General features: G+C 41.7%; 1 protein-coding gene across 2 annotated transcripts; it reads left to right on the forward strand.

Moving 5' to 3' along the window:
* Nucleotides 1-23,419: 23,419 nt before the first annotated feature.
* Nucleotides 23,420-113,186, forward strand: LOC146514659 (ephrin-A5b-like). 2 transcript variants are annotated; one of them, XM_085166079.1, is made up of 5 exons: nucleotides 23,421-24,341; nucleotides 94,670-94,962; nucleotides 105,822-105,887; nucleotides 106,024-106,104; nucleotides 108,100-113,186. In XM_085166079.1, the coding sequence occupies exons 1-5, from the start codon at nucleotides 24,217-24,219 to the stop codon at nucleotides 108,222-108,224; spliced, it is 690 nt and encodes a 229-aa protein (XP_085022205.1). In that variant the 5' UTR covers nucleotides 23,421-24,216; the 3' UTR covers nucleotides 108,225-113,186. The 2 variants fall into 2 exon arrangements, with proteins under 2 accessions (XP_085022206.1, XP_085022205.1); XM_085166080.1 differs by lacking the exon at nucleotides 106,024-106,104 and having other exon boundaries at nucleotides 23,420-24,341.
* The last annotated feature ends 30,993 nt before the right edge of the window (nucleotides 113,187-144,179 follow it).

The following is a 144,179-nucleotide window of genomic DNA, read 5'->3' on the forward strand; positions in this document are numbered from 1 at the left end:
CTAATTTTTTTACACCCTTTTTTTAAAATTAAAGTCAGTGCTAATAGAATGACATGCTATCAGGTTGCGAAAACAGGCAGGCTCATAGATGCAACCACCACCATAATGTGCCACTGCTATCACATCCAAACCTAGAAGTAAGCACAGTCAACTCATACAGATAACTGGAGTTTTAGCACTCACCATTGGTAGCAAAAGTGTTACAATACTTTTAAGGACAAAGTACATCAGAAATATTTTGTCACTGGAGAGAGGCAAATAGAATTAATTAAGAGCAAGAACTACCATCAGACTGTTCTATTCAAAGGAAATGCAGAGTGTGATTAGCAATGAACAGTTTAAGAAATTGGAACTAAGGCTCTGAAATACTTACTGTCTATTTTGAGTATGACTAACAACGGTTATAAAAGTGACAGGCCAGCCAACAGCTTTCAGCCAGTGGAAGCATCGTAGACCTGTGAACCACGGAGTACCCCATCTTTTGCCCTGTGACTACTGGGATAGGTTCCAGACCTGCCCGAATGGGATAAATGGATGAATGGATCATACTTTATCAACATGCTGTAAATACATGGCTCACTGTTCCAGTTTGAGACAGCATATATCTCGTGTATCTCTTGTACTACATCATGAAGTGCAGTAATACAAGTATTTGAATTCTCCAAGACAGCACCATTGTCCATTTATTTCGCTTCCACTCTTCCTCTGATGAGGCTTTGGTAAACAGTAGATGGATCAACCAAAGGCCCAGATGCATGTCTCAGCTCCTGTGTCAGGTCTACTGTTTTATGCCTGTCAAACTGTGTTATCTTTAACATTTATCACAGATTCAGGTAAAGAACTTGGAACAAATATACTTTGTATTGGTCTTTCACAAACAACTGGAAACGTTCATGTGTTAATCTGATGCACATCTGGCAGAGTAGATATAATCTTAATCAAACTGAAGCTGAAGTGTTGTTTTAGTGCTGCTGCTACGTGGAACTAACGGACCCACCTGTTACATTTGGTGGCCTTCATAGTCAGGGGTTAAAGTACCAGCGTTCTGGTACCTTCAGTTAGTGAGCAATTAAATCTAATAGGTTTCATATTGATTTTGAACGAGTTATAGTGTTGCTTTCAGTGACGGCATGGAGATACTTGCTCAGTACCTAATCAATCCAACTTCCAATCTAACTTTATTTATATAGCAGTTTAAAAACAACAAAGTCGACCAAAGTGCTTTCCAATAACAAAACAGAGATAGCAGTTAAAAACCATACATTAAGCAGACAAAGAAATAAATATAAGTAACAATAAAATGAATACATAAATGAAAAAGAAGATAAAAATAAATCAGTATATATATTAAATATTAAAACAAGAGTAAAATAGACAATAAGATATACAATGAATGAAATTAACAAAATAAAAAGATTAAGAGAAAAGCAGCTGACTAAAACTGGCTACAAGCTGACTCTGGTACTACTCATAAAAAGCCTTTGAAAAAAAGTGTTTTTGGTAAATGGGCTGCATTTGTATAGTGCTTTACTCAGTGCCTAAAAACCCCAAAGCACTTTACATTACATTCAGTCATTCACAATGGCAAGCTACATTGTAGCCACAGCTGCCCTGGGGCGCACTGACAGAAGCGACACTGGTGCCACCAGGCCCTCTGACCACCACAGGGTTTGCCTACTGGTGCCTACAAATATCCTTGGGCAAGAAGGATATTTGGCCAGGAGGCAGGAGGCAGCCTGGAATCGAACCACCGACCTTAGTGGCTGACCTGCTCTGCCACCTGAGCTAGAGCCACCCCCACAAAGTGAAAGTGATTTAAACATTTCAAGTGTTGGGGCCAGCCTAATATGGAGGGGCAGTTTATTCCATAATCAGAATGTAAACGGACAGTCCCACCCTTAACAAGAAATCTTTTTGCTTTCAATCTTGCGATGTACTCATGGTGCAGATGTTGAGTTTTGATCACTGCTCTTTAACACTTAGCTCGAGCTACAGAAGATCAGTGAGCCTAAACAGAGTTTCTTTATAAATGGCAGTTAATTTTAAGACAACTTTTCTAATGATAAAATTAATTTCAGGAAACACACAAACTGTTTCTGTGCAGTTTCCACAAAATCTGTCTGCAAGCTGCGTGTTGCTGTATTTCCACAGGAAGGGAAAAAATACATTAACATGCAAAACTCAGAGACAGAGAAACATGTAAGAAAAACAGGACAAGAGAAGCCGATGAGAGATTGTTTGAAACGGTCTGACAGCAGTTTACTACAGGCAGGCATTGGAGTGGAGTGGACATCGAACGTGCTACCTCTGCTTGACAATAGATTACGCTTGAGTAACATGAAAAAGTGATCCTGCCTTAGACCCTGATCATCACACAATACTTGAAGCCTTGTTGAAATTTAAATGGGTAACATATATAAAACTTAACCTACAGTGAATGAAATGAAATCATCTCTAAACATGTTTTATTTCTTCTATAAAGTTTAATATGGGAATCTGAGGATGTGACCATGTTTTGAACCAGCCTCAAGTGGCAGCTAGAGGAACTGCAGTATAGCATTTCTTTACTGGCTTAATGTTTAAGCCCCAAAGGTTGCAGCTTAAACAGTACACATCAACCTACTACTTCTCCTCTGGCTGCTGTGGACCCAAGACTTGTTACCTCTGCTGCTACAGATTTACTGTTTACAGCTTTATTGCTGCGGCAGCCACGACTCAGCAAGTCGAACCCAATGATCGCAGGTTTGGTGTTTTGATCCCCGGCACTTCCCTGAAGTGTCCTTGAGCAACACGCTTAATCTCTAACTTGTTTATAACAGTAAATCTAGGGCCTTACATGGATGCCTCAGCACTGGTGTATGAGCGGCAGAATGCAAAAGCACATTGTAAAATCCTTTGGATAATGGTGCCAAATGATCCCATTTTACGCGTATTTAAGAGTGAAACTACGTGTTCTGCATCTGCAAGAATCCATTCTGCTGACATGCTGTTTAGCATGACTCTGAAACCCACCTAGATGCCAAGGTGGTGCTGACACAGTGCTTTGACCTGCCTGTGGATGGGGGTGAGTGAAAAATCGTTTCTATTTTGGGACAAGTGAAAAATGGTTTCCATCTTGAGATCACCATTATCATGAGCTGCAATAACAGATAGCTGTGTAAACACTCAGAGGAGCCAGGAGACAATGTAATGGTCACATTATCATAAGAAAACAATGACTATTTATATTCACATGCATGCGCACTCTATGATGAAGCTATAATATTTCAGAGAAGAAGAAGCATGTGATCATGTACTATCATGCAGCCTTATGAAGAGGAGAACAGTTGGGTTCCATCACAGTTTTTCAGGAGGCAGAGAAACCAACAAACTGCTTATTATAAATTTATTCATTGACCAAACTGGCATATGAAATGCAAACCATTTCCATAAAGTGGCAAAAAGAGGCAGATGCAATACAAAGCTAATGGCTGCACTAGTAAAGTTGTTGTTGCAGTGCACTAATAGACTCTTGAGGATAAACTGTTGTTCAGAAGTCGTAGAAAGAAAATGAAGTAATTATTCTGACAAATTAAATCATGTGGACCCCTGCCTTTGTCCTTAAGTTTTGATAGTCTCCATTAATGCAATTCGAAACAATTACTTGTCTCACTTTATTGGATTTCTTTGTAAAAAGTTGCAGCAGATCCTCATATAAGTCCTTCCAAATGGTCCATGTGACTGCAGAAAAACAGGGTGTGTGAAAATCCCACTTTTACAATGGAGGCTATTAAGTTTAGTTGACTGTAACTGTTTTGTGGTGGTCAGGGAAAAGTCATTGTCATGGTAGATGGGATACATTGGGTTCTTTTCTCTTTAACCCAGCTCACTTCAGTCCATTATGTTTTGTTTCATCGTGACAAGGTTACAATAACCAGGCACCTCAGTGCCGCCAAATGCTGATTACCTTGAACTATCACTGCCAGCTCCCATTCAGCCTCCCTATGAATCACTTCTGCTACATCCATTGTGTGACACAAACCAGAGATAGTGAGGAATTTACTCTCTCTGTGCACCTCTGCTGTCAGGAATGTCAAAGTTTCGTTCTTCTGGGGCTGGAAAATATATTTTCAGATCGAAACCATTTATTATTAGAAGACACTTGATTTTTTTGAGCCCAAGAGATGCTGAAATATTTCTTAATGATCATCCAGTTCAATAAGCTCACCAAGATTGTAGTCAAGGGACTCAACCTTCTTAAAAACATGTGACCCATGCTTCCACTTTAAGCAGTCCCACACAGATTTACCCAATAATCCTTGCTGACAATTCACCAGCGAGAGCTTTCAGGATGGTAAAGGAGATTAGCTAAACAAATACGGCACCTTTTGGAGGCTAAATCTTTCTTCAAGGAGACTGGTGAGGAAAAGGCCTCTGTACAGGGTAATAAAGACAATGAATGGTGTGCGTATGTGACAACAGGATGATCAGATAGCCACCGAGGACAGCCTGTGCCCTGGAAAATCACACATTTCATCTTTACAGCATTCAAGCGTCACTCACTGTTGAAGTGTCCTTGAGCTTTATACAAAAATTGAAGAACAAAAAACAGAAAAAACAGTGACTTGCTTTTACAAGCCTCTGATCCTCTGGTGTCTATGACCTTTTTGAGAGTAATACAGGTAATAAGGTCTTTCTTTTGCTTTTTGTAAAAACAGGGAATTAAATAAAGGAGCCACAAGGTCTCCACCTGGAGATCAATAGGGTGCATTAAAGCACTGACGACTTATGACTTTTGAGAGTGGTGGATAACTAATACAGTTTCATCATTTTTGCAATTTAATAAATGAGATTATAAGATGATCTGAATGTTATAGTTTTCTCTTTTTCCCCCTCACTGCAACGTGCAGTGTAATGAAAACCTCAAGGATGGACATCACATCAATTGTACCTTGTTGGAAAAAATAGTATTCATAGAGCAGTCCTTCAAGTACAAATGTCCATAAAACAGAAATATATGTAAATGTATCTGTCAGTCCCAATTCCTGTTCAGCTAAGCCATTGTGGAAGTTTCAAAAATCTGCATTCTGCAGTGGCAAAAGCAAGTTCCTGCATAAACAACCCCTCTTTGCACTTAAGACCCAATTAATACATTCCTGTTCAATTTACACTTTATTAGAAACACTGGTTCAGCTGCTCACGAACACACCTAATCAGCCAGACTGCTTCAAGCTGATAAGCAATAGTATCCTAAATAACCACTCATTATAACCAAGGTATGACTTTGACCATAGCACGATTGTTGGTACCAGAGATGCTACTCTACTGGGATTTTCCCCTCAAACATTTCTAGGCTTCACAGGGAATGGTCCAAAAAAGTAAATATCCATTGAGCTCTCTGGCAGAAAATCTCTTGATGCTGAGTTTGTTTGAGTTTAGAGGAGAATGGCCAGACTGCTGTGAGCTGACAGGAATGCATCAGCAGTGTTGGGTAAGTTACTTTAAAATAGTAACTTAGTTACATTACTAGTTACTTCTATCAAAAGTAACTCAGTTACTTCAAGTTACTCGTTACTTTCAAAGTAACTAGTTACTAGGGAAAGTAACTTTGGTTTTACTCAGAATTCTCTTGTTAATGTGTTGCTTCCATAACTTTGCCAGTCTTCTAGCTTGCTTACTTGCCACAAGTGCACTGTGCCACCTACCAATAGAAAAAAAAAATAATAATAATAATGTGCATATTTCCACGAGAGAAATCCCACGCCTGGACCGTCATTGACTGCTGCCATGATTCTAGCCTACGTCACAGCGTCATGTGCGCCTTTTACATCCAACACAAAAACTGCAGTCGTGGTGCTTTGATTGTACTCAGAACTTGGAAATTCTGCCTTCTGAATAGGAAGATGTAGGTAACACCAGACTGCAGATGAGCTGCATACAGGGCTGGACGGGGACAAAAAATCGGCCCGGGCATTTTGACTAGAGACTGGCCCACCATTATAGGAAAAATCATAAAGCCTTTGAATGAAAACAAACGCTGTTGTAACAGTGATGTACACTGTTTTGATGGTATATATGCATCAATCTATCAATCGTTTGTTGTAAGATTCAGATAATTATTTTTTAAAAGCTAGACATTTTAAATGAGAATAAGAAAGAAAAGTATTTCTTTGTGCCCACCTCTCCCTGTTAATGCCCTACCTGTCCCCCTGGCAAAACTTTGCTAGATCCGCACCTGCACAGTTACCAGCTGTCAGCTACATTAAAAAAAAGGATCCCGGGGTTATCTGTCTCTCAGAAACAGTTGATAACTTCACTTCAACTCATTCCTGTCACCTAAAAGGTAAACCTGTATCTCCATCACCTGTTCAGCTCTGATGATTCAGTAAGGACATCTCCTGGTTTCATCTTCATGTTTCCCTCTCACCAGATAACCAAACTGATATCATGACCAGCAGCTTTTTTGCAGCTGTGGTTCCAGCAAACATCAGCTGATGCTAGAAATTAATGTTAAATATATTCTAACAACAGCTGATCAAGTTTAAACGTGCTGCTGTTGTTTAACGCGACATCGGCTGGTTTCCTGTTTCTGGCGCAAAGTGGGCGATAAACAAACAAGAGAGCCGATCAGCTGATCATTGATCAGTTTTCATGATTGAAGTAGAAACAGGAGAGGGAGGGGGGAGAATGAGAGAAGAAGAGACAGCTGTGCAGCAAACACAGAATAACTCCAGCTTTGTGCCTTTTTCATTGTAGCTGAATTACGGGACAAACTGTTCCTTTTCACCTCAATACAAAACGCGCAATATCTTCTCTGAATACCAGACGGGACGGTTGGCAACTCTAATAACTTATGAACAAAATAAAGTTCAACATCATTAACATCATAGCACCCACCCAGCTGTATAGAAACTCCGTCATGCTAGCTAGTACGCAGTACGGAAAAAGTCAGAATAACGAAAATAAACTCCACCTAAACTTGGTTTATATCTGACCCAGATAGCCTGCAGGTCATAACTTCTTACCTGAAGTTCAGTTCACACTTGGACCGGCGGCCGCCTTGGGTCTCTTTTCCTTCTGCGTCCCCTTTCCCTCATCCACCTGCTGCTTCCACCACTTGCTAATGTTACAGAATCTGTGGAAGCTCCGCGATAGCCACCACACGAAGTAACGAGTAACAACCCTATCTAAATCCCAGTAACGACTAACGCGTTCCTGATTTTGACATAATAACTAGTTACCGTGCTCGTCACCACAATAATAACGTAGTTACTGTAACGCGTTACTTAATAACACGTTAGTCCCAACACTGTGCATCAGTAACCACTTGTTACAAACAAGGTATGCAGAAGAGCATCTCTGAATGCACAGTACATCTGGCCCTTGGCTCTCACTGCTGCTAGTGAGAGACAAGGGAAACAACACACACCTGTGCTTTCTTACCTGATATCCTTCGCTCCTCTTATCCTTATTTGTTTTCAGAATTACACTTACTTGTATCACATCTCTTTACGGTTGGTTGTTTTTTTTTTCTTAGGTTTTGAAAAGACAGGCGTTTCCTTTGAGAGTTTATCTATTTGCTTTGTGATTGCCTCCTTATATCTCCTCTCTGTCTCACTCAGATAAATGTGTTTCATTTTTGTTGTGGAAATTGTTATAAGAAGCTCTGCCATCAGCTGCCTCAATGGTCTACTTGGATTCTTTCTTCACAGGTGTACAGAGAGCTGAACTGTGTAATTTTGTCTAAACAGAACAATTTAGTGTATGAAATAGTTTGGGGTATAATTTTGACTTAATGTGGGGACCTCCTGATGATTACTAGTGTACCAGCAGTGCCAGTCTATAGTAGTAAAGGCAATTTTAGCTGCAGCTGTAGTTCTTGGTGCAAAAAATTACTTTATCTTTGGCATTAATCAGACAATGTTTACCATCTGTTATCTGTAAGAATTCTCAAAAAGACGATAGTTTTGTTCATTAATTAATTAACTTATTGAGCCCACAATCCTTGAAGTTGGCCTTTCAAGTCAGTATATTTCAGATAAGGTGCACAATCTACGCTTTAGATCACACAGGCTGAAAGACTGGTCTGGTACCCTCAGGTTGCTTGGGAAAAATATGTATAATACTGATTTCTCTCCACGTTTCTATTAAACCTACCTCCAGCTAAGCTTTCTAGATTCATGCAATATCTGACCTTTTTGTTATATCTGTTGTCTTTGATGCTTACTCTAACTTGAGACCAGAAGAGTCCTTGTTGCTGCTCTTCCAGCCTTAAACCGGGGTATCCCCCCAAAAACAGAGCAGATCTACAAAATTGCAAATTTTACCTAAGCTAGTCAAAACTGGCAGTTGGCATTGTGCAACTATGCTTCTTTAACTGTACTCCAACAGCTTGTGCCAAGCGGAGATTTATTTTAATTTGTACCTGTGATCTGTGAAGCAAGACACATATAAAAGAAGCATCCAATTAATGGTCCTCTCCTCCAGGCATTTGGAGGCAAACACTAATGCGAACTCCCATTAACTCCCAACATGAATGACACTCACCATTGCCCAATGAAATTTCTGTAACCAGGTACTAAATTGTGATTTATTTATTTTTTATGAGGAAACTGAGTCATTGTGGGAGATGGAGTTATTCAGTTAATGTAGTTTAACAACGACAAACAAGACGTGTCTCGTTTTCGTGTTCAAAATTCATGTAACTGTATTTCAAACGTGGAGCGTAATGTTGGTCTTCTGTTGCTGCCAGTTCAGTGAATTTTGGTGCTGTCGGGTCAATGGAGGTGCTTTGTGTTTACGTCATTTTGTCAATTTCTTTTATATGCTCTTTTATTTGCTTGCTGTTTTAGCTGTGTTTGGTTTGCGTGAGGCTTTAGCTTACATAAGAGACCTGGTGTAGAGGTCCATGAAACTGGATGCCCCCCCACCCCGCCCCGGTACTGTGGGCGTTGGGGTTTAAGGGGTTTTTAACAAATAAATAAATAGATAATACTGGTCTCAGTAGACACAATGAAAAAAAAACCACAAAGCAAACCTTTACAAATAGGCTCAGCTATAATTTACACACTAACAAAGGTTAGACACACATCCAGTAACTGGGCAATCGAGGGAAAAACAAATTTACACATCAAATGTCAATAATAAATCTGTAGCTGGACACTCATAGCATCAAAAGTCTTTATCATAACACTTTCCAGCTAACAGCACTGGCTGTTATGAAAGGCACATTTACAGCATATCTTTGATGATCAAGCGCAAAACAAGCATCAGATTATCAATGAACACTTAATAACACTCTAACAGTCATTTATGCTGACAGTATGGTGACAGAGTATGGGGGGGGGGGGGGGGGGGGGGGGGATAAACTATGGCTAATTCTCAGGATATATCCTCAAACTTTTCACCGTGCAATTGTTATCCAAGAAATTCTGAATTTATTCACTAAATAGTGACATAGTTGCTGTAGGACGGCACTTTGACTGCAAAATGCTGGAAAACGGCTCAGTCAAAGCTCCTATTGCTAACAGATGAGTTCCAGAGGAGCTGCACTCATCAGCGCTGACTGACTCAGACTGATTGCATCACGTTGGCAGTAAATAATGTAAATAAATTAGACAAACCTTCACCAGCCTAGCTGCCGGTGATTGTAGTATAAGGCAGACCGTGATTGTTTGGAGACGGGTTGACTCACACCAGGCGACCTGTGCAGCTGCCCCGTGATCGAAAGTGGTTGCCTAGAGTTTAATGCTGTTGTATGCTCCACTTCTTAGTGACCAGGTGGTTGCTACAACTATTTGTGGTTGGTCTTCAACTGCAAAAAAAAAATAAATCAGTGCGATCATCACTGATGTTGCTGTCCTGTTTTGTTGTAGCCCATCCGAGCATAGCACTTTCATGCTTTGTGGTTTGCTTTTATCAGATCATTGCGAGGCTCTCCAGGAAATAATACTGAGCTGATACTAAATCAGTATCTGTCAGCAGATTTGTCATTGACATATATTGTGTAAATCTGTTTCTTATTAAAGTATTTCATAAAATTTGAATTCATCATAATAGAAAAAATACTGTAGCTATAAAAAAGTGGAAAATCAGTGTCCAGAAATCAGTGGATTCAAGGTTGTAAGTATTCCACACACTGCAGTGAGACTGTATTCCTAATTAGCTGTTATTCATATCTGTGCAATAAATGCAATGCAGTAAATAAAACTTGTTAACCAGGCTAGACAAGGCTACCTGAAAACTTCTAAAGATGAAGCTTAAAAAACAGAGATCCATGATGGCTTCACTTCGATGGAGATGCAAATTAATGACAAAGGCATCAAAATGTACAAAAGACTTATCACGCCACGCCTCCAGCATAATTCACTGCTTCATTGGCCCATATGTTCAATATGTTTTAAATCATATTCAACAACAAAAAAAAAACACAAAAATAATTATATTGTATTACACTGCACTAGTTTACCTTGTAGACTCACTACATGATAGAAGTAGTTCTAAACATGCAGATATTTTGCAGCTCTCTCTCCTCAGAGTCCGACTGTGCCGCTCTGCTGGGCTGGCACAGATGCCTGTGATCCATCATTACCAGGCACAGCCAATGCGAAGTCACCTCATCCCCACACTATCTCTGCAGGCTGTCTGCTAATTAGGCGAAGCACAGAGTTGTGAAGTAGCTGCGGTGTAATAAAATAACATCTACAGTTCGAGTTATGCGCACGCTCCCAACGTGGAGCAGTGATATTTTAGGTCGCTGAGGGTATGTTTAAATATGCCGTTATATCAAAAGTTTTCCTCCAAAATTAGATAACTTCCACTGGAAGCAGCACAAAATTGAAATTAAATGGAAAAGTGTATTCCAGTAAATAGCTCGAGCTGGAAGTTAAGAGATCAGTGACACATGCTTATAAAAAGTCCATACAGCATGAGTTAAAATGAGAAAAACCATGCTGATGAATTATTTATCCTTGTGTATTTCTATTTTTTTCCCAGGCTGTATTTTATTATAGTTATGTGTCACCACTTGTCAGAAACCAATTTAATTTTTCACAGCAAACAAATGCCAGTAAATGTTGATGACTGCTTTCAGCTGATCTTTGAAGTGACATTGGGTGTATCGCCCACATAGCGGTGTAAAACCACATGTCCTACCAATTGCTGAAATGCTACCGGTGCTGCACCTGGCAGCTGCTTTCTGTTGGCTGTTTCACAGCTTCACAATGATTTGGTTGCTCGCAGGATGCCATGCACAGATTCTTGGTGCTGCGCCAAACTTTGAAAGCCAGAGATACATAAATGAGGAATGGTAGGGCTGACGTGCCATATCTGGTGCTCCGTGGATTAAATTAAATCATGTTGCAATCCACATAAGGATCTTTGTCAGGTCTAAATGTTGTAATCTAATAGAATCCTGGGAGGGAGATACAAGCTGTAAGTACTTGTTCTTTATTTAATGGTATTTAGCACTCAGGGGGTATATGGCTATGTTTCTTGTGAATCATCTCCACTAGTATGCTTTAAAAGAATGCAATGCATTTGAGATGAACTGGCTGTTTTTTAATGTAAATTTTCAGCATTTTTAGCTTCAGTATCAGCTAAAAATGCTGTATCAGCTGATACTGAGTCATATCATCCTCAGTATCAGCCTGTTCTCACTCCTGGTTGAGGGCTGTATTGCATAAAATATGGCCAGAAGTATGCAGACAAATGAGCGTTACATCCTCCTATTTCCAATACTGCCATACTGTCTAAGCGTCAAGTGTCTTAAACTTACCTTAAACTTACCTGGATGTGCTTTGGCATTTGCGCTGATACACCAAAGTTAGTGAATAATGATGGGAGCCTTTCACTGTAATTCATGTAAAGCAGCTCTCGGTGCCATATTTAAAAGCATGTTTACAATGATGTGGAGTGGCATATGTTAAAAGTGAAAGCAATAATGTTGCAGCAGATGGCTTCCGCTCCCGGAGCCTGGTTCTGCCGGAGGTTTCTTCCTGTTAAAAGGGAGTTTTTCCTTCCCACTGTTACCAAGTGTTTGCTCAAAGGGGGTCAGATGATTGTTTTCTCTAGTCTACCTTACAATATAAACCACCTTGAGGTGACTGCTGTTGTGATTTGGCTCTATATAAATAACATTAAATTGCACTGAACTGAAAACACAAAGTGAAGCACACAAAACTCCCAAAAACGATATGATCCATGAGTCTCTTTGCTGCCACATTTCTGACATATTGCTCTGCTGCATTTTAAAGTGCCAAATGTGAAATTAATCAGTCTTTAAAAGAAATGAACTGTTATCTCTCGCTGTTCACTGTTGCCATGGTTGGTGCATCACTCAAGGAGACCAAAGGACAGTTTACATCTGGTGGCAGTGTTTTATGCGTTGACTTTATGCTGATCGCATAGGATAAAATACATAGAACAGGGCTCAGTTAGCCAAAATACCTGTCTACGTCTGTTTTCACGGGCACAAAAGACCATATAGTGTGAAAATAGATTGCCCTTTCCATGACTGTTTCATGTTTTCTTGTGAGATTGAGCTAATTTACATCATAAAAGCAGCCCCACATTAAATGTATACAAAAGCATGTGGTCACGGTTTCATTTTATTTGGTGGTTGAGATTTTTTCAAGACATTAAACAGATGGTCAGGACTAATGTGTAAAACATTTTCTAGATATGCATTTAAATGAAATATGCACACACAAAAATGGAAGAAAATAAAGACCAAAAAGCAAAACTGAAAAATGAACCATGTATTATCAGTAGACAGTTTTACAATAAGACCCAAACAATTATCTGAAAAACCATTACTGTCAAAACAGAAAATATATTGGCCGTACATTTGATATGTATTAAAAAGTCTTTGGATTATTTTTAAATAAAAAATGTCCAGCTCCTAAAACAGGAAGGCTTGCTGACTTTCTTACTTGTCTTTCGCAATCTCATTATTGTTTTAAAATATTAAATTAAGAGATCTCTATACAATGTTTAAAAACCAAATGATAAACTTTGAAGATAATCACTTTGATAAATCTGTGAACGATAATTAGCTGTAGCTCAGCTGTAAGTTTCCCCGTGGCTGGCCTGGTTATACTTGAACTATAACATAGCCCACATCAACGCTGCCACTCAGCAGCTGATTTTTTTACTATTAAGTGTTTTTTGCTGAACTATTCTGGAACTCTCTCCTGCAATTATTTGATGTTTCCATTTAAAATTTTGAGGGGTGCTTTGTCAGCCTGACTGCAGCACAAATCATTTATTTCCAAAATCTGTATTAAAGGCCACCAGCTTTATTGAAAAATGTCTGTTTCATTTTCACACAGACATTCCCAGAGGGGGATCAGATAGCTGTCGGAAGCAGAGCCAGACAATGTATTCCCTCCTACCCCCCACCCCCCTCCCCCCTCTAGGACAATGACCCGCCACCGTATGTCCCTCCTCCCTCCCCCCCCCCCCCCCCTTTTCATCCCGCAGACATATGAGCTCATGAGTTCCCTCGATCATTATCTTCAGATCAATTTTAGCGTGCATGAAGCAATTTTGTCTGATTCACCGCTCCCCAATGTCCTGTTCATGATCAAGTGCCCACTTCAGCTACAGATACCTTAAACCAAAGGCTAATGAATTAAAGCTGACTGGACTAATTTTGAATCATTTTTCATTGGATGAAGTAAAAGGTGTAAGTGCACCGCGTATAATTAATCACATAAATTGCATAAATTAGCTCAGAGAGCTTTTTCTTATTTACATGTTCCACATATTTCATTGTACAAAATGTTTTGCTGTTTTTTTAAGAGGGGTCTTAGACCTGGCCACTTGGACAAAAAATACAGTCCAATGTATGTAAATATCTTTAGCTATTTTCCATTCTGTTATTATTCCTCTACCCAAATCTAATCCGGACTCCTGCAGCTTTAGAAATAAGCTAATTTCAGGCTGACAAAATGATGTTAAGAGAATGGGAGTGACTGGATTGACTGAAAGGGCAATAAGGGACGATCAATGTGCAGATCCATGCTGGACTTTTAGCCCCACAGTATAGAATTCCCCGAGGCAGATTTGTGTTCGATTATCATGACATTACTCGTTTTAGTCTTTGGAACAGTAACCCACAGCTGCGACTCTTCCCAGTTCATCCAGTCCATCCCTGCTTTCCCACACAGGAACTGAATGATCAGTGCCGTGCTGAGAATCTCCGAGGGCCGAGGGCCTCACAAAAAAAGAAGAAGGAGAAACTCTCCTCCTGTGAAAGGGTGAAGGACTTCTTTCAGTTATTTTATTTTGATTCGCTGGATGGGTTCTTCATCAGACTAAAGCTCCCTGGTCTGAAACGTAAAGCCGACCCACAAGTACATTCTTTTTAGTGGTCAATAGGGTGTGACTGCTCCAGTTGTAAAAACTACAAGAACTGTGATCTCAGTAAACACTTGCCTGATGAGTTTATGACCTCAAACGCTAGTTTCAAGCCTATGAATTGAACGTGATGTTCATTTTGTAAATTATGGTTCTCCTTAGCATCCAGAAAGATACCCTTAACAGAGTATGACTAAGACTGTACTGTGTAGTTTCAGAGCCACCCTGCATTTCAGAGAGCTAAAATGATGGTGACAATAAAGACGCAGCTCAGTCCTTCAAAAACCAGACTCTGCTAACCAGAGGGAGATGTCACGGATGCCTTCTCTTCTATACAGTCTACGCCAGAAATGAAGCACTTCGGTCATTCTCGATTGCGTTTCAGAGCACTTTTGTTTATCACTGCTGTAGTTAGTCCAATGACAAGGGTACTTGTGCAAAACAGCGAACTGGTCTTAAAGGCATTTTTGGCACACACAAATACTCCTTTGATGTGACATTAAGGCAACAATAGTGCCAGTTCATGAAGGCTATAAAGAAAGGGTGCTTTCATCACCTTCTGCCACTGGTATAAATGTACAAATCTGGTGAGAACCTCCCCCATCAGCATAGCAAGCATTCCAGTGTCAGCAGCCCTCAGTCTGAATGACTTTAAGCAAGGCGGGCTCCATGGGTCACAGGCATCACTTACCTACATGCAGGAAAGCATCTCTGTGAAAACATGGATGGAGAAAAGTTTTTTTTTCCTCCATAAAAACATGTAAGAGATGTATGTGTGTGCATATGTATATTTTTGTGAATTTGCACCCTCTGACTTTTGTGCACAAGTGTGAGTTTGTGTGTTTGTGTTTGCAGAGGTCATGTATACAGAAGAGTTCAATCAGGTGCCACACACAGACCTACAAGTGCAGATTCAACAGGAATAACTCAGACCTCCCACGTCTTTCTGCGTCTGAGTCAACCTGTCATCATGCATCTTCCTCACACCCCACCACCCCCTCTCTCAACTCCTATTTCACCTTAATTTGTGTATTCTTCACCACGGCCAAATCTTTTATTAGAGGCTATTCTTCTTCTAACCTTAACATCTAAAACCTACGTGGAGCAATGTAGCGAGGCCAGCTGGTAAGGCTCAGGCAGGAGTTTTCGACAGAGCGATGAAGGAGAAGAGGCCGAGGAATAAACTAGTCCCTCGAGGGAGATATAAACATTTACTTTTCCATAAGGGGATGGCCGTAGCGTTGCAAGCAGTTGGAAAAGAGGCACAGAGAAAAAAAAAGGTGAAAGTAAAAGGAAGCTAGATAGATAGAAATGGAAGTGTGTGACTCATCAGTGTCCCTTAAAGCAGTTTATTCAAACAACAGCAGCTGACCTGGACACTTCTTTTCTAAAATCCTTTTAAAAACAAGCAGAGCAGATCATGTAAAAGTGACTGTAACCACCATCAGGTATTAAACTGCAGTGACCCGAATGCATTCTGTGTTTAATGGGAAGTTTTAACATTTAACCCTGACTTACCCCCAAAAATCTAAGCAGTATGCTGTGCTGCGTCTGTTATTTTTTTATTGGGTAACTTATATTTTTTTTAAATCCACCTAACGTCACTTTGTATGGAGCAAAGAGCCACATAGTCTGCACTCCCAACGGGCTGTTGGTAACACCACATTTAAATGCATTTATAGATCAATAATTAGTGGCCGATTTGCAGGCCAGGCTGTAATTATTTGGACTGTTACACTCGTCTCTGTTCTTTAAGCTCCGCACTTCAGCATTCAATTTGACATTTAAAAAATGGACACTAATAAAGTCCAAAGTCTCATCTGCTTTCATGGGGATTTTGCACATGGAGAGGGGAAAACAGCGCACAGGCGCTGTCCCACGCCTATGTCCTCCCATAACAGCGCAAACACAAGGTTGTAACCGACTGAATGAATCTTTCCTCATTTTAGGTCGACAAAGGTTAATTCAAAACTTTTCTTTGAGTTTCCAGATGCGCCACGTTGCACAATGTAGCCAACTTTATGTAAATGAGGAGTGTGCTATTCGACACCCCCCTCGCTGAAAATGCAACGCGACACCACAAGAATGCATTGCATGACTGCTCACACAGGCTGTGAATTCTAAGTGTGGAAATGATGGCCCCTGTGGACATGTACCTTCACAGGAAAGAGGTTGCATGCAGCTCAGTTATTGCAATAACTATATAAAAAAGGACAGTAAGTGGTGATGTCAGGCAATAAAAGGTGATGGATAACATTCATTAGATAAGAAAGAAATGCCAGTGAACAAACCTCAGAATGTGCCTCTATGGTCCTTGGAGAATGGTCTTGTAAGGAGCTAACATCAGAGACTAAGGCTTGCAGTATTTCTGTGTGGATAGATTTGGACTGCATGAAAAGAAATGTCCTCTGCATTTTTTACCCACAAAGTAAGCTCATACATTTGATTCATATTTTACTTGCAAAAACTGAAAATCTATGCAGAGGTGGGAAACCAGGCAAGGTTTGAAGTCTTTCATCATAACCATGTCTGCCTTTAGACCTGGTTGGATGAAACAAACGAGTCTAAAGCGGTTTGCTTTGAGTATTACTTGCATATATTTCCTCCTCAAGTGTTTCTTTTCCCACTCATATGGAAAAGAATTTAATAAAACATTTAATCACTCTAACAAAAGTCTTAGAAAAGTTGATATGAACACAGATACTTTCATGTAATTTTGTTGTATGCAATTGGGATGCATCTGCTTTATGAATGGAGTCAAGCTCAGCTGCATATGTATTAGATCACTTGATCTCAGTGCCCTTTTATTTGGTTTTAGTTTTTCTTATAAGCTATTGTAGCCACTTCAGTTGACCATGCATCACACTGATGACTTTGAATATTCATTTTCATCACTCTCTTTGGTACACACCATAAAAACTATAAGAAAATAAAATAAAAAGTTTACAACACACTTCCCTCTGTCTTTTTCAAAATCTCTCAACAAAAAAATCCCAAATATGCTGAAAGGGGCCGGTGCCTCTATAATGCTTTTCTATTTCAACTGAGCAAGCGTTTTGTTTTTCAAAGCACTTTTTACAGACCTCATTCATATTTTACAGACCTCATTCCCTACTAGCGCTTTTTTCTATACTTAACCATCTTGTCTAGTATTTCCAAACACACACAGATGCATTTAGTCACTTAAGGTTCAGTAGCTTGAAGATACTTCAATATGCAGACTGGAGTGACCGGAGATCGATCCACTACGTTTCCATTTGGTAGACAACCTACTCTACCTAAAACCGTGTTGCATAAAGTCACTCAAAATAGGTGTTACTGTCCAAATATAAGCATATAGGCAACATCGCACACAGTATAAACAAGTTAAGGAGACACAAATCCCTTTGGGGTTGTGTCAGGAAGGACATCTAGCATAAAAATCTGCCAAATAAGGAAGCAGCTGAAAGCAGCTTTGACACAGAATGTAAACAAATAAAGGCTGCACCTGTGCACCTGGACCACATGCAAATTAAGGTTGTTTTGGGACTGTATGTGTTTCCTCTGCATCTGTTCTAGCTCTCACCAAAATGTCGTGCTATCGACTAAACTTCGGTCATATGACCAGTTACAATCTACATGAACCAAACGTTACATAAAGGCCACATTTTCCCTCTTATTTTATACAGTTTTGATAATTTTTTTAATAACTGAACTGTGTAAAATGTTTCTGGAACAGTTACGACGGCTTTTGCCTGCCTATAGGTGTCTCACATCTCCAAGCCACTTTGCAACCCACCTCTACCCAACTCCTCTTCTTCATGTTGTATAAAAGTATTCTATAAAAGTAAGTATTTTATAGTATAAAAGACTGAAGTAGCTATGAAGCTGTGATGTCACCAATTGGTTTAAGAAGTCCTGTTCTGAAGTAGAGATGAGCATTCAAGCCATCGCCCTCTGCAAGTGGATATGATGAAAGAGAAGGTGAGCTGACTATGAGACCACAGTTTCAAAAGATCAAGGTTACAGCTGTGCTGTCCCCATAGACGTCTATAGAAAGGGAAGTATTTTTGCAACCTCAGGTATCGCCCTTGGTGGCTATATAAAGAATCCAGCTTTAAGGCACTTCTGCATTGACTTGAAGCTACAGTCCGCCCCGTCTGTGACCCTGTCCTGTGCTGAGGTGTCACTGCTGCTCTAATGGGTCACAGAACCGAATCAGGCTGCCAAATACAAAATTATAGGACAGAAGATAGGATTGAGCTTCTAAAGACTGTGGTTAATGTATAGCTTTTTATTTTGTTTCGTGTTTTTTCTCCACATCATATAAATATAAAGTGGGAATATAAAGTCAAGATTTCACTTAAGATCTTTTTTAGCCGTGCATACACAAAGCCCGAATTAATCAACAAAACATAAATGACTCAAGCTGTTACAGCAGATATTTAACTTTTAGTAATAAAAAGAAGCAATTTGTTCAGTTCTTTGGTTGCAAGATAGAAATATTGAAATGGATTTTTCTTTACAGAGCACAACGTGATTACAGTCTGTTTACCAGATGCTAATGGAAGAGGACTGGGAGGCTGTAATGCCTGTGTCACTACATAAACACTCAGTGGCACTTTGATGGTGCTCCTTTATTGCAGATTGCATTCATAAACAACAGGGGGAAAAAAAGCTGAACAATCTGCACCCTCGCTCTGCTTATGTGTGTGTGTGATTCAGAACTCCTGTGGAAAAACTGTGTGTGATATATAGATCAAAATGAAATCTCATTCCTCTCTGTGTGTGACAGTCGAATCATAAGGCCATGAGAAACATTAGGATGCTGTGTGTTGTGCTGGCAGCCCCACTGACCCTAATTTATAATGACTCACTTGTCTTGGGGAACACAGACGTATATCGGGCATAAATGAAGTAGGACAGGCACTTTAGCTGGGGAGATGAGGTGATTATAGCTCATGGATTAGTCTGCCTGGGTGAGGTGGATCATCAGCCCTGGGGTGTGCGCACACACATACACACATGCATGCACATGCACAAAAGTAGAATACGCTCAAACACGCACACACACAAATCACTTGACCAGCCAGTTTGCGTATGCACACTGATGAGTTTGCAAGACGCACACAAGCATGCACACTTGTGCACACACAATGACCTCACAAGAAAGCCAAACCAAACACAGCGTACGGTGGATTTACTGTAAACAAAGCCAACGGGAACATGAGCACAGCGTTGCCGAGTTCGGGTTCAGCTTGCTCCCCAGTCTTCTTAGGATGTGTGGTGCACAGCAGGCGTGTGTCACGGTCGTTTCACGAGATTTTTTTCCCATGACTTTATGTATTTGCATGTGGTTCTTTGCCAGTTACAGGAACAGAGAGCTGTTTCATAATGGCAGTACAAGTGTAGTCAGACTTATTTCAGTAATCCAGGAAGTTTTGTTTGATTGAGGTGGTTTAAAAAGTTTGACCTTAGATATAATTAAAGAATATTCCTTAGAAAAACAAGTCATGGTAAATGGCCTGTATTTGTATAGCGCTTTTCTAGTCCCTAAGGACCCCAAAGCGCTTTACACAACCAGTCATCCACCCATTCACACACTGGTGATGGCAAACTACATTGTAGCCACAGCCACCCTGGGGCGCACTGACACTGGTGCCACCGGGCCCTCTGACTGCCACCAGTAGGCAACAGGTGACGTGTCTTGTCTAAGGACACAACGACCGAGACTGTCCAAGACGGGGCTCGAACCGGCAACCTTCCGATTACAAGGCGAACTCCCAACTCTTGAGCGACGATCGCCCTAATCCAGTCATGTCCTTGTCTGGATTAAGATTGTCCAGTGTTACAGCCAATCCAGGCTGGAACACTGTTTTCTCTGGAGTTACTCCTTGGAAAGCTCTTCTTTACTGCTGTGCTGTGAACATGAACCTTCTTTATACCAAAAACTTTGTGGTTGAAAATAAACCTGTGTGCACTCAAGTGCACTTCCTCCCATGTCCACTTGAGGCTCTCTTCAAAACTGAGTTAATTCCCACAGACTACCATGTTAAAATTACTTTACAGCAGAAATAAACATCATTACAGACTTTTACCCAAACAGTTTTGATCTCTTTATCTAATTTTCCCATTTGCAATAGCTGGGGTTGCTGCACACTACTTAATAGGCTAATTCAGGTCACTAGCTTGACACTTCCACTGGTATTTGAAGCCTTTTTAATTATTTATCTGACACACTGTTTATAAGGTTGGGGACACCTGCAGTCAGCTGAGACTGAAGAAGTCACCTGGATGAGTGACGAAACGTTTCTCCCACAGAAAACGTTACGTCCAGATCAACAGAATCAACCTTTTGGGATTTACTTACCTGGATGATTGAGTATGCATCAAGACATATTTATCTGACAGATGATACAGGTTAGGATCATCCAAGAAGTTTGGATTCCATTGTTTTGGTGAGTGAAATTCAAGTTAGTTGTAGGTAATGCAGCCATATGGGTTCAACTTGCTTACCAACTTAGCTATAACTAGACCATATCTTAGAGCTCTGAAACACAAAAATGATAAAAAGTCAACTGAAAAGAGTTTTCACCGGACTTTCTGCAGTCCTGTGAAGAACTAAGTCCAGCCTTACCGCTTCCATAAGAATTAAGAAGGTAAATAGCAGCCAGGTTCTGATAATCAAATGAACCTGATTAAGTGATCATCCGGAACCTGACAAAACTTCTTTAAAAGCAGGAGTTTTGGGGTGTTGCTGTTGTGGGAATGTGGTAACACAATGCATTGGTTTTTCCATATTCACCCTGAATTGTTCAGAGAAACTTCAGAAAACCTAAGTGGTGTTTCTACAAGATCTTGAGTCATGGGCTGTACTTAGAGTCAAACTTTCTCTTTTACATGACTGTAGTAGCCCACAAAACAATAGAAGATCGAATGGTACTTACATTAATCTTTTCTATAGTCTGTGGTTTATACTTACTGTTTGTAAGAACATACTGTGGAGCACCCAGGTGTCAGGTTCAGTGCAGAACAGCATTTTCTTTCATGCTGGAAGATACTGATGACAGGAGCTCTATAAGTGAAGATGTTCCCAAAGCTAGCGATGAGGATGAAATGGTTTATTTGCAATTTCTCAGAAAACTGATGAACGCCCACCCACCCAGCATCAAATGAGACAGATACCAGCTAACATCTGAACATGCAACAGGCACTCTTGAAGAACACTGCACATAAAAGACTCAGTGGATAAAAACATATTGAAACCATCTTTCTCTGAGGCAGCTGTGTGAACCACTTAACCACTCAGCTACGGAGTCCCACTCAGAAAAACATTTGATTTGATTTACTGTATAAGGCATTTGATGTGATAATTCGATGTGATATCTACCCTATGCCCTTTCACTTTCACATCATTTGAAGCTGCTCTCACCCCAAAGCTTGCCTCGTGGTAAAATAAGAAAAGAGTGGGGGTGGTGGGAATCTCATCATGTGGAGGGGAAAAAAGTATTTTCTTCTCATCCATTTAACTGTTGCTTTTATTGAAGCAATTTCACATCGTGCTCTGAGTAGTTTTTAAAAACTAAGCTAAACTTTGAAGGAAGCGAGATGGAGTTCAGCCGGCCTTTTTCAGCTGGAATAAATCAAGCTGTTAGTGAACAGAAGCCACAGTGTGAAGAGCGACTGTTTAGTGTCTTAGTGCAGTTTACAATCCTCTTGCTGAGCCCAGTGGCACTCAGACGAGCTTCCTCGGTGGTACTGTTGTTATAAGGAGGATTAGTTCAACCACCAGGCTGAGCTCTGTCTGCGTCTGCCTCGCTGCGGCAAGAAAATCTCACCTGATGACATTTATGTAGCCTAAACACCCCGAAACACACAATTTACTTTAATTAGTTAATATAATCTCGTCTCTCATGAGCACAGTGTCGCAATCTTCCTTAAAAAAACGGACCCTCCGTGGATCCTCGTGATCTGCGGAGCTTTTCCTGTGACCACCACTACGTGGCGCACTGAGTCATAAACTCAAACCAGCACACTCGGCAGGGTGCACATGCACAGCACTGGAAGCTATGAAACAAAGGTCTTATAATGCCTGTGTGTGGCCATGGAAAAAAATGAAAGAGAATAAAAAATAAACCCGGTTTCCATTTGTTCAGACAATAAAATATGTGGCTATTTAGAGCAGAATGGAAATGTTGTTTTTTCTCTCCAAGAAAACAAGTGAAAACTCTGCCAGCAGAGCGCTTGAGATCGTTTTACAGGTTTCAGAATGGCAGCTTCCCAAGTGAAAAAAGTGCTTTTGGGGGAAAAAAACAGAAAATGAAATTAAAAAAGCTTGTTTTCAGGCCACCAGAAGAGCTCTTTATTGACAGAATTATGTCAATAAATCCATTAAACGACTGTTTGAAACGCAATCTGCACGCTGTCACGTTTGAATAAAAATTTTCAAGTAGAAAATGAGACTTGGACACTAGGAGAATGGCTGCTTAGTGAAAATGAAGCTGAACCAGTAAAAGTGGCTGGTTGCGCAGCGATCTGAGGTCTGTCTGCGGGCCTGTGGGAAGCCCGCACACACCAGCCATCCCCATCAATACCTCCCCCAAACCCTCTCACCCCCTCGAGTAGAAGAGGTGTTGTTTTTGTAAGCGAAACGCACGTCGTTCAAAAATCCAAAGCCGATGGGAGCGCGCGCACCCGTGAAACTGTACACTGCAAGAAATATCTGCAACAACAAACACCGCTGCAGCGGCTCGGCTCCAAAACCCCACCGTGAAGAACTTGATTATGACCCCCCACCTCCCCCGTGCACGAGCACGGGAAGAATAATATGGTGAATTTGTGAGGTTGGATCATTTTTTCATTCAAAAAACGATCTCTTCGGGGGTAAATGGTTTATTTAAAAGTGGGAACAAAGCAAAAACAGCCGATGAATCCAGGTTTTATTTGACTTATTTTTCTGGGAAAAGAGAATCAAGAAGACTGAACAGTCTGAGCTCTAGCCTCTCAACTGTCAAGATTTTTTTCCAGTGTTCCCCGGCTGGCCCAGTAGGAGAGAGAGAGAGAGAGAGAGAGGGGGGGGGGGAGGGGGGTAGAGGAGGAGAAGGGGGGGTTGGTCCGGGAGAGCATGGCAGCGGGAGCCACACGGCGCTGCTTTTACTTGCTTCGCACCGCTTCTGGCGCGCTCTCGGTTACGTGGCGGAGCCGCTCGTCGGGGGACATTTAACCTGAAGACCGCGCGCGTTTCCACGAGAGCTTTGTTATCTCGTGCTGTTGCTCTCGGTCGCTTGGATAGGAGAGATCGGACAGCTGCGGATTCAGCCGGAGCTCAAGCTGCTGCCTTGAGTGGTTGTCGCTGGATCCACGGGGAGCCAGAGGAGAGGTCCCGAGCTGGCGAGAGCGGCGACACGGGGACTAGGTGTCTGCGCTTTTTCTTTTTAAAACCTCTGCGCTACCAGGAACACTTTCCCTCTGTTTCTTTTATTCTAAAAGACACACACACACATACACACACACATATATATATATATATAATTCTTCTGTACTGCGTAGATTGTGCAGGGCTGCCTCCTGTTTTGAACTGGTTCACTGCGAGTTGGAGAAACTGTTCGCTGCGCGGTGCGGAGTTGAGCCGAGGCTGAAACGGTGATTTTGTGGCGTCTCTTGACTTAAAGTAGATCAGATCGAGGAAATGATCTGACTGCTAAAACCCCAAGTTGCTGCTTTAAATGAAGAAGACGGCGTTTAAGCTCCAGGTACAGAAGAATAGAGCTCCATCTTTAAGGAAATAAAAGTGGACTGTCATTCACACAGGCACCACCAGAACACATCAGAGCTTTTAAACCTGATTCAAGAAGGACTTTCGGCCAATTTTCAGTTCATCGGAGTTCCACAGCAATTATGCCGCAGGTGGACATGATCCTCTTCCTCATCCTCATCATTGGGATGTGCGTGTACGGCCAGGACCCTGCTTCCAAGGTGGTGTCCGACCGCTACGCCGTCTTCTGGAACAGAACCAACCCCAAGTAAGTAATCCCGCTATCCCACAGGGACGCAGCGACACGGAGCGGGGAGAGGGGGCTCCCTGTGCCCCGCAGGAGCGCCCTGTGCGCTGCCCCGCGTGCTGCCCCGTGTGCAGCAGTGCAAAAGGCTGATTGATCGGTTGAGGTGGTTACACTCTCAGCTCTATTTGTGGCATTACAGGTGCGCGCAACTGAAGGTAATGCACTTTAGGAAGCAAAGCAAGTACCCAGCATTAAATACCGATAATTTAATGGCTCAGCTGTTATCACACCTGTTTGTATCCATGATGTAACGTTTGCCTTTGAAGTGCCACCATCTTTAAATCTTCAAACGCAAGCCTGGCAGATTGCTCGCTGCCTCACTCACCTTAATAATTGTTGTCCTTGTTGATGGATTGTTGCATTGACTGAAGATTAATTGTCCCTCATGTCTGAGTCTTCTTTGTAATGAACCATGCACATTTAGCAGCATAAATCTCCCCGTGACAGCTCCTCAACAACAAGGTGTTTTTACACAGGCTGTCATTTACGTGCTGTTATCCATTAATGCTCACTGTTTGCTCAACATTATCAGGCTGGAAATTTGAATGCAGAAGTGTTACAAGTGCTGCTGGGAATGCGTTACTGTGCTGCTTTAAAAATAATGCTGAGCCGCTTGCAGTCTGCTGTCATCGATTAGAAATGACAGGATCGTTTTGGTGCCAAATGGAGACTCATCCTGTGAGGGATTGCTGATATTCCCTGTCAGCTTAGGGTTAATGTTATTGATCTATCGCACTATCGCTTTGCCCCGAGAGAGATGATAAATTGTAATCTGATGTGTTTCTTGCTTCCTGTTTGAGAGGTTTCTCCCAGAAACTTTTGCTTGGATGCTGAGGTGACATTTCTCCTCCGAAACTTCCTCTTGCCTGTTCCTGGGCGCCTCCCTCCCTCAGTGACTCAGTGCTTCACTTTTCCACCTTCAGCACCGGAGCACATAGTGATATGATGAGTGTTTGTCACTTTGTTTCAGCTTGAATACTTTCTTTATTAGCAGGCTGCAGTTTCAGAATGAGTCAATAAATGAATATTATATCAACATTTGCTCAGGGGCCAGGAACTGGTTTCTGGGCTTCAACAGTCAAAACACACATCAAGAGCCTTTGTGTGTCTTTGTAATGGTCACCCTGAGGGCAAGTATGTGTTACGGAGGAGTTAAACTGACAGGATGTTAATGATAGAAATGCAAATGCTGCAGCAGTGACATCAAAGGAGGTGATGCAGTTCTTGCTCTGCTGCTAACAGAAAGATATCTGAGTCTGATAACAGCCTTCTGTCACACTCGCTGGCTGCAGGTCCTCTCCTCCCTCCATTTTTGGCATTGAAGCAGTTCCCAGTTCCCAAGTCTAGTTTCTTGGTTGCCATGCTTCCCCCCCACCCCCTTATCCAAGTGTCCCCTCCGCCCTCCTCCTGGCTCATGCTGGGGCAGACAATAAGCGGGTACACAGGGGTATTTCAGCAGCGGCCAAGGCACAGCGTGGTGCTCAGTCTTGTGAGAGATCCACACATGCTGAGGTCACACACTTGGTAGTAACCAGGCAAGTTGCGGGTTAAGCAGCACAGAGGGGACCGTTGTCAGGGTCAAAACCAGGGCAGTACCGCTGGCCATGGGGCCCGATGACGGCCCAGCACGGCACCCTGCCTGGACTTTGTCTCAACAGAATAGGGACTAAATAAATGAGTAACTCTAAATGACTGTCTCCTTTTCTCATTCATGACTTTAATCTAAACCTGACCCTTGCTGTATAATGTAAAAGAGGGCCATGCTAAAAGGCCCAGGGGCCCCTGACCCGCAGCAGAACTTAAGAGTATTCCATACAAGCTGGCGGGTGCTGAATCCCCGCTGTTTAATGTAACCATACTCAGTGTTGGAGTCCTGGGAACCTGCTGCGGTACAGTCCCAACTTCCAGATGAGCTTTCTTACCCCCCTCTTCTCCTGTTTCTGCTGCATATTTGACCAAAGTGAGGAAAAATGGCATCCGGAGCAGCAGTCCATACTCAGCCATTCATGAAATGCCCTACAGGAGCTCTGGAATTGAAATAGGAAGTGAGTCGTGAAAAATGGAAATGCTTTGACATTTTCATGTTTTTTCCCTTGTTTCAGAGGAGCTGCAAGGAGCCCTTTTTTGTAATTTCGATAAACGTTGCGTTCGTGTTTGCCTTGCTTTCATCTTGGGGAACAATCTTCCTGCGCTGATGCTCAGTGCTGATTAGGCTCAGATGAGCGGGACTTGGAGCGGCGGTGGAGGGATTTACAGCCCTCAGGATGGCTCAGCCTTGCCTGGAGTTTGAAAAGCTTTCACAGTCGGTGACAGCAAGTCGCTGTGCTTGTATAAGCTACTTAATGAAATTAAAGAGAACTCCAGTATCAGGGAGACTTGTTAAAAAGAAACAGCTCACACATAATTGATATAATGACTTATAGTTATTTTTTTAAATGTTAAATCCCTCAAAAAGAACTAAAAAGACTTCAGATTATTGTCAGCTAAATCTGTCTGGTGTAGAGGCTGGAGGAGACAGGAAAAATCGGTCCCATTAGTTTAAGGGGGTGTTAGCCGTGACGCACTTGGCTGCTATGCTGCTTTGGAAAGCAGCTAATTTGGATATAAACTTTAAAAATGCTGGTGTTTTACATAAATCTGCAAAGAGTGTGTGCCTCCTCTTAAGTCAGATATTGTCTGTGTGGTGGCCGTGCCGTTTGAGAAGGTTAATAAGAACTGTGTACTTAATAAATTGTTCATAAAATGTGAGTTTATTAAAGGAATTATGTGTATTGACAGATGTGTAGAAAGCAATTTTGCAGACAAACTTTTGTGTTCTCGGGTTGCAAAATATTTTTCTGCTATTCACATTTACAGCCCAACCCTGATGGAAGATTTAGTGAGATTTACAGATGCACTAATATTCATAATAACGCACCTCAGGGCGTTTTAGGACCTTATTTCTGCAAAGTGATCCATTACTATTAGTATATTAGTGCATTAAAGCCAGTAAAACAGGCATACTGTGTCCATTACGTTATCTTTTGGGCCAGTTGAAACTCTCCTGTGGTCGTGACACATGATATCATGAGACTATCCGCTTGTCTCAGGGTGTAACGGACCATTCCTGCTGCTCCGTAGAGCGGCGTTTTAGCCAGCTAGCCAGCTGCGAGCATGAAGATCCATTTGAGTGAGTCCACATCGTCAAGTGATGCTGAGCCTCAGCCACTTAAATCTGCGTTGGGATTATTCTGGGGTTCCTTGGAAGATTTTCTCCTCTGTAAGAAGTCTCTGGCCCCCCAAAACACTGAGAACCTCTCATTTAGAAGGAGAGAAACATATGATCAAAAATAAAAAAAGTTTTTGAAATGTTGTTGGTGTATTTTCAGGTATTACGGTTAACTGCTGCTGCAATCTGCTTTAAAAAGTTGTACCAAATGTTTAAGAAATAACTTTAAATGTTTAGTTGAGCAGATCTTGGAGTGCCAACAAATATTTGTTAATGTCAAAGTAATAAAGCATTAACAACTTATCTATTACTATTAATTTAACATCTATCCTACCTTATAAAGTGTTTTCCTGTGAAGGTTTTAATGCTCATAACAGTATGGAGACCACCTTTAGTAATAACTATATGAAGTATGATGTGAAAACTAGCAATAAATCCAGTTGTGGCTTACAGGCCCTCAATAAATTTTATGAGATTATATTATTAAATGTTCACCTAGTGTGATCCATCCTCATAAATGTAACATATGAAGCGTTTATTAAAAAAGCAACAGCAGGGTAAAAACAGCCCAGCCAAGGCAAGAAACCTGGAAAACAAAAACTGCAACTTTTCCTTGTGGAAACACTCATGTAAGAAAAATGAGCCACAGATGTTCCTTGTCAGCTTAGCCGGCTGTGTCAGTAACCAAATGATGGAATAAAGTGAACGAGTTGGGTATTTAGTGCTGCACTGACAAGGAGCTATTAGCGAATTCCCCGCTCACCAGCTATTTAGCTGCTTCATTAAAGCCCACCCGGGTCCATATGGTCTGCATGCAGGCGTTGCCTTCGCCCAAGGTGTTTATTTGTTGCTGATAGGTGGGATCAACTGAGAATCAGAGCTGAGTTCCGACCCTAATCTCCCAAGCTGTTTGTGTCTCCGATGCCATGGAAACTGATACCCCTCGTCATCAAAGAACCTCATTGGGTGGGACTAACGACCTGACAGCTGGGCAGAGAGGGATTCCAGCATTCAGGGGGAGCACTGTCACCCCAGGGGTTTCCTTTAATCCTTGATAATGCTCATCCAAAGCTTTCCGCAGCAGATGCAACATATTTCTCCATAAGATGATAGTCAAAGAATCTTTTCAGTGGCCTATTTTCATGTTTAAATGTTCACTTAAAAGACCTCTCTGATGATTGGCCGTTTGCAGTGAAACCCTCCGCGTGCACAGTTCTCCTCATGGCAGAATGACCTCCGATATTTGTTTTTCCTACACCGCTCTCTTTTTAATCTCCACTTAAAGAAACAATACTCCATTTTTCACTTGGTGGCGAGCTGATGTTGTGATAGTTTCCCAGTGGCATTGTGAGTTGCCCCATTTGCATTGTTCCCAGTGTTTACCCTCACTTTCCCCTCTCAGCTTTTTCCCGGCTCCCTGCTGCTTGGTTCCGCTTGGATTAAAAATGGACACAAAAAGGCAACCACGTCCAAATATTGACTGGGTCTCAGGACCGTAGTCCTCTCCCAGCGCTGGCACAGAACGCCTGAAAGGCCGCTATTGTTCCACTCGTACTCAGCAGCCCATAGCTTTTTAGCTATGCAGAGACAGAGAGGAGGAGGAGGAGACGGGAGAGGGAGAGGTGGAAGTGAAGAGTGTGCGTGTGCTATCGAAGGTGGGGCAGGGGGTTTCTACGGAGTAACTTACACATAAGAGGCCAGAGGCTACAGCAGGGGAACAGTGTCCAGGCCGCGGCATCCCAGGGTGGGGTCAGAACCAGTGTTTCCACCCTGAGGAAGTATCAGTCTCAAAAGGCATCAAAGAGAGCAGAGCAAATGTGATTTCCTGCACCGGGGGCTTCAGAAACTGTCAATAAACTGAGCACGAGAGGCATCTTATCTGAGGTTTACCTTCCATTTTATTACAGAGTGCAGAAGCATTAAGCCCGCTCGCAGCACTTCAGTCTCTCAGTGCATGAAATGAAAGAGCGTCAAATCTCAGATAAGAAATCTCCCATATTCAACTTCTCATATGTCCGTTTCCTACCACTCTGTGTACTTTAATCAGTAGTACCTTACAGAATGTACTTCAGGAAGGCTGAACCTTCGGGTCAATTAAACCGGGAGCTTTATAGTCTCAGTTTTCTGCAAAGAGGGGGAAAGCTTTCCTGCGGAGACCCGTCAATCTACATGCCGTCTGTGACTGCCTGGAGAGTGAAGCTGCCTCAATCCTCCCTTTATGCTCTGACTAAAGACTCCCTCATGGTACTGTGCTGGTGCTATGCGGAGCTTTGCATATATACATCTACCTGTTATAGTAGTCTGTTGCCACTTGGGGGCTGTTTCATAAATATGTGGAATGCCTGGAAATATAGACAACTGCAAAAAGGTTTATGGTTTAAGCCAATCTTTCAGCCTGAGCGTGGTCACTGCTAATGGGTGACTAGCTGTTGGCCTTTTGTAGGAACGACCACAAATGTGTCTCCATCGCTTCTGTTGTTGGTTCAACTCCCACAATTCTTACACACTGTCATCAGCGTGGGACCATAAATCAGCCTTAATAAGGGCACGGCCCCAGGCTGCCAGGGAGTGATTGACAGGAAGCAGTGACTAAAGCTTGTGTAGTGGGTTTACTGGTTTACAGCAGTATCTCTTTTGAGGTCCAGCACAGTGAATGCACTGTAGATACAGCAACATATCGATGCATCTCATTTTCCTTCGCCATTTTTGTTTTTCATTGCCAGGTTTTCCATCTTTTTCGATTCTAAATAGTTTTAGTTTCGTATTCGTGAGAGCAAACCCCCCCCCCCCCCCCCCCCCCCAAAAAAAAAAAACAGCTGACAGTGCAGCAGCACAACACCAAACAGATTGCAAGAGAAATCAGCTAACTTTAAGTATTTTCAGGAATCAATGCTGGAGAAAAATCACACTTAGTGGAAAAAATTATCTGTTGACCAAAATTTGAATACAACCTCATTTCAGCAAAGCAGGGGAAAAGGCTGATAGTAGTCCAGATGACTGTGTATTAAATTACTGCAGTTCTCCAAAAAATTTAAGTAAAATTACTCCAAGAGTCAGAAAAATCTAAAGTAATGCAAAAAATCCTAAGAAGTATAATTTCATGGTACACGATTAGATGGTTTTATGGGATAAACACTGATATATTGAAAGAATAATAAGATATGAATAATTCAACAATGATTAAAATCAATCATTAAATCTCAGGACCCCAGGAAACCTGAAAATGTCTTTGCATGTAAAATAATAATGAGAAATCTCCTTTACATCATCAAAAGACTTTTTAAAGAATAATACCACGTCTTGGATTTAAAGAAGTGAAAAAAGTCAGCCAATGAGGTATTAATTTAATTCGAGATACTTGTGAACGTGTGGTAAGAATTTTCTAACGCTTAGTATTTACAAAAAATACCAAAATGAAAAACATCTGCCGAACAGGTGTTCAACTTGTTTTCAGTACAAATCAACGTTTCAAGTGTTTCGAAAGAAACAAGAAAAAAGCAACTCAAGAGCATTAAAAGTGTATTTTCACAAAAGTTAAAAAAAAAAAACGGCCTTATAGTTTTATAGTACAGTGTGAGTTACTTTTGCTACAAATTCTCTCAAATCATTCTTTCTTGAAAAAGATCAAAATAGTTCAATTAAAATCATAGAGGAAAGAAAAACTACCCAGTTCTTGAATTTTATAAAGCGAAAAAATCTGCCCTTGCAGCATAACTAAAAATTCACACACATGTAAAATGTATGTGAATGTCGATATTATGCTTGTTAATTTGCATGAATGAAGAAAAAAGACAGTTTGTTGCACTTTTTCTTGAAATAGACTAAAAAGGCGATGCTAGAGTTTATAGTGGCTCTTGACATATAGAAAAATGTGCTTACTGTAGATTTGAAAATGTATACTTTGCATCAACATGCATCAGTTTTGTGAGGAATTCAGTAAAAGTGAGTGCAAGTTGAAAAAAGACAGAACACGGTAAATATCATCTTTTGGTTTAGGAAAAGTGGAAAGTAGAAAAACGCTTATGCAACAAAACTTGTGTCAAGTTTTAGAAAAAGAAACCCGAATAAGGCAAAATGCCATTAAAAGTTTTTTGATCTAGTGAAAGTAAAGAATGAGCGAGAGCCTTTCACACATTGTCCTGTCAATCATGCAAATCTGCTCAGAATCTAGACCAAGAAAAGGCAGATTACAGGACCAGACTCTAGTAAGGATCAATAAATCATGTCTAGATCGGTACAATTAGATTTTTGTAGCTGATTTTTAAGAGTTGTGATTAAAGATGAACCAGAAAGAATGTAAAATGTGAAAAATACCAATTTGTTTCAGGGAACCGGTTGTAATATATATATATATATATATATATATATATATATATATATATATATATATATATATATTTCAGATTTTTTCCCTTTGTGTTTAAGAAATAAACCTTTGACTGTGACTTAACAGATCCTCGATAAGATCCATAAGAGTTCAGATCAGATACTGTGAGAGTTTGGCTTCTTGCGTTTGATATGCGTGACAGTCACTGTGTTAGTGGGAGACTCTTCAGGCCTGATCTCACACCGTCTCACTCCACTGCACAGAGCTTCACTTTTCTGCCGTTTTAATCTTAGCGGGCCTTTTTTGTGTGGTGTGTGTGTGTGCTCTTTAAATGTGAGTGGTGAAATGGCATCCCCTGTGTCTTTGTAGGCACCGGTGAGGGTATTAGCAAAGAGGCTCTAAGGGGCTTAAGAGGTCAGCCTCCCCTTTGTGTGGAGACGCAAAACACTTCCTGTGAGACCCTTCACCCCTCTCTGTTCTTCCCTCAGAAAGCCAGGCCCTGCCTGACCATTCACATTAATCAGTCTTAACTCCTAATGACTGCAGTAAAGCTTCAAAAAAGTGCCTCCAAAAAAGTCCTAAGAGCCACTAAGCTGCTAACAGACTGGGCACGGTTGCCGCTGTTTGCAGGGCATCACTTAATATCAAAGATGGCAGGGTGGTTGCTCAGCCATCCTGGCATCCCTTTCTGGACTCCAAAAACTGTCGAGACATGTGTTCCGATTGTTTCTTAAATCGTGTGCCACCGTTCACACTAAAATCATCAGTTTTGGAGGAAAATGTGCGGGTACTGTGTGAATTATTGAGCCAGATTACCTCATGCAAACGCAGTGCCAGTCAACTTTAATCCATTTTTCTTGATTGTAATGCATTTTTTGGCCTCACTCTGTGTTGTTTCTTACCAGAAAGTAAGAAGAAGAAAAGTGCTGGAAACAAAAGTTCAAATGAAGTTGCTTAACTGGGACTTTTCAGGAGTTACGACCGATAAAATGACTTGACAACAGTGATAAATATTTGCTTTAATGAAGTTAAAGGTGTATTTTACTAAGTAAATGAATCAGGTGGAAAAGTTTTCTTTGACATGTTTGGATTATTTAAAAGCGAATTAGTCTCCTTGAGCTTTTTTTTTTTACTGTTGAGGATAAAAGTTTGATTTTTCTGCAGTTTTTTTCTGACTCAGCAAAGAAAAAGGTTTTGCTGTCTCCTCTGGTTTAAGACAAATGGATGTAATGAGAAAATTGGCACTTTGGTGGATTCAAATCATACACAATTACATCTGAAACCTAAACTGGCTTCAGATATATGCTTGATGAAAAGCAAATGTGATCATTTTGACAGCAGGGGCCAAACCTCCAAGTCAGTGTTTCTGGAACTAAATTTGGGTCAGTGCGGCTTTTGGAGGGAGGCCTGAAACGAAAAGTATGCGTACCTCCTCAATGGGACGATATTTCCTGATTTTAAACGGCTGCTGACTTTGGGTTTTCTGTGTATCTTGGAAGAAATTAGACAAAGCTGATGTGTGAGCGTGTTACTGTTTCAGTCAGTTTGTTGAATCATGTGTGATTCACAGAGCGATGAAGCTCTCAGAGCTTCACGTACCACAGGCATATTTTTTTGTTGGTTTTAGCCACAAAGACAAACCAAAATATCCCTGATGAACCAAAAGCTTTTATGGGAGACTCTGCTGCTGCCTAATTGCTTTTGTTTCTCGGGTTCAAATGTCTCGTGTAATCGTTTTGGTATGGGGGTTTATCTGATGCTGGTTAAGAGCTGTGATTTTTTCATACCACAACAGAGAAGGCTTTTTAGCTGTTTAGCCATTTTCAGACTCCTGCGGTGACAAATATTGACTGTTATTTATCTGCATGTGTTGTTTAGTGAACTTGGTGTGGCTTTGCGGGACCTTTTGTGGGGCTCGCCGGCCTGTTGAAACTCAAAAGTGTTTCCTCCTGTTGGATTTCGGCAGACTTGGTGCTTTGGGACCCATGAAATATTAAAAAAGCTGTTTGTGATCTCACGATAGAGCCTGGACAAACCTTCACACGCAAACCACGAGAAATCCAGGTCAGGACCGCCATGACTTTAGCAGAAGGGTCGACACGATGTTGGCCTTTTTAAAAAAAAATTATTATTTCTCACAAATCCTTTCCTGGCCTCTGTTGCTTTGGTGATGAATGACTGTGATTAAATTGTTTTTGGTATTTTATCATTGTACAGCTCGAACTTCAGGGCCATTAATTGAAATCTCAGACTGCCAAGATCTGTACACTTTCCATAGACGTGGCTGACTGACTTCCCCTCCTCTTCGCCTTTTTCTCTGCGGTGTGTGGCGGAGCGGTGCAGCACAGGCAGCCATTTTCCAAATTCGACTCCATTTTGTTTCAGGGAAAAAAAAAAGTAGGTTACGAATCCCGGGCTATCACACGAGCAGTTTCTGATGTTTTCTCATTCCACACTACTGATCCTGTCGTATTTTACGCCTCCAACCGAGTCCTTAAAGTCAGATTTTCTTCAATCGAGCGCAAAGAATCTTTTAAAATATTCCTTGTTTTTTTTTCCCGAGAATATTTTAAACAATTCCCTTTTTCAAGAATATTTTAAAAGTTTGGCTCTGACGTCTGGTGAAAATGAGATTTTTTCCTGCGTTGCCAAAATTAATTTTCACTTCTCTGAAGATAATTCAGATTTTTTGGACTCGGTTATGGAGGGAAATGATTTGACAAATAGAATTTTTGTATTACCGGAGATAAAAATGTTTATTGTACGTCTGGAGCTTAAACTTTAAAAGAAAATAGATAAAGGCTAAAAGCAGCAGAGTAACTATCAAAATTAGCATGAAACACTGAACGAGACAACTGCAACTTTTCCCGCCCTTAAAAAGAGTCAAAAAGACTCGACATGTGCACTGAAATGAAACCAGATTAAACAAATCTTGGAAAATGACGTGGCTTCTAGTGTAGTTTTGATTTCTCGAGGCTTTTTCGAGCACTCCAGCCTCAAATGAATCAAAATTCAAGTCCAGTTAGAAAGAAGCTAGTTCAACAATGAGGGCAGGAAAAGTTTAGCATTTTAAAATTCTGCTTTTTCACCTTGTTGTTCATGCTGCTTCTGATTGACCCACTAACACAATGCTGAGCGTACACGCTGCGTTTGATTTTTGCACGAACCCTTCGCTGTGCGCCGCCACAGCTGCCCTTACATGAGCTGGTACCTTGGCTCATATCATTGGTCGCAGCAATGGCAGCAGCACGGTGGGAACACGCGGGCAGATGCTGCGAGCGCTCGCGCTGATGATCCCCTTTTATGTCTTGGCTCCATCAGGGCTCTGAGTTATTCTAGTGCATAATTGATGGAGGAGTTAGAATAGCAGAAGTAATGCGATGAGAGGGTGCAGCCAAGCGGAGCGAGGGATCGCGTGCGTGGGGCTGCAAACATTGCAGGGGACGAGAGGAGGGCATCTGGCGTAACAGGTCCCAGCGCTGAGTCGACACACCCTATGCCACCGTCTCAGCCAATCGCTGCTCTCCTCTTCCCTGCCAATGAGACGTCTCCGCCGGAGCGGAGTACTACGTTCTCATGAATCACACAAGAAGCTGTTATCAGCTGTTATTACCCCTCTTATGCACTGGTTTTAATCTTCAACTTGACGATGTTTAGCTAAGATAAATTTAGTGGTAGTTCTACTCTGATTGGTTTGGAATGCAGTAAATAACTTTCGGGTATTTTTGGCCCCAGAGGGCTTTCTTTGTCCCCGTAGTGCATTTCTTTAGGTCGACTGCGGGATCAGCAGGGACAGGGTGGATATCACACCTAGACGAGCACCTACAAAGAAAAACTAATGGCCCAACAAGCCCGCATTGTCTGTTTAACAAAAGGGACAAGGTCACAGATAACCTGCCACATCCGACATCAAAGACTCTGAGGAAAGGCTTAAAGAACAGGCGAGGAGACGGCTAAAGTTTCACTGCGGTTTAATGTCAAATAGTTATTAGACCAACAGGAAAGTAAAGGGATAAATAAACTGAATATTAAAAACACTCACAAAAAGTTTTCTTTAATTTCTTGGAGAAAGAAGTTACGTTCAGACTTAAATAAAAGCTACAAATATTCAATTTACAAAGGTAGTCATGAGTTAATACTTGATTTAATCCAGCACATAAATCCCTCTAATTTTACCCTTGCATACATGAAAATGTAGCTGATGAGGGTTTTTTAAAGTTTCAGGGAATTGGAATGATGGAATGAACAGATTAAGTCAAGAAAATTCCCCAATGTTAAAAATACTTAAACATTAATCACTGCTTTTGCTGAAAAATTACTGCTTTAAAAAGAAAATATAGGATTAGAGTGAACTAAGTGGAAAATATGTTGATTATTGCAGTTTAATAAGCACAGCCAAACCACCGATTTTCTATAAAACCTTTCATGGAACTAGTTTCTCTTACTCAGACCGTATGATTCCTACATATACTGAGTTTGTTGTGTTTGAATTAGTCTCTTATGCAGTGTTTTAAAGTGCAAAATCGCTCACAGCTAATGGGAATTTATTGCAGCTTCTACAGGCATAGAAAGTGTTTTTTTAAATTATCCAGCAGGCAGCGTAATAAAAACAGTAAGTTGTGCAGAGTTTTTGCGTGTGGCTCTGCAGACAGTAGCCGGTGGCTGAAGTCGGCTCTGAAACACAGACCTGTCCAGCGGAGCACTTAGAGGCCACTGGACCGGGAGTGTGCCTATTAAGATCATAAAATCTCACTCATAAAGATGTTTTATTTGTTTCCTGAATGTGCCGGCTGCTTAGGTTTCCATCAGAAGTCTTTATGGCTCAGTACTCATATTTCTGTCTCTGGACGGAGGTGACTATTAAGTTTTAGTGCACTTCTGTAAGTTTCAAAAACCTGGTCACCAAAAGTTCACTAATTATTTTTTCTTTGCACCAACGTACTCAAAAAAACCCAAAAAAAATACAACTCGATGTTGTGGAATAAAAATTACAGAAGGATGTCATTTCTTTTCTTTTTTTTAATGTCAGGTGTTATATATTTGTTACAGGGAAGAGAAGTTAAAAAAATATTTTTCGTTAAATGTATAGTTTAGGAGCTGAATCAGCAACTTTAAGTAAATGTACAAAACTATATTAATAACTGTACTTGCATCTACAATAAATATGATCATATGTCTTCATATGTCTTCATATGTCTTTTACATAGTCAAACAAAAAACAGTTATACATTTGTAAATAAAATATGTAAAAAAGTACAATTTATATCAACATACATGTATTTTTATTAAAAAGAATTGAAGTTCATATTTTTCTCTGAAACTCAATTCATAGTTCATATGTATACATATATATTTATTATACAAGGTGTGTCAAAATAAGTTTTAAAGATTATTAGTTTTATTATTTTTAGCACACATAAATAGCATTTCAGAACAGTCTTCAGCATTGATATGTAAGTTTGTAGTTTACTAGTTGGCTTAGACTTTTACTGTGACATATGACAGTATGGTGCTGTAAACTCGATTTAAATAATAAAATTAGAAAGAAATTAAATGTAATGTTAAAGTCAAAGATTTTAATAATTCAGGAACATTTTTTATACGATGAAAAAATGTTAAAGCAAAAATGTAGTCAATTTATTTTTGAAATTTTCATTCAAATGTGGATTTTTTTTAATCTTTCAATAAAGCATTCAGATGTTTAAATCTTATGACTGCTTAGCCTAAATTATGGGGGGAAAAAATTTCTTTGATCATTTTTCAAAGGCGAACTGGATTTGGAAGGAACCTCGCCTTAATGCCGCCACGTCTCGTTGGCGCTGGTTTCCCCTTCTGTCGCTTTACCTCAATTTCACTTATTTTGAACCTCTGTGATTACTGGCTGGAATAAAAGGAAAGAATTGATTGAAGAAGAAGAGGATGGGGGGGAAAAATGGACTTGATGTGTGGGTGTCGAAGTCCTGTGACTGCTTCTTTGGGTCACATGGTCTTTCCAGAAGTAGTGCTGGTGAGGTCTAGACACGCGATACACAGGGGGGTTAGAGAAACACGCCGGCTAAGACGTCACACACATTTACCATCCACCAATCCACTCCTGTATGGAGGCAGGCCGATTCTAAATTTTGCCCAGCAACCCAGCAGTGTAGTGGGAGATGTGGTGCTGTGGTGCAGCACGACTCTTTGACACACTTCTTGACTTTTCCAATTAGTAGCTATTATTTAGCGATTATTTGAAATCACTGCAAAGAAATTTTTGATTCTGTGTGGGCCGAAAGTTTGCGTCAACTTTGTTATAATGATGTTAATTGTTATTTCGGGTTAAATCAAATCAACTTGCGAGGCCAAAGCCCCAGCTGAGAAGTCTTTTTTAACAATCTGGTGATATTGCGTCCATGTCGTTAAAAACCTTCAAAATGTTCAAAATTAGGTTAAAACCCTCCATACTACAGTGAAAATGGGTAAAATGCAAATTTGATCCAAGCACCCCCCCACCACCTTCCCTGATACCCCCACCACTGCACCCATAAGGAAAAAAAACTGGGTGTGTTCTTGTAGAAAGTCACCAATCAGGATTAAATCATAACCCCTCAGCAGCCAATGAGCCATGGACCAGCTGTGCTTTCATTGGCCCGCAGAGCACTGATAACCAGAACTGTGCCAGATACACCAGGGTAGAAATAACCCAGAATTACTGTAGCCTGAAGGGAGCAAAGCTCTTAATGCAGCATGTTGAATCCATGCTGCAGAAGCCTGCTGCTTTCTGGGAGATGTAAACTGTATGGTTACTATGTACTGTGGCACACATACACACTGTTGCAGTGCCCATGACGTGATAGAAATGTTAGATGGTTACATGGAGCTGAGTTTGCTTTTTTTGCTTCCACACATCCTTACTTACTCTGATTTTTATTTCTCACTTTGTTTTTTAATGAGAATCCAAAATGAATGACGACAAAACCGAATTTGCAAAATACTAACGCGCAGCTGCAATATGACTTTATTAGAGAAACTGCCTTTGTATAGGTCAGGGTTAAATCGGTGCATGGTAATAGTAGGTATGTGAGGACCCCGTTTTAGAAACACAAACTCTAATATTGAAAATGTATGCTGTCTCCCAGCTTTGCTGTCCAAATGTTAAAATATGTCAGACGTCACAGAACTTCGATGGAAAAAAAGTTAGACAAAAAATTTAAAATTCACTTAAGAAAAAAATATATAATTCAATTCAATTCAATTTTATTTATATAGCGCCAAATCACAATAGAAAATTTTTCTCTCTGTTAGCTAGCTTTTGCTCAAAAGTAGCTGGAACAGCTTTCTAAGTCTTGTATTGTGTTTGTCATGATCCCAAAATGTCTTTTTGGTTTGCCAAAAGTATTTATTATAATTGAAAAAGTTGTTAAGTCCCTACAAAACAGGTGCTGTATCCCTGTAGAATTTGCATGTATAATATGAAAACGTTGTTTAGTAAAATACTTAAATGCACGTGAATCTGTGCATGCGTGAAACGAACACATTTTCATATAATTGTGTAAATATGTTGCTAAACTTAGAAACTGACCATGTAGATTGATGTCATTTTCTCTTCATATTCACATTTTGGTGATTTTGACCAAAAATGTGTTTAGCATCATTTTAGAATTTGTAAAAATCCTAGGCTTTGTAGAGCTTTAGTTTTTATTTACACTCCAAAATATGTTTACTTTAATTTGCCATTTATACAAGCTCACAGTAAAGCAGCAGAAAGCTGTTGTAAAGCAATATCAATAAAATTTGGGCCTCATTCCCAATTTTTTTTTCTTTTTTTGTAGGAACTCTTCTAAGCTAGCATGCCGTAAACCAATCAAGCATACATCATAAAAATATATGAGGATTAACAGCAAAGCCGCGCTAAAAAAAACAAAAACAAGACAACAGTTCAGGTTTTTAGTACATTTAGGGCTTTCGTATTGGCTAACCCTGCTGACCGGCTGTTGCTGCTCTGCTATCAGAAATGAGAAGGGCAATTAAACCTTCTCAGACTTGACAGCTTTGTTCTACCGTATAAAAAAAGGAAGAATCCACTTTTACCCCTGGCTGCTCTGCTAACTCCTCAGCTCTCGGCCAGGATTGAGCTGAAGCCCCTTCCTCCATGTGTACAGCACACACCCAGTGGACATTTGTTAAAGCTTGAGGTTATTTAAAAAATATTTTCCTCAGCTTTTTTTTTTCTCTTTGCTTTTTGCATATTTCAGTACAGTATCAACTTGCTGAAAACACAAATGTTTTAAGCCTTAGTCCAAATCTGGAGCAGTTTTGTGACCAGATCCTCGGAGCAAATTGCTTTGGTTGTGATCCTGTAAGAAGAAGTTCAGGTGCTGCACAGATGAAAGTCAGCACATTGGGGACTTTAATTTGGCGGTGTGCTCTGTGGCTGCAGACACACATTTAATCTGCTGTGGAAAATGAGTGTGCAGACTTTGGGGAGACTTTTACACACGCTCAAAGGCCATGCATGTCTGCACACAGAGGAAAACACACACACACACGGATGCAGACGCAGACTTGTGTGCAGGATGTCATATGTTTATCCTGTAAGTCAGCTGTTTGATCATAATTTGTGATTAATCAGCCATGAGAGCTTTCGAATTAAGAGCAGCTTCTCATGTCAGAGTAACTGCAGCCTAATCCGTCTGGCCTTGCCCAAATGCTTTCTAGTTTAGCGAGCAGATGACACAGAGCAGGGTGCTCGTGCTTGTACGTACCGAGTCTCTTATAGCTAAAGTGGCAGGGATTGACTTCTGCCTCACTGATTAAATGTGTGTTTTGGGGGATACTTTCCATTTCGGGAGAGTCTGCTTTCACATTTAGACACTTTCATTTATATACAGTCAAGCAGGTGAGGAACCTGAGGAGCCTCTCTTTCTGGAAAGCAGAAACTGAAGGAAAATTAAGAAAACAAAGTGCAATGAGATGGATGTTTCAGAAGATGTTAAAGTAGAATTACTCCACAAAAATAAGATTTCTTGTACCAGTCTTTCAGGGAAACGTGTCAGAATACACTACATGTTCAAGTAGCATCACTTCATTGTTTCCAAAACATTTATACCTTTAAAACCTTCCCATTTTCCTTTTCATTCCGCAGGAATAACATGGAGTAAATAGACTAGCATGTGGCTGATAGCGCTAATAATTTGTCTCTCTCAATTTTTTTCCAGCTTAGTTCGCCGATTTGGAAGATAATTTAGCTCCTTATTTTTTAATCGTGTAATGAATGGACTAAAGTAATAAAATATTTGTTACGCATGGACTGTTTGTACCCTAATGTCTGGTTCTACGCTATTATAGTCGGATACGATATAAATGCTGATTCTTTTAGGAAATTTAAATTACCATTTACGATACAATACGGCATTTGTTTAGATGAAAGTTCGTTAAAAGAGGATCGTTTAGAGGTGTTGTAATGATTTTTGTGGATGTGTAATATGGCCGACTAAAGTCTTATGATTTAGCTAATAAATGTGCGAGTATTACCAAGGCCCTTGTACTGCTCAATCATGTAATGCCACAGTATTTGCTACGATGGTTAATACAGCAGCATTCCTGTAACTGTAGGGGAACGGTAACAATGCTCATCTTTCCATGCCCATGAAAGATCAGACTGAATTCGTGGTATGAGGTAAGGACATTCACTTATCTTTCACACAGACATTACTATAGGATTACTATAGAAACACTCAAATGGCAATATAATGGTAACCAAACAGCTGGCAGTATTATACTGTAAAGCTTGCCTGCTATACAGCACAGCGGGTTGTGTTTTTATGCTAAAAAACTGTTATTCTATTTTGCGGTAAGTGTACACTAAAATAACAGTTAAAAGCATCTAGACTTCTGCTGAAATTTAATTTCTTAAAGTTCTTTTTTTGGGTGAAACTGATCCTAATTTCCAAGATGATTCAGTTTGAAGCTAGGCTTTGATTCCAAACTGTGAAGTCTTTAATCCAAAGATTTGCAGACTCCCCTCCCATCTGGTAGAGTCAAGTCACAGCTCGGTTAGACCCAGACATTTGCTCAAAGCATAATGTGGACAAAGGGTGGACAGCGGCTCAGGCTAGTGCAGCTCTGATTTTCCTGTCATTTCTGCCACACGCTGCAGGATCAGCTGCAAAAATATCAGATCCTGCCATAAGGAACACTTGGCACATATGTATTAAGAAACAATTTCCCCCTAATCGCATGGGTTATATTGCCATTAAAATGCATCAAACTCACCCTGCATGGCATGCCCCGGGCACACTGTTCCCTCCCCACAAATGTTTCTCCTACTGCCCTTTTGTTCCGCTCCAGAATGGAGTTGACGCGTGTGAAACCGAACGTGATACCAGGGGCCTGAGAGTTCATTATTCCCTGCTGTTCTCACGGGGCGAGTGAAAAATCACTCCTTTGTGCCAAGGAAGAAAGAGCCTTCCTCTGACCTCATGGTTGCGCAGTGTAATGTGAAAAGGCCCAGAGGTTTGTGTGGTGTAGCCACACCCACTCTGTTGTGGAGCCGCCATGGAATCCGACCGGGGTCCCTCGTCTCTGAGAGTGAGAGCTACGGAAAAAAACCCTGCCTTTTGTAAACAAATGTTTGGATCCCACATCATATACCACACTAATTGGACTTTGGCTGCTCACAGCATCTTTTTTTTTTTTTTTTTTGGGGGGGGGGGGGGGGGGGGGGGGGGGTTCATTTTCTGCCTTCTCCGTACACTGACCACTTCAGACCACAGCCACTCTCCAATTAGGCTCTCTCTTTTAACAGACATCTTTTTTCCTTTTCACTTTCTCTGTGCTGCAGTGCTGTGCAGTACCAGATAAGGTGGAATTATAGGTTTGTCTCCTTGATGTCTCCTCAGTTAGGGGCTCTCCTCTCCTCATCACATCTCTCAGAAAGTTGACCAGCTTCAAACACAGTCCTCTCTTCATCAAAGTGGCTGCAGAAAGTTTCTTAAGTGCAGATCCTGTACGGTGGTGGATCTGAAGAGGCGTTCTCAAAGCTACAATCTGAATGCTACCAGATGACATAATGACCCACAGGAGCCTGCTGCCTTTTAGGTGTTACTTAAAGCTATGTGTGGTATGTTTATATCCGTGTGTGTGTGTATATCTGAATGCCATAAGCATACACAAATACAAAAACTTCTTTTTTGGGGGAACACCTTGAAATGCTTGTTTTGTTAAAGTGGAAAAAAAATAACTACACTTAGTGGCCACTTTTTTAAGTACACTTTGTTAGTGGTGGGTTGGACCCTGTTTTTTCCTTCAGAGCTGCCTTCACTCTCTGTGGCGCAGTTTCAGTGCAATGATGGAAACATTCCTCAGAGACTTTGGTCCATATTCATAACAACAGCATCACACCAAGCTGTGACTCTCATTTCACTGTATCCTAAAGGTGGATGACTGTGGAGCCCATTTTAGTAGAGTAAAGTTTGAGATGATTTGAGCTTTGGGACAGTACGTTACTCCGCTGAAGTCATCACACTGTAGTTGCAAAGGGATGGACGTGGTCAGCAACAATACTCAGGCCGTGGTATCTACAATACTTTTTTCCTAGACAACTTTTGCAAAACAATAACAGATTAAAAAATTACCTTAAATGATTTACAATTTTGCCACAGCTGCTAAAATCTTTTGCTTTACTCCATGATTTTTTTTCCTTTAAAATTCCTGCTGATGCCAAATACTTAAATGCAAAATCCTTCACTGCAATCTGCAGCTTCTTAACGTATTCAATGTTTAGTTTTTACGAAACGCTTTAAAATTTTAAAGCGTAATAATGCACCAAAGATGGTAATGTTTCTGCAACAGCTGCTAAAAGCTTTGGCAGATCCTGCCTGGATCTGAGGCTGTAATGGAGTTTACATAGAAAAACCCAACTAACTGTGTGATATATGATCGCCAGCTTTAATCACTCATAATTATGACACGACTCAACCAAACCAGCGCTCACATGAGGTTGATTTTGGAAGCAGTTCCGACGTTCCATGCAGCACCTCCATCTTTCCGTCGTCTCCCACCTCCCCCATATAGCACTGCCTTCTTAGCCAGGAATGTGGAAACGGCGCATTTCTACAGAGCTAAACCTTCATGGGAAAAACGTTGCTTCTTCAGTGGAGGAAGAACTGTTAATGGATTAAGGCGCTGCTGTTTCCCACCCGGGGGGCCAAGCCGCGATCGTACCGTGGTTTATTCAAGCTACATGTCCCCCCTGCATGTGCACGCAGGCTAATAGGCATGGCTAGCGTAGTGCAGCTTTAGACCCTGGTCCTCCGCCATGAACTTGGCTTTCCTGCCCCTCTTCACCCCATTCATGTCAGCAGGCCATGGCAGTCTTGTTGGGCTTTTTTTAAATGTGTGCACTTTGGGCGGCGATGAAAGGAGTCGGGAGAACACGGGATCTTAAATCACTTAATGAGGGGAGACAGGCAACGCTTTTGTCCAGCTTGTTCTGGAGCTACGTCCAGCCAAAGGCCTCTAACGGGCTCTGACACCTCGCTCTGCTGCAGACCTAAGTGTGTGTGTGTGTGTTGGTACATTGCCAACATTGCTTCAGTCAGCTTGGCTTCTGCGTCCTTACAAATTTTTGCTCTTCATCTCAGCATTCATTCGCATTTCCTCACCAGTCTCGCATGTTTATTTGGTCTATTTCGTGTCTTCGGGCAGCGGGAAGCATATTTGAGTGTGCGGTGAGGGTTAAGTGGGAGTTAGAAAGAACCCTCATCATGGGTTAGGCACGGTGTGGAGGACAGGGTCGCTCCCTGTGGGTGTTTGGCCTTGGCCTACACTTAGCATGTGCCGACTGCGACAGAGCATGGAGGAAAAAGCCAGAGAAGGAAATAAACAAGTGGCAGCAGAGTCTGACGTGCTCATGTTTGGTCATTATCATAGCCTTGAATTAACCAACGCAAGCCTCTGTTGATCCGATGAGCTAAACACACAAATATGTTAATGGTGGGTGTTTAAAACTGTTAAACACTTTAATAAGCCCCAAAAGTGGATAAGCTTGTTTCCAAGTTCCTTTTCTCAGATACTGAAAGTCATGCAACCCTCACTTTGTGTTTTACAGGGTGCATCAAGAAGAAGAATCCGATTTCAAAAGGCTGTTTTTTTTTTTAATTGGTTGACATAGAAGCGTGCAGTAAAATTTAAAATACATGGCTGAATATAAAGAGTGTGTGACCCTCCGGATGCACGGCATGTGTCCAAACTCATCCCGTCCTTTTTGTGAGCATGTCTGGATTCACTGCAGCCACTGCTGTTTTTGTGGTACCTACTGGTAACCATGTGAAACTCATGAATCCCCTCTTTCTAACACTACGTGTTTCAATCATTACCGGTGAACAGCTGCGGAATTAAAACACTTTGAAATCGTATGATTATTTTTGAGATGCCCTGTATTTTAGCAGCTTAAGCTCAAATTCAGAATCTGAGTAGTAGCCGTTTGAGCAGTATTAGCCATAAGGTGATTTTCCTTTTACAAATAACTACAAAAGAAGGTAGAATCATTTTTGTGTTTTTGTCCTTGCAATCATCTTGTCGTGTCTGCCTCCTTGGGCACCAGCTGCTCTTAATAAACTAATTGATAATTAATTTTTTATGTCAATAAAATAGTATATAAAAATTGGACATTGGACATGTACAAAGGGACAGCTCTACTAAAACGTCCAAAATAGCGCGCTATTCTTCAAATAGCACTTTACATTACATTCACACACACACACACACACACACACACAAGGAGTTTCCATCTCATATGCACAATCCTGTCTCTGCATTCTCTTTGCAAGTACAGATGCCAAAACCCAGTTTGCAGTGGTGCAATGCGGAAGTCTTATATACAACATTAGGATAGTATGTCCTCACATACTGCTGCTTGTTAGGTATTAGAAAGTCAGCTGAAATTGGCACATTAGCATCAATGCCAAGCTTTGAGATTTTAGGTCCTCGGTATCCACCAGCACTGAATTCACACCGTGTCGCCAGAATGTGTATTAAAATTTTTTGAAAATAAGTTCTTGAAAGATTATTGCGACATGGGAGCATGGGAATGTGTAAATAACTCGATTACTAAATGAGCCGAGCCTCAGATGCAAGAATTCTCAGATAGTTAACCTCACTCCGTGTTGTCTGTCGTTACACCATTTGGATGCAAGATTTGGTAAGATATTTGCTGCGGCTTGCCGAGGAGTTAAAAACTCAGAAAAAAACAGCTGCAGAGGCTCCTTTTAATTAGCAGTTGTATAAAGGTCTGGAGAAATAGTACCATTAGTCTATGCAGCTGTGTAGTGTCACGATGCTCTTGGTTGAAACACAATCAAGAGCATTGTGGCAATGAATATCCATGGCTCATTAAGATCACATTTTATATCGTGACTACTGCTTCTGTCTATATATATGCATTTTATGAATGCCTTGGCCATCAACTTTTGTCCCTCAAATGACCCTACATGTGTGGGTTGTCTTGAACAGTTTTATTATTATTGTTTTTATTTGGCAGCCAGATTTGAAATCAGACTTAATTACAAGATTGCTCATGTGTTTCCCCCTGACTTAATTGCTCATATTTATTATTTTTAGAGAATTATAAACCTGTTGTAATTCCCAGGGTGACAAATACTGATGTGATTTTTTTTCTATTGTCGCTGGCATCTTACATATACACACAGGAAAGTCTTTGACATTGGTGCCTAAATTAAACCAGGTAGCTCTGGTGCCTAAGCCTAAGCAAACAGTGAACAAAAACAAGGCAAAGGCATTTTATATACCCTTTTTTAAAATAGTTTTTTGCCTTGGTGGTCACATTAGAAGCAGTAATGGTGACCACTGAACATCAAAGTTATGGATGCTTGTTAGCTGCCCAGTGGTGTTACCAAGATGGTTGGATTTGCTTGTAGAGCCACTATTATTGGAGATGATCTGAGATGCCACTTTCTTTGATAAAAAAGTCATATTTGATAACCAGCTGGAGTTGCTTGATAATAGGACTATGAACTTGTCTCTGCTTCAGTAGCACCACAATCATAATTAGGATCAGTATTTCTGGGCAGTCATGGGTCAGTTTTTAAGTCCAGCCCTCCACCAGCTGACATCACTGACCATGAAACATCCCCACCCCTCGTTTACCTCCGTCTTCAAATCAAGGGCCAGCTCTCTCTCACTTCCTCGGCACCCACTGCTCCACACTCCTCCAGCCTTGAGATGAGCTGCTCTCTCTCTGCTGTCTCCGCCACTGCTAGTTAAGTCTATTCACCTCACTCAGTCCATTTTCACTCGTGCGCCGCTCTTAACACTCTCCCACATTCTTCACCCTGTACTCCTTCCTCCCCCATTTTCCTCTGACATTTCTACCCAAGGTGCGTGTTAGCGCTGGGATGGCTATGTGGATTTGACACTCGTACTCCCTTCTCTGGCTCTCTCTCTCTCTCTCTCTCGCTAATTCATTGTCTCTCACTGTCTGCCGCCATCTCCCTCTCCTCCCTGTTTCGCACATGCTGCACGCACGTATTTCACACATGCTCACGCACACACTGACTGCCTGGCAGTTACAGGACACCTTTCAGTGTTTCTCTCTTGTTCTCGATGTGTAAATGAGTTTTTGTGAACTCCTCTTCATTAGACTCGGCGCTTTTTTAAGGCCGCTTTGGGTGCCCTGGTACCAAACTCGCCTGGGATGACCCATTAGCATATCAGTTGCAAACAGCCACCACAGAGCTGCTGTGCATGTGTGTATTCACATGTGAGTGATTGCTTGTCTCCAGAAAGTCAAGATTTATATGTCGTCCTCAATTTAGCATCTCTACAGCCAATTCTTGGCTGTTAGACCTCACTGTTGTTTTCAGCTGGCTCAAGTCCGGTTCTTTTCACACTCCTCCAAAACAAAAGAATGGCTTGAAGTTCCCATGGTAAATCACATTTACATTTTAGGCCTCAGGCAGCATTACAACAGACATGACACTGGCTGTTTTAGACTCACATGGGCACTGCATTAAAAACCCATAATGGGCTAAACTCCGTTGCCACAGGTGCTGGTGAGATTTAAAACTAAAAAGAAAGTAAATTTAAAGGGTTGTATCACACGAGTATAATTTACAGTGGTTTATATTGCGGCGAGACATGTTACAACCCTGCAACGTGAAGAAATTTCCTCAGGCTTCTATTTGTTTGAGAGTGTATGTGAATTAGAGGTCAAGATGTAGGAGTGCAATATGATGGTCTCCGACATAAAACCTAGAGGTGTAAATCAACTTCTTACGGAAACAAAAGGAGTCCTGCATTCTCCTGCACCAGATCCAGAAAAATACATTCAAATAACAACAACAAAAAAATATATGCAAAAAACAAAGCCAGGACCTCTAAATTTGATTTCAGGAATCAGTGCTGTAGATGTCATGATCATGTTTTTTTTTTTTAACAGATGATGCTGCTGTATTTTTTGGCAGCACACAGGGATCTTATTGGATGAAGCCAGGAAAGATTTTTGATGCTTTGTTGCTAGGATGCTAAAGAGTTGGCAATGACTGGATCAGCTGGTTAAAGGTAAACATATACATATAGCATGTAAATAACACAAGCGATAAGAGGTTTAAAAACAGCAGGCTTCATGGCTTTCAAACACCATTAAGGTATGCTTCCATTTGCTCTCTTAGATGATGTTTCTTCCTATATTGTGACAGTCCAAAGCCAAACTAGGCACAAGGGTTGGAAATTGGCAATAGCTGTAAATCTGTTCAGCACATCAGTTTCATCTTCTGTATTGAAACGAAGTTAAACTGCATCATTTGTTTAAAATAATAATTGAAGCATTTCTGTTGGTTGACAGACAGAGTGAAGGGCACAGTATTCTTATTGGTGAAAAGTAACCATTTTAATATGATATCAGTTGTTTAAAGTTATAGCATGTTATGTTGGGGCCCTGACCCACACACGACTGAGTGTCCCAGGACCCCACTTTGAAAACCACTGACCAAATAGGCATGGTGTCATTTCATTCCAGTTATGTCCCACTGTGTTAGGGAACGGCTGTGTGCAGACAGGAATAGAACCCAAAGTGCAGACTCTGGAGACAAAACTTAAACTCAAAACCGCTTTAATCTTAAACTCAAATATAACATAACTGGAAATATCCAAATAAACTTACACCGGAGGACTGGAAAAAAACAAAAAAACAAAACAAAACACACAGCTATATAAACGGTAGATCGCGACAATGACAAACTGAAACACAGGGCTTAAATACATAGAGGGAGCAATCAGGGAATGGACAACAGGAGGGAAACACAGCTGGGGCAAATCAGAACTGATGAGACAAGGAAGCGTAAACTGAACACACTGAGATAAGACAGAGACCTTCAAAGTAAAACAGGAAACACATAACACAGACTGAACAAAAGACACAGACTCACATGCAGGCACTACAACAGAGGGAACAGAGATGTGGGACCAGGGCAGACAGACACCGACTGGACACGGGGATATAGCAGACAGGGGAGACAGCAACCAAGGATTACACAGAAACAAACCATAAGACATGACTCTAACGAAAACCCAAAGACTAGAAATTATAAATAATATAATAAACTCAAAAACCCTGGTTCAACGACCCAGGCATCCTAACACACTGTAAAGCACATTTAATACACTGTGAATGCACCATGAAGCTGACTTATAGTATTAGCCCTTATTTTAACAGCCTTGTTGTCCTTTATGATAAAACTTTTACCCTTGTTATTATAGGGTGGAAACTGTAATTGAGAAACCTGTAGCCATCACTAATGTGGTTTTCTAAACTCAGATTGTTTATTTCAAAAAAATTTCACAAATTAAGACTTTTTTTATTTAATAATTTTAATGATCTGCCGTTTTGGAACAACATTGATTTTTTGTTAGCATTAAAAAACAGCCAGTGCTATAGTGTTTAAATGAAATGCTCTTTAAACAAGTGAAGCTGAAGGCATGAAGGATCGTGAACCTGGTTTCAGGAGCCCCGGCAGCGCTTTTGGACTTTTCCAGATGTTTACTAGACTAAATGACAAGTTTATGCAAAAAAAAAAAAAAAACAATAAAAAAAGAAGCACCAGCTAAACCGCAGTCCACCCAAGTAGTGGCTCAGGAACAAATCCCAATTTCCAGAGACTATTCGTGCCAAGCAGCCTTCTGCCAGTGCTGCCACATCTGTGCCTACTCAAAAGTTTTCTCGCTACATTCCTCTTCCTAGAAATATGTAGATATGTTTTCAATCAGAGGATCCCGGAGGGCTTTGGGCTTTAAGACAATGTGACTGTGATTTGATCATTTTTTCCCCACATTTTTTTAATACAGAATTTTTCTCAGGCTTTTAAATTAAACTTTTTATTTTAGTTATGTGATTATTTATGTAAACACACCTTTAGCATTTTTGGCACTAGACTGCTGTCAGCCAACATCAAAAAGTGCAGAGTGTGAATTTTTGTCCTGCTCATATAAATATGGATTTGTGCTTGTGCGAGCAGACTACAAACAGACATTGTGTACCTTGCTTTGGAACCTCTTTGCAAGGCATTTGAATGGGCGGCTTGATAGGCCATGAGACCATGAGAAACACCCGACATGAAAGCCGTCGTCTGCACACCAAGGAAATTCTGCTGACACCTAATCACAAAAAGAGAGGAGTGAAAAAAAATCAGCCGGAGCCCACAGCGATCTCCATGGGTTATCTTGAGGGAGCGTAACCTTTGTGACATTGATAGGATTGTACACAAAAGAAGGCGCTGCGCTTGTGCATGCACCAACACACACAACGGCACCAGCCTTCTTTCACTGGGTTTTTTAGGGGTGTGGGTTTGCTGGGCTCTGAAGCTGCAGCAGAAGTGATGGATGTCAGGTTGCCCTCTGTCGCTGTTTTACTCGACTTGCCTTAATGGACCTTTTACAGACTCAAGTGAAATTGATGGGAAAACTACTTCAAAAAAATGAATCAGGGCTCTTTTCTCAGGTTTGCAACCGCAGAGCGCCTTATCAACACCTAATATTTTACATGCAGTAAAACCTCCCGTAAAAATCTGTTTCTCTTTACCCCATATAGCTGGTCAGAGCTTAAGGAGCTGGAAGTCAAACTCAGGCTGGAAGGCACCCAGTGAAACCAGTCACTCCTCTCCTCTCACAATTATTTCTCAGTCTTTTTCTTTCTCATCATTTGACAGAATGTTCTCATGTCAGGCCAAACATGTGATTCCCTTTAAGCTCTGCCCTTAAGCAGCTGATAGTCCAGACATTTTCTCTCAAGACAGACAGTGGAGACAGAGAGAGGCACGACTATTTATTATATTTACTTGTCTATGGAAAGCGGCTATTTCTAGTGGAGGTGTAAGGCCGACTTGATGAGGTGTTTAAAACGGCGGGATAACACCCATACCAGGGCGCTATGACAGCTTCCCTGTACCCCTGATGGACTGCATTAATGTTTTTTATGTCAAGTAAATAGTTTGGAATAGTCAAAAATGGCCACACCAAAGGACCAACTGCTACGAATCTGATGCAATTAATTATTTTGATACTGAAACAATCCACGGTTGACACCCTTAATGTGGCTGGCCAAAATCCCAACAAACTCCACATATAAGCAAAATTGTCTGCTCGGTCTGGCCTAATCCTACAGACATTTGACTTTAGGATGGGAAACCATATGTCTGGGAACTTATCGGCTATCATCTGGTGATTTATCCTCCAGGAAGGGTGATTAATATTCTCAAGCTTCTGGTGTAGCCAGCAGATATCTAGGCCAGGACTTCCTGTTCTTTCCATCATATACAAATCACGACAGGAATTGAATCATTGGCAGACATCTTTTTGAGATTGAACCTCCCTCCATCGCTCTTCATGTGAACAAAGCATACAAAAATCTGATGGCTATAACTCTGATTAAATATGGAAACCTATCATTTGTAAAAATCTTGGCTGTTGTCTACATCTAATGCAGATTGTCGTCATCCCTAACTATTCCAAAATTGGCGATCAGGATGACCAAATCACGTTACCTGTCTAATAATTCATTGGTTTTAATGGCAAAAGGACCCTGTAGGACCATAGCAATGTGTTTCCCATTTACACCAATAGCAACAAAGCAACTATTGGTAGCAATATGGAGTGTTGTACTCTGCCTGACTATATATAAACTGTTAAAATTGTGGATTCTCCTGTTAAAAAACGTTTCAAATAATGAGGACCGTGGGAACGAAAAGTTCTTCAGGCTTCAGACTGCTCTAACCACTTGATGTAAGAGAGTTTTTTCTACTCTTGGATCTATGTGATGTCAAAGAGACTGGATATCTCTAATATGGTCATCTCAAGCACACAGCTCAGCCTCTGTGGACAGCCAGTGCAAAGAAAGTTGACTTAAAGGGAGAAAAGCTAAAACATCTTGTTTAGACAGGGGAACTGAAGGGCTGCATGAAGGCCCAGTGTAAGATATAAGGACATTTTTGAACTTTAAATCCAATACTACTCTACTGCTACTCCATTATATTAGGGGCTACTGAAGTATAGAAACAATAAAAACCAATTAAGGTGTTTTAATGCTCAATATAACATCCTGTTGGAAAATTATTCACATCACGTGTGAATATTAGTAATAGTCATAAGTTGTTGTATAATTCCAGCCAGGCTGTATGTAGCCATTCATAGCAGTGCTCTCTGGTGTTAATATAAAAGTGCAAGAAATAGATATGCATTGAAATCCATCTTCATGAAATGTGCTTCATCTTAATAATGCCATTTCACTGGACCTTTAATTTGTTTCTCTTGACAAGTTTTTTGTGCAGAAGCAGTGACTGTGAAAACAAGCATAGAGGAAGAAAAATAGAAGATGGTGGTAGGGGAGACAAAGGGGGAGGGGTGGACACAGGTAAAGCACCACCTGAGGAGAGCAGAGCAGATTGAATCCACTCAGATCTTTAGCTTTTCTGAGACTCTCTCAGCAGAGTCCAGGGTCCCGCCATGTGCACCGAATCACGACCTAATCTCACGTCTGCCGCCTCTTCACCCATGCTGCTCGGCCTCTCGATGCGCATGTGTTTGATGGCTCTCGACTCTGAAGTGCGTTTGTTGATATGTTGATATAGTTTCTGCCCGAGTCAACACCTGCGGCGAGTAATGGCGACATAACAAGCCTGATCTGATCAGAGGTACATGCATGTTTGCACACGTGTGTTTAATGATCTTGTGTGTGATCACCCTCTGGCTCAGAGATAAGGCAAACAGCCCACGGGAAGTCACTCCGCACACCCAGCCGGAGACAGACTCCTGTTCAAGCGCAAGTGTCAGATTCTCGGCGTGAATGCATCGTGTTTGGACCATGGGTGGTTTTGTTGATGTCATATTTCTTTGTATGACCATTAGTCAATCTGCACAGATGCTGCTGTTAATGTGAAACACGTCCAGACAGAACGACGAGCACAAATTTGTTACTTTTAGTCGAGATTTGTGTCGCCGAGTTTGTAGAGAATTTATTCTTTTCTTCTGCACTGTCTTCACGATATCTGGCTCCTATTGGGGATTGAAGACATCTACCGGCACTTTTGTTCACACTGTATTTTGTGCTGAAAAATGTAAATTTTGTGGCATGTCCCTGCAGTGGTGCAGCTGTATTAAAAGCTTGCTGGCATGTACGTTTCCTCTTACCCCTGAATCCAAAGAAGTTCTTCGCAGCAAGGCGTCAGAACAGGATGTGGATGAGTTAAATGAGGCACACGGGGTTTTTCTTGTTTGTTTTAGAACTCTTTTACCTTTTCACACCAGCTGGGATAATTTGCTTGAGTAGGGAGAAATTATTGGACTCGTCCCAGCCTATGTGGCGTTACCTTCTATAAACCAGGATGAGCATGTTGGGGCGAAACAGAAGAAGAAATCAGCTATTTTAGGGGTCACCATCTGATCATCTGAGGCCACTGCTTAGTTTCATTATGAATAAAAATAGGTCCAGAAATTTCAAAAGGAGGGATTTACATGAACTAGCATGTACATGAAGCTCCACTGACTACCAGTACAGAACAGAGAAGCTCCGATTACAACGTGCACAGAGAGTGTGACTTCATTCGCAGCTAAGGAGGCCATTAATCCATTAAGTGTTCACTAAACAAATAGTTGTTTGCTGCTAATGTTCACAATCTCATGTATATATAACCTTTAAATCTGAAGAGCTACATTAGTAAGAACTGCAGTGACAGCAGGAAATGATTGATGGTAGCATGATGTTGAGATCAAATGACAAGGCATTAAGAGGAAAACCAACATCAGTGCATTATTGGTTCCACTCTGCTCGTGTTATTTTGCGCCTCAATGTCAGTAGAGGTCAGTCGGTCTTGACCCGCTGAACCTCTGTTCTTCATGAGTCCACAAAAACTTCGGGTGTCACTCAAACGATGGCCTCACCCCCCCCCCCCCCCCCACCCGTCCCTCAGCCATTGTCTAAATGTCATCTGGCAAACAAAACGCCTGTTCATACAGAGCCGGAACAAAACACAGCATCCTCCGTTCACACTGCGACTGTCAAACACTCCCAGCAAACGCTGCCACCTCCTGAAAAACACGCCTGTCTCGTCTCTTTTTCTTTTTTTTTAAATTATCGGGGGCAGAGAACTTCTCACCCCAGATCAAAGGGGGTATCACAGCAAACATGGCAGAGATCCCAATCCTGAAATCCATCCTGTGTGTGTGTGCGTGAAAGAGAGAGTGTGTATGATTTGTGCATGGAGTCCATGAAAAAGCCCATTGTGGTTGTGCCAGTGTGCCTAATTAGTGTGTACACAACTATGTCAGTCGTTCTGTGATCTCCTCTTGTTCGGCTGTTGTGTGGGGCTCTATTGTGAGCCGAGTGGGAACACCGAGGGAAATGTAGATCTCTGTGTGTCCCCTATAGTAGTGTGTGTGTTATCAGAGACACACATCAGCGTTCCCGTCTGTCTGGTTGCGGTCTCGTCTTTGCCTCACCCGGCGAGCTCAGCGTCTTGGATGCAGCTTGATTTACAGCTGCGAGGCCCCGCGGCTCCAGGATCGGGTGGCGCTGCTGCCCTGTGTGCCAGCCGGGGCCTCGAGGAGTCAAGTTCAGCCTGCCTGTTTACTTTATGCACTTTAATAACTAACTTTATGCCCTTATCAACGGGTCTGAGGCCACTGTCTCTTTTTATCGTGCAGCTCCAGGGTCTGGTTTCCCTAATGTACCCGAAGGTCTCGCCTGACTTTTATTTGAGAACATGCATGAGTTGCTCAGATAACGCTTGCATTTAGGTTTTTTCATCAAAGCTAGTTAAAAGATAGTATCCTCTAAGTCAGTGGCGATAAGTAAACAGGTTTGATGAGTTTTAAAGTTTTAAACTTGACACTGAGAATTAAAAATCACTTTAGCTGGAAATTCTCAGGAGGACTTTGCTGACTTTTAGTACAGCCTCAAACAGATGCTGAACTTTTATCTTCAGCAAGAATTAAGTGCAAAATCTTGTCGTTGTTCAAGTCAAGGGTTCAATACTAATAATATTCATTTTTATTTTCACCTTCTTTTTTGGCTGCAGTGTTAAATACACTCCCCAAGTGTATGAAATGCAAAATAAAAAAAACAACAATACCTGAAAAGAGGAGAAGAATTCAAGCCTTTGATATGAAATTGTATAAAAATGCATTCCCATCACCCAGGGATGCCAGGTTACAAAACAGAAGAGACATTTTTGTTCGATAGTTTCCCTCGGCGAGTTCAAACTGTTGGAAGATTAACTTTGACTTAATCTAATGTTTTCTGTTCCCCCCTGCCCTGTTTGCGCAGATGAAAGAGCTGACTGAATGGGCTTTGTACTGGATGAGGGATAAGACTATTGTCTGGACTTAGCTATTGTCACAATGCCCAAGGATTTTCAGTTTACCTTGTCAGTGTTTGAGCTGCCAGGTTTTACACCATGGAGACAAACTGTCTGACTTAGTGGAGTTTCTTTCATGCATTTCTTTTCATTTCTCAAAGTTTATTTGCAAATAAGATATCCTGTTGGGATGAAGATCATTTGATATTCCCCTGATAAAAAAGGCTCCAAATTACAACCATGTCACTTTGCCACATGAAGTGTTGTTTTAGTGATAAACCATGTGTCTCCAAGTTTGGTATTTTTGAAAGATGACATCCTCAAAAGGAAAAGGGAGAAAAAAAAAGCCTTCAAACGGCCCATTCTGGTGATGCATGAGACGGCACCGCAGGAGCTAGATAGATGGGAGGAGGAGTTAACACCCCTATCTTGTTTTTGTGCTGATATCAGTAATCAGTATAATTCTGCAGTTGTGACTTGATAAAAATCTCGTTGTCGAGCAAAACTTTTCAGGAGGATAAAGCGTCCATTTGATCTCCTGTAAACACTTTAAGATGGATTCACCGTGTTGAAGCTCCATGCCGCCTGTCTCCACTAGAAAAAAAGAAATAATAAAATACAGGAGTATGTGTGGTGGTGTACTGGAAGACAAAGCAACATGAAGATAACACTGAGGTGTGTTATCATTCTTTGATGTTCTGGTATAGCTCTTTGAGTGTGTGTGAGTACGTCCTGCTTTATCAGCACACAGAGATGTGAGGGGGCCTGACCTTATTGCTGCGTCTCTTCAACCTCCTACATCCCATCCTCCCTTTCTGCTCTTGAGATCGTCAATACAGACACGCGCACACACCCAAACAAAGCAGATCAGAGGAAATGCTCTAAAACAGTTCAATACATCCATCAGTGACACTCTTTGATGGGAGAGGATGGCCGCCAGTGTGTAGTGACGCATCCCGGCAGCTGATATCGATGAAACTCTGGATGTCGATGTTGTGGACCGAGTGGGAAGGCCCCATCATTGACCTGTGGTCACTTAGAGAGGAGAGCCTGTGGTGGTAATGGATTTTTAAGCCATGCTTACCTGTGCTGTGCTACAAATGGTGTGAGAGTTAGCTTGCTTGGCTGTTTACTGAGCGTGTGTGTAAATGCAGCGATTGAACGCTGCCAGAAAGCAAGTGATTTACAGCTCAATACTGCGCCTGAACGCACCCTGTGCGGAAACATGCAACACTGAAGCTGCTGCCCTGCTAACATCCGCCTCATGCTGCTCCTGTACAGGCGACGTGGAGGCTGTCTTTATTTCCTGTCTCTACGAAACCCTGCATTCACCTTGCTTGCACAATGTTAGAGTCAATAATCTCAATAATGCTAAACTTATAGAAAACAGGAACTTGTGGTTTCTTGTGTGCAACAGAAAGTAAGCTGTTTAGTTGCTATAATTTTCCATTGCACACAAGAAACCACAAGTTCCTGTTTTCTTTAAATATTTAAAACTCTTACATTTATTATTGAAATTTTGGACCCCTAAAAATTATCTATCTATCTATGAATGATATAAATAAATACACACACATACATAGAGAGAGAGAGAGATATTGTAACATTTACTGGCACATCACCTTTTAGGTGTTTTTTTCCTCAGTTGTTCCACCCCCATGACTAATATAATGATACTTTAGATCATTTGTTTTACCATATGTGTGACTTAATCATCATTAGATAATGAACATTTTAAAAAAAAGTAGCTTTTCACCACTATTAGCACACTTGAACTTTTAACAACTTCAGCACTGCGTGGCTAATTAGCATGAGCAACTTGAGCGCATAGCTAATTATCTTAACATATATCTGTTACCAAATGTTTTTCTCAATTTCTAATTCTCAGTCTATATTTTCACACAGTCTACAGCAACACAAAACCTGCTATTAAATTGGTCAAACTGAAGCTCAGTCAAACTATATTTCTCTCAAAGCTACGTTAACAAACCACTAGTGTCCCTGCAGCTACATAATCCTTCTCTTTTGTCTGTGTCTGTTAGTTTTAAAATATCACATTATTACTTCTATTAGTAAAGAAATGAGACCAAGTGTAAAGCATAATGGCAACAAGGGTTATTGCGACATGAACAGCCAAGACTGTAGCCTCGCTGTCTACATTATACATTTAAAATAGTGATGTAAGTGTGTGGATAATATTTGAGAAATTTTAAAATCAATCACTGTTTAGTTAAAAGTCTGATTTTTGAGCAAATAAAAAATCCGTGATCTCAAGTGCACAGCAAACATCTTCTATGTTAATAAAGTTTAAAAGCAGACTGCTGCCTGATTATATTAAATACATCAGAGCACATGTTGTTCGTGCTGCTTTCTCCTCTGAACTCCACGTGTTTTAATCGATCACATCGGCTTCTCTTGTCATCACTGTGCTGGGATGTGTTGTTCGTGACCTTCGGGCTTGCGTCTTTGGTATGAATCTCTATGCCATTTATTTGACGATTTTTGAGGTCTAGTTTCCCAGGGCTCAGTGAAGTCTGCTCGACTGTTTGATTTAAGGCCGTTATTTTCGCCCATCATTTCTCCACCGGAGGAGGAGGCCTTAATTTATGTCCTGTTTTTTGCAGTGCGACTATGCGGTCGCAGGCCTCATCTGTTTTAAAGCACGGAGGGGAAGTCATTCTGTAACCTCCACGCACGTGTGACTCGTTAGCTAACATGGCTATTAGCCACAGTTAATTCCTTTCTCCTTTATTGCTGAAGGCCTTCCGAGAGACACATAAATATCCTGAGTGGAAAAATTTAAAAGTGAGGACACGTGACTCCAATCGCTTCCTGACCACCAGCTGCCCATCTAAGCACTTTTCGGTTACAACAAAGACCTTCGCATACTTTATAACCACTGACACAGTGTTACAGTGGAGAAAAGGGACGTTCCCGGGTGTCACTTGGTCCTGATCAGAGTGAGATTTACGGTGACCTGACCCAGGAAACGCCAGCACGGGGTGGCTGGAATTATCCCAGGTTGACTCCTTTAGGGAGTGACTGCTAGAGGTCAGGGTGAGAGATCTAGATTTATATAGCCTGAGCTACATGCTGTACAGGCTCTTTCTCCATTTAGCTAATGGGCCTGCTGTCATAATAACCATCCTTTCAGGGGGGAAGAGTTATGGCCTCATTGTCTTCCTGCTAAAGTTGTTTGTGCGTTTTCTTCTTGGAAAGCTGTGAGAGCCGAAGGTTGGCTGCTTATGTAAGGAGGGTTGCTGGAGCTGCAAAAGCTACATTAGTGTCCTGAACGTTAAAAACATTGGGCCCATATTATAGTCCCACTATCACCCCAAGTTTTCACATGTTCAGTACGTGAATGTGATTTCTTAAAGCAATCTGTCCAACAAAAGAAAGAAAAACTGAAGCATATTCATACCTTATGGTACTGTAAGAGGGTGGGTTGACCCCACTTTAGCATCCTGTCATTTTTAACATGAAAAAATAAAAATGAAACAACAGTTGTGTTAGTATTCAAAAGAAGAAACGCAATGATTTTGTCAGCGTTCAACAACTGCAGCTCCTGCAAAATTTATACAGAATGCCAGTACCTAAAGGGCGACACACACCAGTGGGTCGCTGTGTCAGCTCATCATCATTTTTAACCTCAATTTAAACATAGTTGCAGTACATAGCTAATAACCGTTGCCACGGTTTTATCTGTTGAAATGTATTATTGGACAGTAGCTGCAAGTAAAGTTTCAATCACAAATTTCATTGCAAATTAGAACATTAAGAATACACTCTAATAAATGGCTGTGAAAATACGGTAACTTACCGTTCTTAGTGACAGTATGGGCTCAGTATTATAGCTGTTTGAGGAAAAATTATTAATAGCAAACTATTCTACGTATTCATGTTGTAATAAAGTAGGCAGACACTTTCAGGTGCTCCGTTTGTGCCCAAGGTGGTTACCACAGGTCGGATCCATATATTCCGGGGGCCCTTCCTGTTGCAACGCTTCCATTTATCCAGGCTTGCGACCGGAACTGGGGAAACAGAGCTTTCTAGCCTTTGAGGGTGGGCTTCTGTTTCCTTTCAGTTGTGATCTGCACATCAGACAAAGGTGACAAACAATACGCTATTATTTATTTTTCAGAGGAGTCAGATGAGTTTAATCTCACTGTGATGTTCAAGCTCGCCCATAACTCATCCGAGCGACTCATGATGCATTCGAGTTGTGCCGTCTCACTGAGCAGTGAACGGCAAACTTAAGATAAATTAAAAGCCAGTGGATTCAAACCTGGGGCCTTCTCGTGAGGCAACTATGATACCCAACTATGATACAAGCAGGTTTGTTTGGTGATTGTAAATTGACAGTAGGTGTGAGCATATGCGTGAATGGTCGTCTGTCTTTGTTAGCCTTGTGGCAGACTGGAACAGTCCAGGGCGTACCCTGACTCTCGTCCTATGACAGCTGTGATAGGTGCCAGATTTCTTGTTGTGGGTGGTTGTTAAAATATTAAATATGACGTTGTGGTGCAGAGAGTTGATGAATTGCAACAAAAGCTGATATCTTGTTGAAATCATACAGTTTGAGCCTCTGTTAGGCAGGAACTTTCTACTGCAGTCTACTTTCTACTTTTACATTAATAAGCTCAACTCGAGGAACATTAAAATAATGGAATCCAACAGCTGACAGTGTTATAATTATTGCATTATATCCTGCACATCACAGTGCCATAAACAGTACTGTAACTGACCAGGAAAATGTGTTTTGAAGTCACGCAAATGCAAGAGACAACACATCTAAAGAGAAGATATTTTAAACTGGAAAAACTTGCAGGCTGACTCTACATATGGTGCATTTGAAGCAGCATAAACAACATTATGGTGTTTTACAGCAAAACAAACAGCTAACCAGGAAATCAGGGGAGTAGTTAAATAACATTGCAGTCAAGCAAAGGCAAACACACACACAGCAAATGGACTATGAAACAACAAATTCCTCTTTGTTTTATACAGTGACACAGGTTAGCATGAGACACATCTGTGCCACATTCCTCTCCCATTCTCAGAAACGCGCCGTAGCCTCCAGCTAACCCCAGCTACTACGGATTAGCAATGCCACGCTGGCTAACAGCACAATACAAAGTGTTGAGTGGAGCTAACAGGCTGTTCTGCGGCTGTATGCGGAGCAGGTGTGTTGGAAAAACTTTAAACACGTATTCATGCACAGTGACATTTATCATAGTCTTATCACAAACCCGCACAAAAAAAGCACATACTGGCCAGATTGGTGGTTATAGATCGGCACGGGCCATGTGCCAGCAAGCGGCATGGTCATTAGAGGGGAAAGGGTGTGCAGAAAGAAGCCAGTGAGATTGCGAGGGAAGCCTGAACCTCCTGGGAGCTATTCCTCTCTCTGCCTCTGTGTATCACATTAGGAGGAACATAAAACTTTATATTGTCTTAGATGAGATTTTAACTTTGTTTTAGACTGGGTCTCGCCCCAGAATTAATGTCGGCCTCTGGACCAGCACTGAGCTGATGCACTACTAAAAATCCCCACTGAGACCAATGCTAATTACATTGTGTGACATCTCAGGTGCAGCCTGCAAAACGCTGAGGGAAGCTGGAGCAAATACACTTTTTTTTTTCTCCCTTTTCTGCCAGCAGCCATTTCATCTGTGAGAGTAATGTGTTTTTGGTATTGGAAATTTTATTCTGTGGGACAGATCATCCAAATCTGTCAGGAAAAGTGAGCTGGATTCAAATGACTGGTCAGATTTGTGGCCTTTTTAATATATTCTTTGTATTATTGCGGTTTATATGTCAGCATCAGTTTCGGCTAGTCGAATCCCAATCCTCTTATCAAATCTAATTAGGTTTAGTTTTTATCCTTTGGAAGAAACTAAAGCTATAAATAACTTGAACTTCTTGGTGTGTTATCACCTTTTGTTGGTTAAGGAGGCAGAAACACTACAATTTTTCTGTGGTAGCCTAATAAATGGCCATAATCTGTAAACTGAATCAGGTCCAGGCTAACTAGTGTTATTTTTCACAAAGCTTGCTCCAAAGTATTTGGAGTCCAGAGGCAGAACTAATTACTGGCTTAAAATATTTATATGATACGCATGAAAGTTTAACAAGAGATTATCCTGCAATTAATGTGACATAATGGTCTACGTTGTTCCTCAAGTGAAAAGTCAGCACTCTGTTAGGCTTGCTACCCTGCTAACCTTGATGAGTTCATGTTAAAGACTTAAATAAAAGGTTTTATTGAGATACGTATTAGCTTCAGAGCTGATACAATCCAAGAACCAAGGCCACATCTGCCATTTCAGTACTCTTAGATAAGTTGGGGAAAAGGACTTGGGAGTTGGAGTTGTTTATGAGGAATTGCAAAACCGATTGGGCCAGATTCTTCCATATTCCAGTCCTAGTAACAGATGACAGTGTAAATTTATTGCTTCAATTTAATTTTTTTTACGCGTGTGTGCACGCTTCTGTGTGTATGTGGCGTATTTATTTAGGTAGTAAATCCCCAGCAGGCAGGACCGAGCCTGGCAGTGTAGCTGTGTGTCAGGACTTACTCATCGGTGTTTGGGGAAGGGATTACGGGGGATGAGAGACCTACATTCACACAAAACAGGATGAAGGGAACAACACGGCGAGAGCGAAGGAGTCCATTTACTAACAGCAGACAAGTTCTCCGCCTGTCTCTTCTTCTCTTTTGTTCTCCTGCGCCATTTAGCGAGCGCTTTCATCCGAAGTGCCTCACCGTACCATGCGTGCATGCATTTTTAGCACTGGTGGCTCCACTGGGAATGCAGCACCAGCCCCTCCTCACCTCCGCTACCCTGGCGGTGGCGGTGCCATGCTCTGCCAGTTGAGCTATGCGGGACCACACACATGCACGTCTTTCCTCCTCGTTAGTCCTTGCTTCTGTAAATTATTAGAATAATGTCCTGCTATTTGCGGCAGCTGCTTCAGTCACAGCTGAAGCACATCTACTGTGGTGGGCACGCTGTTGGATGAAAAACGCATGCAGATACAGTTTTTGCAAGAGTTTTACTGGAAGCTGTCAAAGCTCATTGTTTTCAATGTTTCATAAATGTGCTTGGATAGCATTGTTATTGTTATAGAACATGGTTATAATTGATACACAAATGAGTATGTAATCTGGCAGATGTTGCTTATAGTCCTGAACCTAAAATGAATCATCAGTAGGGCCAGGTCTATACAGAATAATACCATCTTTCAGCTCGTTGTTTTGGTTTTCCTGAAAGTAACCCACAGAGCAATTTGGTGTTGATAAGACGTCTAAAAGCACAGCTCACTGGTTCAAAGTGGTTTGGTGTGTGTTAAATTTGACTCTAAGGTGAATATTTTGCTGCTATGTTTTCAACAAAAAAAGTGCAAATATAAATGTTCCAGGCAGGAGTCTTAATCAGTTCACTAACAATAGTAACTTACCAAGATAATTTACTGTATGACAGAAACACAACAGTTGTATATTGGCAACTGTTAGGCAGCGTGACGATCCAGAGCTACAGCATCTATTCTATAAATCTAGTCTGGTGCTCACCAGAAAAACTACAAAAAACTAACTAGCTAGCTACTAGTTAGCAACTTAGACTTTACTGGAAGTTTTGGGATGACCAAAAATGAGGCTAACAGGAGAGTGAAAATTGGACTGTACATAGTAGGCTAAGAGAATAGAAACACACTCCAAATTAAGTCTAATCTTGCTCTGTCTATACCAGAGGTGGGCAATTAACTTTCCCAAGGGGCCACATGAGAAAGTGGGACTGTTGTGGAGGGCTGTGCCAATAAGCTGAACTCTAGTCTGCACGATATCAGTGTGGCCCTCCACAACGGTCCCAGTTTCTCATCTTGGTACAATGAATTGCCCTGGTCTACGCTCTAAACTATTTGCTAACAGGTTGATGTGCACTTCTGTTGATATCATCAAGTTTAAAAGATTGGTGGCATGCTTGCTACTTGCTTCAACCAACCAACAGTACATGTCGGTGAAATCAAGAAATTATGCAAGAAATTAGACACTAAATAACAAGTGTGAAGTCAATAGCATGCTTTCCTCCTCCACTCTCGTTTTTTCTTCTGCTGTATCAGTCTGTCGTTGGTCCTCTACAGCTCACCCAGACCTGTCAGCCCTAAATCAGGGGAACAGATGAGAAACAAATGGGTTTTGTCTTGCACACATGAGGGAGGGAGATACGCTTATCAGTGCTTTAGTGGTGGGCTTTACCCAATGCACCACCACTGCCCCGAGCCACAGCTGCCCCTTTAACTTTCTCCATTCCTTCTCTTCCTCTACCTGCCATTTTATCTGAAGAATGTGGGAATGTTGTAAGGCTGGGGATAGAGGGAAAGGGAAAGAGGGATAAAGAGAGGGGAAAGATAAAGGGGGAAAAACATGGTGTTTTTGGGTGTTGACAGGTCTCTTCTCTACACCGACACCTTCTCCTGAGCCGAGACGGATTAGAGCCTCATTGGAGGCCAGTAGATCTCCTCCTCCATGACTCTCATTTTCCCAGGCACCCTTCAACCCATTACCAGTCCCCCTCTTCTTCTGCCTTAAACCAGCCACTAGTCCTTATTCTCAGAGGTGGAGTGGGACTTAACTTGTTCCTGGCATTCTGGCAAATTTCACCCAAATGGAAAGTGAAGCTGGCACTTCTCCGCTTAAACTAAAGATGGTTCAGATGGTTCCCCCCCGACTACACCATTTTCTAAGGCGACAACAAGATTGTTTTAAATTAGAGGCCAAGAGGTTTTTTGCAAGCTGCCATATGTTTAATTTATACTTCTGAGTTCAATTTTCATAGATCCTACAACATATATTAGTGGCTGACACCATTTGCAGCATTTATACGTGTTGCTGTGCAATTTCAGCAACACAAGATTTATCTGCGCCAAGGTTTCTCTCACGAGCTCAAAAGACGGCAGCACTGACTGACCCAACTGAGTCATGTTGGGCTGTGTTAAAGCAGGGAAAATATTCTATAATATACACATGTTGCAAGATTTGTAAACTCTTTAGGTTTACAAACGCACCTGAAGTTGTGCCACTTGTGCCCACTTAGTCTGAAGGTCGCTGCGGTCAGTACATGTGCTGAAGAGAGAGGACTGTGGGAGCAAACGCTGGCGCTCTTTGCTCGGGATCCACTTGGGACCATTTAAAAACTCATCGACTGTAATATCATCCTATTGTGCAGCGTTTACTGTCAACACCATCCACTTAAAGCAGCCACAGATGCGCATATCGTCCGTCGCTGGCACCGAATCTGTGACATGTCATTTGTGGACCGGTGCCGCTGACCGCTAGGCCACCCCGATGCTCTCATCCATTTACGGCGAGGCTCTGAGTGCTTCAGTCATGACAAGGGGGCCCAGAGGCAGAGCTGGCAGAGCCCATGAGTGTTTGTGAGTGTTGGTTAGTGAGTGATTGAACGCAGCTCCCTGTGATGTGTGTGTCAGAGGCACAAGAAAAAAAAAAGAAATTGTGTCAAACATTTGGGCATGCGTGTGTTGAATGATTCCGCTGATAGATGCTTCATTTGCAGCTTGCAAGCTTTCATTGTGTGCGTGCAGATGCAAATGTGTGGGGATGTGTGTGCGCACCTTTGTAGGCATACATAGATGAACTTCATTGAGGTGTTAATAAGAAGCAGATGCGCCTGGAGGGGTGTGGGTATTTGTGTTTGTGTGCGCGCGCGTGTGTGTTGTGTGCATATGAGTATGAGTTCTCATCTCCGGTGTCAGATCAGTGGTGCAAAGAGAGGAAACGCAGAGGTGAATATTTATTCCAAATGGGGGAAATTCCTCTTTATGAAGACAAACAGAGGATGAAACAACGCCAGAAAGGAATTTCAGAATTAAAGACCTGTCGAAAATTCATTAGCAGTTATTAAGATGTACTAGTTTCCTCTGTTTTAATCATCTGTGCTGTGATCTTCTATCTTATTTGCATTGAATTTCGGGACAATTAAATGCATGCAAACGGCTTGACAAGGGAGCATTTTTATGATCACCAAGAATCAATTCATTACAGAGAAACATTAAACGCAGAAGAATTTGTTTTAATGACGCCGCCACGGGGACCTTATGACAACAGTTTATTCCAAAACATATGGCAAAACATAAATAGGATCTCATGTGGGCACAGAAAAACTCAATGTGTAGAGTATACATTTACATTTGCATATAAATATTCACTTCTCTCTACCTGTGTGTGTGTTTTTTACTTATTAAAAGAAAAGAATTGACAGGTGTTGTGCACATTAACCACAAAAAGTCAATTATGTCTACTCCCTTGCTTATTATCTCGTGTAATTTTTCCTCCTGCCCTCCCCTTCCTGTTCCTTCTTCTGACTGATATGAAGCCAAGTGAGTACAGCTGGTTTGTGACCCTTCAGTGGGGTCTCTGGCTCCTCCTTGAATCCCCCAAACCCTACTCTGATTCTTGTCTGCTTGTAGCCGGGGAAACCATACGAGCGTGAGGATAGCACTTTAGCACGAAGGCGAAACACTCCAGTACAGGTGCCAGAATTCTGACTTCTCTCAAGAGGAAGTTTGATATTGAGGTGTGTGATGTGACTTTGATACCACAACGATACCAGTGGTTTCTTTTAAGTGTTATACCAATACCCAAGAAACTTTAGCTGCTTTCCATACTTTCCATTTGAATCCAGTGCTGAAATGTCAATGGTCAAAAAGCAAACTATTTACGCTTTTATAAGCTTTTTAGCCTTTATTGAGAAAGGCCGGTTAACTCGAAAGCTGGGAAAAGGCACTCAGAAAATATCCTGGGGCAGATTCAAACCCGGGGCTCTGCAACAGCTCTGCATCGTGGGTCACCTGTTTGATCTAATGAGCTAATTTGGAAATCATGTCACTTTTTTTTCCTGTCAGCCAGGACAACTTTAAAAATAGTGTCATTCAAATAAGTATAGTTGTCAGGGTTCCTGGGTCGGTGACCCAGTGCTTTCCGTTTTGTTCACGTTCAGTTTATTTCGTCACTTCCTGTTTGTTCCTGTGTTAGCTCGTCTCGTGCCGTTAGCCAGATTATGTTCAGCTGTGTACTCACCGGTCTCTCATTATCATCCTCATCAGTCTGTGTATTTAAGTCTTCTGTTTCTATTCGTTCTTTGTCGTGTCATTGATGATGTTCGTGTGATGTCGTCCTCCCCCTGTTCTCTCAGTCAGTCAGCCATTCAGTGTTCCAGCCAGTCAGTGTCCGTTCACCCTCTGTTTCTCCACTCCTTATAATAAACATCCACCAGTCTTCACCTACCTGTGAGTCCTGCGTTTGGGTTCGTTCTTCCTCGCCTCCACACAACGCCTGACAGAATGACACGACCCGTGCCACGAAGACACGATTGGGACCCAGCGGACTCGGACCTCAACGAGCGGCAGGTGGCAGCGCTTCACCGTTGGGCAGAGTTGGTCAGGGGAAAACAGCGGCTCTTCGCGGAGCGAGAGCACGTCTTCGAGGGGACTCGCCTGGCTCTGGGCGGGCCTCGGAGACGCCGCGTTCCCCCACCTGCTGCCACACCTGCCGCGGAGCATTTGCCGCGGAGAGCGGACGTTTCGTGCCGCGTTTCGGCCGCTCCCTCTCTCGCCGCTCCGCTCCTCGTTCGCACACCCGCCGCCTCATTCGCCGGACCTCCACCTTCGCCACGGCACCGCGGCTACGCCTCCCACCTCGACTCAATGGAGGCTACCGCGCCAGAGGCTCAGCTGTTTACCCCGGCCGCTTCCTCTTCCCGAAGAAAGCGGCGCACACGCCGCCATAATATGGACTATTTTCAACCACTCCCGGTGGTGAGTTCCACTAACTGTTTTCCACATCCGTCATCTGATTATTCACATAAAACACATAACAGATCCACCACCGATCCATGGGGGGATTCCCTCCTGGATGATGTAGACTGGGAAGAGTTTTTCTGCTGTGCTCCCGCAAAGACTGTAAATCGTGGTGGCAGAAAAAACAGACCGAACTTTGATAAACCTGCCAGTAGCACACACCCGGTCACCATTTCCACACCCGTCACTCAGCCATTCCCCACCAGCACGGCAGCCCAGATTTGGCCTTCTTCTTCAGCCATTTCACCCCCTCAGATGTCTAGGGCCCGGCCTACACCCACACCGGTGCCAGCTCCCAGGAGGAAGGCAGCTGCGACGCAGTCTACCTCCACATCCACTCTTGTTTCCCGGGTGGGGGTGACTGGTGTCCAGCCACCTCCCGTGCCTGTCCCAGCACCCAGGCTGAGGGCAGCCTCAACCCAGCCTGACCTCCCTGGAGGCTTGGAAGAGCTAACCGGCCCACCTACTACTTCACCTCTTCATCCACCTCCCGATCCAACCTTTCACGCCCTCGCACTGTCCCTGGTTAGGCTAGCTGAAGTGTCCCCTGCTCAGGCACCAGCCTTATTAGCCCAGGCCGCAATCTTATCCCCCTCGGTAACTCTGTCATTAGCTCAGCCATTAGCATCGCCAACCTCTGTTCATCCCTTAGCTTCCCCACTCCAGTCAGTTCACTCACCTGCTGTTCAGCTTCCACTCCAGTCAGTTCACTCACCTGCTGTTCAGCTTCCACTCCAGTCAGTTCACTCACCTGCTCTTCAGCCTTCACTCCAGTCCCCTGTAGTCCAGTCTCCTCCCGTCCTCCAGTCCCCTGTAGTCCAGTCTCCTCCCGTCCTCCAGTCCCCTGTAGTCCAGTCTCCTCCCGTCCTCCAGTCCCCTGTAGTCCAGTCTCCTCCCGTCCTCCAGTCCCCTGTAGTCCAGTCGCCTCCCGTCCTCCAGTCTGTCCAGTCTGTAGTCCAGTCGCCTCCCGTCCTCCAGTCTGTCCAGTCTGTAGTCCAGTCGCCTCCCGTCCTCCAGTCTGTCCAGTCTGTAGTCCAGTCGCCTCCCGTCCTCCAGCCCGTCCAGTCAGTCCAGTCGCCTCCCGTCCAGTCAGTCCAGTTCCCGGACCTGCAGCCACAGCACCCAGAGCCAGCTGTGAGCCCTCCTGCTTGCCAGCCAGGGGCCTCCGCGCCCGCTGGCCCGGCCGCTCTCCCGCCAGGGGCCTCCGCGCCCGCTGGCCCGGCCGCTCTCCCGCCAGGGGCCTCCGCGCCCGCTGGCCCTCCTGCTTGCCAGCCAGGGGCCTCCGCGCCCGCTGGCCCGGCCGCTCTCCCGCCAGGGGCCTCCGCGCCCGCTGGCCCGGCCGCTCTCCCGCCAGGGGCCTCCGCGCCCGCTGGCCCGGCCGCTCTCCCGCCAGGGGCTTCCGCGCCCGCTGGCCCTGCCTGTCTCCAGCCAGGGGCTTCCGCGCCCGCTGGCCCTGCCTGTCTCCAGCCAGGGGCCTCCGCGCCCGCTGGCCCTGCCTGTCTCCAGCCAGGGGCCTCCGCGCCCGCTGGCCCTGCCTGTCTCCAGCCAGGGGCCTCCGCGCCCGCTGGCCCTGCCTGTCTCCAGCCAGGGGCTTCCGCGCCCGCTGGCCCTAAAGCTGTGGCTCCGTCACCCCCGGCTCCCGTGCCGTCGCCTGGTCCAGCCTCAGCCTCAGCGTCTGCTTCGCCTGGGCCAGCCTCGGACTCAGCTTCAGCGTCTGCTTCGCCTGGGCCAGCCTCGGACTCAGCTTCAGCGTCTGCTTCGCCTGGGCCGGACGCAGCTTCAGCTTCAGCGTCTGCTTCGCCTGGGCCGGACGCAGCTTCAGCTTCAGCGTCTGCTTCGCCTGGGCCGGACGCAGCTTCAGCTTCTGCTTCGGCTTCGCCTGGTCCGGACGCAGCTTCAGCTTCTGCTTCGGCTTCGCCTGGTCCGGACGCAGCTTCAGCTTCTGCTTCTGCTTCGCCTGGTCCGGACGCAGCTTCAGCTTCTGCTTCGGCTTCGCCTGGTCCGGACGCAGATTCAGCTTCGGCTTCAGCTTCGCCTGGTCCGGACTCTGCTTCAGCTTCAGCTTCGCCTGGTCCGGACTCTGCCTCATCGCCAGATTCTGCTTCGCCTGGTCCGGCCTCGGCCTCATCGCCAGATTCTGCTTCGCCTGGTCCGGCCTCAGCCTCATCGCCAGCTTCTGCTTCGCCTGGTCCGGACTCAGCTTCAGCTTCAGCTTCGCCTGGTCCGGCCTCAGCCTCGTCGCCAGCCTCTGCTTCGCCTGGTCCTGCGGCTGCCGCACCGTCGCCCCAGCCACGTTCTGGGCGTCATCGCCGCCGCGGCCGCCGCCTTCCCCGCGGTCGCCCACCGGACCTGCTCAGCGGCCGCTGCCGCCTTCCTCGCGGCCGCCGCCGCCTTCCCCGCGGCCGCCCACCGGACCAGCTCAGTGGCCGCCGCCGTCTTCCTCGCGGCCGCCCACCGGACCAGCTCAGTGGCCGCCGCCGTCTTCCTCGCGGCCGCCCACCGGACCAGCTCAGTGGCCGCCGCCGTCTTCCTCGCGGCCGCCCACCGGACCAGCTCAGTGGCCGCCGCCGTCTTCCTCGCGGCCGCCCGCCTGAACTGTCTCGTCTCCGCCGCCGGCCTCGCGGCCGCCCGCCTGAACTGTCTCGTCTCGGCCGCCGGCCTCGCGGCCGCCCGCCTGAACTGTCTCGTCTCGGCCGCCGGCCACGCGGCCGCCCGCCTGAACTGTGTCGTCTCGGCCGCCGGCCACGCGGCCGCCCGCCTGACCTGTTTGTCTCTCTGTGGACTCCGTCCCTCCGTCCTGGGCCCCCTCCGCCCGCCCTGTTCTGGTTTTTCTTTCTTTTGGCCGTCGGGTGCCGGCCTTTGGAGGGGGGGGTACTGTCAGGGTTCCTGGGTCGGTGACCCAGTGCTTTCCGTTTTGTTCACGTTCAGTTTATTTCGTCACTTCCTGTTTGTTCCTGTGTTAGCTCGTCTCGTGCCGTTAGCCAGATTATGTTCAGCTGTGTACTCACCGGTCTCTCATTATCATCCTCATCAGTCTGTGTATTTAAGTCTTCTGTTTCTATTCGTTCTTTGTCGTGTCATTGATGATGTTCGTGTGATGTCGTCCTCCCCCTGTTCTCTCAGTCAGTCAGCCATTCAGTGTTCCAGCCAGTCAGTGTCCGTTCACCCTCTGTTTCTCCACTCCTTATAATAAACATCCACCAGTCTTCACCTACCTGTGAGTCCTGCGTTTGGGTTCGTTCTTCCTCGCCTCCACACAACGCCTGACAATAGTTGTGTCATTTTTAACTCAAACCAAGTTGTTTTTAATAATAATGAATTATTCTTATTCTAATGAAGTGTAAAAATGTGTAACACCTCAAACTGGGGTCTCTGATATGAGTTACATGAGTTACACTTTAATTACACAAGTGTAAAATCGGAATTTTGATGAGACGGGACTAAAAGAAACAAAACTCTGCTCAGGTACGAGGCAACAAGAGCTGGAAATTAGTACTCAGGAATATGAAAAAAATGCGAAAACTTGCATCCAGAATGTGTCACGAATAATCAAATCATATTAGAGGTCATAACTTCCATGGGTCTGTGCTCTGTATTTGGTTTTAGATGTAAAAAAAATCTTTTAATTTTCCTTTTTTACTTTCTTTTAAGTATGCCATGCATATATATTTTTTTGTTTATTTTTAGTTCTGTTTGCGAAGCACATTTGAGCTCGCTTTGGTTGCCTGAAGTGCAATACAGTGGATGCAGTCCCTGTTTTCCTGTTACATCAGCAGAACAGGAAAACAGGGACTGCGTTTACCAATCTCAAAAATCATGTGATTCGTCTTTATAAACAGTAGCTGTCACACAGGTAAGGAAATCTTAACTTTAATCTACTGGCTACACTGGAACCCTGATAAATCGTCTGTTGACCCTAAGACCAAAGTCCACAAACTAGGGTTCACTGTATGTGAGTTGTTACTGTGGCTATATTTCTATATAAATTGGACGGTTAATGTAATGTTGAGTCCACCCAGTTGAAAACAACATAAATGTGACCAGAAACACATGATTTAAAATGTCACCAAGCAATAAATAGAAAGGTGGATCCCACACTGTGTGAACTGTTGATTTTCTTACATAAGATTAGCCTAATGGTTCCCAGGTTATTCAGTGTAAACTGACTTGTTTTTTATATTTGTTTTTTTTTTTTTTTTTTGCCTGTCCCATTTGGTTCTTTAGCCGTCAGAATTGTTGTCTGAAGACCAACAAGGATACCCAATGGATTTATGGATTTATTTTGCCAAATGGATCATCACGGCCTTGCCGTATTGGTCCATTTGATCGACCTTTGTTTTTATTATTTCTTTTATTTTATTTTCAGTTGTTACAGATGGGACAGACATGAGTGAGGGATAGGAAAGGGAGAAAGAAAGAGGAAGGAAAAGAAAAACAGAAGGTAAGAGGGACAGTGAGAAAGGGGGGAAAAAAATCTCCTGGATCACCTGTTGAGAGAGAAAGAATAGAAAACAAGCAAAAAAAAACAAAGTAACATACTAAACACAACACCATCACATTAATCTAGCTAAGTGTAAACAGCAGTAAATACTAAATATATGTGTATAGTGTAAACTGACTTGTAACATGCCTGTCCAGCTGTATTGATCTGAACTGTACTTGTACTAAGATTTTGTTAGGTAGCCCGATAGCGGAAAGATGATACCCCCCTTTCTCGCCTTCAGCGCTCTGACTGGTGTACCGTTTCATCTGCTAGTGGAAGCAGCTGCCAAGTAGCATGGCATCAAACCTATTTGAGACTGAAGAAGACTGAATATGCCCGCTACTGCCAGCAATTCAGGGTAGATAAGATATTTCCTTTTCACATAAGTGAACTGCTGTAAATATATGAAAAAGAATAAATCTCTTTTGTTCTACTTCCAATTAAGGGCTTATCTGAAGTCCATTGCTGTTTTCTCTTACACGCCGTTTAGCTAAGAAGCTCTCATTAGTGATGGCCTCACTCCAAGTGATAACAACTCATGCTGAATCAGTTTGTTTTGTTCAAACAGTGAAAAAATGGCAATGAGGATTGGATGGACCAAAACAAAATGAAGGACAAAAAAATATCCAAACATCGCCCCTCCTTTTTAAATAAAATAATTTATCAAGAAAAAAAAGAGAAGAGCCCGAGATCCAGGTCTGATAGGCGAAAAAGGTCAGAAAGGCTGTTTACATTCTCCTCGTGTGCAGTCTGTCTGAAACCTGCTTCACATCTGCTGCTGAGATGAAAAGAGCAACGCTGTTCCTCCCAATTAAGACCCCCTAACACACACATCACCACCACCGCTGTGTCCGTCTGTCTGACCCGAGCTTTGTCCACCCAGATGTCACTGTGTGTCTGTCTGTAGTGTTGTTAAACAGCGTGAGTACATTTTTATTATTGCTGTGAAGAACAAGACATACTACACTCCAGTCAAACTCTGAATGTGGGATTTATGACAACTATCACAACTCTATTGTTATTGTGAAGACGTTTTAAAATGATAAAGCAAAGTCTTTTTAAATTTGGGGGGTTTAAAAGTGTACTTAACAGTAATTATCAGTAGTAATACCAGTGTCACCAGTATAGGTCCCTACACCTTTAAGACACACAGCTTTATTATTAGACATTTTTAAATGTCAGTTGTATCTGTTACTTGCTCAAAGATCCAGCAAGTTGCAGTGATTTAAATGTACAGTTTTTAAAATTCTCAACGATGATATAAGTGCAGCAGATTAGCTGACAACAAACCTAAGGCGTGATTTTTCACTCGGCTCTGAGCTGAACAGAAGTCGTTTTCCCTCCGAGAAGTTGTGCTGTTTCTTGGAAACAAAGCTCCTGAATCTCGAGGCTGGTGCGGCCGCCAGCCTCCATCTGCGTCCCTGCAGCTCCGGCTCTTGTCATTTGACACCATCTGCATGCTAACAGGCCCGTGAGAGCCTCTTCAGGCCGGCCGGGCACACACTGCAGGGCCCTGCACTGTCCGGTGACAAGTGTGGTGGGACGAGAGCCAGGAGGCACACAGGAATGCAGCAGGCACCGTGGGTGTGTGCGTGTTTCTCTCTACCTCTCCCTTGCTCGTTGAAGGCAATTCTTATTGTTTCCTTAGTTTGTTTGCCTCTGGCTAACCTGCGTCACTTCCAGAATCTCAACCAGCTTGCCTTTCACTTTGTTTTCATGTCACACCAGCTGCCTTGCTGCCTGTTTGTCCTTAAATATCTTAATTATTATTTATCCAGGATGGAATTCATTTATGTGATAGTTCTTCAAGAGCCATCCTTGCCCCATGTCATGCTCAAACCCTGAAATAATTCAACTGAAACTAGCTGCTTTGAGAAGGTTTAACGTAAAAAGCTCATAAAGGAAAAACAGAGAGAGATGAAAGAGGATTGGGGCCACTAAAAAAATAAATAAATAAAAAGATTTGTAGGTTTGTGCTTTTTTTTTTTTTTCAAAATTATGAGAGAAAACTCATAATTCTGGCTTTTTGCCTCAAAGGTCAGAGAAAAATAAAAGTCTGATTTTTAAAGAAAAAGACAGAATTCTGAAGAGTTTTTCTCAGAACTAAGAGAAATAATAAATTTGGAGGACAAATATTGAAACGAAATAAATTATATTGGGTGATTTTACATCTAAATTAATGCAAAAGATTCATTATTGAAATTGTACCTTGCACGTGAATGAAATGAAATAGGAAACATGGTCTTATTTTTTATTTTTATTTTTTTTAATCTTTTGAATAAAAATTAACATTTTTGAACATATCCAAAACATAACCCATGTCTGGTTTTGGATTAACTTACTTAACCAGATCCTAAAGTCTGCCAGGATCAAACAGTAAAGTCTTTCTATTGTTATCTGGGGGCGATAATTTCCAAAGGAGGAGGTAATGTGGTTGATCAGCAGACCTATAATTTTAATAGGGATCTGCTAAACAATGAGAAACATGCAAGACTAATGAATCTGTTGCGTATCACACAGCTAGACTGTCGTGTTTTATCAATAAGATGGAGTTTTTTGCAGTGCCTGCCATCACTCCTGAATTGAGCTCAGTCGTTTTGAGGGATTATGGGGATTTGAGTCTTTAGATGCATGTGAGAGCTGTTGACCTGCGTGTGACGGCTGCAGCCTCGGCTGCACAGCTATACTACACTTCCCTCCGAGTGTTTGACACCTGGAAAGGTCACATGTGCATACATACAACCACAAACACAGGCATTTGATAAACACGTGGTTCCTCAAATGTGCTTCCTTCGACCTCGGCTCACACACAAAAACACACCCACCCAAACACACAGAGCACTCAGTGAAGCCACCTGTGTGAACAGTGCTCAGGTTGGAGTAGTTTGCATTACCTGAATGATTATCGCTCAGGCTGTCAGAGCAGCATAAAGGCTTTGTTGAGGTGGATTAGCTGCCTGTAGGGCAGGGCTCGAGTTTCTCCCTGGGTTAGGCTCAGCAAGCGCCTAATGACAGAAGGAAGGTGCACTCTGTGACCTGTAGGTGTTAAACCGTGACCTCTTCTCGGCTGCGATGACCTGGCCCTGCGATGGGACAGGTTGAATGTGCGAGATGACATCTCCACTGCAGCCACAAAGCCAGCGAACTTTGCCAGCATTAGCAACACTCAAGTTAATCTGAATGCAGCGGTGGCTAGACTGAATTGTTCCTTTGTCTTACAAAAACAGTAGTTGATATCCATGCAAGGAAAAAAAAGGAGTTCATTTGAACTAAATAAATGGGCCGCTCCTGCTCAGTTGATTGCTCAGCTAATTAATCATTAGGCTCTTTGGTCAACCAAAAAATCTTTAGACAATTAGTCATCTTAAAGGTCTTTTTTTAAAAGAGGAAAGACCTATTAGTCTATCGTTACTGGAAAAAATATGGGAGAGAATCTTTGGATTAAGGAACAATGAAATCGTTTTAAGTTTTTTTTTCTAATTTCCTGTTAAGAAAAATTGTAATGAATTCTTCAAAAAAAAGATTAATTTAGTGCTAATTACAGGAAAACTGAGGCAATTTTCAGGTGCTGATTGTGAAAATAATAAATACTAGTTCATTGCTACAAGTCATCGTACAGCAGGTCAGCAGAACCTGGAAAAATTACCCTACATGCAATTTAGCAAGTTCCAGTAAGTCTCTGAACTTTACCTCCACTTTTGCTCAGTTTGTCAGCTAACAGTGATTGACTTTATAATGTTATGCGCCTAAGAATCTGCTGCCAACGGTGTCTTTTAAAGTGTAACTGTAACGTGTAAAGTGTAACCTCAAAAACTACAAGTCCACCAAATGCCTGATTATGAGTGTAACAGGAGAATGCAGGAGTGCAGGGACGGATAATTGAAGTGACGGTGTGTTTAGGAATATGTGTCACATACATGACATATAAGAGAAATATTTCAGAGAGTGGGATAAACAGGGTTAATAACTACTCACAGCTAGTATTTTACGGCGTTCAGGATGTTTAAAAGTTAAGTCTTTGTTGAAAAATGGCTTCAGCAGCATATTTATCTCTGCACTGAGTTATGTTCTTCGCTTTGATAATATTTAATTGAATCCAAACAGTACTGTGTTGAATAACATAAAAAATGTCCAAATGTTTGTGTCTCTGTGATTACAGTGGCGCTGGGTTAGCTGCTGAAAGGCTCCCTGTCCATGTAATTGGCTGTTGTTCGGAGGGTAAACACTATCTGAGGAGTGTTGAGCCCGTGAAGTGTTCTCAGTGTGCGTTTGTGTGTGTCTGCATTAACGTGGTGAGTGCTGAGAGCAGTGTGTGCACAGTACTCGGTGTGTGCTGACTGATGCTGGGTCCAAGTCATTTTAAACTCTGGCCCTCTGTTTGATTCACGCACAGAGATTTGCTGATTTTTGGTGACACTTATCTTGTGTCACACCAGCATCACTGACTCTGAGATAAGCCCACATTTATTTAATAACCTCGAAAAGCAAAAAGATATTCTAGATTTCTAAGGATTATCACTGACTTTCAGTCAGGCTCTGCTGTCTTTAGAGTATTTTAGTTTTAAATGTAAAGATTAGCATAGTTAAAATTAAATTACCATTTTTTTACGTGTCATTTGAATGTTTCACCTCTGTCTCAGAAATGGCCAGGTTGTAATGTAGGCAATATTCTATATATAGGTTTGATGCTGCCTTTAAATGGATGTTCCATGTTGGTTTCATTATACAACCAATGTGTTGTTCCCTTCTTAAAAATAGTAACACGTGTATATGTATAGCAAAGTGGTCCTGCCATTTTTAAACTGATAGATCAGCGTCTAAGTTAAAATCTTTAATGTTTTTATACATATCCATGCCATGGTATTGTAGGTAGTCTGCAATGCATAGCCATAAGTTGTTAACAGAAATTAGCATGCTAACATGCTAAAAGAGACAGAAAACAAAGCATCATGCTATCTGTGTTTGCATGTTAAATTACACAGAGTACAACTGAGCTAAAACAGGAGTGATGTGCTGTTTTTTCTTTGTACCAGCTACAAATTGAGCAGTTGTGTTTTCAACCATATGTAATGTACAGCTGAGAAGTGATAAAAGTGTGGACTTTTTCTAAAGCTGACAGAGATGAAATTGGCTACAATTTAGCGATTGTTCTCAGTTGGTCAAAGCTGCCCTTTATTTGATTGCTAATTTGATTGCTAAAAGTCAAGGAACTATCTATCTGTAATGCTAGTTAAGTAGCTAACAGAAGCAGATTTTAACATCAGATGTTGATGTTAATTAGCCATTGTGGCATAATATATTGGTATTTCTACTTGTTAAGATATTGTATGCACTAGAATTTTCCAGTAGCTGTACAGTTTCATGCTTAGGGTTAGGTTACACACTGTGTAGGGAAGTATGTACAAAATACAGTCTACTGCTTGATGAAAGTATCTGAACTTAGACACCCTGCTTTTTATAACTAGAACTTCTTCAGAGTTTCATAAAGACAAACATGCTGACATGGAGCAGTTGTTGAATTTATCTGACATATTAGCTATGTTGGTGTTGTATAGCACATACATGTGTTTGGAGGGCTACAAACACAACAACCAGCTTATCCGAGCATCGTTGGCAGAGCATAACAAGCATAACATTTTTAAAATGCATTGTGTTGTTATCTCATTAAAAACTAACAAATAAAAACAAATGTTAGGGGAATCTAACATAAATATTGGTCAATATATCAGATTTTTAAATAATCAAATATCAGTATTGGTATCAGTCTTAAAAATCCTGTATTGATCGGGCTCCACTTTAAAGTGTTTCTTTTGAAATTATATACGCTCTATAAGTGAATCATGCATTACCACAGGTCAGCAGCAGTACTAGATCATGATGTGATTTTAATGAAACAGGATACCAGTTTATTGAGTTGCTGCCCCTCCCTGGTCAAATAACAGCAGCATTGATTAAGCTGTAAAACTCTTCTCTGAGTTCTGGTAATTGGTGGAGAGATCAAACCTGTGGCTGTTTTGACAACCGGATGGTTTCTCCCACCGCTAATCGTCCCTACTCCTCTGGCTTCAAACCCTGAAGGACAGGAAGGATGTACATTAAGGGCCGAAGTACTCAAAGTCGTAAAAAGTAATGACAGTGTCTGCTGGTACTGGCGAGCAGCTGCAGTCCAACCGTGTGCCTACAGTCCATTATTTGAAGACAACGTGTGAGTGGTCGTATCTTTTTACAATGTTCCTAATGGTTATGGATGAAAATGATGGCACACATGATGACGGCGCTCTTTCCACAAGGCGTTAATGGCGGTCACATGCCATTTAGGACAGGAGAGAGCGGGTTGCTAATGGCAGTGAAAGGGCAGGGAGAGGGAGGAAGAGGCAGAAGGTTCGGGGCTGTATTAAAATGATCAGAAATGGCAGCCCTGAGAGGGAGTGAAAGAAGAGCAGGCGGAAAGATGAAGAAGGGATGCTAGTGTAAAATGAGCACAGAGGAAGGGTTAAGATGGCAAGTCTAGCCCTGCTCTGCTCTCTCCGTCTCCCCAGGGGGTATATGAGAGATGAGAATGCCTATCATTCAGTGAAGGGGAGTATATTTATCCAACCCTCCACCCCAAGACTCCCATTGAATGTGTTTGAGCTCTTTTCCTCTTTTAAATCTTTCATTTTCAATTTTCTTTCTTCATTTTTCCTCTCCTCTTTTTTTCCGCTTATACATCTCCCATTGTCTCCTTGTCTGTGAAACTGCTGCTCTCCTATGCCACGAAGAACAGAATTGATGATTTTTCAACTATAATTAAGTCAATAGCGCAATATCAAAATATATTAATGTACAGTAAGCTATATTCAGTACCGTTCCGTTTTATTTATTACGTGCCAGTTCACAGTACCAGTCATCGCAAGGCTTGTTAACTTTCAGGTAAAGCCGACAATTCAGTAGTCCTTTTTGAGCAAGCAGTTGGAGAAAGCGGGCAAAAGTATAGAAAATTTACATTCAAAATGTCAAAAATGTTTAGAGTTAGCTGAAACTGTGAAACAACAATTTTCATTAAAATAAATCTTTATTGACCACTAGGGGCAGCAAACTGAGCTGTGCTGGAAATGCACGAGTGGGAGATTAACTATTTTTTGAAGTGCAACCAAGCATCATTTGTTATTGCAAAATGTTTGAACACAGAAGATTAAAGAAGACAGTTAGCAGCAGCTATCCTCGGTCTCTTTCATTCCTGGGAGCATCTGTCTTCCGTATCAGAGTATTTACACCCTCGGATCATTGTCTTTGAATTCCTTGCATGAGTGCTGACCTGATAATGACTCAGTCTTCATGTGAATACGTATATTCGAGTGCACCCGTTTAGCAATGGATATTTGGCCCAAATCAGCAGTTTTTTATAGGTCACATTTGGCCTTGACTGAGAGTGAGCCTGACTGCCTCAGCTCAGTCACAACTTTGCCCCATAGAAGCTAAATATCAGGTGTGCTGTGGCATTTTAAGCCACATCTGGTCCGCAAATTACCCATTTCAAGCTAAGATTGTGATTTTTAGTTCACATTTAGCTCACAAACCATTTACCAGTATCGTAACTTAGCTATAAGTTAGACGAGAACAGGTCCAAATGTGTCCCCTGCCTGAGAGGTGTTTGTTCTGTGTTGCCCTAACTGCTCACTGATGCTTTGCTATTAGTAGCACTTGGCTGGGGAACCTAGCTAAACCTACTCGGACAAGTGTTTCTCAGACTACAGTACGTCTACAAGCACAGCACCAAGTCTCTATCAATTATTAAACAAGGATATAGAAGCTTTATTGAAATGCTGTTCAGCCAACATTTACATTTAGCCCAGACATAAAAGAACCATCTCGATAATAAAGGAATAATCCTGCAACTCAAAAAGCTCACTTGAACCATTGTTTCCTTATCCTTGTTTTTGTTTAGTTTTCTTGACTCAACAAATCATCTCTTCCTCTCCATTTTTGGTCTCCAATCACACATTTCAGTTCAGCCTGAGCCAAATCTTGATATTTCTTTTCTTTTTCTTCTTCTTATTTTCCCACTCACAAACGAGCGTAGGCAGTGACGGTGTCGTGAGCAACTGTCAGAGTGAGACAGAGAAGAGAGTCTTAACAGCAGGCTAGTATCTTCTCTCCAATAACAATTACATCAAGTGGTGTGTTAAATGAGGTGGCCCACGGTTCAGGGGCTAGGGCTAATCACTGCAGTCTGCTCCCTAAAATACAGCGATAATGACGAGTGGATGGGAGGATTTAGTTGCCGCCAAATGCCTAATTTAACCCAGGCGCATACTGTACGTGGAGAGAAAGGCACCATGAATGAAAAGAAAAAGGACATTTCTGACAAAAAAAAGGAGACACACATCTGTCTTACGTCTCCTTCCCTTTGGCGAGGTGTGGAGGTTAAAAAGTCATCTGCTTGTGTTCTCAGATGGAAGCCGGCCCGCGGTGAGGTGATCTATCAACGGCGGCTCTATCTCTCCTTTACGACCCTCTCTCCATCATCACATAGCCGCAGTAAATCCTTCCTCAATTTGACGTGCAGCTGCTGACATGTGGTTCCTATCTAGCCATTTCACCGCTGGCCCAGATTCAGCCGAGGTGGCGCTCATCGTCACCGCCATCACCGATCGCTGATCCGGGGTCAGTTGTAAAGTTCAGAGAGCAGGCCGGAGAAAGACTGGATGTCAGGTGTTGCGAAACATTTGACGAGGACGTGTTTGTGGACCACATGTTTCTTGGGATGTGATGAGGATGTGAGTTTATTGAAACCTTTGAAAGGGCGTGTCTGTGTACGTGAGGGGGCTTGGCTTTGTTTAATGCTGGTCAGCTGTTGGATAGCAGCTGGTGATATTTTTTTTGGCTAGTCCACCATATTGGACAGGTCGGCTTTGTCCTGAGGCAGATTTCTGCTGCTCTCTGTGGCCTTTTTGCTCAGAATAATATGAGCCGGGTCTGCAAAAGTCATGTATGTGTGGGCGGATTTCACGTTTCTCTCTTAAATTTTGTATCCAGGGAGAATTTACCACTTTCAACAGTACGATATATAACTGTTGGCTTTACTTTGGACCGTTTCCACATTAACGACACTCAGTTAGCAAAAAGACTTCATTTCTCTTGCCTTCAGTGGTTTTTAGTTAACCTTTTGCTTGCATTTTTCCTGAATTTGAGATACTGATGCCATATTTGTAGTACAACTATTCTCAATAGTACTGGGCTTCCCAGGAACCAATAATCCAGAGCTGCTTGAGTATATACAGTATTACTAGATTGTACTTTTTGTCACAAAACTCCCTATGCCGCTGCTTTTTGATTTATTTAAAACTTAAATGTTCATCACTTTTGTGGCCACAAATACTTGGAAAAAAAATCAAGGCCTTAATTCTTCTTGACGTTATTCTTGTTAGTCACAAATCCGTCTTCCTAAACTTTTGTCTCCTGCTGCCTCTGTGTGCATCAGCATCAGCAGGTATGTATTCACGTGAAATTCTGGAGCACCTCTCACCTTCATTTATGCTCCTTAGCAGCAGGAAACCGCTTTATATGCATTGAAATTTGCCCACTGGAGGTCCTAAAAGATGGGCTATTACCTCACCGAGTGTACAACTCTCACTGCGCCGAATATGTGAAAGAGGAACATGGCCTCCACCGGCGCTGACACTGGAATGCTGCGGTGGGTGTGAATATGAAATACAGACTCTTAAGGAGGAGCGTGCAAAACTGAACCCAGGACTTCTAAAGGCGGCGCGTGTGAATCCGAGCCGAGGCTCTCTTAAGGCGGTATGCGCAGATCTGAGATAGTCTCCGGTTTGAGAGCTGATGGACGAGACTCTGACAGACATTCTGTGTCATGGGGATGAGGCGGAGGGGGCCTTTCAGGGGCAGATTGAGCGGACCAGGTGGTACAGTTTGGCGTTGGCATGCAGAGCACTCAGGGGATCCTTCTATGTTTAGCCTTTACATGATATTACATGTGCTGTTTTTTCTCGACCTGCTGTTGGGTGTAAAGTGGAGTGAGCCCGGCCTCCTAAGTGGTTCTCCCACCGACGTCCTTACAATGAACACATCAAACTTTATGAGTCTTTAGAACTTTAGTAATCGCCCTGCACCAATTGGAACCGTACATTATAAAAGAAGATATAGAAAAACTTCATTAATTAGATTTAATTTAAATCTGATTTAACTAGTTTAGAATTTCTGCTTTTATTTTTCAAAGCTAAAATCAATGTAAATGAAGTTTGCGGATCATTTTGGAGGACTTCAGATCAACTAATTACATTATTTACGGACATCCCAGAATGCATCATTTCAGTTAGTTTCAATAAAATATATATATTCACTGTTTTCTGGATTAATATTAGGGTGATGCTTTGTAAAGTTCATTCGTAGCTGTGTTTTTAGATTTCAAATATGTTTAACAGTTTTAGTGGGATAATCTTTTCCCACGTTTCTTCAGTTTTCAGTTTTGCAATAGCAATCACACGACTACATCATGGATGGATGGATAGATGGATGACTGGTGAAATGATGTGACTCAGTTATTTTCTTCTGTATTTCCAGGAAACGCTGAACAATAATTACTCCCTACTTTTTTCTTAAAATCTTCAACACAATGAGTGGCAACTTAATAACTGTAGTAACACATTCTCAATTTGCCTTGTAATTAGTATCAAATTGCATGGGACTTTTGAAGTCTCCTAGTAATTTTCATCAGCAGCAGCAGGATGTTTCCAGACTTCTGCCAAAAGAAAACAAAACCTCTATGCGGGGAAAAAAACTGCTGGCTAATTTTTGTGAAATTAATTAGGAAAGATTCTTGGAAATCACAAGGGGAATACAGAAGCCATGAAATAAACTGTTACCAGGTTTTTTAGCCGATTTCACCAGAAAAATCTTGAGGGACCACCATGACATGAGAGTCACAGTAATCATGATAGTCACAAAAAATTATAGAGGCAAACGAACAGAGAAAACTGTGAGCAGTGCCTTTCCAAAGAAAAGCTTTTCAGCATGAATGGACAACAAGGATTTTGAGGAACGGGAACCAGTGGTGTTTCGAGCCTGTAAAATCCATTGAGACTGTGAATGTTAAATTGGGCCAAACAAACTCAGAAAGACACACATTCACACACAGACCTCCTAGTTTGTATACAAGACCTGTGGGAGTTTTAAATCAGGGATGTGCTCGTTCCCAGTCCCCTCCTTTGCGTCCTTTTGGTTTTTCTCACATTATTTTGGCTTCTTCTTTCACTAGTTAATCCTTCACTCTGCCGCTTCCATTTTATCCTCTCTCGCTCTCTTGTCTTTAGGCCTCACATACAACCCTCCATCTCCACCCCTCCACCTCCAGAACCTTGAACACAACAATTTTTCCAAGCCTGAGTTTTTAGCATTTCACCATCTCCCCACAGAACGCCTATTACTCAGCCAAGTCAGCTCCACCGCACTTTGATGTGTGTGAGACCTCACTGGTGGATAAGTGCTGGTGTTGGTGTGTGTGTTTGCATGCAGTCGTAGTGGGGTGTGTGTGCGTGTGTGTGAATGCATTGCAGGCTTGTCATGGGCGGGTGATTGAGTCCAGACGTTGTGGGCTCCTCTCGTCACCGTTGTCCCTCCCCTCCGACACCACCACCAACCAGTCCTGGTTGTGAGTTCAGAGTGTTTTGGGCCCAGGGCGGCCTGGAGGGGCAGGGCCATGGCTCCCTGGGGTGCAGTAAAGTGATAGGGCTGCACAGGGGGTTAGGATCGCCCCTGGGGAGCGAGGTCGGAGGTCAGAGTCTTGGCCTCGCAGTGGGGATCAGGGCCATGTTAGTTAAACATGCTTCAGGTGGGGCCTTCCTGTAGAAATCACTGCTGCTTAGGCTAGCTCGCATCTGGCTTTCTGTCTGGTTTGTGCGTGCACGTGCACTAGTTTTGCTTGTTTGTATCGCTGCTTTACTCCTTTGTGTTACTTTTTACGGCTAAACTTTCTTTTTTAATGTCCTACTTATATTAAAGAGAGTAGAAACAGGGATATTAGCATTGATATCCAACTAACAAGCCTAAATAAATACATAATAAGTATTTTTGCATACTACGTCTGGTGCTTGGACTCACCATACGTTTGTGCTACATGAAATTATTAAGACAAATATGTTAAAGACAGAAATATTTGCCTCATTCCGCTGGAAAGATGGAGCAAGGAAGGTTTTTTTCTCCTGTCTTCGTGTGCTGACTGATGCTCCAATTCTACTTTAAGTTTTTGAAAATCTAGCCGCACGAGGCATGACGTTCGTCAACAGCTCATGTGAACGAGTGCACGAATGGACCACACAGTTTGTGGTTTTCCATTTGTGTTTGGCACTTTTTCTGCACTAACCTTAAGGTCCAGAATGGAATAAGAAAAATAAAACACAAAGGTTTTTCAGAAAATACAACAATCATGATTTCAGCCTTTTCTTCCAAGAGTGTTAGAGACAGGAAATGACATTAACTGGTGGCCATAGATGTGAATTCTTTCATTTTAAAAAGAAAATGAGTCTTTTTGTAAAGTATAATGTTGCATTTTCTGAAATTTTGTTGTATTTTTTTTGTTTTATGGTTATGATGTGGACCTCAGAGTAGAACGATATGTAGGAATGCTAAAGAGCCAGCTGAGGCTGAATTGAGTAAACGTTTTGGCTGACGTGTCTCTTCCTAATGTTCATTTAGCAGTCTGGCTCCTTGTTGAACATATTAAACTTGCAAAGTATTAAATTCGTAAAGCATAGTTGTGTAATAGCACCAAACCTGTTACGCAGCTATGCATACAGAGCTCAGAGTGTATGTCAGCAGTTGCTGGTTGTTGGCCTGAGGGTAGCTGTTGGTGAGGCAAGAAAATAAAAAACATGAAAAAACATTACTGCACCACAGAGAGGGATTTTTTTTCTTAAGGATTATAAAAATACTTAATGACACAGCAGTGGCATCAAACATCTCTACATGCTATTCTAATATAATGTGGCCTCTTTAAAATAACTACTTTGGCTTTATTTTATTCAGTTCTAACTTTAAAAAGCTTTTTGTTTAACTGAATCTAGTTCCTATTTAATTTCATTTTATTAAGTTCATAACACATATTACAAATTACCAATATAATCAAAAGTTTAAATAAATAATAGGGCTGGTTTAATGTGGATATTTGTTGATCATTTAAAGCAGGGCAAAAAAGAAAGAAAGAAACATAAAGAAATGAACTTTATTGATTCAGTAAAGTCAGCCCATTAAGTGGAAGACAATGAAATGCCTGCAGAACACAAAGATGGCGGGGAGAGAGCGGGACTCCTGTCTATAGCAGCAAAAAACAGAATAAATGAAGCATGAAGCATTTCATGGGGAATTGAGTTTTTTAAGAGAGACTTTTAAAACTTCACCTTCCATCCCTCAGCAGCTTCTAAGATGGACGACAGCGAGGTCAGGCCGTCACCTGGGCTCAGACACTGACCAAACACTGGTTCTCAAGCTGAATAATGGGCTGTCACTAACCCCTGACCTCAGCTCAGAGTCTAAGGTGTCAGATCGATATCAGCCGAGCACGGTGAGCGTTTCGTCTGACGGGAGGCGTCCCGGGATGTTCAGCCACTGAACCCTGCACGAGCGCACACACTCACTCCGTGTGCTCGGGATCGTGCTCGCCACCAGAATCACATGCACACGCGTGCCCATATCTGCAGCGCCTCGCAGATTGTTCCTCCATCCACTTGGGCAGGTGCTGATGGGACATATGCTAGCCGGGTTATTTTAACCAAACCTGCTGTGGGCCTCCTGGAGTCATGTGACATTAGAAGTACTTGTGTGTCTGCGCTCATGTTTAGTGCTTGTTTGCCTGCTTGAACACACTCTCAGGTATGTGTTTGTTAAAAGTGGCGATTCCATGGCTGGAGTGCTGTGTTGCTGTAAACTGCGGTCATGGAAACCTGAACGAGCATCTTTAGCACAGAGGGGGTTTATGAGTCGCTCTGTCGGCCCCTTGGGGTTTTACACTGACTGAATGATGGAGCCCTGCTGTGTGTGCGTCTGTGTGCTGACTCACACTCACCCCATGCTTCCATTGCTGCTTTGACCTCCTTGACACCAGAATAGCGCTGTCAGTAATTAACCTGCCTCATTCATGTAAGACAGGAGGAGAATCGCTTGTCTCACTCAGTTTGTGCACAGTCAGAAATACTCATCTGAAAGGGTCGGTTCACTCAGAGTCGCTCGGCAGCAGTCTGACCAGCAACAACTTGTTTTAAAAGTGGAATAATTCGCAATCAGCTTATTATCAGCTGATCGCTCCATACGAACATCAATCAGAGTTCTACATTTCATTTCAGGAGACCCATATAGGACTCAGACTGTAAAAGTACTCAAAAAGTTATGTTTTTAAACTTTTTTATTGAGCAGCAAATTAGCTGCACACATTAGAAATCTGCCCACGAGCTAGAATTGCATTCAGCATATATATAGTGAGTAATTATCTTAGTATAAATTATTACTTGGATATTAAGAGACATTCCGGTAATTTGCACTTGAGATGTAGGCAGGGATGCTGGAAGCAGGAGGGCTGAGGAGCCACTGGGGTTCCCGCTTCATTAGGTCAAGTAAGCAAACACAATATTAGGTCTGATGTTTAACATCGGAAGTTTGATTTTTTTTTCTCCCTAAATCTAATAAAGAGGACATTGCATTGTTGGCTACTGTGACTACAGTGAGTTCTCTTTGACGCGTTTGAGCCTTTTTAAATTGTTGTGGAGAGACAACTTTAAATTAAAGGCGCGTTTCAGGCCCCGCTTCATGTTGCTGTTCGTTTCTTTTGGAGGAATTTTGTAAAGTCAGAGAAAATAACCCTGATTATATCACACTGAGGTCATCGGGGTAACGCGAATTTCAGGCTGTTGAGTGTTGAGTTTGTAATAAGTGGGCATTTACCAGGAAAACAAGGCCTCTAATGGAAAAATGCTGCATTAGTCACATTATGTGAAATGTAGCCTGTCTCGTGCTTGGGTCCAGCTTTTCCATTTTCCAAGGATTGTTAAATTGAACATAAAGTTCTTTCCAAGAAATTAAAGATGTGAAAAATAAGGCTTTATTTAAAGTGTGCGTGTTTAGCAAACTTAACATTGCAAAACATCTTGGAAACACTATTTTGAGAGTTCAGCATCACCTTTAGTAATTAGTTTGTTCTCAAAGTTTGCGCTGGTACATGAAGTGTTCAGAAACAGGAGCTTTGTGGTAAGTTTGGTTAGAGTACGTAAAGCTTTACGTAGATCCTTGTCTGTCTGTCGGAGCTTCTGCAGCTGCGTTGAAGGACGAGTTAGCAGTTGACACAGTCAAGACCGCCAGGAACCAACGACGAACTGTCCGCTTTCGTTCCTCCCATCTCATCCAGCCTCTGTTCACCCTTTCTGAACTATCTGAGGTGCCTTCCCACAAGCAGCAATGTGTTTTCAATCAGAGGCCAATTATTCACCTCCACTGGTTTTGTTCCCAGCAGAAAAAAAAGAAGCAGAAAACGGGGAACTGTCTATACTTTACAGGCTCCATTTTCCCCATCTCTCTGCTGTCAGCACCCAGCCGGCCTGAGCCCTCTGGCAGACACATTATGTGTTTAAATGCAGTCTGTGCCTATGTGAGTGTGTTTGTGAGTCTATGGACAGATGTGTGTGTATATAATTAGCCACCTAAGTAATGGTGGCTTTAACTTTCCAGAGGCGGAAAGCTGTGAATGATTGGACAGGTGGAGGGAGGGCAATCAAGACCTCCCAACCCTGAGGGCAACGGGGTGGACAGACCCCATCTGGTGACATCACATTACATGATCAGGACCTTATCGGGCCCATTAAGGGCTCCCCCTTGAGGGTGCGACTGGGAACTACAGACTCTGTGGAAAAGTAAGAAGCAGTGTGAGGTCTGCACTCTGCGGTTGCATTTGCATCTTTCAAGTGTTTGTGTGACAGGAGCTTCATGTGTTTCTGTGGGCTCAAAGCATCGCTTCTTTTCTCTTTTTGTGGAATAACCCTGGGAAGCTGCCCCTCGTGTGACCCACCGTGTTCATTGGGAAAACAACAGGGCGGCTTTATCCTGTTCTCCTCCTTCCACTCGTCTTCTACTGTTTTCTTTTTCCCAATCAGGTCTTACATTTATCAGTCTTCCATTTGATTTTCTCCTCCTCCACTCTTCTGTTTTACCCTCTTTTCTTTGATAACTACTTCGGTTTATTTTCCCGTCTTTCATTTTGCTCCCGCTTCCTTTCTTTTGTTTAACCTCACTTCCTCCACTCCCTGTCTTTGCCCCCTCTACTCCCTCGTCCTCACTCCTGTTTCCCGTTTTGTTTCTCCAAGAACTTTCCAGTTTGTTTTGTTATCTCTGAATTTCCTACAGGGCAGTGTTGTAACTTCTGTGCAGTCAAGGTTGTGGCTACATTAAGAAATCTTCACGAGGTTGTGAACTTTTTGATGGGTGGTTTTAGTTTTACTTTTACAAAGTTTTTACTGTCATTTTTTCAGTTTTAAAGAAAACATTTTTTCAGACCCTAAAGAATTAAACTATGTCAAAGAGATATGTTCTGAGGAAGGTAAAGGAGACGTGTGCAGACTAGGGATGCACTGATATATCAGCCCATTAGTTGACTTATATTGGCCTTTTGGGACATAGGATGATGTTTTCTGATGTAAGTGGCTGATAATTGTGGACATTTAGCCAGGATGAAGTCAAACAGAGTGATTAGAAACTTAAAAACTTTTAACTGAAGATTTCTTTATTTCACTGCACAAACAGAAGAATAAAAAAGAATAAAAACAAAAGTAAAACATCAGTAAATGCATCAGTCATAGGTTACATTATTTTAAACACAAATACCAACCCAGATTTTCACAATCGGTGCTTCCTGAGTGCAGACAGGGTTTTTTTCCCTTTTATTTGTGGCAATAAAATAAAAAGTAAATACATATAGTTCTCACTCTCTGCCAGAACATAATTCCTGGCAGCAAAGAGAGGGCCTGAAACATCATTTAAAACCCTCATGTTGGGAAATAAAACAGTAATGCTTTATTTACGGTCCTGCTGTTTCTCAAGACTTTCCTCCAATGTTTCCTGGAACAAAAAAAAAAAGCTTTGTAATATGGGAGAAAAGTGAAAGCAAACAACGTTCTTCTAGAGATTCGTGAGCACCGTTGTTTGTCACAGAGAAAGAAATCAAACCTTTAATGCAATAGATATGAAAAAATCGGAATAGTGCAAAGGCACCTTTTCTTGTTTTCTTTCCTCTTTTCACACCCTTCCTCCACCTCTCGCTCTCTCTCTGTGTTGTGCTTTCTCTCTAATCTGGCTCGACCATTCCCTACCTGTGCCAGGCCACGGAGTGACACAAACACACCAGATGGGGATAGAGAAAGCAAACAAAGTGGGAGAGCTGACTGAAAAGAGGGATTATCCATAGATGTGTGCTTTGTTAAGAGCTCCGGTTACTGATTCATTGATTAAACCCCTCTAACTGGGCATGAGTAATTCAGCCAATCGGGGATCATTAATCCCTAAGACAAATGGACTAAGGTGCTTTTGTTTTGTTAATGGCTCATTATGACACATTTATAACTAATACTGAACTGTTGAACCATGATTCTTTTTTTCTGCTAAGGTCTAATCGTTCTTTCTGCCTCCTGCTATCAAACCCCAAAGCCTTGTTCAGCCTTCGACACCTCCCGCTGCTCAGAGCAACAGCAAAAGGAAAAACATAACTGTTGAAATTGCCTCGATCAGCCCTGTGAAGGCTTAATGACTCACTAAATAGCCTATAACAACAAAGCCATTTAGAAAAACAGATGAATAAATCTTTTTTGATGAAAATGAAGAAACCCTATTGCTGGTGACTGAGAAAGCAGTTGAGGCTTTTTAGCTGGGTAGAAGAAAAAGAAAAGTTTCTTTCACACGCTTCAGTCCAGCCCAGAATGGGGGTCCTTCTAGTCTTAAGTTAGATGAAGTAGAGATCAGAGCAGAGATCAGCAGGAGACAGACTTTGGTTAAAAGAGGAAAGGCAGCGAGGGCTGAAATCTCATTTATTCCACTACATCGCGGGTCTGGCGGTGCGTTTATGGCTCTGCGTCTTATCAATATTTCACTTGTGCCACTCAAAAACGTCCGTACAGCCTCCATCTGGCAAACATCTGGCTCATCTGCTGGCGCTCTCGCTTCTCTCACCCCGCATTTTATCGTCTTTCGCAGTAAACACCTACAGTCCATATGCAGCCCGCTTTTCGCAGCACATGTTTTGCTCTGCTCGGAGCTAGAATCCAATCCTGTGTTTCACAGTCTGACTGTAAACGAGCAGCAGAGAGAAGCGCATCCAAGACATGAGTAAGAAACCGGTCATTCAAACTAAATTTACAGGCAGGCAGTGGTGCACGCTGTTTCAGGGGGCACCCTCTCTCTGCTTAGAGAACATTTTTTGGCAAAAAGAAATATGTCAAGATTAAATCGTGAATGGTTTCACCAACAGCTGTTGATCGATCATGGGCTGTGAATAAAAGCCAAAACTGAGAGAGATAAAGGTGCCGCATCAAATCCTCTCCCCGACCCAGGTGTCTGAGGAATGTTTTGACACCCCACCCTCCCTAATCCCTATTCCATGCAATATCTTTCTAGTTTATTTATTGCAAACTTTCCAGATCATTTGAGAAGCACCCTATAATAAATTGCCTGTATTGATCTTTTATGGCTGGAAGCTTTGGGCAGGATTCAGACAGCCTTTCCAGCGAGCGGCATGTGAACTCCAGCATAGTTTTACATGCAGCATTTAAAGTGCAGCATTGTCTCGAGGTTGGCTCTTCTCTGTCGTTGTAGATGCCCTAATGACTGAAGCACATTTTCTTATTGTCACATTGTTTGGCTCACATAATGTCACACAGTGCTGTCAGACTGTGATTTACAGCCCAAGTGTTGTGTCACCGTAACACTGTGGTTTGTTGCAGAAATTTCAACTGAATTTCTTGCAGCAAAAAGTTCCTTCACCTGGATTATTGAAGTGAAAAAGAACATTTCTTGAGAAATCAAGACATTTTCTGGACTACATACACTCATGGGACACTTCATTAGTTACACCTTGCTAGTACTGTGTTGGACCCCTTTTTGCCTTAAGTTTTCATGTCACAGCTTCAACAAGGTGCTGGAAAGATTCCTCAGAGGTTCTGCTCCTAACTCACATGACAGCATCACACGGTGGCTGCAGATTTGTCAGCTGCACATCCATAATGAGAATCTCCTGTTCCACCACATCCCACAGGTGCTCTATTGGACTGAGATTTGGTGACTGTGGAGGCCATTTGAGGACAGTGAACTCATTGTTGTGTTCAGCAAACTGGTTTGAGATGATATGAGCTTTGTGACGTGGCACCTTATCCTGCTGGATGCAGCCATCAGAAGTAATAGTTGTGCTTCCACTCCAATAAAGAGGAGATGATGTATGCAGTGTTTAAACTTTCAAATTTCAAGAGAAACTTATTCTTGCATAAAGTCTTACAGTTTATATCCAAGAACAGTTTCACTTGGATAAAGTAGCTCCGGTTTATTCTAAATGCTGTTTAAAAATCTTTAAAAAAGAGTGGAATCTAACATCCCGAGTGAACTTATTGTTTTGATTCCCCTGCACTTAAGCACAGAAGAAGTGAAGTGAAAGCTAATCAGTCACTGGAGACTAATCTTACCACGCTTGCTGATGCTTGAAGCAAACTCTGACCCCTCTTCAGACATGATCCGGATGTATCTGGAAACAAATACTCAAGCCCGAGTAGGGTCACTGTCAGTTTCACAAACTTTCTCCTCTTTTCTTTCACACAGGAATTAGTTAGAAACTCTTTTTAATCCTGACTAATCTTAGCTGTTACTCTGGGGTCGTGTTTGATTGACAGCCTCTGACACTTCCAGGGGCACAGCTATAGTTTACAGCTTTGTAAAGACACAGGACAAAGCAGTCTATCCCACTGTGCTTCTGGCTGAGGACATGATACTGTGGAGCCGGCTGACCCCTGGTAGTCATAATATCAGCAAGCGAGTCTGAAACTAAGGCGCGGGGAGGCCATGCTGAGACTGCCAAAGCGCTCAGCTGGTGCTCGAGGGGGGAAAAAACTGGGAGAGAAAACAGGGCTTTGGTTTCACATTTGACCAGACTATAATTAGAGAGAGAAAAAGATTAGAATATGGCCGGCACCGTTGGCCATATTCTAATCTTTTTCTCCCACACACCCCGCTATCATGCATACACACACATCCACTCATTTGTGGCCCTCGCAAACCCAGTGGGCTGGCCACTAATCCTGCAGCACATTTACAATCTGTAACGACAACCTGATACCCCTGGCAGGCTACGGCGAGCACACACGTCCCTTTATGCTGCTCATGTACGTGTCAGTAGCAACAGCTGCATCTAAAACCCTCCTTGTCTGTCTCACCTGGCCGCAGATCAGCTGATTGGTTTTCCCATTCCCTCGGTGAGGAGCAGAGATGGGCATAATATGTGATCTGTGGCCAGTGAGGGCCTGTGAAAAGTCAGGATAGAAAACCCCCTACGGTGCTCTGGCGAGTTCACCCATATCAGATCATCAGCCTGCCGCATGCTCCAGCACGGTCTCTGGCCCCATCTCCCCTGACGGTCCTCGCTGTGTCAATGAACAGAGGTGGAGTATTGAAGACATCCGCAGTATGTCAGTGATACTGAACCGCGGGCCATTAGCAGCTATAGAGACACATCCAGCCGGCTGCCCAAGCCTAATCTGTCTCCACTAAAAGCCTCAGAAATGCAACCTTATACGGCGCCTATGGGAATATATGTTTCCAATCGCTCTCCTCAGGAATGAATACCTGGCATATGTCGCTATTACACTTTTTCCCTACTTCTTGTGTCCACTCGGTGTACAGTAAACACAAGGGGCTGTTTCAAGGCGAGGCTTGAGAACAGGCCTCGTTTTCTCAGACTCACAGATTCCACAAGGGGCTCCTACATCATGCTGTCATATTGGAGCTAATGAAAATCGTATTCTACGCAGGGATCCTCTTAGCGCTGCAAAAGGCACATGCTAACCAGGGGGATTAGTCCTGTAATGCTAGGGGACTTTAATTTCAGTTCCAGCATAAATCATTGCTGCTGAGTACTAACATTGATATATGGCTTAGGAGTGACTAGCATGTGTCAGGAGAGCTTTCTGCTCAGGCGGGTGCCTTGAGGAGGAACTCAGTTGAATCTCACAAGATGCTGGTGATGATTAAGGCTGACATGATGAGATCATGTAAACAAAACCAGAGCCTGCGTGCATCTTTTTGACGGTCCAGCCTGAGCACTTTTTCTTCAGCTGTGGCCTTGTTGAGTTGCCCAACTTTTCACCACTTGTCATCAGATATTGCTGTATTCACAACTCTTTAGGGAAACACATCATTGGTGAACATGATGGGTAGAGACTCCCCAAACAAATCAATAAATAACTTCCTGCACACTTAAACAGCTGCTCCTGATGTACCCTTTAGCAAAGCACTGCTTCAGGGGATCTGAATGTTAAATGTGAAGAACAGCACAAACCAGGCAGCTGCAGAGAGCATGCATGCTCAGTGTATCTTCATTAGGCAAATACATGATTTGAAAGGTCAAGACCAGTAGTCACACTTTGTATGATGTTGCCAGGGGAATCATCTCTTCATGTAAATGTGCAGAACAATCATTACAGCCAATAATAAACCAAGTATGGTGGCATTATTGCTGCAACATAAAACCTGCCCTCACTCTTGATTATAAAGACAAATATTCAAAAAGTCTTGCTTTTTATTTCAGTCATATATGCCAAATGTGGTTCAGGATTTGACACTAAAGTATTCCTCAGATAACATTTGCACAGTTGGCTTTTTTTCTTTATTATGGAATCAGGGACTTAACCTTGATGGTTTGGGCCTGGTAAAAAGCCCAGTGGAGTTTATAAATATTGTTGCAGGTGAAAAAATAAAACTGACGCTTTACCTGCCTGAATAAAGGTTCCCACATTAAACCACAGACAGCAGTTACAGTAATGTCACCAACTGATTAGTAAAATCCTGTTATGAAGAAACGAGATGTTTTCACTATAGTCATCTTGGTGTTTTGAAACATGTCAAGGGAGTGTTGGATCTGATTGTGAAACCGCATGCTTACTGAGTAATGACTTTTCAACCACAAGTCGATAGCCAGTGTGCATATCGTGGACTGTCCTTCTTTCTCGCTCTTAGAATGACCAAAATGTACAGAACGGACTTTATTCATGACCCAAAATGAGTGACTGAGCCCATTAACTCATCAGGAAAGTGTTGAGAGGTTGAGGCTGAGGGTCTTTTTCCCATGGATTTCTATAGGACAGGAAGCCTTGTTTCCCCCCCACCACCACCCACCAGCTGTATTGCCCCAAGGTGCCCATTAACAAGAATGCAGGTTTCAAAGCCCTTCCGTACTGGCTTCGCTTTTCAGACCCTGCAGCTATGTCTGTCTTTTAACACTCATAAGTATGCTCATGGCGGTTATGTTTCTTCTGTTCCTTCCAGATTCTACCGGGGTGACTACCACATCGACGTCTGCATCAATGACTACCTTGACATCTACTGTCCGCACTACGTCGGCCCAGTTGCTGATGATCGAGCAGAGCGCTACGTCCTCTACATGGTGAACTACGACGGCTACAGCTCATGCGACCACAACTCCAAGGGCTTCAAGCGTTGGGAGTGCAACAGGCCTCTGTCGCCAAACGGACCGCTCAAGTTCTCAGAGAAATTCCAGCTCTTTACGCCCTTCTCCTTAGGCTTTGAGTTCCGCCCTGGCAGAGAGTATTATTATATCTGTGAGTATCTGCTTTTTGGATATTGCTAGCATTGCAGTTAGAATTAAATGCTTGATCCGATTTTTTTTTCTCATTTTTTATGCATCAAATTAGTCCACATTATAGAAATTCAAAGCTCTTAATTTCAGTAATTTTCTACAAACCAAGAAGTTATTATTTTGGTATTGCTGCTAACTCAGTGGTACAGGTATACTATGTGCACACGTCACCACAATAAGAAGCTCCAAGTATGAAACACATCTGTAGACCAGTATGAAAGTTATCTTGGAATTTCGCAAAAAAGACATCAGTGTTCAAATATTGTTTTGCAAGTCCTTGGAACCAGGGCCAAACCAAAACACAAGCCAGAGGGAACAAAGTATCTCTGCTGTTGAGGTCTCGGCAAAGGTGCCGTTTGTTGCTGACTGGCTGAGCTCAGCTTTCTCCTCCTCGTGAGAAAGACTCGGGGAAAACAAGCAGCTGGGAAGTCATGTTTTCATAAGTGAAGTCAGTGCCCTGCAGGGCCAGAAGACATGGACTAAATGAGACACAGAGCGCTCGATGGTAGATTTGAGGTATTTAGCTGACACTTGTGGTCGGGAAAGACCCTCACTGGTACTGACATTAATAAGGAGTGGAAGAGTCAGTGGAAAGACTGCTTTGGCATCACAACAAAGATAGTAAGATAATAGAGAATATGTAGAAAGCTTATTTCCCATACTTCCCCCACAGTGCTAGTGCAGCTTGGCAGCCTTGCCTCCAGACTGAGGTCACTGATTTAACCTGTCAAACAATAATTTCCACTTTTATTGTAAGAAAATATTTCGGAAACTTTAACGACACAGCCGGATCAAAGGTGACACCAGAGATTTTCGAAGGTACTAACTTTGAACATTCCTTTCCTTCCATGGATGTTTCCCCGTGCTAGCATCTGGGATCTTAATATCATCTAGACTGCCGTCCTGCGAGTTCTACCGGATCTCATTCTGTATTTTCATTGCAGTATTTTGTATTGTGATATATTACCCGTCACTGGATGTTTCTGTTGGATCTCTGTGTCAATTGGCTAGTCTGTTTGACTCCATTCTCTTTATTGTTTAGGGAGATTGCGTTGTATTGATAGTGCTGCCAAAGAATTGTTGATGTTGTTGCAGTTCCTCAGATGTGGATAAGAAAAGTTATAGATTGCTTAATTCTGCTTCATTTGTTGAGTTGGCACTGAACTGACAGAAGCCAAGGTTTTCTGCAGATTGATGATGATTGATCATCGAAAGAGAGAGAAGAAAGGCAGAGAGACAGTCCATATGCCCAAAACTGCACAAAGCCATATGGACTTTATCTTGCTGACTCAGATTCATGACTCATCAATCAGATACTTGTTTCTTTTATTTTTCCTCTGAGAACACAGGGTCTGACCACAGGATTAAATGACAAATGACAGACACCTCCAGGAGAATACCAATGCCCTACAGGCAGAACATCTCATGTGTCTGTAGTCAGGGAAAATGCTGGTTGCAAAGGTACTTCTGCAACATGGAAACATGTAAATCTCAGATTGTGTATAATGAATTGCAGCTGTATGTTTATTTTGTGTCCATCTCTTTAAATATTTCATTATTTGAAATCTGGTGGGTGGATGGATGGACTGTCAAGTTTAGTGATGATGAATGGCAAGTCTCAGATGATGTGGAAAGAATCAATGTCAGGAGATATTCGCATGTGAATACACAGAAGCATTAGGCAAGCGACAAGATTTTTGGTACTGGAAGTTCTCTGGTTGTGTTTAATAGTCCACCTTTATTCCCATCACATTTGAGCAGGCTTTGGCTCGGCGATGCATAGAGCTAAGGAAAAAATACAGGCCATCACTTGACAACGATTTAGCTTTTCATCATTTTAATGTATATGTATTCATATATATTAACCAGTGAGACTGAAAGGGAAGCTTTGGCCTGGAAGACCCTTGGCTGTGCTGGAAGCTTCAAAATACCATTGCCTCCAAAGTGAGCTTTTAACTCATTCCTGCATAATGACAAAATTTAACAATGTCCTCTGTACCCTTAATGATGAGTTTTGACACCTCGGTATATATCAATAAAAGCTTGGTCTGATGGTCATTAGAATAGGTTACAGGTTTTCCAAGGGTAGCTGCATAGGAAGAGCTCACCTTCACTAAGACCCGATGTAAGCCCAGTCATTTTCTTCTATAATCAGGCCCAAAATATGACAGAAACCACTCAGTTCCGAAAAGAGCTTCAAAGGTTACTCCTAGTAGGTTTTAAAGGGTGTAAAAGTTCAAGTAAAACCAGACAGAGTTATCGGCAGGCCGATAGATCTGTAAATAGCTAATATTGGTTGATACTATCAATATCAGCATATTTATAAGTGCTAGTAAATGAAAATGTAAAAAGTAAAACAGAGGTGGGAGAAACACCCTCCACCCACGTTATAAATGTTGACATCACATAGTTTGTCCACCAGAAGGCACCTTGCAACGTCCCCTTTTGCTCGATCGGTTGTTGCGTTTGTGATGTGGAACATGTTACAGAATTGGGCAAATCCAAGATATTCCAATACATTATACAATTTTTAAAATATATTTGTTTTATCACAGATACACAAAACATAAACAGACTTTCCTCCATAAACATTAATAACACTGTGTAGTTATTTAAATCTGCAAATATCAGTATCGGTTGTACCATGCAGAAGCACCAACCTGTTTCTACCTGCTGTAAACATCCACCAGCATTTTTGTAGAGCATTTTAACCACCTAGAATATGTTATCCTAATAATCATTCTCTTTTTTTGGAGCAGTTGTGGCTCAGGTGGTAGAGCGGGTCACCTATAGGTTGAAAGGTCGGTGGATTAATCCCGGACACTTCCAGTCTATGTTTTGCAGGATCCTTGGGCGAGATACTGAACCTTGAGTGCATCAACCAGAGTGTGCGTGTGAATGTTAGACAGGGCACCTTAGCATAAAGCAGTGGTTCCCAAACTTTTTTTGCTGGGCCCCCCTTGTTTTACAAGAAAAATGTTCGCGCCTCCCCTTCGCGCACGAACGCATGCACGAACACATCCTCCAACCACACACACCCATATTTTGCTCCATTGCGGTGTATTTCACACCTCAAACATTTAGTAAACAATTAAGCAAATACAAGTAATCTGCAATAAATTACAGGTAGTAAGAAAATAAACTACTAACTCTTTTACGCTATGTCCACACCTACACAGGTATTTTTGAAAACGCAGCTGTTTCGTCCACACGTAAACAGCGTTTCGAATCACCGAGAACGGAGATTTTTTAAAACTCTTTTTTGCGTTTACGTGTGGACGAGGAATACAGAGTTCGTCACGCAACGTCAAAGGTATGTGCCTTTTTTCACGTCACACTGTGCGCCACGTTATTGTTTACATGAGAGGAATTGCAGAATGGCAGATAGAGACGAAATACTGTTAATCTGACTATCTGCAGGTTTTACACACTTACATATAAACACGCAGTTACTGTCCCTCCATTTAGAAAGGCAGAGGCGTCACGGTGTGATTATTTTACATGTAGTTGTTTTTTTTATAATATTGTGTAATAATATTCAACATTGCTATCAATACATTTTTCAAAAGATCCCTCTGCAAAATGGGTTTAAAAACATAAACAGCTGTGGGATACTGTTTGTCTGTGATTTAGACAGGGAGGACAAATCGTGGCAGGATCAGCCTGATATTATTTGTATCCTGCTGTAACTTTACTGTATAAAGAGCTAACATCTCCAAAATGTCAGGAGTAGTTAGTCATTACAACAAGTGTTTGTAAACTACAAATCAAGAATGTGGGATACTGTTTGTCCGTGATTTAAACAGCCCAGCGCTGCTCCCGACGAAGGGAAAACCAATTCTGCAGGGAAGACCTACCTTGGCACGTGTGCAGGTGAAACCAAGGGAAGATATGCTTCACCATATTTTCTAGTCTTTGGATTAGAATGAAGTTGGTTTGGAAACATATTCAGCGATGCTTCATCTCCTGCTTTGCGTTTGTGTGGGCGCCCCATGCTAGCAGTGTCCAAGCGTTGTTTTGTTTTGTTTTTTTCCCTTTTTATGCCGCGCCCCCCTGCAATGGCTCTGCACCCCCCTAGGGGGCGGGCCCCACACTTTGGGAAGGTCTGGCATAAAGGAAGCACTGGATGAATGTGTGCAAGTGGGTAAATGTGAATTGTTGCTCTTATTTTGGTCTCCACCAAGCATGGTTACTTACCTCTCCCTTTAGCATCTAAATGCTTAGAGACCAGTAATATTTCCTGTTGAGTGCTGGGGAAGTAGTGTGCAGTCTGTTTAATAAAGCGCTTTTCTCTGTAACTAAATGTTTGCGCAACTATTGATGGACAAAAGTATTTTTGTGTTTGTATTTACCACAAAAAAAAGAAAATTATTAGCAGAAAGGAGATAAAATGCTACTGATAATGTAATCCTTGTTGGTTTTTTTGTATCCACATAATTCACATAACACAGTTATCTAACTCACTTAATATAAATACGTGTAGATTACTATAATTTTTTGTACGTTTCTATACAGTGTAATGGTTAACATTAGCTTGACTTTAACCAGCACACCAACAAAACTTTAAGCACGGTAAACAAATATCTTTTTTTGATGTTTTTAAGCGATCATTTGTGTTTGTTAAGTTTCAAATGAGCCGTGAAATCCTGAAATTTATACCGATGACAAAAAAAATATTTCTGTTTCTACAAGAAACCCATATTTTTCCAGATGGATCCGGGTTTTCTTCTCCAGATTCCAAAATCCTGGCTGTGTTACATTAAACACTGTTTTATCAGCTGCTGATATCAGTGTCATATTGCATGTTGACATTATCCGGCACCGGCAAAGCCAAACAATAGTTGATAGTTAATACCGGTGTTATACATGTGGTTTGAGAAGCTGTTGTGTGGGCATGTAAATGACATATTGAGAGGAGTGTTCCAGCTCGTCTCAGTGAAGACAGATACTCCTTTGTCCTCCTCTGCAGTGATTGTCACTCGCCTTAGGCTTGGCAAAGGGGGGGGGGGGGGGGGGGGGGGGGGGGATGTCAAATGGATGACACCTGCAGCTGCATGTGGACCAACCCTTCAGGCAGACAGACAGACAGACTCTTAGGGGAAAGCCAACCTGGTGTGAGATCAGTAGTACTACGGCTAGTCCTAGAAGGTCAAAGGTCACCAGTATGATGGCGAGGTTTTTGCTGCAAGCTTCTCCTGGCCTCAGAGGGCGGCATGTTTTTCTAATAGAGCCACAGTGGAGCAAGGGAAGCCTGATCCTAATCTCAGGGGATAGAAATCCAATTTTCAGAGGAGACAGTTGAGAGTCTGGCTCTCCCCGCGTGAGAGAGATGACTGTCTCCCTGTAAAGCCCTCCTGCTTCAAACGGCCGAGTCCCGCTCCGTACAGCCAGCGCACATCTACATTGATAATGACGTGAACCTCGGCAGCACAGGACCCCAACAGTTCTCCTTTAGCTCCTCGCTGCTAACGCAAAAACAAAAGGCTTTGTTCCCCAAGATAAACCACAAGAAAAACATCTCTTCCCAGAGTATTTATTTCAGGATTTGTTTAATTCACCTCACAGTCACACTGAAGCCCAGCCTTACACGCCATCCCAGTCTGTTTAGAGATATGGAATATGTGCTGCAGGTTTGGACTATGCGATTGCATTGATTCAGTCCACACAGTACATGACTGAATGTGCAAAGCGTGTCTAAGCGCGTGACGGGGAGGTTTACCGTTGTCTCGTCGTCAGATGACCTGACTATAGCTGGGGTCTAGAGTTGCAGGCAGAGCTGGAGTTACAGTCATGGGGAAGCACGGCTGTGTTGCTTGAGGAAAGAAAACCCAGACTGTGACCTCAGTGGTAGACACAAGAGAAAGGAGCAGAGACGGTCGGGTAATTGCATGTGTGTGGTGGAATCTGTGAAGCGATGCTGGCAAGGCAGGAGAGAAGGAGGGTGAGAGAATGCGATGAGAGAGTAACATTGTGACCTAATGCCAGGGAGTAAGAAATACAAGAAAATAAAAGATTCTTCAACAGTTTTGCAACTGTACAATAGAAAAAAACAGATCAAAGGAATAACAAGTTATCTAAAGGACACAAAAACAATGCATAACAGGATCTACTAATATATGACACCACAGAGTGCATTTTGAGGCGTACACCATGGTCACCTGCCAAAGGTAAATAAGAGCAGCTTTGTTTTATCCCTCCGGAGGCTATTCTTTTTTTTCCCTTCCACTTCCTTTTTGTGTATGCCCACTGCTGATTGTCTGACTGATCTGGCTGGTGCTCACATGGAAAGTAGGAAACTTTCACTTTCAACTGAATAGTTTTAATAGCAAAGAGTAGCAATGAGGTTTACAAATTTTAAATTGATGAGAAATTATATCCAAGCCTGTCTCAACCCAGGGTGTCAGTTACTGTCGTTCTATCACATACCTCTGCTGTCACAGAGGGTTTTCTTTGGCTGTGCATTAAGGCACAGCCTGCAGCAATACTGGATGCTGAGAGATAACAGTCCTCCTCTAAAAGCTACAAAGTCCACAAGGTTGAAGGATGACAGTGGAGTAAATCACAAGTGTCAAGTCAGTAAGGAAACCACTTGTAAACTTTGTGTTTTGCATTTTTCACTTTTTTGCTTTTGTTCATGGGTAGGTTTAGGTACTAAATCAAATTTTTTAGGTTCAGTGAGCGTCTGTGTTGGCTTGTCTGAAGCAAGAATTATACTTTCTGTGTCTGCGAGTCCATTAGGTTCTGCTCGGGTTCCAGTGATGTAAATTTTGTCATTTGACAGTACCCGTGCCTGCCTGTTTTTTCATCCACACAACCACACAATCGGAGGTCAAGGAGATATAACAGGAATGATTACTTGGGTCTTCAGCTGTCCATGTCCATGAATCTGGGCTAAGGCTTCACTAACAGACCAGTTCTGTTGTTTAGCTTGAGTTTCATGAACATTGTGTATTCCCCACTTGGTTGGTTAGATATTGCTGTAGATTGCTTCCTGCTGCTTGCTCAAATTGGTCTCAAAGAGGTACCGAAAATCTTCTTGGGATTTGCTTCGGTCAATAGCAGATTGCGACGGTTGCCTGTGGTTTGCATAGAAGACACCAACTCGTCTGCAAAAATTCGCAAACCAACAAACCAACTATTCAGTAAGTGGTAGTCAAACTGTAGAAAATGTGATACAAACCAGAAACGGAGACTGTTTGGCTTCACGGTAAAAGGCACGCCTCTTAAAATGTGTTTGTTTAAGAAGGCACAGTTTTTACTTTGCCACACACTGTTTGCAACTGATTACATAGCGACAAGTGGGAGCTTCCTGTAATCACTTGCCAATATTTTCCACTAGTGACTGGAGGTTGAGAGTGGGTCACTGAGCAGTCTCTAGGTCTGCGTCACTAAGGCCCAACTATTGCCTAAGCCTGTTGCATCACAATCACCAGAGAACACCTTATACTTACCTTTGACATAACAAAATCTTTTTAAAAACGGGGGCATGGGTCAGAGGATGGGCTGAAATTTACAGGTTTTTGATGAAAGTTATAAAAACTGCTTGTTTGTCACAGGATGACTGCAGTGTCTGCAGATCAAGTGGGTTTAAATTGTGTTTCAGTACTTTAATAAGTCATTGGCAGTACATTATACATATAACGTTTAGGTTTTCATTTAAACTTTTTTCAAATGTTTTGTAAAAAAAAAGAAGTAATAATTTAATGGAAAAATAATCAAGAAGTCATTTTAAAGGCTAAAATGATTCTTATCTTAGTTGCAGCTCGAATCCGATAAGATTAAAGGATTTTTTGGATGGAAAGTTGGGACAATTGTTTTTGTCTGTGTCCTTCCAGACGTTCCGTGCAAGTATGCAGAAATAAACTTTTTATAGCCATTGAGCAAAGTTAGAGCGAGATAACAAAAACCAAGGAAAGCTAGACATAAGGAGCATGAGCGACATAAAGAGTCAGTCTGGCCAGTCGAGTTCAGTTCACTCAAGTTCTGTTCCAGCCACCGTTGGGCTGTGAGGTAAGTTACTCGATACCCGCGGACACAGACAGAAGCAGCGTGATTGACAACGTTTCTGTCATTCATTTCCTCCCTCTGCTGCTTCACTTCCAATATTTCTCTTATGGTAAAGTTTAAAGATGATTTTTATCTCCTCTCACAGCCGCGCAGCATCTGATAAAATGCCTTTTTGAAATATGACACCCCGAGTCATCTGCAACTGGAAATACCGACATGGTTTACTTTTATCAGGAATTTACCGCTGGGCTAGAATCTATCACATGGAGGGTCTGCGTGACGGGGTAGCCAAGTGTCCGTGGACAAATTGTGGAGACCTCTTTGCACAGATGTACATACAGAAACCACAACATACATACATGCGCACATGCATGCTTATCAAGACATTTAGGGCGTGTGTGTTTGTACGGTCAGATCAAGAGCAGTTTGAGACACTTGACAGACAGCAGGAAATGGCAGAGGTCACTGTATCAAGACACGTGAGGCGAAGCTAGAGAAAGAGAGGAAAAAATATTGTGGGACTAAGATAAGAAGGCAAGAAAAAGAAAAGCAAAATATATTATTGAGAAAAGTGCAAACCATTCGTCACAGCTGGAGACACCCTCAGTGCTCTATTAGCTGCTCGGACCCCGGCACTACTTGAAAACTAATTAGTTTTGTTAGCTCGGGAAAACAATCACAGCAAACATGCCCAACCCCAGAAACACACGCAGGCACGCACACAAATTCTAATCTGTGCCTTTCACAATCAGGAACCAGAGGAAATGAGATTTCGAAGGTGAGCATAACAGTGTGCCACACATCTGCAGAAATGACTGCCCCTGGCCAAATTAGACTTGGAAATACGAGGGTGACATTGACATAAAATATAGAGCAGAAATGCTTTTACATCAGGATGAGAGGGAAGTTCAGACACCGAGATAAAGCTCTTCAGACCGAATTTAAAGGGAGATAAGAGTGGAATACCTCTGATGGAGAAACAATCGACCTTGTCAGATTGTTCATTTCTACTGCTCCGCTGATGTTTATGAATGAAGGTAGATTTAGAGAGCTAAGAGGCCGCAAAGTGAATGCGAATAGATAACGTTGAGTGGATTTGGACCAGAAAAGCAATCTTGTAATGTAGCTATGCAATTTTTTTTACCTTTCTGCTGTGCAGAGAGCTCTCTGTGCCTCCACTGGTCATGGCTGTGGAGCATGTCATAGAAATGGTCTGGCTTTTTTAGGTAATACATCAGGAATACTGCAAATACCACGGTTACCTGTTAATAATTTTCCCTACAATAGGGTTCATTATCAGATAATTAGGCAGTTTGATCAACTTCATCTGGGACTTGGGTGATTCGGAATTATTGAAGAATGCAAACGCAGAAGGTCCGACTACAAATAAAGTATCTCGCTGATATGACTAGGCTGAAAATATCAAAGCTTCAAAACTGGTAAAACGTCCTTTTTTAATTAAATAGTTTGAAAGAAGCCAAACTCCTTGAATATTAAACACAAACAGTAATAAAAGAAGTATCCAGTTTTTTTTAAAAGGGTGATCACAGTTATGACCAGACATTCGATGTCAGCTAAATACATTTCAAAGTAAACAGTTTCCATCACATCACACATCCATCGTTACCCATCTCATTGGTTTAAAGAACTCCAGTCCCTATAATTTTGCAATAGGATGATAACCTTTTTAACTTTGAGAATCCATTATTGTGCAGCATTACAAACTTAAGTTGTATGTCTTTGTGTGCTGCATCTGCCAATCCCGGTAGTCCTTTCCGTTGCCACTAATGTCAGTAGGTCTAAATTTGGACCCAGCAGTTTTTGCACAGTCTTTTATCTATGGTGGACGTTTTTTGAGCCATTTCTAAATTGGGCAAGGATACTTTGGTGAAAGAGGGATGCAAGAGGTATGATTGCTTCTAAAAGCTCCCATTTACCATCGTTGGATCCCTTTTAGAATCATTATTAAAAATATGCATGTCATGCTTGACCAGTTTCCACAAAGGCTTTAGCTAAAGACACCACCAAAACATTTTAAAGCATGCTATAATCAAGCTGGAATTGTCTACTGTTAAATGCAATTACTTATTTTGGATGTGTGGCCTGATATAGGTGTCTGTCTGTGTAGCACATTGGTTATACAGAAACAATAATTATGGGGATTGTAACCATTATAGAGGCTAGGGAGACGACAGCGACGAAACTGCACATAGGTCATGTGCAGATTGGTTGCTAAACAGAAAGGGGAATCCACAAAGATAAAACATCAAAGACGTGGATGAGAAGCACAAACAATGGCTGGAGATTTTTTATTTTTAATGCTTGGTTTGACAGCACTACAAAGCTCTTTGTGTTTCGACTTTTATCTTCTATGCAGCAGGTGGAGAGTTAAAGACTCAACAACAGCGCAAACGTGAACAAGTATAGCCCACATTGCCAGTTGTTTCAAATAGTTTTGACTCTGCCCCCAACTTCCAGACACATGTCTGCAAACTGCAAAGCTCTCTTTAGCACCGGCACATCTGAGTGGCTGGTGTTTGGGTTGCATGTTAGAATGAAGCCTGATAGGGTGCAGCGCTGATACTCGTGCTCTCAAAGCTGTTTTATTACAAAGTATAAAGGTATCTTTTGTCAAATTAAGAAGTTCAAGTGTGGTAATAATAGTGACATTTTAACTGACATTTTAATTCAGAATGACATTTCCCCTGATCACGCAGCAGTAGATTAGATCAAGGAAGGTATTTCGATATCTGAAACTGAAGCTGGCATGTTTGAAGTGCCTTTGTTTCTTAACTCCGTGTGATGTGTCCACAGCCTCCATCTCTGACGACAGAGGAAGAAGGAGCTGCCTTCGACTCAAAGTCTTCGTCAGGCCTCAGAGTGAGTCCCAGATTGTTGTGTCTGCTCTGCCTGGTTTTCCATTCTTTATGTGTGCCAGCGTGTGATCGGACTGCGCGCGTGTGACGTTCAACTCATCTAATCTTCACATCTCCTCTCTCCTCTTTGTTTCTCTTAGACAATTGTGTGAAAAACTCTGGGACCGTGGAAGAAGGAGTCAATTTTGATGATAATAGTCACAACTCCCTAGAACCTGGAGGTTGGTGGGAATATACTGTACAGTTCATGATGTTTGTCAGTGTGTGATGGTGACGGAATCATGTGGGATAGATAAAGATTATTCTGAACACGTGGTGATGGACAGATTAACCATCGAGTCAGAGGTTTGGATGACGTTAGTCAATAAAATGATCGCCAAAAATTTAGTTGATAGACTGGCATTCAGGTAATCGTGATATACCGAGATTTGGATTTGCATCACTATTTCCCAGTGTGTCACTTAAATACAAAGGTGGAGGATGAAGTAGGTTAGCTATGATTAGCAGAAAAAAAATGGCGGCTCCTTTTAATTCAGTTAAATGTAGGTGTTGTGTCTTGGCTAGGTGTTGTGACTTCCTGGAGTCTTTGGTGGCTGCAGTATCAGGTGACATAGACATGAAAGAAAAAAACTTGGACATAGGGCAGATGGGTAGATTTTTTTAGATGAAGCTTTGAATAGAGTTAAGGTATTAGGAGCAAGGCGTAACTCTAAAATTACACCCATAACAAGGAACTAGCAAAATGTTTTTAGCCATCTTCTATGACAGGACATTGTTTTAGCACACAGCATTTCTAATAAGGCAATAAAAAGCTTAGTTAGCTGAGTGTTAGCAGGCTAGTTAGTTAAGGCATTTGTAAATATAACAACATTACTCACTGTATACAGGTTATTTGCTTTAAGCTTAATTTAATCTTTTAGTGCCGCTTATCTTATGCCTGGGATCCACTTTTGTCACATGCAAGGCTCGTTGTTTTGTTCATCAGTTTAGAAAAGCTCAGTTCTTTGTTCTTCAACGTGTTTCTAGTGCATCCCACCAAACTGCAGCTTTTAGGCATTTATCAACTGATTTTTGATAGCAGTTAGACGTGACAAGGAGGCCTCTAAACTAAAAAAAAAAAAGGCAGTCGAAAACCATGACTTTTTCCTTCTCTGTTGCTGGTGCGACTTTATTGGGCTCCATCTCTATATAAAACATTTGTAAAGCTCTTTCTGAATCATTTGTTGCCTTTTAAGATATTTCTGTCACAAAAGGGAAAACCGTGGTTGGAGACCATGGCCAAAATTATTGCCACCATTAGCAATGAACTCGCAATCTCATTGACTTTAAAAGACAGACTCAATCTGCTACCAATTTGTGATTGAATTAGGTCAAGTTACAGGCAATCTGTTGGAGATTAAAATTAGCAGTAAACGCAATTTGTTGTCTGCAAACACAGAAATTTGTATTAACCAGAAAACTATATTCAGTCCAACCAGAACCTCATACATATAAAACAGAAATTCAGAAAATTCTTCATAAATAGAAAACATAACTTCTGCAGGACAGCAATTTAACCACACACGGCTGGTCTGCAAACGATTCATTAGTGGGTCTAATACACCTTCCAACCAGTCGCTGCAGGCCCCCCCTCCCTGAGCCTGGTTCTACTGGAGGGCTCTTCCTGTTAAAAGGGAGTTTTTCCTTCCCACTGTCACCAAGCCCTTGCTTAAAGGGGCTTGCTTGATTGTTGATGTTTTATGTGCTACTGTAGGGTCTCTGCCTTACAATATAAAGTGCTTTGAGGTGGCTGGGCCATATATAAATAAAACTGTATTAACCTCCTAGGACCTGGCGTCCACATATGTGGACATCCCATTTTGGGTTATTTAGGCCAAAATACTAAATTTTGCTCTACAAGGGCCTGATATCCACTTACGAGGACATTATACTGCTACTGTTCTATCGAAATTTTAAACAAATATCCTCATATGTGGCTCTCATTTTTCTTAGAAACAAAAATTAGGTAAAACAAATATCTGGTAATTCTTTGTTTTTACATTCATTGGTTCCCAATATGCTCAAATATCAAAGAAATGAAAAATGCATGCCGTGGAAGAGTGCAGGTCTTAGGAGGTTAAAATACACAATCAAAATTTTGCATGAGGGAGCCTCAAAATCATCACACAATTTCAGCTTTCCCTGTTAACTGTGCATTTTCATCTGTTTGCTCTTAGATGGCGTCAGTCACGAGTCACCAGAGCCAGCAAGAAGGGATGTGAACTCCGCTGGACGGTGCCAGACTTCAGTTCTCCTGCTCAGCTCCACCCTCATACTCCTGGCTGTCATCTTGTCTTTATAGCGGCGAGATGCAGAAATCAGGGATGGACTGTCCTAACTGGAGCACAGGCCGCTCTACCCTGCAACCTCTCCCCTCAAGGAGCACTTTTAAAAGAAAAAATGAAATAAATAAAAAAAATTAAAACAAATCACTGACAATCTCTCGTTACAAAGAGAGAGGAAGGGACTTCGGTGCTGAAGCCTTTGATGTTTTTTGACTTTGTAAAATGCCAACTAGTTTGATTTTTGACTTTCTGGCGAGTGCCGATGGTCGTGGCGCCGCAAGGTGAAAGTGTCTTTTACCTGTTCGCCTCTCTACCATTTAAAGTATGCAGATATTACACCTTTTTTTTTTGCATTTAAAACAAGCACAGAAACATGCTTTTAAACATATAAACACACAGGACACAATGTCTACACAATCAGTACACTTTTTAACACGAATGGCAAAGAAGCACAGCAGGACCCCTCTGAAGTTTACAGATGAACTCTGTTTTTTGTTTTTTTTTTACATTACATAACCTCCAACATGTAACATGATTAAATCTCACTTCAACGTGGAAGAAGATCCTGGAGCGGCACATCAGCAAAAAGGAAAACAAAGAAAGATGATATTTGTTGGAGATTGTTGGTACAGGCGTGGAGGTACGGGGCGGGCCTTTGATGGATTAACCTCTCTCTCAGGTTAAAAAGGATGCATTGTCTCAGACTGTGGAGGACCCTTTATGAGAGATTTTAAAAAAAGAAAAAGTTAAAGAAGCACTCATCTTTTAGTGTTTGGATAGGAGGCAATTTTAATGGTTGATTAATGTATGTGTTTGTTTTATTTTTTAATAATTCACATAACTCAATTGTAGCAGCCAACACGGGTGTACAGTAAAATATTTGAATGGCGCGTAGACAACGATACGGTCTTTTGCCTGGCGAAATGTATTTTCCTATTTATTGTGAAGTCCTTGTGCTTTTTTCTGTTCTGGTTCAGTCTGTAAGTACAGTAGAAAGGCAATAAAAAACAAACACCCTTACCCGTTAAGTTAGTTTATATTACCCACAGTTTATTTGATACCATTAAACAAAAAACAACAACACAGTTTTACGTATCTGTTTGGACTGCTCGCTGATGATGGTTTTTAATTGTTTTTAACAAAGTCCGGGAAGAAGAGGAAAAAAAAAAGTCTGATGTGCTATCAGGGTGTAGAAATCGTAGAATATTTGTGTTTGAAATGTCATTAAATGAATGTCACAAATGTAGTTTTACTGTTACACTATTGTTTTTGTGAATCACTGTCATAACACAAACTATTGTAAATAGAAGGCAAAGTTCCTACAAAGTTCAGGGATGTGTCCATGCCTAACATGAGGTCCATTTTTTTCTTTGTTTCTAAATCAGGGAGAATTCTCTTCCCTAAAATAAAGTAGAAATTTTATGTGGCGAAAAACGTTTCAGTGAGATGGTAGGCGAATTACAAAGCAGGTGGAAGAAGTGTGCGTAGGATGGTCGGGACTGTGATTCATTTACCCTCTTTGATGTCGTGTAAAGTGGCGTCTGTACAGAAAATACACCGGGGGCACCCTCGTACCAGTTATTTCTGGAATGAAAAAATCGACCACCAGGGGAGATGGAATAAACACGAGGTGGTGTCCTGTTCTCTTGGGGCAAACTGAAACTGACCTGAGAGAAGGGGGGAAAGAGATGAAGAGGGCGAGATGTGAAGCACTGTAGTGCCCCTGCTGAGATCAATAATGCTCTTCTATTTTCTCCTCGTGTGGCAGGAACATGTGGTAAACGGATCCTACCGTCACATTCACTCAGCGCCAAATAACACAGCCTTGCTAATGTCACTGTTAAAGAACAACACCTGTACTGCCTGCTTGCTGGAAGCACGGGAGTGTTAGGGCCACTTTGGGTTAAAATAAACCAAGGAAAGAAACAGAAGTTTTGGTAAGAAAAGAGTAAAAGATAGTAATTACATAGCATATTTTTTAGGTTCAAAGATGCAAATATTTTATTTGATTGGCTCCTGTGCTAAATATACATTTAGATCAGGGGTGGGCCCCTGGCCCATACTGGCCCGTGGCAAAGGAAACTAAATGGAAGGCCTGCATAGGTTAAGTGTATTTTTATAAGTTTTACAGCTTTTTCTATTGATAAAGACCACCACCACCCCCCCCCCCCCCATATACACACCCACACTATAACTACAATAGACAAAATATAAATGAGAGAAAAGTTCCTGTTTTCCACCAACTACTTTAAAAATGTAATTTTTTTGTCCAGTCCACAGTAAAAGAAAAAAAAAGACATTTTCTATTAATTAACAAAAACCTTTTCAATAATTTTACACATATAATGTAGTTTCACTGGTTCCCCCCACTTGAGTTGCTCTGGCTTAGAGATAGACTGTAGAGATTTCTCTTGAATATAATGGAACTAAACTATGTTAGCCTTGTTATCCTCAAAAGGCGCCAAAAATATACATTTAAAAAACTTGGCAGAAATTCTTTGCAAACTTTCTTTTGAGCAGGAACTATTTTTTTCAAATTACAACAGCCAGTTAAAGAAGGCATGCAGTTAGCTAACATCAGATTCATCTGAGGCAGGCATGCCATGTCACGAGCACGTAATAAGACGTCACTTGCTTGCTAGGTGGTGTTCGTAGAAAGAAAATACTTCTTGCATAAAGTTGTTATTAAGTAACCAGAAAGAGATACCTCTGGAGGTTTTCAAACATATATTTTTGGGACTTTTGTTTTATTTCTGTTATAAATATGTGTGGTGTAATGATTTCAGTCTACAAGGATAAGTAGTGTAAGTAGTTAAATTTGGCCCTAACACTCCATCATAGTGCAGCACACCTGTGGCATAGAAGAAAAACAACAGTGTGTAACTTGTTGCATAGTTTATAAGTTGCTCCCTTAAATACCGAAGACAAGACCAAAAAAAATTAATAGCTTTGAGTTTTCAATTTGATCCTCTGTGCCTGGCAGATACAAGGACCACTCTTTCAGAATGGCTGGTAAACTGAAGCTGATGTTTAAAACTGGTGGAGTGTCCCTTTAAATTATAACTTATTTAATTTATAATTACTTCCTCAAATTTTCAATATAGTGCATTGGGGTTTTTTTTTTTTTAATTTAATTCTGTGAAATTATCACCTCTCCTCAGGGACACAAAGGGAAGAAGATGGGGGATTTTTCTGATAAAGCATAAATTTGTTACTTTACATAACATTTGCATTAAATAATCTATTTGCCCCTTTACCATTGGCATGCTTCACTTTCTAAACAAAAACTTTATTTAATGGGGACCTATTGTGCTCAATTTTAACCTTCTTGTGATTGGCTCCCCCTTACAACCAAGTTTGAAACCTGGGGCTTCTGTGCTAAGATGACCATATTAGGGTTATCCACCCTCTATGATATCATACAGAACCAAAAGAGGAAAAACTCGCCTGAAACAGTGTTTAGAGCAATCTGAAGCCTGAGCTATGGCCTCACGTGGATTACTTGTACATACTTATGTCATTATTTGAATCTTTAGCCATGCTTAACGTGAGCACCCAACATTGTAATAGTTTATATGCATTACAGAAATTAAGAAAAAGCATATTAAGTCTTATTAAAAACTAAGCTAAGAACTTGAGACAGACAAGAATAGAGTATAAAAGCATTATTTTCAGGAGAATCAGGAAATTAATAGTTTGAGGTGAAAGGTTATTAATATAGCGGCACAACAAGTACACTGCGCATCTGAATTAGTTAACAGATTTCTTTTCTGTCATTTTCTTCAAGAGCTTAGTAAGATTTAAATAACATTTTCCTCCTTGGTCACAGCTTGGCTACTCGCCTCTCCATGAACATCAGTCCTGTTTTTTAAGCCTGGCCAATATTAAAAGTCCACTATCATTGAAATTATCGCCTCCAGCCACACCATGTTGAGAACCCCCCCGAAACAATCTGTTTGTTTTGCGGATACTGTGTATCCAACAGTTAGCGTGTTCTAACACACAGTGTTAGATACTCCTTTTTTCTTGTCCCACACCTCTTTTAAAGAGCAATTTACCTGACATATTAACGTTCTTTGGGAAGAAAAATGTTTGATACAAAAAAATGCAAACTTTCATTTTATATGTCTTTTATATGAAGCAAGAAAAACAAACAAGGATCATCATTGCACCCACTATCTGTAAAATATGTTTCTGCAAATGTGGCACATATCAAACATGCAGTACGGTTACAATCATGACTCAAATGGCCTGACAAGAGTACAAATGGATGTCCAAGAGCTCGAAAAATTTGTGTTTCCTTTTGTTTTCTTAAACCGCTCTTGATTTTTTTTTTTTTTTAATTGTTGCATCCAAAGTGTCTTTAAAGGTCCAGGATGTTCTTTATTTCCGTTTGCTTATCTACACCTCCAGCTGTTTCTGACATGTAACAACAATAATCAGTGTAAAAGCTCAATGTGTTAGTGGCAGAAGAAGACAGTCCCACTCAAATGCTGATGTTTCGTGTGTTTTTGAGCAAACTGTGCTGCGAGGAGGGTGGGTAACATGCTCTAACCTGATTTCGTTATAATGTAGCTTCAAGCTAACACCACTGTTTCTGTTGCAGCATCTGTTTCCCATCCTCTGTATCTGAAATACAGATGTGTGCTTTTTTTCTTCTGTTGCTCCATCTAGCAGTGGGAAGCTTTTTGTTAGCCACAACTGTGTTTTCCCCTCCCCCAAGTAGACGTGGATGTGCCACCAAACTGCACATTTCTTTAAAACATTGTAGTAACTGTACCTTGTGCCTATACAAGTCCCATCCTCTCCTGTACTCATCTAAACTATTCTAATGTTTCCTGTTTCCTGCTCAGTCCTTCACTAGATTTTTCTACAAAACTACAAAAAAAAAAGGCAATTTCTTTGTAAATACACGTGTTGGAGCAGCTATGACTAACTAAAACAAAAAAGATTTAATAAATATTTCTTTGTCGTTGTAATTATCGTGTCTGATTTGTTTTATTAATCGTTATGGAAATGAGTGACAGCTTGTGAAACAGAAAGAACATCAAAAAGGCGTGAAAGCTTCGTCGCGGCAGCGCGAGCAAGCACTGGATGTTTGTCTTGGTTGTCGCTCGGTGCATAATCACACAGGCCGAGTCCGGGGGAAGTGGATGAACAGCTGTTTCTCCATAATCTGGAGGTAATTCAGTCTGAAAAAGCACAAAACAGAAACAGCTTCAATTAATCTTGCAGGGAATGTGCAGCGCTTCGGGGAACTCTGCCAAGAAAACTCCGTCTCACACGCTCTTTTGCTCCTCACTCCACTCTGCCTCTCCTGCTGTCTGACTTAATTTCTCAATTTCTGTCCTTCTTACCCTCTTTTTGTACCTGTGGTGAGTTTGAAACCTATAACTGGCTCATTTCATATAATCTAGATCAAGGTTTTTGCCAAATTTAAATAACCCGGAGAGACAATGTACGCAAGGTGTCTGAAATAAATCATAGCATTTATTTCATGGGAAATGCGTAAATATACCTAAAGGACAGAGTATCTTGATTACCAACATAGATTGCATATAAAAGATGGCTGTAGCTTCTGTGATGTCAGCCACTTGTTCGTAAATCCTGTTATGAAGTGTTTTCACCTTCACTTGGTGTTTTGAAACCAGATGTGAAGAGCGAGGGGCGGCTATGACTGTGATTGGGTTGTTAGCCCAAGAGCACACCCTGGACAATCCTTCAAACTCTAATAATGACCAGAATTTATAAAACAACGTGTTTTATTCAGTATGGCCTGAAGCTAGAGCTTTAACCAATAAACTCATCATGAAAGCATTTGTTGAAGTCACCCTGGACGGAGTATTTCCTAGACTTGGGTTGAGGTTGTCACCAATGATGACTCAGATCTTAATTATTAGTTATTATTAGTGTCTGTCTTCCTCCCCTCACCCCCAACTGGTTCTTCCTGTTAAAAGGGAGTTTTTCCTTCCTACTGTTGTCAAGTGCTTGCTCAAAGGGGGTTGGTTTGATTGTTGGGGTTTCATTATTGTAGGGTTTTACCTTTACAATATAAAGCACCTTGAGGCAACTGCTGTTGTGATTCGGTGCTATATAAATATAATTGAATTGAATCTTCGAGCAGAAACTTGTACAACCTTCTTTAACCTTAAGTGGGCCAGACCAGTGAAACTCCCTTTGCTATCAATGTAAATGCATTTCACTACACATTTAATCTGTGAGGTCTTAATACGAGTGCAATTTCAACAGTACGTCTCAGTTTTTCTACATGACAAATGTGTAAAACTACAGATAAAAATTCTGGTAGCTCAGTGGCTAGACAAATGTTTTAGTAGATATTTCTACAGTACGCAGTGAAAAACAAGAATTTTTCTGTCTTCAGATTGTTCTACTACTATCCATTACATTACTTTGGAAAAGGTGAAGGACTGTATTTTCCTAGGTTTGACAGCTTTTCCAATTGATAGACCTCCTCCACTGCAATTCATACTACACCAAAGCCTTTCAGTGGGTCAGATTGGAGTCTTTGCCAGGCTGATTCTGGCACCCAGGCCTAATGTTTAACACTGCTTCACATGGACAAGGAGCAGTTTAAGGAAGTGCAAGACTAAATTTCTAAAGATAAGAAGTTCTGAGAGACATTTATAATGCAGAAGAGGCAGCGGTGTGCAGTTAGTCAAGGCAAAAACTAACTGAAAGTTGCCTATAAAATATATGTATGTATATATATATATATATATATAATTGTTAAGATAATGCATTCACCTTTGACAGTGTGACAGTTTGCAATTAATCATCTAATATAAAAAGCCACACATAACCATCGCCGGGCAGAGGCAAATGACCACAAGCAGGTATATATTTTTAATGTGCACATTTAATGAGACAGATCGTCATAAGTACTTCCCAGTGAGTCTAAAATGGCAGAAAAACTAACAAAGATATTCACTCTGACATTTCACATCTTTTGAATGTTTTTGGCTGGTGCACCTGCACTTCAGACATTACGTGTTTGACCTTTTTGAGATCTTCCCTCCTGTTGTTTTGACAACTCATCGAACCACTGATTGGCAGACCTCTTCAGATTTGCAGATTTTTGCTGCTCATTGTTATTCAAACAATGATCCACACCTTTACAGACAGGCTGAGACTGGCATTGCTTTAGCCATGATCACTTTGCAGTATTTTGGCTTTCTCCTGTGGCCTTCGCATTTCCTTACTGACAAACGCCAGATTGTGGGAATGTCTCAAACTGGACTTCCCACTGATATCCAGACTCTTGTTATCTTTGTTTTGGGTCTGAGTGAAATATATCTGTGAGACACTCACACTTCCTGTTCTGTCTGCTGTGTGCTTATGAACTGCGATTATAAGTAAGCCGTTATGAATACGGTGTCAGGACATAAACATGCCATCAGGAGTAACCATTCTAGGATTCTTCTTATATTCTAACTCTTATTGTATGATTACAGAGGATAAATCCAAGAACATGTTCACTGTGACGGGATTACCTACAGACAGATTCACTTCATCTGCTCTGCTGTTGCATAGATCAACTTAAGCTGCTAATTATTGTGAGGGATGATTTCTTTACAACTCACTGTATTTCCAATGCACCCCCCCCCCCCATTTTTTTTGTAATTAACAGCCTTGTTTTAGCATTTTAGCAGTTTTTAAACTGTCACAACGGGGGGAGATTTCAGTGCTGAGCATGAGCTCACAGTTGATCATCTGTGTGTAATCCTGGATTAAGCCACCTGAGAGAGTCAGGGAGGATGGGAAGAGGGTGGTAAAGCCCATTTCTTTAAACCAGTAAAGGCCTAGAAGCTGTTTTCTGTCAGCTTCTCTATCTGCAGCGCACCTCACACATCAGATGCCTTAGCAGGAGGTGGAAGGAATGTCACTTTCATTAACTCAGCTGTGATGATACCCGCTACCTTGAGACAATATCAGCCTCAGGAAGTGGAGTCTGCTAGTTTTTATTTAGTCTTCGAGCACTGGAGATAAAGTGGAGACTAAAATAGCGGCTGCAGTGGGAGCTCTCGTTTTCCGGATAGTCCAAAGCTATTTGGACAATGCTCCTTAATATTTGTAGTTCACATAATGTTTTAGACAGTGCTTTACATGATTTCTGTTTTATCCTTTCCTGTTCCAGCACCACAATGCTCAATGCCTTGCCTTCCTTATACTTGTTGATACCTTTTAAAACAATCAAACTCTGGCTGTTCTCTGTTACTCGGGCTCTCTTGTGCTGGTGCTGTGTGCATTTGGTGTTGCAGGAGATGCTATGTGGAAATGTGGGACATTTTACTGTCCTCCAGAAAGCAGATTAAGTAAAAACTTAATTTGTTAGCCCTGGAATAAGAGAAACTCTGGGTTTTCTTTCCCAGAAAGAGAGCTAACTTAAGCTCAATGTCAGATGTGAGGATGCCTCACTGCTCACTTGGTAGATTTGATTTTGAGGCAGTGAAACTCCCTTTGCTATCAATGTAAATGCTGAACCAGCTGAATGATTAATTAGTTCATGTTTTAAAAAAATACTGAAATCCTGGTTTGTTGTTATATTTGACATGAGCCTGTCTGTCACTAATGTGAAATCTACACATGTGTTATTTTTCTGACTAACTCTGTGGACAGTAAAGCAGCTGTCAGGCTGTCAGCGAGTTCCCCTGCAGTGAAACTTTTAGTGTGTGGTGGCAATCGCTGTTAAAATAAAAATAAATCTATAAGCTTTAGACGCATAACACACCAATCAATGATCAATCATTTGTTAGGCTGTCACACAATGTGGTCATACTGATGGAAGAATGTGTCATCTTAGCTGGTGTCTTAGGGATGATTTGAATATTTCTGTGGGAATTAGGCTGAAATGATTTTAAGATTCTAAAACAAGACAAGATGTTGTTTAAAATGAGTTTTTAAAGGCTGCAGAGAGTCTGATTGTATAGTAACTGGATTTCTTGTTGAAACGTCAACACATTTAGTCATTAAAACATACATCAAACACCAAATTGAAAGGTGTAATCTATGAAAATTTAAAAACTAAACCTCAACATGGTTTCCTCTGAATAAATCACCTAAACATATGCATGAAAACAGCCTGGACACAAGTTTTTAATCAGACCCAACAAACTTGTGTTCAGGCTGTTTTCCTCTATATTTTCATCTCCTCTTTCCATCATCTGCATTTTGTCCCCATCATGTTACAGTTCAATAATTAGATTTAAAAATCAAATGTAAAATTTGGTAGGATTCCAGCTTCATCTAATAATGAAAATGAAAGTCGGGTAAATGATTGAGTGGATCACGCTGATTAAAATGACTCTTTTCTCCTTCCTTGTTTTTTGGTCGGCACTGACACACATTTATATTAATCAAGCCATCTGCATCCATTCTTGTCTCCTTGGCTGGTTCAGGGTCGCGGTGGGGCTGGAGCCTGTCCCAGCTGTCACACAAGTGGGGTGCACCCTGTAATGGTCGCCAGCCTGTTGCAGGGCGAACACAGAGACATAACTATTCACACTCGCATTCACACCTGATTGCATATCTTTGGACTTTGGAAGGGAACTTGCCCAGACAAGGAAGGGCCCGAGCTGGCCAGTGGATTAAAACCCAGGACCCCCATCTCAGAATTGATGCGACTGAGAGTTCAATAAGGAGAGATCATTAAAGAATAGAATAACTGAACGTAATTGATTGAAAGTAGAGAATTCTATTAAGCTATTTGGCATTAAGACGCCCTGATGCCCCATCATAGCATTACTGAATCCCACAGGTGACAGGAATTAAAAAAGGACACTGTGGAGTCTAAACACTTGTGGCGGTGAAGATGACAAAGCACGTGAACAGGGAAAGGCAGAAGAGCAGTGTCAGGCAAGAAAATGATTGAACTAGAGCAGTTATGTCAGCATTGAGTTAGATAGCATGGGAAAGTGGATGTCAAGAGTAGACCAGCAACCAAACACCCAGGAAAGCAAATGAGTGATTACAGAGCTTCCTTACAGAACTTATTTACAAGCTTTACTTTGTTGGAGCTACTCTTAGAAACAGCATTCTGAAAAACTTTTTGAATGTTACCATTGCAGGGAAACATCCGGACAGGTCGTCTGAATCAGTTATTACAACTTACAGTTGTGTTGTAAAGGGAAGTGACCACTAGTGGTCAATGTGTCAGCTCCTTAAGAGGACACACAGCTGGAAACACAGTAAGCTGAGCTTTGTAACATTTTTAACTTGGGAAGCAAAGGATTGTTCGGGTCAAAATACATGCTTTTACTATCCTCCTTAACTATTGTGTTGTACTCAGAGAATTTGTGCCATCAGCCATATTTTTTTGAAATCAAAAAATATGTTCCTAATATTGCATCACAGCCATGTATTAGCTTTTCCTTAAAAGTCTGTTACATTTGGGCCGCATCTGGATGGAAACCCACTGGCAGACTATTTGAGACTATTGGACCTTTCCTGTGGATGTCCTGGTGCCTGTCAGGTTTTCAAAGTTCAGCAGCAGCCTTATCCCAAATTCAACACATCTGTGAGTTCAACATCAGCCTCCACACATGCACAATCATCCTGCTGACTGGGAAGTAAAAGGACAGGACCCCTCCCTGCCAAGCAATGTTAAAGAGTTCCAGGTCCGACTTCAGGCACAAAACTGTGATTACACATACCAACGTTGATTGTTGGTGGTGTTAAGTGGATCAGTGACATCTGCCTTGTGTCTCAACAGACTCATGGTAAGAATTTATGATTTAATCTAACAGTATCCATCTCATAAGGCAAAACATTTACATAGTCTGATCCGGGTATTACATTGGAGGGGAGGAAAAAAAAAGAGAGCTGATGGATGTGTATATTTGGGATATGTTATGTCCTCTAGAATAAAATAAATAAGGGCTTAAGGGATACACATTGGCTGGCACTGAGGTTAAAATGTGGTGCAAGTCTGGCCTGAAATATTTCAAAATCTAACATACTTAAGAGACGAGAAGGTTATGAGTTTGACACCTAATTCACGACCCTTCATTTCCCTGATTAATTTTCCTTTCGTCTTGGTCTTGAGAACGTCTCGTGAGACTCGTGTTAATTTGATCTCACGGGAGGGCCCCCCCTATAATATCTCCACTTTAATTCTCAACGCTTCCTTTTAAAACTTTTATTCCTGTCCTCTCCAATTTAGCTGAAGGCTTGAGCAGATGGAATGGGGCAACGGGCCACGGTAAATGAATCATTTTAGGGGAGTGAGACGTTAATATCAGCAGCCAAACAATGGCAACCCCTCTTCAGAATCTGTGACCTTCAACCGCGTGGCAGTACAGCCGCAAACCCCGAGGACAAACTCATTTCAGAAATCATCATGGAAAATCATGTTGGCCGTGTGCGTGGACAGCCAGGGACAGGCTGTATTACTGAACTCCCCCGTCTTCCCATAATAGAGACCACACAATGGCATGCCGGCCAATTCTCTGCCCCGCTGTTAAAATGAAGCCCTATTCAGTTTTATGTAGGCCATCTGTAAGTCTACTCAAACCTAAAAATAAAGACTGAGTGGAATAGAACATATTCATTGCGCTGTAGACTGCTCCGAGATGAATGGGATCTCTGAAAGAGGGAGCGGTGAAAACACAGAGCATAACACAGTGATTGACTCAAGGCTACTGAAACTGGCTAAATCTATTATTCAGACACATACATGACTGCAGGGCATTAAAGGAAAAAGAAAAAAAAGGAATCAATAATTGCAAAATTGCCTCTTGTAGCGGTGCAGCACAGTATGGAAAATTGCGATTGATCATTAGTTATTCCTCTCTACATTAAAGCCCCCAAATCATATTTGGTCTGCCATGAATCTCTGTGTTGTGTTTTGTGTGTTAGAAAAAATAGCTGTTGCATTAAATCAGTGTGCCACAGCCATGTGGTTCTGCACAAAGGCCAGCAGGATGTTCTGCTGCATTGGCTGTTTTTATATTTTTTTTGAGAAGCAAATGATGTGGTGGTTTTTGCAGGTCGCTCCCAAAAAATGTACAGTACAGCACTTTGCCAAAGGTTAGGAAAAGCAGCTGTTTATTTATAGACAGTGTAAAAATGAAGCCAGTGGTGGATCTAGAAATTTTTCCATCGCAGGGCAATGGGGGGGGGGGGGGGGGGGGGGGGGGGGCAAAGCACGGACAGGAGGTCTCGGCAGGGCTGTACTGCAGAGGGGGCAGTGGCCCCACCCTTGCCCCCCTGTAGATCCGGCCGTGGTTGAAGAAAATGTTGAAGTGCATCAAAACTGCAATGGACAGGAGGAGGCATTTGGCTATAAAAAACCATCCAGTTGTTAGAAATCTATGAAAAAACAGTTCTCTTCTCCCTTGATCTACAGCATCAGTAAACAGCGTCTTGATGAGATAAAGTGTCAGTTGTTAGTTTCAAATCTTACTGAATAAAAAAAATGAAGTTCATTTTTTAAAATTATTAAATTTAAAAAATATATATTTTGAAATTATAAGCTATATTAGAGTCAAAGAGAACAATAAAGCGTGGTAGGCTACTCTATACGCTATATGAAAGATGTAGGTGTTTGGATAAGAAATAGCATTAACAGTAGCAGTGTTGATGTAGTATACAGCAAGTGTTTTGAAACACCTGAAGCCTCTGTGCAATCTTCAGCAGCATGTTACAGTAACTGTTACACAACAACAACATGAAGCTGAAACACATGGGACAACAGAGGCTGCAGGCAGTCCACATGCAGGTGTTCTCCCAGCCCGGGGCCTCGGGAGGCAACCTGGCTCTCAGGAACACACACACACACGCACACACACTACATGCACTACATGACTTCAGAGGACATTGCTTTGATTTACATTTGTTTCCTCGTAACATACTGTCAACTTAACCAGTACTTGTCTAAATATAATCCTAACTTTAGCTCACATCTTCAGCTTGACGATTCACCTTAAAGAGGCTTCCTTTTTGTCCACAAAAAGCGGCTACGTAAACAGATCTAGGTCCCCACAACATGAGGAATACCTAGACAACACACACACACACACACACGCACACACGGTTACTGTATGCAGAAACACGCAATTCCCAACAATGTCACTACATGGGATCCCAGGAGCCATCTCACAGACAGGGCACACGTACAACACGCACACAAACAGCTAGTCGCAGCAGAGACGACCCCCCGCCCAAGTATAATTGGTGAAAAGTGGTACAGAGTAACTGGAACAGTCACAGGAGCAGTGTGAGTAAATCTGGAGCAGGTGGTTGCGAGTTCATGTGCATTACATTTCTTGTTATGTGCTGAATTTGAATTAAAACATGAGAATGATGAACTGGTAGACACACGGTTTGGTTGGCTCGCTCGTGGTTCGGTACTCATGAGCAGTTTATCAAATCATCAATCAGGATCCTTCTTTATACACTTCACTGGATTTGGGAAGTGTTATTATTGACACTTATGAACTTGAGGACTAAATAACAATTAAAAAGGTCACAAAAATACAAAACAAGTATGAAACTGAAGCAGAAGTAAATAACCCAGTCATCTGGAGCAGGATACCATGGAGTATAATCTGACAGCAATGACTACACTATAACAGGTAACAGAATGTTTACTCTGGTAAACACACAATTTAAAAGTATCCCCCAAAAGGAACATTTAGACCTTTTAGGTGACTTTTGATTATACTTTTAATTGCATAATATTTTATTTCATCGTGTTTGAACTTCATCAGCCTCTATATAATTTACTACTGGTACCTAATTGTGGTGCTAATATAAAAAAAAGGCTTTGGACTTCTTAATTGACACTTTTTTCCTTTTCTTTCAGTTTGTGATTCCAAAACTGAGGGAAGCAAATCTAAAGTCCTTTTCTCCACTTCTCAAGTGAGGCAAATTGCACCACTTTGATGTTGTCTTAAGTGCCTTGCTGAATAACTTGAGGCACAAACAATGGTTTTATGCTAATTTTGAATTAATGGAGTGTCTACATCCATTTGTGGCTAAACAAAGGACTGGAAAAGACACCTTTTGACTTTTAATCCTGATTCTGAACCAAGATCTTATTTCTCACAATTAGATCGAGAGTCCTAATTAAAGCCCTACACAGCTTTCCATCCCAAGTCAATGCAGAAGTAAAATCTGCAGTTCCTCTAGTGGCCACTTGAGGCCAGCTCCAATAGAAAGCCGATCCAAAGATATATTTCCTCCTTCATAAATATTGCAAGGGATAAACATTTTTCTCAGCATGGCTGCTGTAGCTGATTGGTATCATGTGGCCTGCCAAGCCAACCTAAACTAATTTCCCCCCATTTTTGTGTTGTTGGTGCATTTTTAATATAAATAATACAAATAATGTGGCTTGCTGTGTGGCATTGATCAGCCAAGAAAAAAAATGGTCACTTTGTGTACTCACTAGGAGTACTCTAGTCCACTGAGCAGATGAGAGACATATCTCCAGTGTGCCCTCCGTCTATTCCAGGAGCAGCTCCCACTCTGCCAGGGCTGGGTAAGGTGCTTGTTTAAGAGCACCTGGTGGCCCAGCAATAATCCACAGAACCTAGCCAGGCTCAACCCAAACAAGCCATCTTGTGAGTCCAGTGCGATGTGGACTGGATTGTGGTTAAATGTAGAGGCTATGCAATCTAATCTCTGGCTGTTTAAAACTAAATTTACAGCCATGAAACATCACTTCTGTGGTAGCTTTAAAACCTCATGTTAAAGAGCACATTTAGGGCTTGTAAAGATAAGGCTATCAGACCCCAACAACATAAATGGGGGGCAAAGCTTTGGTTCCAGAAAACCAAGAAGTGGAAATGTGGACTGTGTAGTCTGGAGTGTTTACTCTGTCAAAGACTAACAACCTGTCCATGTGGGTTTTTTTTTTTTCTTTCTAGGTGCCTTCCATGCTTTAGAAACATTCCTATAAGGGAATGCACAAACACACTTGTTCCAAAAGCATCCAGCCTCAAATTCTGCAGATGTTACAGCTAATGTGAACAGTGACCAGAGTGGGTTGATGATGGTTTGAAGTATCAACCTTTAACAAATGCAGCCTTAATGTAAACTGCTGGAAGCTGTTTAAAAATTTAGCGATTGCTGGCGAGGGGTCTGTAAATGTCAGGGATAAGGAGAAAAGGACCAAAGCACTGAACTGCTGAAACAGTGTCCTTTCTAGCAGTCAGTTTTCATTGATTTTTAAGAACAAATTAAACATGTTAACATCCACATTAAGGGAAATAATCTAGTTGTGTCTTAACCACAAAGTTAGTTCTTTTAGTCTGACAGCGTGTTATTAGCTTCACTGCTGCTGTCTGATCTGTGAGAATCAATGGTTTGATAATTAAGGGGTCATGCTTAATGCCAATTTAATAAAAGGGCACATACTCTAATCAGCTGATCAGCTCAAGTGGTGTAAGCATGTATTTAAAAGCTTAACTGTCCCATCCTGTTGCTGCTGCTAAACAAGCAATTACATCACCTCAGCTTCATTCCCCCCCAGCACTTGTGCTTGTTCTGTCTCCAACTCCGTCCTCAATGTACTAACGTTTGTTTGACTTTTAAGTTCATTTATTGTCCCTCTAAGAAAAAGGAGAAAACGTCTCTCAGACGTTAAACAATTCAACTGATCCTCATGGGCAGGAGGAAAAGTTGGAAAAAGTCAACATGATGGGAGCGAGGAGGGGGGTTACTCGGGGTTAAAAGGGCTTTCCTCCAATTTACAGTGTTTTTATGGTTGGATGGCAAGTTTCCTCCCAGTAGTGCTCAACATCCGGCAGCCCACAATACACCATGAAGCAAATTCAAGCGTCACTTTTCATAGAAGTAAAGTGTAAATAAAATCTCTGCACACATGCACTGTGTGTGTGTGTGTGTGTGTGTCTGCGGTCACATGAGGTGATATGCATTTATCGGGGAAATCAAGGAAGTCCTACAAACCACAAACACAGGAAACACACAGCTCCTTATAAAAGCCACACCTGCAGCGACAGGACTGCAATCACGGCAGCTGATTGCAGGTGTGTCCACTCAAATCATTTAAAGCACTGCGTCGTAAAGGAGGTGGACACACACGGAGTCGGGGGAGGGGGGGTATTTTTACAGCAAGGTTGTGGTTTAAGAACATGCAAAAGCAAATTGTGTTTCTACAGCTTGTTTTAAATCTGTGTTGTTCAGGCAAGAAATACACTTTAAAAATAATTTCTTAAGCAAAACAGTACTTGAGTACTTGTATAGTATCTTCCCTGAAAATGTCTCATTCTACAGTTTGTCTCGCTCTTTAAAAAAGTGGAAAATATTAATATGTGTGTCTTTATTCCTTCTGGGGCTTGTTGATAAATTTAGGGCTGCCAACTTCTGGGTTCAGCTTGGAGTGACAGTTATCCCCTCAGCATGGGGTGGTGGGGCCAGTCTGTGGGCGCTCTCCCACATTCAAAAATTGAAAAATGAAGGAAATTCTGGATATTTTTCTTTTTTTAAACATATGCACAGAACGTCATGGATAAACCAAGAAAAACCCCTAGATTAGTTGGACTGAAAACCAAGAATGCATCAAGAACAGGATCGGGACAGCTGGCTTGAGCATAGCTGTTAAGAGAGCTTTGCCAGCTCAACCGCTACTGGAACCGTATCTGTTTACTCAGGAGACATAAGTACTATTGACCTCTGTCTCATAATTGTCTGTTAATTGCTGCATTAGTTTTTTTGTGGACTACTTTATGCTCCAGCAGAGCCTGGTAAATTAGATGGTGACACAGCTAAGAGTGTGGGATAGCTTGCTCTTATCTTGACTCTGCAGCTTCTTTTTTTTCTGTCAAAGGAAGATGTTGCTACTGGCCAGCTACTTCATTTCAAAGGGTCTGAAAAAAAAACAAAAACAAAAAAAACCACACACACACATATATACACATATACATACATATATATATATATATATATATATATATATATATATGTATTAGGGATGCACCGATACCACTTTTTTGGAAACGAGTACGAGTATGAGTACTTGCATTTCAGTACTCGCCGATACCGAGTACTTAATAAAAACATGATTTAAATTTACAGGTAACAACTTTAGTCCTATAATTTAACAAAAAAACAAAAAAACAAAAAACAAGGGACTGGTTTGGAATTAAGAACATTTATTTAAAATGAAAAGCATGTTGTATGCAACATATTACAGAATAAATATTATGAAAAAAAAAATTAAACAGTGACAGTGCAACTCAAGTATTGTTTTCAGTTTATTGTAAACTCTGCCGCTTTGGACAACACAAGGGGCATTAATAAACATCTTTGCTATTTAGTGCACAATATTTGAATAAACTAACAACATCCTCCAACATAGAACTGTGGCAGTCAGTGCAACTGAGGTAGGTATTAACATAAAGTCTAAGATGACTCACTTAATGGAGAGAAAAAGTGAGTGGCAGGGTTTTTTTTTTTTTTAAGAAAAGTAGCTTTTCTGCATTATCAGCAGTCAGACTGTTTCTGTTTTCATCTATAATGTGTGACACTGAGCTAAAAAGCCTTTCCCTTTCCACACTGCTACATGGGGCTGAGAGGTATTTACTCGTCTGTTTCTCTGTTTAGAAGTCTCACTAGCACAGTCACAGCTGGGATGACATCAGAGGCTAGTGCGTCGTAGCTGCTCACTTTTTTAGTTAGTTCCTCAAAAGGGGCTAGGATCGCAACAGTCGTCTCCATAAGAGCCCATTGGTGAGCAGTGAGATAGTCAGGGAGTTCATCCTCGGACACCCCCTGCACTCGCTTTTGCTCAATGAGGGACTGGAGCATGTAATACGTGCTGTTCCAGCGCATCTGTACTAGTGATGGGTCGTTCGCGAACGAAATGGCTCTTAGATCCGACTCTTTGAAGTGAACGACGCGAGCCGGTTCCTTATTGGGAGCCCTGAGGGTTTTTTTTTATTTCTCTCACCCTCTCTCTCGCCCTTTTTTCCGCTAAACTCCGCACGCACGGCTTGTACTTTGCGCTGGGCAGAGGGGGGAGGGGCGTTAGTTACACTCGCAGTAGCACAGGAACAGAGCCAGAGAGAAAGAGAGCCAGGGACAACAACGTCACATTAGAAAGGTATAGTAATCATCCACTATTTTCAGTTGCAGATGATAAAGGATTCAGAAATCATGCAGGCCCATATGACAGAGAATGTGCATCTTCTTTTTGTTTTAATATTTTAATTTATATTTAATTGTGTTGTTGTTTGCAGTGTTTTGTGTTGTTTCACGTTAAATTTGTTTAAAAGGAAAAAGCTGAAAATTTAAATAGTTCAAAGTTTAAAATGTAAATAGTTGTTCTTTGTATTATATGATTTATTTATTACATTTTATGTGGAGTGAATAAATAAAGTATATTTATGGTGGCCCTTAGAGACAAAGCACATACAAACTTCAAATCACGTAAAAACTCAGACGCACTTACAAACCCCGAAGCATGTACAAACTCCAAAACACGTACAAACTCAGAATCACGTACAAAAGACAACAGAAGTGCTCCAGGATGCTGGGCGCAGTGTTGAGCTTTTGTTACCTAGTGGCTACACAAGCCAGGATGTATCAACAACCGGATTTGGTGTGTGGTAGTAACAGGTAAATGAAATTTTTTTTTTAATTATTTGAATAAATATGAGTGCTTGTCTATAAATACACAAACAATACACACATGCTTTCAATTGTGTAATTTAAGTGATCTGGGTAGCACTGTTTTGGAAGTTCAGTTCATGCTAGAAATGTGTTTTGGAGTTTGTACGTGCGTTTTGGAGTTTGTATATGCTTTAGAGTTTGTACGTGCTTTGTCTCTAGGGGCCATATATAAACACATATAAATAAAACCACTTTTTTTTACATTAGTAATTCCTTTTCTGCATAATTTTATATTATTGTTAATGATTAAATAATTAAAGCAACAAAACAACCTGAAGAGCCGGTTCGGAGCCGAAAGAGCCGGCTCTTTTTAGTGAGCCGAGCCGAAAGAGCCGGATCTCTAAAAAGAGCCGGAAATCGCATCACTAGTCTGTACGTCCTGCTGCAGTCTCTTTATTGGCTGGTTGAGCTGTCCCTGAATGTCCTTGAGGCGGGAGTAGGCTAAGGCGGAATGTTTAAAATGCCCAACTATTTTCCGTCCCACTGCTATAGCATCAGCTATGCTCCTGTGCTAATAAGCATGGGTAAATAAGAGTGGGTAAACTCTTTGTACTCGTTGTCATGTTGGGATTTTGGTGCTTGATTAAATTGCTTGTGTTAAATGCGCTACCTTGTGAGCCTCCTCTGGACAATTTCGCTGAGCACAATTTGCAGTCCGCCTTTGTTTTCGAGTCTTCGTTCACTTTGAAATAGCTCCACACGGCTGACTTGTCTCGCCTGCCCTTCTCTCAGCTCTGAGCTGCAGCCGGGGCCTGGGGGCCGGCACTCGGGGCCTGGGGGCGGGCACTCGGCGCCTGTGATTAACCCCTTACATGCCGCTCAAACATAGACAGGTCTCAGACCGTGGTATCGGTCCCTTTTAACGAGTACGAGTACTTTAGAAAATGTGGTATCGAGGTCGATACTCGATACCGGTATCGGTGCATCCCTAATATATATATGTGTGTGTGTGTGTATATATATATATATATACATGTATGTATATATATATATATATATATATATATATATATATATATATATATAGAGAGAGAGAGAGAGAGAGAGAGAGAGAGAGAGAGAGAATGGGAATTGGCAAGAATACCAGAGGTGCAAAACACCAGCTACTGGTAGACAGAACAGTCAGCCGAGACTGCAAGACCAGACTGACCAACCTGTGCACTGCCTGGATTGATTACAAGAAGGCCTATGACTCAATGCCCCACAGCTGGATACTGGAATGCCTAGAATTGTACAAGATCAATGGGACCCTAAGAGCCTTCATCAGGAACTCAATGGGGATGTGGCGTACAACACTAGAGGCCAACTCCAAGCCCATAGCACAAGTCACCATCAAGTGCGCGATCTACCAAGGAGATGCTCTGTCCCCACTGCTGTTCTGCATAGGCCTGAACCCCCTCAGTGAGATCATTAACAAGACTGGCTACGGATACCGACTACGGAACGGAGCAGTTGTCAGCCACCTCCTGTACATGGATGACATCAAGCTGTATGCCAAGAGTGAACGAGACATCGATTTACTGATCCACACTACCAGGCTATACAGCAATGACATTGGAATGTCGTTCGGGCTGGAGAAGTGTAGTCGGATGGTAACAAAGAGAGGGAAGGTAGTCAGAACTGAAGGGATTGAACTACCAGAAGGCAACATTGCAGACATAGAGGACAGTTACAAGTACCTGGGGATCCCGCAGGCGAATGGGAACCATGAAGAGGGCGCTAGGAAAGCTGCAACCACCAAGTACCTGCAGAGGGTCAGGCAAGTCCTGAGGAGTCAGTTGAATGGTAAGAACAAGATCCGGGCCATCAACACGTACGCCCTGCCCGTGATCAGGTACCCTGCTGGGGTAATAGGCTGGCCAAAGGAGGAGATAGAAGCCACTGACATAAAGACAAGAAAGCTCCTTACCATGCATGGAGGGTTTCACCCCAAGTCCAGCACCCTGAGGCTGTACGCTAAGCAGAAGGAAGGGGGCCGGGGACTGGTGAGTGTCAGCACCACAGTCCAGGATGAGACAACGAACATCCAAGAATACATCACGAAGATGGCCCCAACTGACAGCGTGCTCAGTGAATACCTCAGGCAGCAGAAACCCAAGAAAGAGGAGTGAGACGAGGAACCATCATGGAAGGACAGGCCCCTGCACGGTATGTACCACCGGCAGATAGAGGAGGTGGCTGATATCCAGAAATCCTACCAGTGGCTGGACAAAGCTGGACTGAAAGATAGCACAGAGGCACTAATCATGGCAGCACAAGAACAAGCTCTGAGTACAAGATCCATAGAGGCTGGGGTCTATCACACCAGGCAAGACCCCAGGTGCAGGCTGTGTAAAGATGCCCCAGAGACAATCCAGCACATAACAGCAGGGTGCAAGATGCTAGCAGGCAAGGCATACATGGAACGCCATAACCAAGTGGCTGGCATAGTGTACAGGAACATCTGTGCCGAGTATAACCTGGAAGTCCCGAGGTCAAAATGGGAAATGCCCCCAAGGGTGGTGGAGAATGACCGAGCTAAGATCCTGTGGGACTTCGAGATACAGATGGACAAAATGGTGGTGGCTAACCAACCGGACATAGTGGTGGTAGACAAACAGAAGAAGACGGCCGTAGTGATCGATGTAGCGGTTCCGAATGACAGCAATATCAGGAAGAAGGAACACGAGAAGCTGGAGAAATACCAAGGGCTCAGAGAAGAGCTCGAGAGGATGTGGAGGGTGAAGGTAACGGTGGTCCCCGTGGTAATCGGAGCACTAGGTGCGGTAACTCCCAAGCTAGGCGAGTGGCTCCAGCAGAATAACATCGGAGATCTCTGTCCAGAAGAGCGCAGTCCTGGGAACAGCTAAGATACTGCGCAGGACCCTCAAGCTCCCAGGCCTCTGGTAGAGGACCCAAGCTTGAAGGATAAACCACCCGCAGGGGCGTGCTGGGTGTTTATATATATATATATATATATATATGTATGTGTGTGTGTGTGTGTGTGTGTGTGTGTATATATATATATATGTATATATATATATATATATATGTGTGTGTGTGTGTGTGTGTGTGTGTGTGTGTGTGTGTGTTTTTAAATTCGAACTTGGTGATCTCTGACAAGGCAAGTAAAGTGGTTTTCCTTTTGGGACTGTGATCAGGGGTTAAAGTGAAATCTGGCAGGTGAGAGAACTCAAGTTGTGTAGCAGGACAGCACGAGGAAATAACTCACGCAGAAATAAGCCACATAATTTCTATTGTGAGCTCTCTTAGTGAACAGGTGATTGGCTGTGTTCCAGCCAGCTACAGTGTAAAAACCTCATTACACAAACCATTATGGCTCCTTTCCAGCCCCTAGTTATGATAAAGGTAGAATTTGGCAAGTGACGAACACAGTCAGCTTCAATTCAAACTGATAAGTCCTTCTAAAAGCAAGTCCTGTTACTCAGCAGCTATGCATAAAAGCATCTGAACACTGAAGTTTCATTATTCTTTATTTTATTTTCTGTATTTTACTTTGAAGCGTTATTTAAATGAACTTTTAAAAAGTAATCTGGACATTAAAAATGTATGAACAGAAAATGATGTGAAATTATTGCAGATTTTCTGCACAAATAAGCTTGTAAAAGCTTTCCCCCTGTAAGTTATACGTCTGCCACTATCACTGCAGCTACAAAATTCTCCATTGAGAATTGAGTGATGTGTCTCTCTTCTATTTCTGCTTCTGTTATAATTATTGCAGGGTAGGGTTTGAATCCTCCCTCCAACCTGTTCCCCTTAAGTTGTGGGTGGAGTTGTTGGGCTGGCTCTGCAAGAGACCAGTCTTCCTGCTCACGCTATCTTTTCCACACCTTTTTCGACCTGAGTAATAAAGAGCCTAGTGTTTGAAGGCTAGATGGTATAACTATTCTCTACCAGTTTGTCCTTGTCATTATGGTGACATTATGGCCCCTCCTTGTTAACTGCTAGTAAGACAACCTGCCAAGAACCTCCAGCCAAATCTTCCTGCTTCAGTCTTTCACCTGTTACCAGATCTCCACCTGCCAGTTGAGTAGCCCTCCAGAACCCCTTTTTAGGAATTGAGCAAGTAAGCTAGTGGAAATGCCTCATCAATATTCTCTTCTACTCACCCTCGCAGTTGCTACACTCTCTCTCCTCTGGTAGTCTTTGGGTCACCACCTGTGAAATATCCAGCCTCCCCAGTCATTCACCAGTTGTTTGGAAATGCCCGTCCTTCAATACACCTTTTTACACTGCTAATCGTTAGAGTCTGCTTTAATGAAAAACATGATTGATGTGACCCAGGACCTATACTAGCAGTGACTGAGGATATCATGGTTTGTCCTGCACCATCGTAAATCATATCATCACACTGCAAACTACCCATTTTAGACTATGTCCACACTAGCCCGGATAGATTTGAAGAAAAAAAAAAAAAGATTTGTCTGAAAATGCCCTGCGTCCCCACTAGCGTTTTCACTCGTTATCACAGAGTTGTGCGTCCACATTGAAACGGTCGAAAACGCTTACGTTCCAGTACTGCGCATGCGTGAAGCGCAAGAAGATTCAGCCTGCCTCATTTCTGTCTGCCGTTTATTTACTTTGATAAACATCGCAGCAAAATGTCGAGGAAAAGCAGAGTTTTTTAAATGAGACGAACAATGAGGTGGCGTTGTTGCTGCGAGTAACACAAACGTACAAAGTTGCAAAAGCGAGTGAGAATTAAATAATTTGAAGAAAAACTATCAGGAGCATGTACAAACTGATATTAATCTTTAATTGGGCTGTCAAAATTCAAAGCAAACAAAACAACTGCTGTATAATTCCCTCCGCTATCTTTGTTTAATTGGTCACATGACTAAAATGCATCATCGTTTTAGAAAGTCTCCGTTTTCACTGTCCACACTGCGACACAAACGCAGCGTCTTCAAATGTATACGTTTTCGAGAGCGTTTTCAAAACGCTGCATTTTTCCTTGGGAAAACGCCATCTCAGTGTGGACTGGAGGCCAAAACGGAGAGAAAACGATGCGTGCATTCGTGTGGACGTAGACTTAGATTTCATTTACAATCTAGTATAAACTTTAAGAGCCTGCACTCAGAGGTATTTGAAATTGTCTTCCATTCCAAAATAAATAAATAAGTAAGTTACTCATTTTGTGCTCTGCTCTCTTCTGTGGTGCTAGCTTGATGCTGAAGTGCTGCAAACACAATTTTATTGACATTTGAGCCATATAAAATGAACCCGCTTCAGTGTATTTTGTACTAAACTCTCTATTAGATTTAATTACTCATTAACCAAAGGTGCTGGAGCACCATTCTGGTTCATTCCAGTCCACTTTAACACCTTCCTGTAAATGGCCTTTACAATAGTCGGTGCCTGCTGCTCTGTAAGACACACCTTACCTGGGTGTGACGGCAGCAGACACTCTTGCTTTTCATTTTGACACCTGTATTTTTTTTTCAGGTTTTTTGACTGTAGTGAAAGGTGTCAGCTGTATAATGTTGCTGCTAGGGTGTCAAGATGAGTATTAGCTGATCTTTTTCCTACTTATTTTTGGTGTGTCGCACAGCCTAAGGGCTACTCTGGGAAATGAGAATCACACCAAGACTAAGACACACATAGTTTAATACCATGTTGTTTCGTCAAATGTGTCACATACAGCAGTTTTAATTTAATCTACATAAAGCCCACTACCACTCATAAAAAAAACCCAAACAAAAGTTTATTAGCCTTTAAGAAAATTGTGTATTTTGATTTCTGCTCTACACTAAACAGTAAAATAATGATACACAAGGCTTAATATAACACCCACTGAGGAATTTAATAAAACAATATTACAATTTTACAATGCTGTAAAAGCAACATGTAAAAAAATTGTTTGGGTCTTCTTCAATTTAATTGCTGTGTAAGAAGTTTCAACAAAAGATCTTTGCTGGTGTAGTTCACCTGTAGCATGACCAGTCAACTGCCATCATATGGGCTGTGTGAAACTGAAACTCGCCTTCAAAGATCCATCACTCACATTTGGCTTGAGGAAACCTGCTGTGACCAAGGACAAAACAAAGACAGTGCTATTTTTACAGTCAAAACACACTAAGGAGTGATGGAGACCACCTGGGTAGCAAGAAACAGCTGAAAACAATCAAGACAACAAGCAAGAGGGAAGTCAAATGAAAGGCATCCAAAGAAGACATCCAGCTATCAAAATAAAACAGGAAATCACAGACTAAGATACTTAATTTTGACAAAGAAAAACACATAGGGGAAGGGCTAGTGAAATAACAGACTCTTAGATCTTGACACTCTCTTTATACTTTGTAAATACTTAGGTAGCTCGCTTGCAAGTGCCGTGGATGTGCACCTGTGTGTTTAGTCTGAGTTATGTACACAGCGTGAGCATTATTGTGCAGACAATAGCTGCAATTCAAACTTTATTGAAAACCTAAAGTGTTACACAATGTTTTCTTTTTTTGAAGGGTCAAATTTAGCCAGCGGACCTCAATTTTGACACACAATGTAGTTTAACAGCAACCTCAGTTTTCTATTTTTCACCAAAAATATTGAGGATTGTCAACCACTTTGGATGTGTGAAAATCATGGCGATGATATAGGATCACATAAATAAGGCCCCATCCACACAGGCTTAGAGATGGACCTGTGAACATCTGTCAACGATTGTGTGTGTGTGTGTGTGTGTGTGTGTGCATGGGGGGGGGGGGGGGTATTCCCCGTCGAGTTACAAGTGATCGCTGCAGAGGTGTAGTGAAACTGTGAGAAGTGTGACACAAATGGGAAATGGGGATTGTTTATCTTCAAAGTAAAAGTTGTGCTTTTTGAAACATGTTGGCTTGACTTGACTTGTATTCTACTTTTCACTTTTATCACCGCTCAGCTAGCTTAGCAACTATTTGCAAACAAACATGAAAACAACCCTGGCAATTTGCTAGAAACCAAAACAATTGCCAGGAGATTGTGAAGGTTCTGCACCAACAGAGTGGCAGCCAGCACCCTCCAGGAACCACAGTGGTAGTATCACGTCCAGTATGGGGGCCAAATCTCAAGCAATGCGTGCATGACGTCACAAGAGAAACCTCAGTATGGTCAAAGTCATGTTGCCAAAACTTTCATGATGGTTTAATTGTTTAGGATGTATTATGTGAATATGTTTAAACCATTAGGTAAAGGAAAGCAGTTTTCTGGTGAGCTGTCTCCCTCTCTTTTTGGGTTGGCAGCAGGAACACTCTGTATTGACACTAAGGACAGCAGTTTGGCGAGCTAGCGGTCAGATCGGCACCATGTAACGCTCTGAAAAAGACATTCAGCCAGAAAATGCTGGTGTTTTTCCAGCTCTTACCCAGCTCTTGTAAATTCTTCTACAAAACACACATGTTCTTGAATCCAGAAGTTCTTCCTGTTTTTTATGTTTAACAATCCATTTTACTGCGTTACATTGTTGCAGCTGTGTTCTTTCAGGGTTTTGTTGCAGGGAAATTCCTGTGCAGACACATACCACCACCATTCATAGCTGCAATGCTGGTTTATAGTGTGATGAGCTGTTTAGGAGCACAGCAGCCTGGTCAGAACTTCTGTTAAATGGAAAAAAACAAAACAAAAACAAAACAGATGATGTACCTCAGTGCAAATAAAGATGTTGGTATTCCCAATAATTCAATTATTGCAATTAAAGAGAGGACATATTACTTATTACTACACTGACAGCTACTGCAATTTTTTAAAGGTAGACCGGGCTTACTAGAGAGTGCATTGAAGTACAGATTAGCTTAGATGCCTGCATGATTTCATTATCATTTCTCAGTTGTCTTTTCATTTCAATCATAAAAAACAGAATAGAATGTTTCAAGTGTATATAGTGTCAAAGGCCTCATGATGGTTTCTGAAACCATATTTAACTCTAGATGCAGCTTTTCTGAATTGTGTCCAGCAGCATTTTGACTGATGCCTTTATTAATGTTGCTTGTAAGCCAAAAGGTACCTTTTTATATGGAAACCTATAAGTTAAAATACTAAAGGTACACCACAGAGTATTGAACCTGTAGAGTTTTACAGGCAGTCTGTTAAACTTGACTCTAATTACATTGGGTAATTACTGTCAAATAACAGACTAATAAAAAACTAGGATTTCACTTTAACTGAAACACAAACCTTTTTGGATGTTGTATGCCACATAACAAGCCATGATAATCCGTTAAAATGTTCCAGTGGCGCACATACAGTATGGATGAGGCCTACAAGATGCTTATAGGCTACAGTTAACTGTGTTGGGGCATATGTGAATCAACATGACCATGCTGCAACTCAGTTATTCAGTTATCCAGGTGGATGAGTTATAACCCCACACACAGAGTGGTCATGAGCAGAGAAACTACCTATAAAAGCCAAATGTGCTTTTTAATTTGCAAAGGGTCAATGATTCAACTTTTAAAGCTAGTCCTCAAATGGCCACTGGTGGAACTGCAGTTTGTGCCACTTCCATTTTGGCATCATTTGTCAACTCTGGAGGTTGCCCATGGGTCTAGGAACAGTTCTTGGATTGGGGTAAAATAAATTAAAAAAAATATCTGTATGGCCCTTCTTAACAGTAACCCTGTGTGTTGAAAAATGATGAGTTTGGAGTTGCAGCCCCTGGCACTCCTGCATAACCCAGTTTGCCAGGGCAGAGATGCCAGAAGGTGAATTAGCCACGCCAGCAACTGGATAAATCCTAAAGACTTTAGTAAATGTATTTACTTTCATCTTGCGCCATCATGAGGTCATCATTTCAATTTGGCTGCAATGTCCCCATAGATGGAGGGTACTGAAGGAGAAATATGATGACTGGATTACTCTGCTTGTGCGTTTGAGATGTGTTTTTAATTTCAAAATGAAAACAAATGGAAATGGAGAGAAGGAAAAATGGAAAAAAGTCTTAACAAAACCTCACAGGCTATTAATGTAATGTCCCTGAGTCATCACTATGAAGATGCAGAAGAATCTTTAATAGATGCCATATGTATACAGATTTATATGTGATATCTTGTGGTCATTCGTTATCCCTTGGGTTCAGTGTGTCCTGCAGATTAATAGATAACTCCAGCTAATGGGAGCAAAATGAATAATCTGCCTGACAGGAGAGTTTATTAAAAAAAAAGTTAATTAGAAAGCAGCCACCTTGTGGAAGGTCTGAACATTCTCAGGAATTATGACCTTATACACAAAAACCTTAAACAGATGAAAGATGGGGGGGGGTTAGCAAGCAACCTCACAATGCCCCACAGACAGGAGCACATGGAGCACACGCTCAGCCGGTGTTTAGTCTCCGACATTCCTCGCTTTTGTGAGCCACAGTTTGAGTTCCCTCCTCCACTTCTGTTTGACATTCCTTCCTTTCATGCCCCTTTTCTTTGTTAATTGCCCTGAATGTTTTTATTGCATGGCTAATTAGCATAGCTTTACAGTGAGGTGACACCTGGTTCTGTTTCCCATGCCACAGTACAGTGTCGCTAACCAGCCCGGGGACAGGGAGTCTAACAGTTGTGTGGTGGCTTGCAGACGCCCGCTCGCATAGTTTGATGGATGAGTAACTGCGGCCCATTTGTAATGCAGTGCCATTAACAGGCACCAGTCCCGGGGCTGAACAGTTCAGACTGCTGATTATCACCAATGAGAAACAAAGCTGCACTTAAACTTTTTGTGAACTCTGGTTTGGGCATTTCTATCACTCGTATTATTTCTGTAATTATGGAACAGTTTATCTTAACTGTCCTGTATTAAGAGGAGCATTTTAGTAATATTTGTTTATGCTAGCTTTCCTCAAGACCCTACACACATTTGCTTGGTTGAAACAGTACATTTAAAAGTACTCAGGGTTTTTTTTTTCAGGCTGATGCTCGGAAGTAGTGCTAATGATGATTTAAGTGGTGTCCATGAACAGTTACATGAAATGTAAAACAACAGCTGGCCTTGTTCTAAATACATCTTGACAAAAAAGAAAGAAAGAAAGGAATCGACCAAACCCACGTCCTGAAAGATCAGCTGATACAGATAACTGTACAAACTTGTCTGACAGTTTCTGATATGTGCAAAAGTCTACCTAGATAAATATTATACCTGGTTATTTTTTAAGAATTGTTGTATAATATTTTGTCGGTCTTTGTTTTGAATACATTTTTCAGTACATCATTTAAGTGCTTAAAAAGAGATTCTCAAAAAGCAGTACATGTTCAACCCTGCCATCAGTGCCACCATGCTGTACCTGACTCATGTGTCCGATTGTTCTTCTGACTGCACAGAGGTACCGCGATCAGGTGCTCCAACCTGTACTTGTGCCATTCTTGTGGCAGCACCCCACCCTGTGGTTGTTGCAGCATGACAATACCCACCCACACAATATCAGAGCAGTGCAGCCTTTCTGGATCAGGAGTACATACAGAAACTTCCCTAGCATTCAGTCCTTATAGGTATCTTTCTACTATCCTCCTCAGTCACACAAACCTTTGTTATACCCTTCTACACAACATCCATGAATCTTCTCTGTGGTTCTCTTTTCCTCCTGCCTGGCAGCTCCAAATCAGATATTTGGGTATTATAGGTCCTTCTCACCAAAGCTAGTGCCAGGGCTCTAAGTTCCTTTAAGTGCACTGTGCTTATACACTGCATTTAAAGATGAATATCTGCTTAGGGTCTGAAAGTAATGCCAATGCAGAAGTGTTATTTCACTGAGTGAATGGCATTCCTAGGAAAAAGACCCCAAATCTCACTTGATCTGTGACCCAGGTTCAGTAAGGTCACAGAACCTTACAGGTTCTGTGATAATAATTTTTATTATTATTATGCTTCCATTAGGGCAGCATGCTTACTTTTGACTGAAGACACAACTATATTAGCACGCAATGTCACTCAGTGTTCTGTCACTCATCAAGTGTAGTTTGAAAACACAAAGATGGCAGCAGCCCAACCATTTTCAGCCTGAGGCTTCAAAACTGGATTTCACTGGATTTCCATTTGGTGATGTCACAATGACTACACCAATCTTTCATATATAGTCTGTGTTTGCGATTCCCAGCAGTGTCACAGCACCAGGAAAATTCCAGTGCTTACATATTCATGAATGTGTCAAAATTCCCTTTGAGTGTTTCCTTTTGAAAATGTGTTATTTAAATTTTTTTGTTGTTGTTTACTCAGAATTTTTGAACCCTTGTAACTAAAATATACTTAAGGGCTGAAAAATAAGCTCTCTTAATTTTTACTGATAGAATCACATCTGGAAGATGAACCTGGTACCAAAATAGTATTAAAAAAAAACTTTTCATATGCTGCAACCTGTTTCAGCCACTCAGCTACTTTTGGAAGTTTAGCCAAAATACTTTTTCCAAGTTTCCTCCAGTGAGTTACCAGGAAGAAAAAAAGGATAAAACATGCTGAGATTTCTGTTTAAAATCACGAGTTCTGGAGTGGGTCTAAAATTGATTTGGTTGCAGTTTTTAAAGAACTCAAATGTGTTCAACAGCTCTGAAAAGTTCATGTGGTTAAATTATGGGGGCTCAATAATGCACAAAGGGAGAAAAAAACAACACCAAAACAAAAATAAATAAAATAAAAAATAGGATTTTTTATACAGACAGCCATTCACACTCACAAGGGCAATTTAGATTCACCAATTAACCCCATTAACTCCATTTTTTGGACTGTGGGGGGAAGCAGGTGTACCTGGAGAGAACCCACGCAGACACAGGAAGAGAGGCCTGAAAAAAAATATGATTGTGATAACACAATTTCCCCCAAGTCCAAAGTTAAGTGGCACAGAGGAAAATATTCATCAGACTGTGAAAAAAATGTTACATTTTCCAGCGTTGGTACTTGGTCCTGTGTGATATATACATTACCACTGTCCTATCTACACATTAGCCAACAATAACCATTTAAAGAAAGTGCAGTGACTGTAGCGTAGTAAAAGATCTGGTTTCTTATTTTCTTTATTTTATCATACTTCAGGCATGAAAGCTGTAAGATGGACAGGCTGATTGTCAAGGTTATTATCGTTAACGAAAACTAACGAAATAACGAAAACTAGAAGTGAAAAAACATTTTCATTAACGGAAATAAAAATAAAAACAAAAAAAGGAAAACTAACTAAAACTATAATGAGTGTTCACAAAACTAACTAAAATTAACTGAATTTATAGCAAAAATGTGTTTAGTTTTCATTGATGTGTGCGTGTCATACAAGAGTCAAGGGTGAAAATGAAGTTTAGTTTACAGATTTTTTTCTTGCTGTGTCTCATTATGTCAGCAGGTGGCGAGTACGTTAGTCGAGTCGTCTGTGTTGCTGCTCCGTCCACGCGCAGAATCATGTCAGGAAAAGTCGGGAGCCAGAGTCCAATTTGGGATTACTTTGAATATGACTGTGTTTTGGATAAAGCAAGTGTCTTGTAGTGGAAAGAGACAAATTATGAGGGACATTTCTAAAGGGAAAAAATCCCACAAACCTTAAAGTGCACTAGAAAAGCTCACACAAGAAGGCTAACCTAGCTTACCTTGAGAAGGTAAGGGAGCACACTCAACCCTCATCCCCAGAAAACAGAAGCTAACCCCAGGCAAGGCAGCGTGATGCATCCCGAGACAACAGGACGTGGATATCTACACAACTGTGTGAGTCAATTACCTTCAAAACGTTTATCAATTCACTTGAACCAAAATTACGAACACCCGGTGCTGCGAGAGTTAATAGTCTCATTGGGGCCAAGATATACATTTTATAGTTGCCTGGTATCAATGGTTGTTCATCTGCCTTTATTTATTTATTTAAAGAACCCATAGGTGGGAATGTGAGTTGTCTGTCTCTGCGTGTTAGCCCTGCGACAGACAGGCGACCTGTCCAGGGTGCAGTATGGTAGCTGGAATAGCAACATACCCAAGGATAAGCATAAGAGAATGACTGATATGATGAAACTGGGATTTTGTTACACTTAATTATTGCAAACACAACTAAAACTATAACTGAAACTAATCAAAACTAAACTGAAACTAAGGATTTTCAAAAAAATAAAAACTAAACTAAACTAGCAAACAATTGGTAAAAACTAATTAAAACTGATATAAAATTGAAAATCTGAAGTCAAAACTAAATAAAAATAAAAACTAATGAAAATTGCTAAACTATTAAAACCCTGCTGATTGTGCCATCCTTTCCTTCTTATCCTTACAGCAGCATCCATATACAATAGCACAATCTTTTGTGGCAACTGTAACTGAGTAAGGGGTGGGAATCCAAGGAGGTCTCACAGATGTAAAAATAGCCCCCCCATAAAATTATTAATTTTATTAACATACTTAAAACACCAATAAAATCAGCACGGGCTAGGCAAGCTAAAACTATGAAAAGGCAAATTAACAAGAATCAGTGGTAATAGATCCTTCTTATTTCCTTCTAGCCTTTCTGACTCATGCCAAGGAATTATGTATTACTATTAGATGATTTTTCAGCTGTTCATCCAATGCAAGACGTGGTTCTGATTGGATATTACTGTCACTGGTTACGGTCATGTGACCTATCACACGTGATTTAAGATGATGCCGCCCTGTGATTCACTGTCTGAACAGCATGTATGCTTGAAACATCATATACTACAAGCTGCAATAAATAAGGAAAATGGAGTTTTGCAGTGTGTGAACCATTAAATCTTTTCTGTGTTTAAGTGTTTTTCAGGTCTGCACCAGCCCCACATGGCAGTGAGGATGTGCATATATATATATATATATATATATATATATATATATATATATATATATTTATCAGTAGGAATATTTATAGTTTAAAAGCAAACACGACTGTGAGGCTTGCCACCTGTTAGGAATGGACTGAATCTTAAAGGCTAAGTGTGCTGACCTCTTGTGTAGAAAGGAAACAACTGGCAGTAATTCACCCCAAGCGACACCAATTCTTCTGTAGAAACTGCAGAGGGACGGTAGTCATTGGCCATGGGCAGAGGTCTAAGCTCTGACCCGCATCCAGATCTAACTCCACGTCAAGTAATTTCCTCAGCTTCTGTGTGTCTCCAACAAAGACTGACTGCTTTCTGAGCTCTCCGCCCCCTGCTTTCGTCTCCTTTCCTAAAAATCAACCCCTCCTTCGCTCCATCACTTCATGGATGCCGATTAAAGTTTATTACCACCCATTTTACGTTCGGTTCTCTGCTATGTTGCTTAAAGGATGGACAGGTGGGCAGGTGTGATTTTTTTTTCTTCTTTTTTTTTTTGCTGCTTTCAAAACTAAAAAGAACATTTCAAAATGAAAGCATGCAAATGAGAAAAAAAAAATTAAAATATAGTTTTTTCCAAAAAATAATAAAATTACTTCCACAGTGTGACACAACCAAAACAAGAAGAAGAGAAAAAACATTTTTATTTTGCACAATAGCAATGGGTATATTTCATTGAGTTGCTAACAAAGTGGACCCTTGAACAACTGAGTTAAAAGTGGAAACTCCTTCCAAGAAAAAGAATAGAAAGGAAAGAGGAAAAGGGAAATAAACAGTAAGTAAAGAGTTAATAGTTATAGATAGGCATTTCCACAGCAGAGCGATCTGTGGCACCTGAGTGGTAGAAATCAGCATTATGTGGCATAATTTCCACTAGATCAGTAAGTAAGAAAATAACCATACTTCATACAAACAAACAAGCAATCAGCTCAGCAGCTTAGTAAATGGTTTGGGAGGCTTTTTCTGTTGTCACTTGATATAAAAATAGATCACAGTGACTGTAACTAAAAATACACAAACAGTAATTGTAGCTAACTAGCTAAACAATCTTTCAGCAAGGCAAACTGTCCAGTGTCTCTGATATGATTTCTTTACTAGTCTGCTCTCATAATTTACAGAAGGGGTGAGAATTTCATGAGAAAATATTGCTATAATTCCAGTGCACATTGTTAAATGACAGTAGGAATAAATTTGACTCAGTCTGGGGGTTAAAAGTTGATTCATAATCGGTGTGGGGTTGTGCAGATGTTTGTACGCTTTGACTCTCACAGTGCTGGAATGCTCTGGAAGTGTTTATAGTCTAGTGTTTACTCTGATCTGTACTGTCTGAGGACACGGGTGTATTTATGCCAAATGAAAAGCATACTTAATTTCCAAAATAATGATTCTTTGGACTCAGCAGTCCATCCCAGTACCACAACTTTCCCGTGTGCTGTTTCCAAACTCTGGTCAACAGTGTAAACTCATAGGAGAGTGAAAATGAATATTTGCCTTGGCATCCAGAATGCCAGGGAGAAAATTAGCCATGTGTTAGAAATAACAGCATAACTGTCAAAGCCCTACAGTAATGTACAGGCCTGCTCTCCTGGAACAGGCGAGGTGTGAAGGAAAGGTGTGCTGTCAACACACAGCAGTTTGGTAGCTAAGGACGAGGGTCACCTGCATCTTCCAAAAAGTTTCTGTTCCTGAACACAAGCCCTGCCCTCTTCAAGTCAGGCCGTTAGTTTATACTGGAAAAATATTTCGCATATCAGTGCCTGGATGTAAAAATACCCTATCACTCACTGTAATAACGCTGGAATTCAATACACAGCTCACTCGATCATTGCAGAACAACACAAAGTTAAGTTAAACTTCAGGGAGGGTGCCCTGGAGAGGCACAAAGATAACCACCAAAAAGGGAATAGTTTTTAAGGTGGTGGCCGCAGACCATCGCTCATTCCTTATCTTCTAGATGCTTAGAAGTAAGCAAAGAGAGTAGATGTGGGGAACAGGAAAATAAAGAAGGAATTAAGGAAAATTGGGAAGAAAAGAGGGACGGTCTGAATAGAAAGTAAAAGGAAAGGCAATGAAATTGATATATATATTTAAAAAAAATCAAGGTATAAAGCCACCGAGCTTAAATGATTGTCAAAAAACGAATAAGGAAGGGAGAAGATGAATGCTTGTGCAGATTTGTATAAATTTATGTAATTAATGATGTCCTAAACCTAACCTCAGTGCCTACTTTCTCTGCCATTTTACAGTGTAACAAACTAAACTAAAAGATTAAAATGTTTAAAAAACATTACACGCAAAGTGCATCTAAATTGTCGTTCTATTTATTTGTAATCTTGCAATAGCCATCGTCTCTTTGATCTGCTTCCAGATCACAAAATGAAAGAAATTACATTCTATTCATTATAGATTAAAAATTTGCCTTCATAAAAAACCAACAATTCTCTAGGCGCATACACCAGACAGTCAGAGAGAGGAAAAAAAACTTTTACAAGAAGAAACCTCAGAGAGCAAGCTCTGGGAGGGCATCCATCTGCCTCGACTGGGGAGGCTGGAAAGAAGAAAAGAAGGAAAAAAGGGGGGAAAAACAAGAGTGGAAGAAAAGAGGGGAAAAGGGAAAGAGAAATGGAAACTTGGAAAAACAAATCACAAAGGGATTGGGAAGGAAATGAGGAAAGAGAACAATGATGGAGGGAAATACAAAAAAAAAAAAACCCCAGAAGGAATAAAAGGCTGTAACTAAGAGGGAGACAAAGTTTTTCAGAAAGTGATTGCACATTGAATGCAACTTTATTAAAATGACCATGAGTCAAAACAAAACCCACAAAACCTATTGAGCTTTTTTTTCCCTCCTTTTGTGGCAATATATCAGTGTGTTTTGTTTTTGTTTTCGAGAGATTTATATTTGATAGAAACAAAGTATTTTCATTGTTAAAGATCAGTCAGATTGCTCATGTTGTTTTAGCTGCAGGAAACGGCAGATTACTGGAAAAAAGATGGAGAGCCAGTTGGATTTCCTCCGTCTGCTGTGCTGCACCGTGAGATTCACACTAATATCGTGCTGCTGCGGCTGCACTTCAAGGTCACAGCTTGGAAAACATGTTGAAGGTTATGGTGTGCAATTTATGAAGTAGTTAGGTCTTAAATTTGCACTTTTTTTTTTTTACCCCAATTCTCTTTATAAGCGTGCACACAGAAGACGATTCTACAATCTGTGAAGTCACTGAAAAGTGAAATGCTCTGAAACGTTTGAGCTGTGTTGGCGGATGTGGTGCTTAAATGAGAGGAGCTGCCAAAATTCACATTTTTAATCACGAGTCACAGAAAGCTGTGGGTTCTTATTGGTCAGTCATTGCGGTTAACTTTGCAATTTGGTTTTATCAAGGAAGCAGTAGGATGTGTTCAGATTGAAAACAATATAAAAGATGGACATAGGCACCAGCAGCACAGAGGGGGAGGATGGGTCCGCTGTGTGATGTCTGTTAGCAGACATGAGACCAAACAGACACAGACTGGCTTCAGCTGGCTGTTCTGGGACACCTGTTGGTCAAAGTGGCCTGCACCGTAATGTGACATGTATCC

This window comes from Neolamprologus multifasciatus, chromosome 7, assembly GCF_963576455.1.
Source record: "Neolamprologus multifasciatus chromosome 7, fNeoMul1.2, whole genome shotgun sequence".
NCBI classification, from domain to species: domain Eukaryota; kingdom Metazoa; phylum Chordata; class Actinopteri; order Cichliformes; family Cichlidae; genus Neolamprologus; species Neolamprologus multifasciatus.

Excerpts from the sequence above, each read along its gene's own strand:
- LOC146514659 (XM_085166079.1), top strand. The coding sequence starts at position 24,217 with ATGCCGCAGGTGGACATGATCCTCTTCCTCATCCTCATCATTGGGATG. Across the intron at positions 24,342-94,669 it reads TGGAACAGAACCAACCCCAA|ATTCTACCGGGGTGACTACC; the intron begins GTAAGTAATCCC and ends TGTTCCTTCCAG. Across the intron at positions 94,963-105,821 it reads CAGAGAGTATTATTATATCT|CCTCCATCTCTGACGACAGA; the intron begins GTGAGTATCTGC and ends ATGTGTCCACAG.